At 38.8% G+C, this 117189-nt stretch overlaps 3 protein-coding genes and 1 non-coding gene across 5 annotated transcripts; 2 read left to right on the top strand and 2 right to left on the bottom strand.

The window, feature by feature from the left end:
- The first annotated feature begins 17978 nt into the window (after positions 1-17978).
- On the top strand, positions 17979-18083 carry LOC138385637 (small nucleolar RNA U13). Its single transcript, XR_011233855.1, has one exon. It is a non-coding gene; the product is annotated as a small nucleolar RNA U13 (small nucleolar RNA).
- A 10309-nt stretch (positions 18084-28392) lies between these two features.
- Positions 28393-30483, bottom strand: CNTF (ciliary neurotrophic factor). Its single transcript, XM_069471437.1, has 2 exons — positions 30204-30483; positions 28393-29002 (listed from the first exon to the last, which is right to left on the bottom strand). Exons 1-2 carry the CDS (start codon positions 30315-30317, stop codon positions 28517-28519), a joined length of 600 nt encoding a protein of 199 aa, XP_069327538.1. The 5' UTR covers positions 30318-30483; the 3' UTR covers positions 28393-28516.
- A 982-nt stretch (positions 30484-31465) lies between these two features.
- On the bottom strand, positions 31466-72324 carry ZFP91 (ZFP91 zinc finger protein, atypical E3 ubiquitin ligase). 2 transcript variants are annotated; one of them, XM_069471433.1, is made up of 11 exons: positions 71206-72324; positions 66485-66513; positions 42817-43029; positions 42524-42560; positions 41784-41885; positions 41119-41253; positions 40429-40479; positions 39912-39990; positions 38580-38694; positions 36256-36355; positions 31466-35911 (listed from the first exon to the last, which is right to left on the bottom strand). In XM_069471433.1, exons 1-11 carry the CDS (start codon positions 71562-71564, stop codon positions 35401-35403), a joined length of 1731 nt encoding a protein of 576 aa, XP_069327534.1. In that variant the 5' UTR covers positions 71565-72324; the 3' UTR covers positions 31466-35400. The 2 variants fall into 2 exon arrangements, with proteins under 2 accessions (XP_069327534.1, XP_069327536.1); XM_069471435.1 differs by having other exon boundaries at positions 41784-41882.
- A 2923-nt stretch (positions 72325-75247) lies between these two features.
- LPXN (leupaxin) lies at positions 75248-108300 on the top strand. Its single transcript, XM_069471436.1, has 9 exons — positions 75248-75303; positions 79007-79164; positions 84254-84300; positions 93333-93432; positions 96656-96823; positions 97755-97928; positions 98056-98137; positions 107357-107505; positions 107824-108300. Exons 1-9 carry the CDS (start codon positions 75291-75293, stop codon positions 108091-108093), a joined length of 1161 nt encoding a protein of 386 aa, XP_069327537.1. The 5' UTR covers positions 75248-75290; the 3' UTR covers positions 108094-108300.
- The last annotated feature ends 8889 nt before the right edge of the window (positions 108301-117189 follow it).

Raw genomic sequence — 117189 nt, 5'->3', positions numbered from 1 at the left:
TATTACTGATCTGTACAATAGTTGGCAGAACATGAATGTAAGGAAATGTAAAGAGTAGGGAGTGCACATTACAGAAATGTTTGAGAGAGAGAGGGAGAGAGACAAAGAAAGAGAGAGAGAGGGACTCTTACTTAAACCCCACTGTCTCTGAGTATAGATGTCTACACCAAATTTCCCAGTCTACTTAAACATGGGTAATCAAAGAACCCCCATTCCAGAAAACTTGTAAGACTACCAAGGGTCATTAACATACACTCCCCCACATCCTGTTCATAGCACATTTGACCATGTCATCAATAGATGGCATGTTTGGTAAATTGGGGAACAGCTCATTTGCAACCCTTTTGCCAACAAAAGGGTTGTCATGCTGTCTGGTGCTTGTCCAGTGGCTGGAATTCAGGCAAGAGATGACAAACCACAATGCCATGGACCAGAAGGAGCAACCCCGGGTAGACTGACGTACTCAGAGTCTGACCCTGATGGAAAACCACATGAAATTAACCTCCCGAGAGACAGGCCTCAAGGGTTATCCTGGAGCAAGTACCTCAGCAGGGCTCTTCTTTCACCCCAGCTCATTTTCAACAGGCCATAGCAGTTTCCTGCACTCTGGCAGGGTCAGAGGCAGGTGCTCTGGGATATGCCTGTGCTGAGCCACCTGCTCTCCTCCTGCACCTGCAGAGTTGATTTGAAGGGCAGGGAGGTTTATGTGCAACCACCTGGTTTGCAGTTCTTCAAGACTGCAGGTTCTGTCCCAGGCAACTGAGGCCCGAGAAGAAAGGTCTGACTCCCTATATTAACCTTTTAAACCATGGCTCCCCTCCCACCCCACAGGGACACACCAGAAGCTGAACTTCCAAGACAGTCTGCCAGCCTGCCCAAGTGAAGAGAGCACCCGACACGTGTCCTATCAAACGTCGTGTATATGCACATCTGTCAGGACCCTTTTATAACACCCCCTTCTCCTAAAAATCACATATAGGCTTCTTGGAGGATCCTACTGACATGGAAATCTCTTCTCTTTAAGTGTATTTGCTCCACTACCAAATAATCTGACAGTATCCCGTACCTGGTCAGGAAGTGAGGCCCACACCTGCCCTTTACAGACTGGAAGGCACCAACGGGTAAATCAGTATTTAGGAACAATCTATCCCCTCCACAGCCCGTGGCCATAAACCACTATATCTCTTTCCAGTCCTTCAAACACCAGACGCCCAGTGTGCTCCTTGCTCTCTCCGGGTGCCCTCTCGGTTAAGCCTCTGGATGTGCTGCTGTCAGGTGCTGCCTGCCCTGGAGTTAAAAACTTTAACCCAGGAGTTAAAAACCTTTTGAGTCTGCCTGGATTATAATTTGAAGCTACTGTGAATGTGTGAATGCAGGAGGAGCTTGTATTTCTCGTCCCTTTAGTCTGATTATCAATTTGTGGATGTAAGAGGCTTCAAAAACTCCTGGGTGATACTGAGAAAGCTTTGAATATTGCACCTCAGGCCAATTCTTTAATAATCCTAAAGACCAATTCTGCCCAATACTTTCCCTTTGAGCATTTTTAAGTAACTCACTCAAGTTCTTTGCGTCTTTATTTCATCATCTATAAACTGACTATTGCTTGTAAATTTAAATAATCCAATGTGGGTGAAAGCATTTTGCAACCTGCTGAGGGCTTCCGACGTTTAAGTTGTTTCTACTGTCCAACGAGACCTATCTCCATGCTTGATGACAAAAGCATTGGACATGGTTCATGACATTGGGTTTGGTGATGATTTCTTGGAAATGATAGAAAAAGCACATTTAACAAAAAAATACATTAATTATTACATCAAAATTTTAAAGTTCTATGCATCAAGAAACACAATCAACAGAGTGAAAAGGCAACCCAGAGAATGGGAGAAAATATTTTCAAATCATATATTTCATAATGGGTTAATATGCAGAATTTCTAACAACAAAAAAAAACTTAGCAAACTGTTTAAAAATGGACAAAGGATTTGAATAAGAAGTTCTCCAAAGATATACGAAAGACCAATAAGCACATGAAACATGCTCAACATCACTCATCATGAGAGAAATGCAAATCAAAACTATAATAAGATACCATCTCCTACCCATTAGGATGGCTGCTATGAAAAAACAAAATAACAGGTATGGATTTGGATGTAGAGAAACTGAAACCCTTGGGCAATGTAAAATGATGCAGCCACTAAGAAAAACAGTATGGAGATTCCTCAAAAAATTAAAAATAGAACTAACTTATGATCCAGCAATTTCACTTCTGAGTAGATACCACAAAGAATTAAAAGCAGAGCCTCAAAGAGGTATTTGTACACCCACGTTCATGGCAGCTTTATTCATAATAGACAAAAGGTGGAAGAAGGCTTGGCATGGTGGCTCACGCCTGTAATCCTAGCACTCTGGGAGGCCCAGGAGTGCGGATTATTTGAGCTCAGGAGTTCGAGACCAGCCTGAGCAAAAGCGAGATCCCATCTCTACTAAAAATAGAAAGAAATTATATGGATAGCTAAAAATATATATATAGAAAAATTAGCCGGGCATGGTGGCACAGGCCTGTAGTCCCAGCTACTTGGGAGGCTGAGGCAGGAGGATTGCTTGAGCCCAGGAGTTTGAGGTTGCAGTGAGCAAGGCTGATGCCATGGCACTCTAGCCGAGGCAACAGAGTGAGACTCTGTCTCAAAAAAAAAAAAAAAAAAAAAATGGTGGAAGAAACCCAAGTGTCCATGGATGGATGAATGGATAAACAAAATGTGGTATATACGTTCAATAAAATTTTATTCAACTGTAAAAAGGAAGAAAATTCTGACACATGCTACAACATGCATGAACTTTGAGGACATTATGCTAACTGAAGTAAGCCAATCACAAAAAGACAAATATCGTATGATCCCACTTATATGAGGTGCCTACAGTAGTGAAATTCATAGAGACAGAAAGTATTAATAGAATGGTGGTTGCCAGGGGCTGGAGGGAAGGAGAAATGGAGAGGTGTTGTTTAATAAGCATAAAAATATAGTTTTACAAGATATAACATGTTCAAGAAATTGCACAAAATGTCAATATACTTAACACTATAGAACTGTACGCTTAAAATTGATCAAGATGGTAAACTTTATCTTATGTGTATTTTACCACAATTAAAAATTTTTTAAATGTCAGAATAATGCAGCTGAAATAAACAATACATTGTGTAACAGATCTATTTACCTTCGCCCCCAAAAGAAAAAAAGAACCATTGACCTAGGGTTCCCAATCCCACCTGGCTCTGCCACTATCTTGGGGAGGTGACAATAATAATGGCTAACCTTAACGGTATGCTCACTCTGTGCCAGATATCAAAAAATGTATTATCTCATTTAATGCTTACAGCAGGAAGTGCTATTATGTTTCCCCATGTTACAGATCAGGAAACTGAGGCAAAAGAAAGATAAGTAAGCTGCCTAACGGCTCACAGAGAATAAGTGAGTGGCAAAGCCAGGATTCAAACTCTGCAGACTGACTCCAGGGACACACTTGTAACCATCGTGCTACCTGCAGGATGGCTGGGAGCCCAGGTTCTGCATGGCAATGTCACCACTTCCTCCACCCACACACCCTCAAAGCCAGTGGCTTCCACCTCTTGGACCTAAAGGAATTTAAGTTCAACTACAACCATAAATACAGTCATTTTTTAAAATATCATACCCTCTTCAACAAATAATACGTGTGTTGTTTCCTTTCATCAATCTTTGACCTCCAAACTCCTTTTCCCCATCTTTAATCATCCTAGATACATGGACTATGAGAGAGCAGAAAGTGTACCAGGTCTGAAGTTGCACCAGTCTGATGGAACTCCATGACTTACTAGCAAGTCACTTGTTGTCTCTAAGCCCCAGTTTTATCAACTCTAAAATAAGGATAATGGGACCTGCTGCAACAGGTAGCTTTAAAAATTAAATTGGATAATATCCGAAATGTCTAGCATAGTACTTGACATATAATAGGGGTGGTTAAATGAAAATATCATTATTAAAGTAGCAATAATTATTATTACTTAAGTGGTTGAATATTCCTCAACCACCTGAAGCTTTGTCAGATGGAAAATAAAAGGAAGGATTTTTCACTATGGCTCCAAAACTGAGAATGGAACATGAGATCACCAGGGAGAACAATTTCTGCTAAGCAGAAAGCAAACCTTTCTACTAGTCAGAGCAGATGAAGGGCAGATTGGGTCGCCTTTGAAGGTAGCAAGTTCCCTGCAACTAAAGCTGTTCAAGCAGACACCATTTGGTGACACCACATGCTGTACACAGACTCCAACCCTGGCAGCCCTTAGAGTCTATGAATTTATTTCAAGATTTATCCACAACCACTCAATAATCTGATGCCCTCTCCCAGTGTTCTGACACTCCCTATTCTTTGGGCTGCTACAGGTTTTTGTACAGTCTTCCATGTAAACCAGAGGATGAGGCTCCAGGTGCTGGGGGACAGGTAGCCTAATTTTAACAAAGCCGCCATCCAGCCACAAGAACAGGTAGGAGTGACTGTTCTCTTTTAGGACCTGAGCTCACTCCCCTGTGATATTCATATCAAAGCTGAGAGCAACAGGTTTTCTGTTTGCATAGACTCCCCAGTGTTTGAAGTCCAACATTTTTCCTTTTCTTTTCCCAACCCATCCAGGAGATGACAGATGACTTTGATCACTACACCAATACTTACCTGGATAAGAACCCAGGGGATGTACAAAAGGTTTTTGGCTTGCCAGGGACCATCAACTGGAAACAACATTTGCGGATTCAGGGTGAGGGCATGTTTGGGGTCCTTTGTGGGAATCTGATGGGTCTCCTGGGAGCACAACCCTTGGTAACCAAGGTGGAGTGAAATTCTGCTTATAGTCTGGCTTATGAATAACTTCTCTGCTGGGACACTATGCTGATCACTCCTAGTCTAAGTCCTATCAATTCCTCAAGTTTCAGCTGAAAGCTCATTTTCCAAGAAAGACCCCTTCCTGTCCCCTAGAAGCAGCCTAAGGAGAGTACAGACTCAGCATAAAGGCACAAACATTGTGGCAGATCCAAAATGGGCAGCCGCTGGAGGCTGCCAGCTAACTACACTCCTTGCAACATTTCTCTGCTGCAGAAAGACATGCGCACTCTGCCACAACTTGTGCCACTCTAAATGCTTTGAATGTGAATATTTTCTTCTTCCTTGGAATCGTTTCTTTTCAATGGATTACCAGACACGGAGACACTGAGTTAAAAAGGGAGCATGCACAAAATCATGGTTCCTGTGCACAGACAGCCACACTGCCCTTCACAGGGACTTTGTCCAATGAATGAGTGTATCGGTTTTCCTGCTCCTTTTCCATCTTTCAATTAATCCCACATATGGAGAACCAGGCTGTACAGTAAATATGCACGGTATATGCAGCTGGCACTGGCAGGAGTTGAAAGTAGACACTGACACCCCCACTTATAAATACTTCTGGCATGCCATACACGGCAGAGGAGACTTATGCCCTGTGCATACCGTGCCAAAGGCAGAAACAGTCATCCGGTCTCACAAAACTGCTGGCAAAGTGATGATGTCCCTGTGATCCACTTAAAACTCTGAAGGAGTCACTCCTGCAGGCAATGCTGTTGTCTGCACTGCCCTCTGCTGGCCAGTGATGCCGACACTGTGAGCAGCTCCCAGCCTCCAAAACAAAATTCACTGCTCACCCCTAAGGCAGCCTTTTATTTTATCCACACTACTGGCTTTTAAAACAGGCAGAAAGTATGGTCATAGGTAACACTTAGTCAAAAGGCTGCACCATAAACAGAGAAGTTTGAATGCCCCCTCCACTTTTTCCCCTTATTCTTGCTCCTGTGTTTTTATACCCCTGTATTTCCTTAACACAACACTTAACACCATCTCCGTTGGATAAGCCCTAACCTGGGCAACTTTCAAGACTAACGCTATAACCCCTTCCCTGGATAGTATTTTTATCTTTGTAGGCAGCACATTGGATTTTCCAGGAGTTACCATATATCAGAAATTTTTCTGACCCTTAGCGAAAGAGTAGTTTTTCCTAAATTGCTTATCTTGCCCCAAAAGACCCACTGGCCATAAAATATACTGAATTCATGGAATACACTTCAAGGGGAGGCAGGACAAGATGGAAAGCTCCATTCAAGGATTGAATATCTTCTGTTTGACTTCAGTAGGGAACGTTCAGCTGTGGAATGGTAATGGGATAGTGCAACAACCTTCCTAAAGGAGTAGCTTCTGAAACAGGCCTTGAAATTGGGTGTCTGTTTATCTATTGCTGCATTATAAACCACCACAAAACTTGGTGGTCTAAAGCAACCATCCTTTCACCCTCACTGTTCTGTGGTTTGATGCAGCTCAGCAGGACACCCCTTGTGCTGCATGGTATGTTGGCTGGGAGCTCAATGGGGCTTCAATGTCCAAAATGGCTCATTTTCAGACCTAGCACCTGTGTGAGGACAGCATGCAGGCTGTAGTAAGCCAGGACAGTGGCAGAGCTGGGCTCCTCTTTCTCTTTAATAATCTTATGATCTCTCCCTCTTTGTGTGGCCTCTCCAGCAGAGTAACTGATTGGCTCAGGTTCCCAGAAGCGCAAGCTCCCAGGCTGTCTAGGTGTAGCAACAGCTTCACGTCTGCCATATTGAACTGGTTAAAGTGAGTCACAGAACCAGTGCAAATTTACCGTGGGACAGGACTTCCCAGGAGCATGAATCGTGGGAGGGGTGGTTAACTGGGGACTATCTTCGGAGATTAGTTTCAATACAGGTAATAAAAAGATGCTGAGCTGTAGGAGAAGGATGAGCAGGGTGTAAAGCACGAATAAAAGCACAAAACCAATAAAATGTAAGAAAATGGACTAGTTTAAAGTGTAGAGTTTGTGACTTCTAATTCCAAAATGGCAGCATAGAAGCAGGCTGGCTTCACTTTCCCCAACAGAAAACCAAAAATAAATATACAGCACTGAGATTCTCAGCAACAATATCCCAGAACTCAAATATGAGGAGGGGGCAGTTTTTAAGACCACAAAGAAGTGAAAAAACTCTAAGCAGATAGTAAGAGAATTGGACTTCCATATCCATGATGCCCCTCCTCCCAATCTGCCTAGCACCAAGTGTGTGGAAAATTTCCCCCAAAACAACCATTCCTACACTGAAGAAGTGAGATCAAGCTGGACAACCAGTTACCTCACAATCTTGGGTTCCCTGGCAGGAGATCTATCCCTGCCTCAACTGCTGGGAAGTATCAGGAGTGCCTGAAAGGAGAAATATCCCTGCAGACAGCCAGCGACAAACGGAGACAGGACTTCCATGCCCAGCCCTGAAAACTCTGCTCTGTAACTCAGCCAAAGGGACACCAAGTCAGAGTGGCTGCTGAGCAGTACTACGCTATAGTAGGTTTGTTCCTTAGGCCCCCCTGAGCATAAGTCCTATGCAGACCTCCCATACTACCTAGATATCCCCTTTGCAACCACCTGCATTCCAGACAGGAGGCACTCTAGTTACTGGAACTGAGGCAAACCTGGCCTTCAGGCACCATCTAGTGCCAAAAAGGAGGCAGCAACCTAGAGGGGATAAAAAGAAAGAAAGAAAATAATAGGTAAATTACAAAGAATCTCTAAGCAAACATATCCAATAAAAGCCAAAACAAGTCACATAGGAAAGGCCAAAATGAATAACTAATCCTTCAGTGCAAAGACATAGATGCACATCCATAAGAAACAACAACAAAAAGGGAACCACAACCTCCCCAAACAAACAAAGCAAGGAACCAGTGGCTGATGCTAACAAGATGGTGAAATGTGAACACTCTGACCAAGAATTCAAAATAGCAGTTTTAAGGAAACTCAGTAATCTCCAAGATAACATAGAAAATCAATTCAGAAATTTATCAGAGAAATTTAACAAATAAATTGACGTAAAATACTAACAGAAATCTTAGAACTGAGAAATACACCTGCTGAACTGAAAAAAATCATTAGCGGCTCTCAACAGCAAAATAGATGAAGCAGAGGAAAGAATCAATGAGCTCAAAGACAGACTACTTGAAAATAAACAGTCAGAGGAGAAAAAAGAAAAAAAAAAGAATGAAAAGGAATGAAGATCACCTACCAGATACAGAAAATTACTTCAAAAGACCAAATCTAAGAATTCTGAGTGCTGAAGAGGGAGTTGAGCAAGAGCAAGGGGTAGAAAGCTTATTCAAAGAAATAATAACAGAAAATTTTCCAAAACTGGAGAAAGAGATACAGGAAGGTCAGATAACTCCAAATAGAATTAACCCAAATGATATTATTCCATGGCATATAATAATAAAACAAAGAGAGTATCCTAAAAGAAGCAAGAGAAAAGAAGCAAATAACATGGACAAGAAGCTCCAATTAATCTGGCAACAGACTTCTCAATGGAAACCATGCAAGGAGGGAAGGGAATAACATTTTCAAAATGCTAAAAGAAAACAACTGTCATCCGAGAATAGTGTCCAGCAAAGCTATCCTTCAGATATGAAAAAGAGATAAAGTCTTCTCCAGATGAATAAAATCTGAACAAATTCATCACCACCAGACCCATCCTACAACAAATGCTAACAGCAGTTGTTCAGATGGAAAGAAAAAAAAAAACACTAACATGCAAAAAGAAAACATTTGGAGGTATAAAACTCACTGGTAAAATTAAGTATTAATATACAGATAAATCCAGATACTCTAATACTGTAATTGTGTTTGCAAGCCACTCATAACTCTGGTATGAAGTCCAAAAGATAAATCTGTCAAAAATAATAATACTTACATCAATCTCTTAAGAGAAAATATAAAAATAAGTAAACTGAGACAACAAAGTCAAAATGGGGAGGGGACAGGGTTAAATTGTAGAGTTTTTGTTTGTTTTTTGTTTTTTTTTTAATCTATTATTTTCTTGGTGATCTAAGTTTTCACCTCTTTAAAACTTGCTGGGGACCCTGAATGTTAGGCACGGCATTTTTGGACTTAATTTTGTTCATTAGTTCTCAAATCTAACCATGCCACAGAATCTTTTAGGGACTGTCAAATGCTATTTCCCCAGATATCACTAATGCAAACTGAACATCATCTCATAGAGATTTAGTAGTGTCTCAGAAGGCGAGGTTAGAATTCATGGAGAATTGGACAGGTAGTTTAAGGCAGTTCCCTCACTAGAGAGAGGGGTAAGGTCTTGAATTGAATTGGGTAAATATCACAACACAATAGTCTAAGGTTGGTGGGAAAAGCAAGATAAGGCAAGGGATTCACATAATCTGAGGGTACAAACTGTTGATGCTTTTCATTGAAGAGTTGATACATATTTTGGAAAATTCCTATGATGAATAATCAAGCCATCTGTTTAGGCAAGAGTATCCTGGAATAGTGAAGTTATGCTAACGAAGACAATGGAATAGTAATTGCATGTTAATGTGGAAAGTAAGTTCTATGGAGTGTAGGTAGTTTGGTTCTTAGAATTTATCTTCTAACATTCTGATTCAATGAAATCAAAGAAACCTCTATTTTTAAGAGTCTTAATTGGGAATCAATGCTATAAACAATGAGCCACTGCAGGTTTTGTCTAAGTGATTGTCATGATTCCCAGCTGTCCCTTAGGAGGTGGGGACACTTGTGGGGAGATTAAAATATCATCCAGAGAAGATATAATGATGCTACGAATTATGAGTTCTATGGACACAGGTTAACTCCATGATGCTGATCAGGGCTTTTCTCTATATCTGTCTCTCCCTTCCAGCTTTCTTCATCTCTTTGATGGTTCTGGGTCTTCTCAAAGCTAACATACTGACAACATGTATGTCCATTATCAGGTAGGGCAGACCCATGAGAAATCCTTTAAAAAAAAGTATCGTAAGAAGGGCAGGGAGGCTCCAGGAAACAGGGATTGTCAGGTCCCTTGGGAAGAGGGAGGGAGGGACCTGGTAGTTTCTTTAAGCCTACAGATTCCTTGGTCAGGTGACCCTTTCATGTGTATGGTGGGGTGGAGGTGGGGGTGTACACAGAGGGAATAGGGGTTATTTAGAGGTTTAACTCTGAATCACCCTTGGGTTGAACTGAGGATGAGAAAGGCCTCCAGACCCCATGAGGGATTCAGGATCCCTGGGCTACCCTTGATATTGAATTATAAGCCCACCAGACTAAAAGTCCCTCAGACCCCTCAGCCTATCTGATTCTTAATTGGTATAATCTTAGTGAAATTACTCTTTGTTCCTATTCTCCTCACAGATGTTTACAGAATAAAAGGCCAAGGAGATGCAGTCACTTGTCCAAGGTCATAGAGCCACTAAGTACAGAACTATATCCCAAATCCAGTTCTGCTGAACTGCAACAAACTCCCTCGTTCTGCTTCTTTCCTTTTCCATTACCGCTTCTTCCCCTTTTACCGGGTCCCAATTTTAAAAACGCATAGACAGGCCGGGCGTGGTGGCTCACGCCTGTAATCCTAGCTCTCTGGGAGGCCGAGGCGGGCGGATAATTTGAGCTCAGGAGTTCGAGACCAGCCTGAGCAAGAGCAAGACCCCGTCTCTACTAAAATAATAGAAAGAAATTAGCTGGACAACTAAAATATATATATATATATATATATATATACACACACATATATAAATTAGCCGGGCATGGTGGCACATGCCTGTACTCCCAGCTACTCGGGAGGCTGAGGCAGGAGGATGGCTTGAGCCCAGGAGTTTGAGGTTGCTGTGAGCTAGGCTGATGCCATGGCACTCTAGCCCGGGCAACAGAGTAAGACTCTGTCAAAAAAAAAATAAAATAAAATAAAAAGCATAGACAGATAATGCTACAGTTAGTAGCACTGTGCTTCAGTTGAAGGAAGTTTCTTTCTTCCTTTGTGGTATTATTTAAGGTCACTTTGCATCCTCATTCATTCATTCATGGATTTCTTCCTAACCATGCACTGAAACACATGTAGGATATGAAATGACATCCCTACATGCAGGGCAAGTATTTAGCCAGTAACCTCAGGAAGGTCATTTGCAGCCAGTGTTAGTTCTGATTGGCCGGGTCTGCAACTTGCAGGGTATTAAATATTTTGACCTTGCCTACATGCCAGAATAACTGTCTGCATCTGTGTCCCCTGGGATGCTCAATTAGAATGCACACAGCCCAAGAGATGGAGGCAGACTAAAGAGATTCAGGTCCAGGTCCATCCTTGTTCCAATCTATCTTTGTGTGACCTTGCACACATAACTTCCTGTCTTTGGGAATCAGCTTCTTCATGGGTAAAAGTGTGTGTGGGCTGTTAACTGTTTTTGTAAAAGAAAACAGTATGTGTCTATGTTTCTGGGTAGATGCATTCATGCATGGAAACATGTCTGGAAGGATAAACATCTACCTGTTTACAGTGGACATCTCTGGGAAGCACAACTGGGTGAGAGGTCTTTTTTATTTTATATAACCTCTTTACTCTTTTAATTTTCCATAATAAGCATGTATTATAATTTTTTTTAAAGTTAATAACTAAAGAGTCCTGTTTGTTCCAGTTTTATAGGAAGTCACACTTATCCAAGGTCACATGGGGCCTTGGTGTATGACTCTAAAGTCTGTCCTGCCTGCATGGTCTTTACGCTGCCTCTGAACAAGTGGGGCATGTGCGTGCTGGGCACCAACTGCCCCCTCCTAATCACCCGGCTCAGCAAGTGCTGCCCAGGGCTGGTAACAAAACATCTTCACTGAATTTTCCTTGCCCTCCTCCCACTGGTATCTCATCCACGTCAGCAAATGTTTCACCACCATTCAGCCAAAGCATGTTTATTTTCTCTCGTATTCACAGCTAGGAAATGCCCACAGACATGCCCCAGGTCCTGAGAAAGAGCTATAACCAAACATGATGAATCCCCAGACTCCTTTGGATTTAAATGCCATGAGGTAAAAAAATAAATAAATAAAAAGAGGAAAATACATTAGCTGTGGAAAGTAGAAAAGAATATATATATATATTATATAAGCCCATGAAGTGCTTGTCCCTAGGTTACGAGGTTAGGAAACTCAGTGGGATGTGGGAAGCAGCATCGTCACTTGTCCCTGTCCTAGGAAGGACCAAGGGGGAAAAAAATTGTGTTGTCTTCTCAGAGAAAAGCCTTCTTTCCAGGAAATAATCCATCCCAGATTACCTTTTGATAAATCGTCACATTTTAAATAAGAGAATATAAACATAGAGATTGGAAGGAAGCATTGGCTTGAAAGAGCACTAACTAAGCTTTGGTTTCAGACAAACCTGGGTACAAATCCAGACCTTGAACAAGTCACCTAACCCACTTCTCTGAAAGAACACCCTATTTTGTTCCAGGCACTCGGCTGGACATTTTACATCTAACTGCTCAAGCCTGAAGAGGTTTGTATTGTTCTTATGTAACAGATGAGGGGAGTGAGACTTGGGGAAGAAAGCCATGAGAGCGGGAGGGCTCAACTGAGGAAATGACAGAGCCCAGATTCCAATTCAGATCTTGAGAAGTGAAGCGCAGCACCCATTCCTCTGGATGGTGCTGACTCTCCCAGTACATGGTGGGAGAAAAGACTTGTGATCCGAGCACACCGCTGCAACCAGCTCTACCCAGGAGTCATCTACAGGCCCTCTCCATGAGCCTTCTTTAACTGCAAATGCCCCAGGAGGGATAAAAACCAAGTCCCCAACAGTGAATAGGAAGGAGGAACACCAAGCACAGATCAGTGAATGGAAACTGCTTTGGCATCAAATGAAACGGGATTCAGATACTGGCTCTGTGTTGTAGTAACTGTGACCTTGGGCACTTTACCTGACTTCTGTGAGTCTGTTTCCTAATGTGTAAAAGGAGAATGGTGAGAGGTTAAAATGGGATTATAAAGCACCTAGCCCAGAGGCTCATTTAGAGCAGTTGCTAGTCTCAGGGAAAGGGGGAGCCCCTAGAGGGCTGCAAGTAAAAGGAATAGGACAAGGAATATCCTTGGGCCCCAGAGTGTTTGTGGAGTTTACTCAGATCCCCCTGGGACACTTTGCCTTGCCCATGCAGCAGGTCTCTGGAGCGTTGGTACAGCCACCCCTCATTTCTTACAGCTGCCCTGACCCTGCACCAACACAGAAAGGGCATCCTTTTCTGGCATATCTACTGAAGGCCCACAAGGAAATCAGCCTGGAGTGAGTGTGACCTCCCACCCACCATGCCCCACAGGCTGGCTGGTCAGAGGAGGAGAGAGTCCCAGCTCTCCAGGGCTGGAAGGTAAGTATGTTCCTGGCTGTGCCCCTGGGCCAGTTCCTTGGCTAATCTGAACCTTACGTTTGCAAACTGCAATAGCAGGACCCTAACTGCAGCCTGTGACAAGGATCAAGTGAGAAAATAAAATATTAGGTGCTCGATAAATGTGAACGTTTGCTTTTCTTTGTAGAGTTGAGGTCAGAGGGTCCTGGGACAGTATGCATTTGACCAGCCTAGTTCTTCCCTCCCTGGCCCAGCCCAGAGCCTGGAATCTGTCACAGTTTCACTCCTCTGGATGCTTCTGACAAAGGACGTCCTTGTAATTCTTTTTCTGAAGACTTCGAGGAGAGCAGCCTGGGAGAGGACTGCTCATTGAGAGGGGGCCTTTGTCTGGGCCAAGTCGCTACCCCGTTGCTGGACATAACTTAGCTCCCAGGCCTGGGGCTTCCCCTCCGCAACTCTAGCCTTGAAGAAGACGAGGGACGACAGGCTGCCAAAGTGAAGCTCTCCTCCAGCCAAGGCCCTGCGCTTTGCACACCTGCTGATTCTGCTCTAGGCTGGGAGCGGCGGGATAGGGGACCTCTGGATGCCCGGGTTCCAAGGCTGCAGGCAGGCACCGAACGAACTTGCTGATGCTGGGGGCGCTGCTGCCGGCGGCTGGGACAACCTGCGCAATGTGGAGCTGGGGCCGGGGCTGCGGCGCAACTACTCTCCAATACCTCACCATGGAGGACACAGACTACCTCATCCCAGACCACGTGCACGTGGTGCCCTGGAGGGAGAGCTTCATAGCCCTGCGGAGCTCACTGACCACTGGCTCAACTACCCCAACGTCTGGGTGGCCTCTGTCAGCACGGAGCTCTCCCCCCTCCTCCTCAGTGGCTCTCGGCCGACTGCCAGAACGTCCAGGCATACAACCTGGAGTACCGGACTGCTGCGGCCAGGGAGCAGGTCCGGCATAGCATCTACTCTGTGAAGACCCCCAACTTCCAGCCCGCCTTCCGGCAGCACATGCCGACCCACGGTAGCCACCTGGAGAACAACCGGACGGAAGAGGCCGAGTACCTGGCAGAGATGCTTGTGCTGAGGTATGGCACGCACGTCCTCACCCACGTGTAGGCTGGGACCACCTTGGCGCCAGAGGACCAGGTGAGGTGGGAGCTGGTGGACTGTCAGGCCCAAGAGAGAAGCGACGTCACAGCAGCTGCCTCGGACGCGTTCTTCCACACGGTCGGCGCCGGGGGAGCGGCCGCCTGGCAGGCACAGAGTCAGCTCCTCTGGGACTACATGAGGAATACGGCGGGCTCCAAGTCGCACAGCCGCGGCGGCAGGCCCGACTACATGGGCAACGCCCGCCACTGCACCGCGCCATCCACCGCTACTACGCGGTGAACGCGTATCCAGGTTGTGCGCCCACCTTCAACCCCCAGGCCAACGTAGACATCGGCTCCTGTGAAGGCGGCAGCCATGGCAGCTTCGGCTTGGGGGGCATCTTCTGGGAGCGAGACGCCGAGTTCCGGCCGGACGCTGAGGCCCTCTGCCAGGCCGATGGCATCCCGAACCTGCCAGCGCGCTGCACGACACATTGAAGACGTCGAGTGGGCCCCGCCTTGAGTCCGGCAGCAGCGCCATAAGCGCTGGCTCTTCTTCCAGGGCTGCAGGACCGTGTGCACGCCGCCCGCGAGCAGCGCAGCGCAGCGTGGTGCGCCTGGCTGCCTCCTGGTGAGTGCCCTCGCGGGCCCCCTCGCCTGCCACTTCCGACTTGCCCTCTGGAGGCCTCCACAGCCCCAGCAGCTTCAGCCTGCTCACCAGGGCCCAGTCCTGACGCCCCTGCTTCTACCCACCGGCACTCTTTGGCAACCATGAGATGTGCCTCAGCAGCGACTTAGAGCTGGGTGCAGCCCAGGCAGTCCCCTCTGGAGGCTTCTTCAGCTGCCGGGTGGGCAATCCTTGGCTCTGGCCTCCTGAAGGGCCAAGCAGGTATTCTACCAGGACAGCGCCGGGACTATACCGTAAAGTGCCCAACCGGGTACAGCCAGCACCAGGCTTACCTCAGTAATGGCTGCCTGATTCTCTGCTGCCTCAGGGCTGGGGCACTCTGCCTAGCAGCACACAGCTGTCTGGGCGGCCCTCATTTCTTCCTCGGCCACCCTCGCTCAACAGCAGCAGCTACCACAGGTGCTCTGTCCTGGTGGACTCCGGTAGTCAGAGGCCCTGGGTGAGGCTGCAAGGATCTGGCAGCAGGCCAACATCGATGACCTCCGCCCGCCCCCGCTGGTTAAGCTCATGAGCCAAGCTGGCTCAGGGGCCAGCAGTGGGGTTATTGCTTGCAGCTGGGTGGGCACCATAGTGGCTGTGGGGGCTGTTGCTTTGGGAGTAAGGTATGGCTTCAGGTGCTTCAAGAAGGGGAGCTATAGGAGGCTGCAGGGGGGCATGTTGGCAGAGGATCAGGTGGACTATGGACCACTGGAAGGACCACAGAGCCTGGCTCTGAGTGTACACACAGTTACAAGAATTCTGTCCAAACCTTAAAAATAACCAAACATGGCTGCTCCATCATTACTAATTTAAACTTTGCCCATTCTCTTCCTTCTACCACCTAAATAAAAAGTAAGATACCTAACCATAGAATTGGCTCCACATGCTGTGCTTCCTCACACCTCCTCCAAATCACCTAATACAAGCTCAAGTCCTTAACAACCCTCTTGCCTAACACCCTCTTGCTGAGAAGCCCCACAGTTCTCTGTAGAGCGTGTTCCTGTGTTGTTCTGTCACCCTTGTTGCAAAGGAGCCAATGAACCCCACTTTGTTCAAGTACATGTGGGAGGTTCAACAGGGAGATAGGATAGAACTGACCACAGGACATATGATACAGCTTTGAAGTTGGAAATTTTTTTTTTTTTTTTATAATTCTCAGAGGAATTATCCTGAGAGGAAGATGTGATTGAAATCCAAATGACACTGGGATGGATGTTTAGGATTGTTTCTCCCACTTGTCTGATGTGAGCACATTAGAACCAACTGTCAACTAAGGACTGAGTGACTGGTGGCCTTCCTGAGTCTTCTCCTAAATTCCTGCTCCGGAAGCAGGTCACTACTATTTATAGACATGTTCTCTACGTGAAAAATACCTTTCTAACAGCTTTTCACTTAATCTTCACAAACCCTAAGGTAGGTAATTCCCATTTTATGAATGAGAAAACTGAGAGTCAGAGTAGTTACTTGACTTGCCCAAAGTGATATAAACTAAAATTTGTCTGGCTCCAATATTAAGAAGAATAATGCCTACTACTTACTAAGTATTTAGAATTTGCCTTTGCAAAGATTATGTCATTTAATTCTTTGAAATAATGATTTTAATTATGCACTGAGAATATCCCTATTTTGCCAAAGAGGAAACTGAACCTCAGAGAAGTGAAGTAGCTTTTACAGGATACTGTATCTTAGCATAGCAGCAAAACTATGGGTCTGGACTGGGTCAAATACTGGTCTCTGGTGATTCCTTGTGCTTCTGTTTGTTCCTCTTTACAATGAAGTCAGCACGTCAGATTCCTCGGTTACTTGAAATTAAATGAGCAAATGGATGCAAAGCACTTTGGAACTAAATATGAACATTCTAAGTGTGAAAGTTCAAATCTGTGATTTGCAACTTCTTTAAATGTGGGATCTCAGAGTCAAATCAGACAAACCTGGGCTCAAGTCCCAGCACAGCTACTTACTAGCTCTGTGACATGGACAAGTTGTCTTACCTCTCTGAGAATTAATGTCATCTGTAAAGTGGGGATAATAGTAAGACTGATGTCATAAAATTATTCTGATGATTGAATGAGATATGCAAGGAAATCCCTTACCACAGTGCCTAGCCTGTCACCTTGAGCTTTCATGATGTGAGGGTGACCGTGATGATTGTTCTGATAGTGACAGATCTCTAGGTACCAAGAAGAACACAAAGATGTCGAATCAGAGCTGACAGTTGAGTGAGGCAGACACACACAAAATGTAAGTTATCACCATGACAATGTGATACAGCTTCACACGTGACACAGCTTCACACGTGACACTATGGGAAAATGAAGGAGGGATACAAATTCTGGAAGAGACCCGGTAAGGCTTCTGGGAGGCGATGGGATTTCAGCTGAGCCTAGAAGAAAGATTAGATGTAGAGGAGAAAAGGAGGATTTTCCAGAAATAAACAGTTTGGTCCAGGGCTGGGAAGGGAGCACCAGCCTCCTGGCCTCAGCCAGGCATGTGTTCAGATCTGTTCAATTCTGCTGGCCTGGGAGGATCCTCTCAACAGCAACTGAATCCTCCTTTCTGATGGTCTCAATTCATTTCCTGGAAGAGCCCTCCTGACTTCAGAAACTGAGCTCCTCCACTGAAAAGGGAGAGGTGGGGGCCAGGACAGAAGAGAAGGGTTTGACCTGAGATAAAAAAAAAAGAAGTGGGAGAGGGGACAGATGGGTCACCTTGTAAGTAGGGTGGCCATATAATTTTGATTCCAAATCTGGACTCTGGTCGAGACTAAAAGGAGGTGCTATAATAATTACATGGGACAACCTTCCTAAACTGGACTGCATGCCAGTCCATCTTTATACCTGACTGTCTGCCATCGGGTCCCGACCTCCCTCATCACCTGATCTCCAGCTGGCCCTCCAGGTCCCCTCTCCCCGTGACAGATACCCACTGCACTCTGCACACTGATCCCCCAACACGTCATGGCAATTCCTGGCTGTGCCTTTGCCTGATGAAGTCTAACTCATCAGATCCTTTTGCAGTTCATAAGCACGATGATTGGGTTTCCACACTCACGTGTTGAGATGTGCCCCCCTCAAACCTTGTCACGACATCAGTACATCATTTGTCTGACGTGAACTTAGAGAAAAGTATAAAATTAAAAAAGAAAAAGAAATCTAACTTGTCAATCAAGACTGGGTTTGAATGTCACCTCCCTTGAGAATATGTTATTATCTGCCCCCTCCCCCTCCACACACACACATACTCCTTCAGTTTCCCAGGAAGAATTCATTTCTTACTCTTCTTAACCTCCTCAGCAGCATGTTAATATGAACATGTTCCTTTGCATGAGTTCTTTACCAACTTGACTAGGAGCTCTTTTAGTGTGGAGAGGCTTGGTGTTAGCTTTTTGTAGTTAGTGCCAGAGCTCAACATCAGGCAGATGCTCTAAAAGTTTACAGAATGAATGAAAACCAGAAGAGATCTTGTAAGGTCCCAGGAAAGAGAACCCAGCTATCAAATCCTTTTAAATGACCTTTCCTTCTTGGATTCTTACATGCATTATTATTTCATTAATAAACTAGTTTTAACACACTAATTGCCATGTGAGTTGTATTTAACTCACGCTAGTGTTGAGCCCGAAGCCTTGTGAAGCATATGTAACTCACATGTCTCTTCACATTAGGAGTTGCAAGAACTGTTTTTCAAGTTGCATATAACTCACGCACAGAAAACAACAAAAAGTAACAAATTTTTCATTAAATTAGAAAGGATCATTTTGTTTTTGAAGTTTTTATTCTATTTTCCTAATAAAACACCGGGGCCCCAAGGAACATTTTTTTTCTAGTGTGGCAGTCAATGTGTTAACCTCCATGTTGCCCATTGTACAGAGTAAATACAAACATGAATAAAACGTAGTTTTTGCTGTTTCAAAATATTCTAGGCAAGTAGATAAAAAAATAGATAAATAAAAAGGAGGTGGTAGCACATTGTAACCGTCCATGTCCAAGTTCCTTCTGGAACTCCGAGTATCAGGGTGACAAGGCTGCGGTAAACTCCACCCCAGCTGGTGATGGAAGGGGACGGCTGGGCCGCTGTCAGGGACTTGTTCCTTGGTCATAACACAGTGTCTTCCCTGGAACACGCTCCTCTTCGACACTTGGGTTTTTGCTGTCTGTTGCACACTGTAAGTCATGTAAAACAAAGAGGTCTTCCTCCTTATTTTAACTTCTAGAAATCTTGGTCCTTTCCACAACATTTTTGCTGCTCAACTCAATCTTAGTTTCAACTTTACTTTTTTGCCCTTATTTTCCCTCTTGATTAACTAATTTTTCAAATTTTTACAAAATATGTATTTACATCAAACACTACGTATTATTAAAAAAAAAAAAAAGAAAGAGAAATGAATGCAGAGCTGAGCTGCTGTGGAGGGAGACGTGGGAGGTCTCTGAGCCCCCCCACCAAGCCCACTCCTATCTCAGCCACAGTCTCACTCCCTCTAGCCTTAGGCTTGGTCCAAATCTACTCCTGTCTGGTGATTTTTTTTTTTTTTTTTTTTTTTTTTTTTTTTTTTTACCTCGTAGGGGCTGTCATAAATAAGATATTCTCTTGTTCCTGAAAATTTGACCATGAAAAGTCAATTTAAACTTAATTTAAAAACTATGTTGGGGGTAATTTTTAAAAAAGCAAGTATGTGCGTGGGGGGTGCAAATAAAAGTGAGGTGTATATGTTGTAAAAGGAATATGTTGCAGCTTTGAGGGATGGGAGTCATTTAATTATAGGTAAACAAATCAGCATGGTTGGGAGCTGAAAAACCAGACTAGGGGTTCCAGGAATCTCTGCTGAGCTTCATGCTTTGGGGAGTCTGGAGTCAGGAGAGTAGAAAGTAAGAAAGAAAGAAAGATCTTCCTTTCTTTCATCTAAATCATTCATTCATTCATTCATTCATTCTTAAGAAGAATTCGTTCATCCTCCTAAGAAGGATGGCACTTTACTAAGTGCTGAAGATAAAAAGCACCAAAGGAGAAAATATTAGGAAAAAATTCTTTGTGACCTTGGGTTAGGCAAGATGTTTAGATATGACACCAAAAGCACAATCCATCAAAGAATAAATTAATAAATTTGGACTTCATCAAAATTAAAAACTTGGGCAGAGAGGAAAAGGACTTAAAGGCTCTGATGCACAAAGTCTATCTAAAACTGGGATCAGCAAACATGGCCCACAGGCCAGGCACCTGTTTTTATAAATAAAGTTTTATTGGAATACAGCCACACTCGTTCATTTATGTATTATCTACAACTGTTTCCATGCTACAATGGCAGAATTGACTAACTGCAACAAAGATTTTATAGCTCACAAGCCTAAAATATTTGCTAGCCCTTTAAGAAATAGTTTGCTAAACCCTGATACAAGGCACAGATTGCCCAACAGATGTCCAAGACATACTTATCATCTTCAACACTACAGTAACCCAGGTGGGTACTGAGGCTGCCAGACATACTGTACCTACCATGGTCCAGTTTGCTGTAGCCTAGAGCAGCTTCCTCCCAGAATCCAGATCCCCCCAACTTACCCTAGTGTGCCATACAAACATCATTGTTTCTGTGACAAAGGATGATAAACACTGGTATAAAGCACTATTTCTTCCATTCCACACCACCTTGCATTCTCTCCATCACTATCTGTACCTGCCTTTCGTCCTCTTAGTCAGGTAACATTTGAGCACCTATCATATGCCGGGGAAGACACAGCCTCTGCCTTCAGAGAGCCCACAGTCCAGCAGGAGAGGTGTATACACAAATAATTAACATGCAATGTGCTATGTAATAAAATAGTTACGGAAAGAAAAAGCGTAGCTTGTATACCCACATACCTCCCATCTTTGCCAGTTACCAAGCTCTGCAACTTTGAGCAAGTCATTTAACCTTCTTGAGCTTCAGTTCTCTCCTCTATAGAGGTGAAAATGGTAACACCAAGTGCAATGGTTTGTTGTGAAGATTAAGAGTTGCTACATGCAAAGCACTTCATTGGGTGTCTGAGCTCAGTATTCTTATTATTGTTTGTAGCAGTGGTAGTGACAGTAATCAGTAGTAGAAGCAGTAGTGATAGGAGATAGGATATAAGACGCAGTCCCAGGGGTATTGATCAGGGACATTTTCACAAAGAAGGTGACATGTGGTCTGAATCTTGAAGCATAAACAGGAGTTAGTCCTGTGGAAAAGGAGGTGGGTGCATAGATAGAATACAATAAATAAAATGAAACCCTTTTTAGGAGATGCAAATTTGCCCAAGATGGGAGATAGAATGTGGGTGGTTTCCTGAAAAGTTTTAGTTCTGCTAAAGCTCTGGTGACCCTCAGAATCAGAGGGGCTCGGCACTTGCATTTGCACAAGAGGACCCTTTTTGGTTCCCTTTAGGACTAAGGCAGAAAAACTGACTTGACCCCTGGTGATTTTTCTTCATCTCTCCTTTCCTTTCTTCTTGTCTTGGTTTCCTTAACAATCACTTTAAGAGGGTCACTGATCTGTATCTATCACGTGAAATCTAAATTGCTTAGCGTGATGTTCAAGACCCTGCAGGACTGAGCCCCAACCTTCCTACCCAGCTGCTTCTATTCTCCACATTCAACTCAGCATATTTAAAAACCAAATTTGCAATCTCCTGTGCTACCCTAGTATCTATTCCCCTTTCTTATCTCCTGCATAATTTATTCACTATCTTAGTTTGGGAGGGGAGTTCTTTGGTTCTTCCCTCTTTCTAAAACTCACCATCCTTCTCGACTTTCCATGACAAATCTTCTGTCATGCTTTTCAGAGCTGTCCTCTTTTCTCCATCCCCACTGTCACTGTTTTATTTTGTATATATATATTTTTTATAGATGGGGTCTCTCTCTGTCACTCAAGTTGGAGTGCTGTGCCATGATCATAGCTCACTGCAGTCTCAAATTCCTGGGCTCAAGGGATCCTCCTGCCTCGGCCTCCCAAGTAGCTGGGACTATAGGTGCACACCATCACGTCTGGCTAATTTAAAAATTTCTTATAGAGATGGGGTCTTGCTATGTTGCCCAGGCTGGTCTTGAACTCCTGGCCTCAAGCAATCCACGTCAGCCTCCCAAAGTGCTAGGATTATAGGCATGAGCCACCATGCCAGGACACTGTCAGTTTTAATTGAGGCTCGCGTCATCTAGATTTTTTGCTTTCACACTCTTGCCTCCATAAAACCATCTGTCCATAACAGTTTGAGTGTTCATTTTAAAAATACAAGCCCCATCATGTCACTTTCCTGCTTAAAACTCTCCTGTGGTTTCTCTTGATAGTGTTGATGTCCTTTAGCCAAAGCTGACCAGGACAATGTCTGCAGTCAGGAAAGGTTGAGTTTATGCACTTGTTGCAATGAGGGAGACAACCTTTGAGGCACCTCACCTCAGTAAGGAAGTGTTAGGAGGGATTTGTTGTAGGATTTGGACTTGGGCTGGTTAATTTGGGGAAAGAGTCAATGAAGGTGCTGTTTTGCTCTGGATTGGGTTCTGTCAAAAAAGCAAGGGCAATTCCATAATTGGGTATCTTGAAGGTTTTTATCCAGGAGAAGTTGTTCTTTGTTATCCACGTGGCAATACTAATCACACATCAATTTTTGTCAGAGTTGGTTACAACAGAGCTTAGAACCAGGTTGAGAATATTGGCACTTTTTTTTCAGTGGCCTCTGAAGTTATTTGTACAACCCTCAACCCTCCATCCACCCCAAGCTTTGGGGGTAGGAGTCAGGGATTAAGAGAAGAGAAGCTAGTCCTAACCCTTCACCTAGTATGCCATAACGGTGATCTGACCTGAAGACATCTGCTTTGGAATACTATTTTTAAAAAGCTTCTCTGGGTGCCTTGTTCAAATGACATTTATCCTGAAAGGAATGCCATATTTAGTCAATATGGTATTTAGACAATTACTTCAGAATTACATCTTTTTCTTATCATATCAGTAGAGGGATGGGGTATAGCGCCACCAACTTATAGTAGAGGTGGGCGTTGGGGTGGCAAAAGAAGTCTGGAACATGAGTTGCTGTTCCTAGATCTCCCAGAGGATTATTGGAGACCCGGGAGCTAGAGGGCGCTGCATGCAGGAGAGCGAGAAGGACATAAACAGAGACACCTGATGTTTGCTAAAATGAGGTTGGTCTGATGGAGAAGCAGGGAGATGCAGTAGGAAATCCATGGACTGCAGGTCCCATTCTTTCACTTTCTAGCTGGGATACTGGGGCAGATTGCTGAACCTCTTTGGCTCCTCTGTGCTGTGTTTGATGAAGGGATTGAACTAACACAAGTGTGAGTTCCTTCCTGTATTAGGAGGAGGGTGTGGGTATATGGAGGGATGATCCTAAGTCCAAATACATGCTTTAACATATCCTGGGCGGCTCTAGTTTGCATGTTTCTTTGGCTCCTTCTAGAGCCTGCTAGGCTTCTCCAGGACTTGTCTGACTCCACCTACTGTGAAAGCTATCTTCTGGGTGCAGTCAACAGACTGGGTCTCCAATCTCCTGAGGTGGATGATTCCTGGAGGCTGTCAGTGAGACGGGGTTGGCTTCTGGTGGCCAAAGGCCAACAGGCACAACAGGGAGAAGTCTGGGCTGTGACCAGATCAGTCCTGGAAAGCAAATGGTATCCCCTGAGATATTTACAGAGCTTGCTCTTCAATCCAATCTAATGTGAATCCAAGCTACTTGGGACAGTAAATACCCTTGGTGATATTTGTAGGTTGTTTATAAGTACTTTCAGATACTCAATTTGTCTGAATATTCATATAACAAGCTGGGAAGTTAGTTATTTTTCATCATTTCCATTTCATAAATTAGGAAGCTCAGAAAAAGGGACTTGTCCCAAAGTTTGGAACCTTATATAGACTTTGTTATAGAGCAAGATTCTGTACAAGTCTGTACTGGCTTTATCCAAGGGAAGTGAATTACAGAGATGGAGAATGAGATTTCAGAATATGTTATCTCAATTATTAGGTGTACCATGGTTTGGCATGTAGCAGAGTTAAAACTCCAGCTCTGTCATATACTAGAGGGAACTTGAACAAGTTAACACCCATTCTCTTTTCTCTCATCTGTGAAAAACAGATCATAATCAGAGGATTAATGACATAAAATAGTGTAGAGATACCTGACATAGTAAATAAGTCAATGCATTATTCCCTTTCATACTACCTTGAACATATGGATAGAAATATTGAATCTCTCAGCAATTTTTCGCATTTTCCCCTATGGGATTTTCCACAATTTAGTTTCTACCTCCAACCTGATTAGAAATGGGCCAGTCAGGCTTCTTCTCTTCAATCAAAGGCTTTATCAGGGTCACACACTTGAGATTAAATCACATTAAAGGAAATCTTTCTCATCTGCAGGCTAGCCACTAGGACTACATATCCAGAGAGCAAAGCAGCACTGGCCTGGTGATGTAGAGGCAAGCTACCTTTTCCAGGCTGACTGGCCCTGGGAGTTTTGCCCAGTGGCCTGGCATCATGGAGATTTACCCAGCACGCTTGACTGAGTCTGGCCTGGCTGGAAGGATTACATTTCATCCAATGTTGAAATCACTTGAAATTCCCCTTGTTCATCCACAGATACAGAAATAAAAGAAGTAACTCATGGTCTTGCTGAGAACTTTATTGTTAGCTATCTTGCATTTTTAATTTTCTATGTGCCAAAAACATCCATCTGAGTAATATATTTTATGTTAAGAATCATAAGCACATAGATTTTATCTCACACTTCAAATACATTTCATCCAAAGATCAAATTATTTTTTTATTTTGTCGTTATCTGTCTGTAGTCCTCAAAGTTCTGTAGAAGTTTTTGAGTCAAGAGATAAAAGTTTTTTATCATTTTTCACTTTTTGAATGCACCATTTATTCAGAGCTCATTCTTGGGTTTGATGCTTCAGGTGGAGATGGGATGAGGCAAGAGTACAAACCATTCTTTTTAAAGAATGCCCTGACCTAAACACTACATGTGCGCGCGCGCGCGCACACACACACACACACACACACACACACACAAAATAAATCAACTAAAGTGAAATCCAAATTGTACTTCCCCCTCCCCTTTCCTCTTCACCAGTCCTTTTCCCATCCTGGTGGAGATCTTGTCTTGGTGCTTCCTGTATCTCTATTTTACCCCTTAATAGAGGGAAACGATGCTCAGGTACCTCATGAGGAGCTGAGGCTTCACAAATAAAATTCACTGTAAACAACTTTTCAGATAAGTCTTCCTGAAATATTTACTTGTCCTCTCCCAGTTTGACAAGTGGTCACAACAATGAGTCATCCATTTGGGCTTTAATCCACAGCAGCCTGAAATAACAGTAATACCAGGGCTATGACTTTACACTTTCCATTTTTATTAAAACTCTCACTTCCCTCAAACCTGATATTAAAGCTAATTTTATTCCATGCTTGGCCTTTAAGTTTGTGCCACTTTGCAAGCCTTTTCCAAATCACTGTCTTAAATCAATGCAAGAAAAATTTATCAACTCTCATCCATGCAATTTCTTGACGGAAGACAGAATCTCTCTCCCTCCCCACAGAAAGACTTTTCTGGAGGCAGTGGGATAAAAGGAATACATTTTACAAAATAAGAAGTTAGGGTCTAGGAACTAAATTTATGTACCTTATTAACAACTATATCCACGTAGTATATCTGATTTCCCAGAGATCCTATCCATGTTCAGACCTACAACCAAGGGACTAAAATCCAAAGGGAAAAAAAATCTCTTTTGGATTATATATCCTTAAAAATGTATACTTCCAGAATGTTATCATTATCCTTATAAGATACGTATCTAGAACAATGGTCTATTGTCAGTCCCGTATTCAATTTGATTTATCCATTTCAGTAAACATGATGCACTGTCTTGCAATCCGTACACATTCAGATTTCATACATGTTTATGTTTTTGTTATACAGCCAAGTGCTCATTTCCCCTTTATCTCTTTCTAAGAGGTTTCCTCACACTTCTTTTGAAGCATATTGCAAGTTACTTAAAGAACAAACTGAAACACAGATTTTTGCACAGTGCTGGTAATGCACTTGGTAAGGACTTGATGCTTCTGTGACCTATTCAAGACTTAAACATTTATCTATATCCTCCCATTCAATAATTAGTGCTTATACCTTTCCTGGACCCTCTGCCACTTCAAATCTAGCTCTTACACATACATATTCCTTCATATGCACCTCAGCAGTGCTCAGGAGAGGCTCCAATGATTTCTGAAACTTCTGCAGATGTCTGCCCTGCCACATCGGCTGGATATAAAAACACTTGGAGAGGGCTCACTCATTTTATATTTCTTTTATGTTATTTTATTATTTTTATTTTTATTTTTTTGGAGAGGAATACCTTTAATTTTTAATTCCTTTAAAAATATTTTTAATTTTTTTATTTATAATTGACAGGGTCACTCATTTTAGATCTAGCAAGCTTGTAACTAGTTATTTCCCATTAAGAAATTTTAGATACATCTTTCTCCATTAAACAAAAGTATTATCCAGATAAATCTAAGAGCTTCACATTAATAAGCAGATACTTTATGAATTGAGAAGACTGCAGTCAAGCAGAAGAAACAATTTAAATAAGGAAAAGCTTGAATGAAATAAGCCTCTATACATTCATTGGGGAACTATATACCTACACGAAAATTACAAATAAAATAAAGCCAAACAATAAGCTTTTAGTGGTAGCTGTTCTGTACCCAAATGTTTATTATTGCCTAACTTTCACCTAAGCAGGCAACTCTCCCATTTCTCTCCTTATGATTTCTATTTTGTATGCAGGCAATCTCTGAGATGGGACTCCTACTTCTTCCAGGAAACTATTTTGGGCCCTTGCTGATCTCCTTCCTTTAACTCCCTAATAAATCTGGACCTTTCAATTCCAAACTAGTATTGATTTCTTGTTTTTTATATATACAACCATATGTCCACAGATTAACACTAGAAAACAGGGGCTTACCTTCCCTGAACTTCCACAATGCCTCAAGTCCTCTCGTAATGCTGACTTCATGTAGCTTTGGACACGAGCCCAAGTGGGAAAGGATAGAAGCTAAGTCACCCACTTCCACTTCACACAACCTGTGGGAACTAGCCCTGACTCATGGGTCAGTTAGGAATACGGAAGCCTTAATTAAACTAAATTGACCTGGGCCCCCAATCCAAAATCTTGAGTCTTAAATAATTGGTAAGTATAAAATACATAATATACTTGAGAACTTTTGGGTTCACATCGTACCATCAGTACACAGGCCTCGCTGCAAATGACCTTTTCCATTAATACCCACATTTACAACCTTTCATACTATGTGTGGTTCTTTTAAGAACACTAAATGCAGAGCCCTGCCCTTTGTTGAGCAGCAGAGGCTTTGCTGTGTATATTGTTTCAGAATCTCTGGCATTTCCAGTGGGAACAGAGTGGGGCCTCACCCTCTCCTCATGACTAAATCCAGAGAATGTGAAATGAAGGAATCCTGTGACTTTTTAACCCGAGCGGTATTTCACCCATTGTCCACGAATGTCTGGGTTACAGTGTCTGTATGACCGCACCGCTGATTACAGTAAACGTGAGGTAACCTGGTATAAGCTGTGCCCAACCCAATATTCAAGAACATTCAGTAGTGGACACTTGAAACCAGGCTGAATTACTGCACATTCCCAGCTTCAAAGGTTCAGAAGTTTGGTGGGCCTCATCACTTTCCCAAATGGAATAGTAAGATCTCCAGCTGCTCTCTTCGTTGCCAAGTATGGGCAGCAAATACTGACTTTAACACTAAGTCTGCTACTGACTTACGAGGACATGTAACGGGGGCTGTTTTTCAGTGTTGGGGATAGACACATGGATACATCTTCCAACCCTCTGTGACAAAGTGCAGTGACAGAAGTTCATAATCAAACCTCTAAGGGCACAGAGGCTTTACAATAAGAAAGATCTCTGTTCAAACTTAGTGTGTCACTTGCTAGCCATGTGACCTTAATCAAGTCTCTCTCAGCCTGTTTTCTCACCCGCCAAATGGAAATAACACCACTGCCCTCCCGAGGTTGTTGTAAAAGTTATACATAATATACATAAAGCCCAACATAGTAGATATTCAATAAATGTTAGGTATTATTTTTATTGTCAAAGAGTTTAAATTGACTAAAGTCCATGAGTTTAATTCAATGGCTCAGCCTTCTCAAGCAAGTTATCCAGAACTAGAGTTAAAATATGTATCTCTCTTCTGTGTATAAGGCTGTTAAATGCCTGTAACAGTTACTTAGCGGATTAGAAAAATTAGAGTACTGAAGTAGAGGGACGTTGTTCTCATTCCCACATGTCCCTAAGAGACACACACACACACAAGCATGTGCACACACCCACCCCAAACTAGACCTGTATGCCCATTTGTCCATGTCTCCAACCCTACTTGATGAAAATGCCTGTGGTCTTAAAAGTTTTCAGAAATTTAAGATGGGAAAGTAAGGCTCCAGAGAACTATGTACATTCCATCAGAAAAGAAAGCAAGGAAGGGAAAAGGGGCTAAATGCTACATTTTCTTCTCATTAGCAATATAATGGCTCCCGTGTGCTGGGATCCCAGTCTGATGTGAAGAAATGACACGAAGGTCATGGATGGTCCTCACCGTCCACTGTGAAAGCTCTTGCAGCACCTTTAGGCCCCACAGCTTCTTCTCAAAGAGACCACCATCTCCAACAACAGGCATCCCATCAGCCTCACTGGGGGGAATCTTGTGTTCCAGGAGTGCCATTAACTCCTCCAGCTGGTAAGCAAAGGCAGCAACTTGGAGTAGAAGGGTATGTATAGCTTGATGGAAGTCACCTTCAGTTGGGGTGAAATGTACCTGCTGGTCTTCTAAAAGCCTGGCCAACATAACGTGGAATGTACGATAAGCTTGGAGATTCTCTTGGAGTCGCTCGGCCTCGGTCAGCTCACTCCACTTATCAGTACTTGCCATTGGCACACCATCCACAGAGTCCAGGCTGATGTTCTTGTTCAGGCCCTGATACTTCACCTGGCCGAGGATACAGGAAAACAGCACATCTTCTGTAATCACCCCAATGTCCTTACTTAAATCATCCCTAAATCTGATATAAAATCTCATTCACCTCCCTGATCAAGGATCCAAGTTGTAAAGAAAATGTCTACAATAGGAACTCTTAATTTCGATCCATGACTGGACTTCAGGAAGACTCACTAGTCTCTGAAATTGAGTATCTGTGCATCTTTCTTGGGAGAGTGCTTAAGTTCTAAAGGTTGAAAATCACTGATTTAAAAAATTTTTCTTTTCCTCTTCAAACTCTCTCCTGGAAACTAGAATATTTTAATCATACTGGAGTCTAAGTATTTTAAACATACTTGAAGACACCAGCCACACCTAGGAAGCTCTGGAATGTAGCTATTGCAGAATTTCTCTAACCTCCCTCATCCCATCGCCCACTCTATGGTGAAGTCAATCCCTTAGAAAATGAAGTAGAAATTAGTAAAAAGGTAATCAGTGTCTAATTTCTGACTGGAGAGGCTATACAAAGATAAAACAATTCTCAGAAAATCTAAATTCAGAACTCCCCACAGGGGCCTGGAGCATTTCCACAGCAGGCCCTGTGTAGAGACTGATGAGGACTCCCTGCTATTAGAAAATCAATCTGGAACTTCATGGTTAGCTCCTTAAGAATCTGATACTTCCACAAGTCCCTGGGTGACCTTTCTATTTAGATATAGGTACATTTTTGATGTGTAATACTAAAAAGTGGGTAGCTAATATTGTATAGAAGAAATTGGTAGGATTTACAAATTTCTCCCAAGTTCATATTGCTCTTCCTCCCAATCCTATAAACCTTTCATTTACATAGCTCAAAAATTTGGAACAATGTCTATGAAGAACCCTAATTTAGAGGGCACATAGTTAATCTATTCTGGCAGAATATAGGCAATCAAATTAGGAATAGCCTTCAAGACATATAGCCAATCCTACCTAGAACCCCATATATATTTTCTCATTCAAGGAATAACATGTCTAAAAAGCCTGGAGGAAGAAAATAAGGTCAGATGAATTTCCTCAAGGGAAGAGGCCATGTCAAATAATAGGTGCCCAATATATGAATGACTATATGATTAGGGCTGTCATAATTGATATTGGGGCTGGAGCATGATGGTAAGGGCCTGGATCAGAAGAGGTAAAAAGAAAATAGACAACAGCAAAATACGTAACTTACATAAGATTCCACAAGAGCAGTCAGGTCTGAACGAATCTTCCTGGCTAGCCAGATAGAACGGCTGCAGAGGTCTCGGCGATGAGGGGTCAGCGGTGAATGCTCTGCGAAAGCCATCCCCTACCCCAACTGTCCCAGGAAACAAGTGAACTGCGTTTACTTCTGTCTACATGGGTCCAGATAAGAAATTTGACTCTCACAGACTAAATCCACTGGGCATTCTCTACTAATGGGACTGTACACCCCACCCCCACCCCCTGCCTGACTCAGAGGTGGCAGCAAATTCCTGGCTGTGGATTTTTTGTGCCTGTGGAATCAAAGGGCCCTTTTTAATCAACTTTTTTTCCTGCAGCGTCTGCCTCCATCTCTCTCCTCCACTCAATACTTAGCACACTTGTTTTTATGTCATTGTTTTGCTTTTGCACTTAGCAACAAGGTCACTATCACACTAATCCTCATGACACCTCTGCCTAATGTAATCTATTTTATAAACACATATGATCAGTTCATTTTATTATCACCCTCCCTTAATGCTCCCCATGTCCTTTTTTCTTTTGTGGTCTGAAGAAGTATTCAATATTTTTATTATTAAATAGCTGCCATTTATTAAGCATCTACTATGAGTCAAACACTGTGCTAAAAGCTTTAAAGCAACTCCATTTGATCCTGAGAATAATTCTAAGGTAAATATTATTTCTACCATATGAGAAACTGAAGCTTTAAGAAGCAAAATGATGTATACAAAATCCAATAACTAGGCTCCAGTTTAAATAGGTCTTTTGATTCCACAGTTGTTTCTCCCACTGACTTTCTAATTTCATTCTTTCTTTAGGTAGTTCATATTTTGTTCAAGAAACAAAGGTTGTATGAAGCAGGTCCGTTAAAAATACAGCATTTTTTTTCATTCCTATCCTTTTTATAAATATTTTTGAAAGCATTTTTTAATTTATATTTGAGTAAAACCAACCAAGGGAGCATCTCTAATCTCAATCATGGTGCCTTCTTGGTAGCTACAGGATGAAGGTACTGTTTAGGCCTGTTCTTTTCCAAGGACAGGAAACACCCAACCCTAATTTGGTAACATTTCTAAGGCAGTCTCACTCAAGTGACAAACATGCTATTCTTTTCCTTCCCTATCCCAGTCATACCACATGCTTGTTAACAAAATAAGAGAATGAGCTAGGCTTTGAAATGAGGGCAAAAGAGTTAAAAGGTGTTTGGAGAGTTGTCAGCCTATTGCGTTGGACTCAGAGGATGATGCAAGTTTCATCCTCAATTGAATCAATGAGCTTTAACTATTTTGTATCATACATGTTGCCAGTAAGTTTAAACACATGCCACCTCAGAAGCAAATTTACATAGGTAAACAACGAATGAAGGATGTAAGGGGGAGGAGGCCTGGGCAACTGTCATAGTAGGACTTTTAGGAAGTCAGGAGGATTAGTTTTTTTCTTTTTGTTAAAGGTCAGTACTTGAAACAGACACTGAATTTTGTGAAAAAGCACTGATATTAAATGCTATGAAGGTTTTGTTATTACCAGAGTGAAATTAACATTGCAGAATCCTTAATCTTCCATCTACTAGATTAATATGGTCACTTTTGCTAGTAGAAGGCAATCAAATATCAACGAGATTTCCAAGTTTGTGGAATGATCACAGAACATGGCATTTCAGCGTCAGAAATCAAGAATTAAACTGATACAAAAGTTAATTGCATAATTCTCAATGAGTGAACTCCACATAAAACCTGATCTGAGGGCACTTGGTTTTTTCATTTAGCAGCACTAATTGTTGCATCCCTCGGCTAACTGCAACTCAGTACAACCAAGGAAGACAAGTTGCTTCCATGAAGACAACTTTTATTTTTCTTCTTTACATTATTTATTTTGAATATGTCTTACCTAGATTAAGAGAAAACAAGAATTTGAAAAGCAAAGTATCCCTTTTATTATAATTTCTTTTTACATAACCTCTTCAACCTAGATTCAGGTAACTACCTGTCTCTCCCACCAAAGGAGAAGGGTCCTGCACATTACAACAGGCAAAAAGGCTTCTAGGAAATAAAATATTTTAAATTGATCCATTACATTTTTTCAATTTTCTTGAGTACATTGGAAAGTGAGAAAAAGACAGAGAAGGAGGAAGAAATGGTATTTCAAACAACCAGACTGTAATAACCTTAGTAGTATACTCTTTGTATTTTTTCTCCAAACAGGTATAAAGGAGGATCAAGTGTTCTATGTGGATGCTTTTCTATACCTTAATAATTTTTTTGCTCCCAGGACTCCCACGCCAGTGTTTATCTAAACTCTCTGAAGTATTTTAAGGAGTCTCAACTATGCGAAATAACCGGGGCAACCACAAACAAGAGGGGAAGCACATCTCCCAGAAATATTGAGTTGTATCTTAATTACATTTTCAGAAATTAGAATTGCCAATTCAAAACGAAGAATATGCAGTGGGAAAAGTTATTAAAAAGGTAACAGAATTTGACCAAGAGTACAAAATGTAGAATTTTAAGATTCAAAAAGCTCCCTGGAAAACAATGAAATAAACAGCATGTGGAGCAGAATGGAAAACATGAAGAGGGCTTATATATTAATAGTTTATTTATACCTACTGTTTACTATGCTAGCACCCCTTTCTCACAAAAAAGTCTATGAAAAATATTTTAAAATTTATTGCAAACTGCCACAATAATTTATTATAGGTAAACGGTAACTATGAATACAAAAAAAAAAAAAAAAAGAAGAAGAAAAGAAAGGGAAAAAAAGCAAGAAGTTTTTAATTAGTAGAACTAACTAGTTGCTTTTTGTGAAAGGGGAGAATAGTATAGGAAAGGATAACATTTTTCCCCATCTCAGAGAGAGATTTTTTAAAATGCAGTTTGCTTTTGTTTGTGTAGGTGTCTAAAATATCTGATGACTAACCAGTGCAAATGAAATTTATGGAGGCAAAAAAAGTGTGACAAAGACAAAAGCTAAGTGTGAGATAGAGATGCTAGCTAGTAAAACAGTATAAAATGGACTTATTCGAGAGTAGAAAACTTTTTTGTAGGCCCATCCAATTAATCTTGTAGTATTTTCAAATATACTCAAAATACCCAAGTCAACTCCAAACCCTTACTGTGGGTAAGAAAGCATATTCTACCACCCTTCTCTCCTTATTCCATTTTCTACCCCCACATTGGAGGGATGGCAAATCTGCAACAATCTGAAAAGAAACAATAGTGCATTTAAGACTGTTTGTCGTAGGTGTTTCACTCCCTATTTCTGGCATCCCAACCACTGACACGAGTGGGTGTAAAGTACGCCTCTTTCAGAAATGACATTTTGTTGCCCCCCTTTTTGGGAGAAAAATAAATAAAAAATAAAATTGATAAACTCTGTAGTTTTAGTGTTTGTGAAAAACAAGCTGTCACTTATTTTTTTTTCCCGCAAAACTTCATTCTTTCCAATAGTCATCATGTATTTCTGACAATAAACAATGAATAGGGTAAGCCTTCAATTCCAGCTTCTAAGGTACACAGAAGGATAAGAATTGCCCTTGCAATTCTCTAAAAATGAGCCAAAATAGGTTTTTAGTCTTTTGGAAGTTATAAACTACCTGTCTCTCTCATGGACAGTAATAAGCAATCTATACCCCATGAAAAATCTGTATTTGAAGGAAAGTGGTAACTCCCAGAATTTCAGGTGAAAGCCAAAGCCATTATTATACAAATTATTAATTTGTCTATTGAAGCTTTTCTTCTTCTAAAGTGTTAAGTTTTGTTTGATGTAAAACTTTAGGACTTGTAGATTTTGTTCCTTCACTAAGCAGCAGTGTCCTTCACTAATAGGGAGCTGGAATGAACCAATAATAAAGCAAAGCAAGAAACAAAAACAAGGCAAGGGGCTAGAGTTGGGCCAATAGGGAGGTGTATGGAAGGAAATGATGGGGACAAGAAAAGAAACAATTTCACAAGAGAAATCCTTTATCTGTAATTTAGATACTGAACAACCGTCCTCATCCCCTCAAAATTCCTAAATCTCAATGCTCTAAAAATCTTAAAGAGCATACTAGTTACCACAAACCTAACATCCTTCCCTAAAAAGACTTCCAAAAAAGCACTAGGCTATTGTAGTGATTCTGTTAGTGCTGAGGACCAGCTTTCTTTAAAGGCCACTGGAGAGCTATGATTTCAGAGGCTGGCTGTGCTTCTTCAACTCTATGTCTTGTCTTCAAAGTACCTCTTGTGGAAAGGATCCCATGCCAGAATAATCTAATCTCTCTCAGCCCAGCCCCACAAAATATAGCAATAAAGACCCCCCAAAAAAAAAAAAAAAAATCAGACTTTCTGTTAATAAATAAGGAATCTCAGGTTCCACAACACAAAGACACACATGTTCAAAGTGCAAATTTCTGCCATTAGCCCGGGACTTTTCTCATCCTCTCACTGATAAAGAGCCCTGTCTTACAGTCAAAGAGACTGTGTAGAGGGCAGCCCCCTCCCTCTGGGGAGCCTGCTTCCAAGCCAGTGAGCACCACTGAGAGCCATATGGAGGGTTGGGAGGGGGACTGAGATGCTGGGATCAAAGAGGAGGGAGGTGGTCCCCATGTATCCTTCCTTTCCAAAACCCAGTGGGGAATGGAGGAAGAGGGGGTAAGAGATGTGTATTTTAACAGCTCACCCTGCTAAGGGGCCCTAAAGTGCCAAGTCAAGCTGCCAGCCTCCAGAGATTAGAATTATATGATATTTGAGGATAAGTGTGCCACAGTGGGTAGAAGCCAGAACCAGAGGGCAGCAGTTGAGAAGGAGAAGGGATTTAGAAGACAGTAACATACTATTGAGAGTTAAAAGCTGATCCAGAGCACATCAGAGTTATAGGTTGCAAAAGGGGATCTGCCGATGAGCAGGAAGTCTGCTGCTGGCTGGAAGTAAGCATGAGCTCTCACTTTAAGAGCTTCTGCTGCTTTTTTGTCTACCTTTCTGGTAAAGACATTATCAATTTTGTAAGGGGGACAACAGAGGGAGAGAGAACAGGGGATGAGGATGGGGATGGGGGTGTGTGTATATATGTGTGCTGTGATCCACAATGGAAAGAGCAGGCCCTTCAGTTATTTTACTAGATTTTAAATGCTTAAATTTTTTTTTTTTTGTCCTTTTTAACTTTTAAATACAAAGTCTGAGCTGTCCCAGTGCCCCAAGTCTTCCCTTCCACTAAGGTCCAGTAGAGTCTGAATCTTCAATCAGAACCTCTGTGGTAGCACCGAGTATATCCGAGTTCATGACCAGCCCTTCAGCGCCCCCACTGCTGCCGCTTCCCACAAAGATCTTCCCATCAGCCATCAGGCTCACCCGTTCTGTCCCACTGCAGTATGACTTTGACATCCCTTCAGCTTCCAGCAGCAGGCACTCCCCAGAGGCTGAGTTTCCCAAGGGCTCAGGAAGAAGAGGAAGACCCTGAGCATCTGCAGGCTGTGTCAGGGACTCTGGGTTAGTGCCCAAGATATCTGTGCTGGTGATGAGGGCGCCTGCATTGGCCGCCAGAGCTTCTGCAATCAGCACCTCAGGGTGGCTTTTTGCTTTGTGTGCCACTACGCTGTCCTTCTTCTCAAATTTTTTGCCACAGATATTGCAAGAAAACTGGTAGAAGGAGTCTGCATCATGCTTCTTCATGTGCCAATTAAGGGATGCTTTTTGTCGACAAGTAAATCCACAGATCTCACACCTAAAGAGAGTGCAAAGGAAATGGCTGGTCAAACATAAATAAGGAGAGCTCTTATTCAGGGTCAGGCTAAGAATTTGGAGCTCACATATATACACAATTATCAGTAACATAAACTTCTTGTGAAAGATTAGGAAATGTCACTAAATGGAAAACTACTGATTTTTTTCCTGTTTGCTTGGAAAACAGGAAAATGAAGAAAAAGGCCACTAAATAGCTCCCCCAATCAATACCCATTTTTTAATTTGATAAAAGTCAACAGCAGTGTAATGTTTGTAAATGGGCAAACCTTCAAGTGGGATATATACACCTCTCACCCAGGTGTTCATCAGTAAATAAATACTCACTGTAATGGCTTCTCGCCAGTGTGAATCATCCGGTGCACTGCCAGATTGTGGGAACTCTTAAAGGCCCGAGCACAATATTCACAGATATAATCCCTTTGATCTAAGAAAAATAATGTGGTTAGTGTTCTATTTAGACACCCTGTAAGTACTTTCCCTAGCTTACACAATAAGTAAGCCGATGATCAGGCAGGTCAATTCAGAGTAAAAGCAATATTGTTTTCAATGTATAAACACTTTAGGTAAACAAAATTTAAAAAAATATATATACAGTTTTGATCTTTCTTTTTTTAAAATCCATACATTTAGTAACATAAGACCCTGTTTAGAAAAACTCAAAAAAAAAAAAAAACCCCAGACAGAAATGTGAGAACTAGAACCCTAATCCCAATTTTATCATTAATCTGAGTCTTAGGTAAATTGTTCACCAAGTAAACAACTACATTTTCCATGAGTCTTATTCTTCAAAACAGTTTTTTCACAGATCATGAAAGCCGAATGTTAATATAGAATCTGGCATTAAAACAAAACAAAAAAACAGAAAAAGAATTTGGCATTCCACAGAAGAAAACTGATCCACATCTAAAATGGTAACCATACTCTGTTTCAGGTTTTAAAAATGTTACCCAAGATAAACAATTAAAATTCTCTGAAAAGACTCGAGTTGCTGCTGTCATATATATGTAAACAGTACTTGTATTTCTTTATCTTATTCTCCTACTCCACGTCTTCTATACTATTCAACTACTTCCACTTCCCTCTGTCACTTTACAACCCTCCCATCCAATTACACAGAATTTTTGATGAATTTGATAACATGGTGTGGAATCTGTGGGACAAAGGAGCATTGTACTTTTTTGTTTCTTTATCACCTGGTGCCTGGAGAGCCCATGAGCAAAAAGGTCCTCAATATATATATATATATATAGAGAGAGAGAGAGAGAGAGAGATATTTTTTTGAATGTTACTTTCCCGAGAAACTTTTATTTTATTAAGGCCCTGGACATTAGGGGGTTATCTGTTATAGCAGCTCAGTTACACCAATTATTTTATTTTATTTTTGAAATATACATTTGTTGAGTGAATGACCACTATAATTTCTACTTTAATTTAAAACTGGTTGTCAGAAATTACTTTTCTGTGGCATAAAACAGTACTAACTGGGAGCAGGAGTAAAGAAACTGTAGCACCTATCAAGAAACAGTAAAGGTAGTATTCTCTCTCAAAAAACATGATATAAAGAAAAGATTGTAGACTTTGAAGTGATTAAGATCCAAGTTCAAATCCTGGTGTTTTGAAAAAGTCTTCCATGTGCCAGGCTCTGTGCATTAAATAGCACTTTATATGTTATCTCATTTCATCCTTACAATAACTCTGATATTGGTATCCTTTATTTACCAATGAGGAAAAGTGAGGAGAAATAAAGTAACTAGCCTAACGGTAAATGAAGGAGACAGAATACCTATATCAGTATGACCCTGGGCAGGAGACATGATATTTCTGCAACTGAAATTCTTAATTTTATTCTCTAAGATCACTGAGAAGAAAACTTATGTAATAATCATGTGTCTGGCACATACTCAGTGGTATGTACTCAGCTCAATCTGTCCCTATTAACTGCACTGCAATGAGATTATCAGTGGTTACAAATAAATGGAATTTAAGTCCATAATATGTACTGTAAAGACTCTCAGTTTCTCTTTTTGAGTTAACACTTTCCACAGCAGTTTGTAAACAAATTCAATAGCTAGTCTTTATGATTTCTATAGCAGAAGTTCCAGGGGCTATTGAATGGTTAACCACAAACTATAAGCAAACCTTTTACATTTAGGCTTTCTTCCCCATATGCCCCGTTTTTAATCCATAATACCTACTGCAAGTATCTACCTGAAGCAGAACTAGAAAATTCTGCTTCTGCAAAAATCAGCTATGTTTTACAGGCAAGTTGCTTTAGTACTGCTAAGCCTCAGTTTTCTTAGCTGTAAAACAAGGCAATACAAACAAACTTAGTGGTGCTGAGTGGACAGATTAGCAATAATATACATATTTAGTCCACAGTTAATATCAGAATAAATACTGAATAAAAAAGATCATTATCCTAGTTATAGAAGTTCTCAAAGTCATCAAAGGATAAAAGTTCAAAAGCCCTAGTTTGTTCAACTCTTGTAAAATAAAATCTTATTACATTTTATTTTCATACCTTTATCCTACACTTGACTACAAACTCTTTTAAGATTTATATTAGAAAAAATTGTATCAATACCAATCTGCACATCTAAAGTATAGTGCAATTATCTAATTGATAAACATTGTATTTTAAAAAGTACCCGTATGATGTTTAGCATGTCGCAGAAGTTGCTTCTGTAGCCTGAAGAGTCGTCCGCAGGAGGGATGGGGGCATACATATTTCTTTTTCAGCAAATGCTGGTATTTAATGTGATGCTAAACCAGTAAAAGAAAGTGAAAAGGGATAAAAATTAAGGCTTCCTGAAAGCTTTTTTCTTTGCTAAGTGCTAAGTGCAAATAACCAAATACTTTGTATATGGATATTGAGACAGTTTAGTAAAATGATTAAGAACATAGGCTACAGAAATATATAGACCTGGGTTCCAAAGTGGGTCTGTCATTCACTAGCACTGTGATCTTAGGAGATGTACTTAACTATTTCAAACTCCACTTCTCATTTGTAAAATGGAGATAACAATATCTCACGGTGGTGTTGTGGAGAAAAAGAAATCAGATGTTGTGTAGTGCTTAGTGCAGCAAATGGCACACAGCAAAAACATAGTAGCTATTATTATAATAGAATCACAATCCAAAAAGTAAGGCCTTAGTCTCAGGTTATACTTGCTGCTAAAGATCAAACAGGCATTTCCTAAGCAGTATTTCACTTTCATGTTTTCTGCCAGACCTAAATATAAGATGTAACTTTACTCATTAAAAAAAAATCTACTTACTTAAGAAAAATAAAAACAAAACCCAAACTATACAGTATCAAAATCTGGTATGAGTTGCCAATTCAACTTTTTTCCTAATATACATTAAAATAAAATTGTTACTCTGTGTCTTAGTATGTTGTTACAATCATCTCTTGTATCAGAAATATTTATAGCACTTTGGGAAACACTAATATTCCAAGATTCCAAGTTTCCAAGGAAAGTCCTCTATTTGGGCTCAGTTTCTTAGTCACATTTTTTCTTAAAATATAATGTCCTATGGTTGAATGTGTCCACCAAAGTTCGTATGTTGGAAACTTAATCCTCAATACAACAGTGCTGAGACAACACCGGAGACTAATGGGAGGTGCTTAGGCCATAAGGGATCCACCCTTCCTCTTGCCCATGGACTGACAGAGTAAGAAGGCCCTAGCCAGATGCCAGTGCCATGTTCTTGGACTTCCCAGCCTCTAGAACCATGAGCTATTAATAATAAATGTCTGTTCTTTATAAATTACCCCGTCTCAGGTATTCCGTTATAGCAGCACAAACTACTAAGATAGAAAAATTAAAGTAATTTTATGTTTAAAGAAAGATTTTCTTAACATCGTATGTTAATGATAAAGCCTACACAAGCCAACAAATTATAAAGTCTCATAAAGTATGAGAACGAGCAATGGAACATAACCTGAAAAGCTGCCTTTTAATAACAACTTCACTGACCTGCAAATAGCGAGGGTGAGCAAGAACAGTTCCACATCCTTCCATCTCACACCGGACATACTGGATTGGAGGTTTTTTTCTATTATCAAAAGGTAGGAGAAAAGTTAGCAACAGAAAAGTGGCACTCTGCACAGTGTGGCCTTTAACTCAAACTGTGCTATAGGGAATTGCAATTTTACAATAGAAAGAATTAAAATCCCTTTACTGGTATATAGCTTGCTCATAATTTGTGTTAGAAGTAACCAGAAATTACTGAATGTTTGATAGAGTTTTAAAATAGCACAAATAAATCAGTAACTTCCAACAATGTAAACAGGAAGTATTAAGATTTTTAGAAACTTCAAGATCCTGCAATGAAAATAAAAACATGTGTCCATCAAAAACATTAATGAAGTTGCTTTTGTGAAATTTTTAAATAGCCATTCATTCATACAGGATTACTATTAGGTCTAAATATGTGAGCAAAGTGCCTAGCACCAAAATAAGGTGCAAAACAGTAGGAGTATAAATTCCTCACCTTCTTTTGGGTAAACGTGGACTTTTGTCATCTTTTCGCCTTCTTCCTCTCCTATAATTAAAGACAGAGTAACTATCCACATATTCTGTATTGAAACTTAGAGTGAAGGATGGCTGAAGACATAATATATACACACACTCAAGGGCACAGAGCAAGTGGCAGACTCAAAGAATAACCCCGAATACAGAAAGCCAAAGACATATCTGGCAAATCAAGCAAGATTTTACTCTAAAGTAATTTCACTTTCAAATCAGTCCGCATCATAGATTAAATATATACCTTCAATAAATTATGCATTACTATAAAAGATTTGGATATACCTGAATGTATTGCTTGAAGAATTACTATAGTCTACCACCTAAATTTAGTCAATTTAAAAAGCAGAATAAGTCTATTACCCCAAAAGCCTAAGAACATAAACTATACTAGGTCATGAAGGATACATGCAATAGAACCAAAAAGCCTAAATACTTAAAAAAAAAACCACACAAAAAAACAAACAAACAAAAAAACAACCACCTCTCCAATGAAACTGTCAGCTGCTTGAGGCCAAATTTTCTTAATTAAAAAAAAATACATATTTTGAAGTATGTATATGTCAACATCCTTCCTCACACTCCTACCCCTCTTTTCCACTAGTAGTTTCAAAATCTGTTTAATTTTCATTTTTAGTAGTAATTGCCTACTCACTTCCTAGGAGGTTCCTCATCCTCCCTAATTTCATTCTCTTCTTCTTTCACTTCTACCTCTACTTCCACTTTAATTTCCTTCTTCTCTTTCTCTTCTTTCACCTTCCCTGATTTTCTCCGTGGCTTTGGGGTTTCCCTGAAAACACAAATACATTTCAACACTGGTATCCCACAAAGGATCTTTTCAAGGAAGAGTATAACAACAAATTAAACCCTAGGGTTATCATCAATTTATTAGAAAATTATGATCCTCAGTTCATGAAATGTCACTTCCCACCAATTATTCTTCACATTTACAGTAATTTTATATATATTTAGCATGTCTATGGGATAATCCCCCAGGTTAAAGATGCCTAAGAATCAAATCTCACTATAATTTTAAAGAGAAACAGGAATAAGTAAAAAAATTCTAAGCATTCAGGCAATTCACAATACCTTATTAAGATAAAACATGTAGACATCATAAAAATTTGGATATAATTAAAATAAAGTACTATAAATGGAAGAGAGAATTGTATGAGGATGTGATATCAGATTTACAAAACAAGTAATTACTTATTTAATATTAATTCTACACTCATTAGTTTGGCAATAAGACAAAAGCATACAATAGCGCTTTCCTACTTATTGTCCACTGATATGTCTGGAGAAAGATATGATACATGCCTTTCTAAGTGGGGTTTGTAGGTCTCATCTCTTGGGTCATCTTTGAATGGTATTTCCTCTTCACTGATTAACATCTCTTCTTCCTCCTCTTCCTCGTCACTACTAAAAACAAGCAAATAGAAATGATAAATTCTGGTTGTAAAGATCATGTCTGACTGAATTTTATTACATAATTTATTTAAAAGTTGCCAAAAATTCACAGTAAGTTATCTAGGATTTTCATCCTTTTTATCTAGCTGGACTGAAATCTATCTGCTTTATCCTAAAGAATGATAATTGAAACTAAAAATACATAAATCCTAAATATGCAATCACTTTATTAAATAAAGGTAGGGTGTTAACTACTCAATGGCACTCAAAGTTAAAAAACAATTGACTTTGTTAATACTATGTCTAGCAATCTGCTGTATCAAAAAAGACCTAACAACAGACAAAATATAACTTACCATACAAGATACTGACAAAGTCTCAAAACCCTGGTAAAAACACCCATATTCCACACTAGTGCTTAGCATGGAAGAAGCCTCAAAATAGAAGGTATTGAAGACATGGTTTGTGAACTACATAACTAAAAATTAGGAGATGTGAAATCTCCTAAATTTAATATTAAAACTGAAGTTAATTTCTCTTACAGCTCAAAATCTTTTCAAGTAGAAAACTTCTAAATCATTTACTGCAATTATGCTCTATGTCCCCAAAGGTTTAAATATTAAATTTGAAAAGCTTTTTTTTTTTTTTACCTAATGCCGCCTGGAGACTGATGCTCTTCTCCAACATCTGGAAAAATAAAGCCAAGACAAAACTTTATTTATGTAGATATATTTTCTCTCACAGCCAAGAGATTCCAAGCAAATTACTACATGAGGTAATTATACAAAGGAAGAATATCTGCAAATTATCAAAAAGAAATCCTAGCTATGCCACTATGCCATATCCATCCCTGAAATTTAAGCTATTTAGGTAAATGTTCAATATTACATTTAACATAAAAAAGGAACTGGCTATAAGTAACCATATTCTACTTGTACTGTACCATAATCAAGCTGATCTGTGTTTGGTTCTGACTTGCAGATGAGCTGCAGTGAACCAGTCTTGGACCGAGAGCTTCGGGTGTTCTCTGTGTCACGATGGCGAGAGATAGATGTCCTGCTACTACTGCGCCAGCCCCGGCTAGGTCTAGTTGCAGCAACGGAAATTTCCTGAGGGAGGCCAGAATTGTCGTCGTCTTCTTTCTCTTCCTTGGGATCTAGATAAAAACACATGTTATTCTTTTTAAAGTTTATAGTTAACCAATAACCATCCCTGTATACCCATTAATTGTAAATATAGTCAAAGAAGAAGATAAATGTTTTTTAAAAGGAAAAAAAAACCCTGATTTATACTAAAATAATAGAAAAAACAAGATGAAAGGAAAATTAGGTAAAACTTATCCTTAATGTCATCACACTGAAGAAATTAAACTTCATGTTGCAAAGCAGTAATTTTATATTATCTTAACTACTAACAAATGCAATGCTAAATATGCAAAATACACCTAAGTAATTCAGTTCATGGAATTCTAAGCTTTAGATCTAAGTTTGAAAAAACTAAATTAAGTAGTCCCAGAAAGATGACTAGAACTACAGAAGTCCCAAAAAGAATGAATGAACTATAGATCTAGTTTTAACAACCAAACGATTCTGTAAGAAATTGCTAAAGAGGAATTCCGTAACAGGAATGTCTTTCCTTGACTCTAATCAACAGTTTTACTTAGAACTGTATTATGAATTTGAATTACTCTACAGAGCAATCCTATGGCAGGACAAAGTCGAGCTCCACTGTTGTTCTGTTTCAGTTGTCCTATAATACACTGTGCACAAGCACGCAAACAAAATCTGTTATTATTATCATGTATTTCCTCATACTTTAAGGGTGAATGAAGTGAGGTAGGTCATCTTCTCCTGAGCAATAAATAAAAAGTTAACATTAGATACTGGCTCTCATACCTCGAGTAGCTTATTACTTAGAAGCGAGCTCATTTTGACAATGGAAGATTCTTTAATAATTTCAGCACGGGAAAGGCCTTCATTATCAAACAAAATATCAGGTCATAGGACTGATACACCCGACTACATAAACACAATTGTCTACATAGGAAAATCAACTATAAGCAAAATCTAACAATCCAATAAAAGAAATGGCACCTCAGTAAAAACATGGCTTTCAAACATACAAAGAACAAAAAAAGCTCAATCCACTCATAACAAGAGAGACTCAAATGAAAACCATAGTGCGATGTCATTTTCCACCTATCATACCAACAATGATCCAAATGTTTGTCAACACACTGTATTAGAAAGGCTGTAGGAAAAAGGCACTCTAATACACAGATAGTATGGATATTAGCAAAACCTCTATGGAGGACAACTTGGCAACATATAACAAAATTAAACATGCATATACCTTTTCACATGAAATTTAACTACCAGAAATTTATCCTACAAAATTACAATCACACTTATAGTATAGTTTTTAAGTAGCAAAAGAGTCGAAAACAAAATATTCGAAGGGGATTGGTTTTATGAATTATAATATATATGTATGTGTGCCTATAAAAGATATTTATATCTTACATATGATAACACTACTAGAAGGACATATGAGAAATTGATAAACACTGGTTACCTTCAGGGAAGGTCTAATAATATGTCCAGCAATTTCAGCTCTAAGGATCTACCCCAGGAAAATAAACTGGCACGTGGGGGTTCACTGTAGCATGTTTGTAACAGCAAAGAACAGAAACAACCAACCCTCTGTCAATGAGATAGTATTTTAATAAACCATGATATATACCCATGAAGAAATACTATGTAGAGGTATCTACAGAGACATAGAATTGTTAGCCAAAAAATTGTTAAGTGTAAAAAAAGACACAAAACACTATGAACAGTATGGTAATATTTTTTCTTAAAATTTAAGTCTAAAGAATTGTTTCCTCCACTATGGAACAAAGTGGTGACAGACAGCTACTTTAGCTTTAGCTATAGTGTTTTAAAGTGTTATCAGAATGTATTAATGTAATGGAATGAAATTAGTACCTTTCTCACCCTTCTTCTATCTGAGCTATTTTAATTAGAAAATGTTAAGAGGTGAAACCTTAAAGACCATCTAGTCTAAGTACAACCCAATAAGTTTTACTTATAATGTAAATGGATGGTCAAAGGAGACAATTTGTTCAAGATCAGCTTGTTCAAGCTCTAGATTTAGTTATGCTTACCCAAGTTTGATAACTTTGATCTAACTTTGATTTTGAGATTAATAATCAAAGACTTTTAAAAGAATTTCTTCAAAGAGAACAATTCAACACCCTATATGAAGTATTACAACATTTAATAGAAAAAAAAAATCTTTCTTTCCCTCAACCCAAATCCACCAAGTTAGACTTTGAACCCACTCCATAACCTCTTGTACTCAATAAAGCTCTTTCTTCTCCACGATAAAAGGAATTGTATGCCCACAACTTCCCATACTGTCAATCGTATCCATTCAATAAATGATGCCAAATTGATAAAAACAGCTTATCTTTATGAATGAAGTATACTGGCCTATCTTACTCAACCCCCAAAACTCTAATCTTAAAAAAAAAGTAAAAAGCACTGCCAGAAAGTGACAGCGAAAATGTCTCTCCAAAAAAAACACATGCACATAATGAAAAAACTGTCAGAATTAACTTTGTAGAAACTCTGGAAAATACATAAAAGGTTTACAAAAAACAAGGTTTACAGCTGAAAAGAAAAAAGAAAAAAGTAAGTTAAACAAGACATTTAAGGAAATCTGTGTCAAATCATTTGCTGAACATAAGCTAAAGGAAGAGAGCCTTTAGAGACTATATAGTCCAAAGAATATGGTTTAAAAAAAATATGCTCAAAGAGCTAAAGGAAATCATTGACAAAGAACTAAAAGAAATGAGAAAAACAATGTTTCAACAAACACAGACTACCATCTAAGCATACCAATAAGAGTCCCAGAAGGAGAGGAGAGAATGGGCAGAAAGAGTATTTGAAGAAATATTGGAGGAAAACTTCCCAACTTTACTAAGAGCCATGAATCCATACAAACAAGAAGTTTAATGAACTCCAAGTCGGGTAAATGAAAGAAATCCACACCCAGACAGGCACATTATTATCAAATGGTCAAAAGTCAAAGAATCATGAAAATAGCAAGAAGTGACTCACTGGGAACAAGGATGTTCAATCAGATCAACAGCCTAATTCTAATTCGCATCAGAAACCATGGAAGACAGAGGCAGTAGATGACATATTTAAAGAGATGAAAAGTAAAAACTATCAAGCAAGAATTCTGCAGTTGGCAAACAGATCCTTTAAAAATAAAGGAAAAATTAAAACATTACCAAAAAAATAAAAACAGTTTGTCACTAGCAGACCTGCCCTACAAAAAACGCTTTAAGGAGTCCTCCAAGCTGAAATGAAAGGACACTAGATGGCAACTCAAAGCCATAAGTAAAAACACTCGTAACGGTTACATAGGCAAATATAAAATTGTATTATTGTATTTTTAGTTTAGAACTTTTTATTTCCCTATATGATTTAAAAGACAAATGTATAAAACAACAATTAAAAATTTATGTTAATGGGCACACATCAAAGATATAATTTGTGACAATAACAACATAAAGAACGAGGAACAGAATGATACAGAGCAGAGACTTGTTTACTACTGAAGCTAAATTGGCATTAATTTAAACTAGACAGTTAAAAGTTTAAGATATCAAATATAACCCCCAGGTAACCGCTAAGAAAATAACTGAAAAACATGCAGAAAAGAAATTAAGAAGGGAATCAAAACAGTACACACTACAAAAAAAAAAAAAAAAATCAAACACTAAAGGAAATACGAAAGATCAAAACAAGAAGATACTAAGACATGTAGAAAACATAGGAAAAAGGCATAAGGTCATCCTTATCGGTAATTACTTTAAATGTAAATGGATTAAACTCTCAAAAGGCAGAAATAAACAGAATGGACTTTAAAAAAAAATGACCCATCTATATTGTCTTATATAAGAGGCTCACCTTAGATCCAAAGACACAAATAGGTTCAAAGTAAAAGGATGGAAAAAAAATATTTCATGCAAATAGTAAGCAAGAGAGAGCAGCGGTGTTTCATTATTTCCTAGGGCTGATGTATCAAACCACAACAAATTGGGATAGATTAAAACAACAGAAATCCACTCTCCCACAGTTCTGGAGGCTATGAGTCTAAGATGAACACGGTAGCAGAGCCACATTCCCTATGAGATTCTGGGTAGAATCACTCCCTGCCTCTTCCTATCTTTTGGTGTGGCCAGCAATCCTTGGCATTCCTTGGATTGCAGCTTCTAACTTTAATTCTATTTCTGTCATCATAGAGTGTTTCCCCTCCATGAGTTTTGTGGTTTTTCTTTTATAAGGAGATCAGTCATAGTGGATTAGGGCCCAACCTAATTCAGTATAACCCATCTTAACTTGATTACATCTGCAAAGACTATTTCCATTTAAGTTCACATTGATAGGACCTCAACACATTTTGGGGGGAACAAAATTCAACCCACAAAAGTCCATGTCTTCTGGCCCCCTAAAATTCATGTCCTTCCAATATGCAAAATACATTTACCTAATCCCAACATCCTAGAGTCTTAACAGGTTCCAGCGTCAACTCTAAGTCCAAAATCATATCTAAATATCACCAACTCAAAATTCTCAAATCTCATCATCTAAATCATTTATATCAGTTATCTGTAAATGAGACTTGGGGTATGGCCCATTCTGGAGCAAAATTCTTCTTCAACTGTGGAGCTGTGAAACCAGAAAACAAGTTATCTACTTCCAAAACACAATGGTTTGATAGACATAGAATGGATATTTCCATATCAAAAGGGAGAAACTGGAAGAAAAAAAGTCATGGGTCCCTGGCAAGTCCAAAACCTAGCAAAGCAAATTCCATTAAATTTTAAGGCCTAAGAATAATCCTCTGTGGATCAATGCTTTGTACTCTGGGCCCACTGGGGGAAGAGCCCTGCTCTCTAGCCCCAGGAGGTTTTGTATGCCCACGCCTCTGCATTTGTGGCTCTATCCTCAGAATCATTCTTCTTTCATTTCATCCTGTCTCTGTTCTTTTCAGTCAAGTCTGCCAGTGATTCTGCTGTTATAAAATTCCTGAAAACCTTGTCAGTCTCTCATGTAATTCATGGGGTCCAAGCCACCAAACAAGAGGGTCCTCCACAGATCTTTCTTGGCTAATTGCATCTCTACTCTGGGAACAGCTGAGATGGTTGATGGGATCCACAAGTTGACTGGAACCACACCTTATCTCTTTAGAAAACAGCCGTCCAGTCATACCCTTGATCCTATACCAAATACACTATCTGAATAGGCACAAAAATTTCTAAATTATCAACTGCTGATTCCTCTTTGCTAAACAATTCATTCCTCAAGTTATCTCTTTCCTCTCACATTTTAGTACAGCAAGGAGAGCAAGGTGCAGCAAGGAGAAGCCAGGCTACACCTTCTACACTTTGCTTGGAAATGTTCTCAGCTAAACATCCAAGTTCATTGCTCACAAGTTCTATTAAATACTTTCCACTCAATGACAAAATACAATTCAGTCAAATTCTCTGCAACTTTGTAACAAGGATCACCTTTTTTCCCACTGTCCATTTCCTTCTGAAGCCTTCCCAAATTGCCTTTAACATCCATATTTCTGTCAATCATCTCTTCAAGGCAATCTAGGCTGCTTTCTCAATCAAGCACCTCAGAATATACCCAGCCAATATCCACTACCAATCCCAAAACTATGTCATATTTTAAGGCATTTTGTTACACTTCACTTCAGTACCAAAACCTACTAGTTTTCTAGGGCTGCCATAAATTACCATATAGGCTTATTAATCTGCATCTATTTCTAAATGTTACATACACAGGTACCTCAGTTAGGACTTGAACATCTTTTGGGAGGAAGCAATTTAACCCATAAAGGTGGTCCTACAAATATCAGACAAAATATGCTTCAATTGAAAAATTGTTACAAGACACAAAGAACACAACATATTGATATGAGGGTCAATCAATTTAGAAGGTATAGAACTATACAAAGCTAACAGAGCTCCAAGAGATATGAAGCAAAGATTGATAGAACTGAACAGAGAAATAGGTAATAACAAAATAATAGCTGGAGACTTCAATACCCCATTTCCAATAACAGATAGAACAACCTTCCTCATTTGTATAGTGGCAAGTAAATGAGAAAAAACATAATCAGAAGTTCAATAACAAATTATGGGACTCAAGCAATACTAGAAAAAAATTAGACCTAACAGACATCTATAGAATGCTTCACACAACAGAAGATACAATCTTCTCAAGTGTCAACAGTACATTCTCCAGGGTAATGTTGGGCCACAAAACAAGTTTCAATAAGTTTTAAAAGATTGTGATCATATATATAAAGCATGTGTATGTTCTCTGGCCACAATGGACTGAAACTAGAAATCATCACCAGAAGGAAAACTAGAAAATGCACAAATATGTGGATATGAAATAACATGCTCTTAAACAAGCAATGAATCAAAGAAGGATTCACAAGGTAAATTACAAAATACTTAAAAGAGGAATGAAAACAAAAATAAAACATATCAACACTTAGGGGTTACAATGAAAGCAATACTGAGAGGGGAATTTATAATAAATTATAAATTTATTGTATTATAAGTGCCTACATTAAAATAGAAAAAAGAAATCATATGCCTAATCGATAACCTAACATCATCCCCTAAGGAACCAGAAAAAAGAAACAAACAAACAAACAAAAAAAAACCCACAAAGTAAACCCAAAGCAAGTGGAAGGAAGGAAATAAAGATTATAAGAGAGATAAATGAAATACGAGAATGGAACACCAACAGAGAAAAAAAAAAAAAATCAATGAAACCAAAAGTTGCTTCTTTAAAAAGATCAACAAAATCAACAAGCTTCTGGCGAAACTAAGAAAAAAGAGAGAGAAGACCCAAATTACTAAAACCAGAAATTAAAGCAGGGACACAACCACTGAAATAAAGATCGTAAGAAAACACAATTAATAATTTTATGCCAACAAATTAGATAGCCTAGATAAAATAAACAACTTCTTGGAAACACAAATTACCAAAAAAAAAAAAAAAAAAAAAAATCAAGAAATAGAAAATGAGCAGACAAATGAATCAGTAAACAAAAACCAAAAACCTCCCAACAAAAAAGGACAGGAACAGACGGTTTCACCGGTGAATTCTATCAGACATTTAAAGAATTAACTCCCATCTTTCTCAAACTTTTTCAAAAACAGAAGATGGAACACTTCCCAACTCTTTCTATAAAGACAGCATTACTCTGACACCAAAGCCAGAAAAAGACATAAGAAAACGATAAACCAATATCCCTTGCAAATCAAATATAGCAGAATATTAACAGAATTAAACTCAATTATCAACTGAGACATATACCAGGATTATGAAGGTGGTTCAACACACAAAAATAAATGTAATACACCTCATTACTAGAATAAAGGAAAACAACACACAATCATCTCAATGTAGAAAAAGCATATGACAAAATTAAACAAACTTTCAGAATAAGAACACAAAACAAAGAATAGAATAGAACTTCCTCAACTTGATAAAAGGCATTTATGAAAATCCCAGAAGTCACATCATACTCAGTGGCAAAGAGTCAAAATTCTCCCCCCAAGATCAGGAACAAGACAAGGACGTAATCTTTCTTCACCTCTAGTCAACATTGCACTGAAAAACTTCTATCCAGAGCAACTAGGCAAGAAAAAAATTTAATAAGGCACCCAAACTAGAAAGGAAGAATTAAAACTATATTTCTAGTTGCAGATCAAATGGCTTTACATTAGAAAATTGTAAGAATTCATCAAAAAAAAAAACTATTAAAAGGTAATACACAAATTCAGCAAAGTGGCAGAATATAAGTTCATCACATAAAATTCAATTGTTTTAAATACATTAGCAATGAACAAAAAGAAAATTAAGATCGCAATACTCCCAAAATAGATGAACAGACTGAATGTAATCCCTATCAAAATCCCAGCTTCCTTTTCTGCAGAAATTGACAACCTGATCCTAAAATTCATTTAGACTAGCCAATACCATCTAGAAAAAGAAGAACAAAGTTGGAGGACTCACTTTGTTCTTCCCAATCTCAAAACTTACTGCAAAGCTACAGTAATCGTGACAGTGTAGTACTGGCATAAAGCTAAGCATACTTAGGGCAATGAACTGGATTAAGAGTCCAGATATAAACCCATCAAATGACTTTCAATAAGGTTGCCAATACTATTCAATGGGGGAAAGCACAGCCTCATCAACAAATGGTGCTGAGACAACTAGATATCCATGTGCAAAGAATGAAGTGGGACTCTTACTTTACACCATATACAAAAATTAACTCAAAATGGATCAAAGACCTAAATATATGAACTAACACTAAAAAATGCTCACAAGTGATGACAACCTACAGAATGGGAGAAAATATTTACAAGTCATGTATCTGATAAAGACTAATATCCAGAATATATAATTTTTTCAATTTAACAACAAAAATAGAAACAACCCAATTAAAACACAGGGAAAGGACTTGAACAGACATTTTTCTAAAGATATACAAATGACAAAAATGTACATGAAAAGATGCTCAAAAGTCATTAGTGAAATACAAATCAAAACCACGTAAGATTACCACTTCATACCCATTAGAATGGCTATGAAAAAAAAAGACAATAACAAGTGTTGACAAGGATGTGGAAAAATTGGAACCCTTGTACATTGCCGGTGGGCATGTAAAACAAGGTAGTCACTGAGCAAAACAGTCGGAAGGTCCTCAAAAACTTAAACACAGAATTACCATATGACCCACCAATTCTACTACTATATATACAGACATCTAAACAAATACTTGTACATGAAATGTTCTCCAGCAGTACAATTCACAGTAGCCAAAAATGTGGAAACAACCCAAATGTCCGTTAATCAGTGAATGGATAAACAAAATGTCATATATCCACACAATTGAATTTTTTCCTCAGCCATAAAAAGGAATGAAATATTAATACATGCTACAATATGGATGAACCCTAAAAACATTGTGGTTATATGACAGACACCAGACACAAAAGTCATATACTCTATGATACCAGTTACACAAAATATCCAGAATAGGTAAATTCATAGAGACAGAAAGTAGATCAACGTTTGGTGGGATTGGGGGGAGGGAATAAGAACGACTGCTTTCAATGGTACGGGGGTTTTCTCTGGTGGTGATGAAAATGTTTGGAACTAAACAGAAGTGATGGTTGTACAACAGTGTAAATGTACTAAATGTCATTGAATTGTGTGCTTTAAAATGATTCATTTTTTACAGTTAGTTTTTTGTTACACAAGTTTCATCTCAAAACAAACAAGCGCGCACACACACACACACACACACACGCATGCACACAGGCGCACTGTCAGGTTTCTGGAGCAGAAACTGACAATAGAAGGATAACCCATACATTAAGGTAACAATCATAACCAGGTAAGAAAAGAACCAAGTTTCTTCTGTGTGGTACTTCAAAGAAAATTTCTAGTTGTTTCTCATAACAGCAGTTAACTTTGAGGAGGTTCCTTAATAGATAAATAGGAAAGAAGAGAAAAAAACCATAGTAGCTTCAGTGAAGGAAGACATCAAACAAGTCACTGCCACAGCTGCGTGCAGGCATAGTGAATTCAACTACAGTTGACCCTTGAACGATACAGGTTTTCAACTGTGCAGGTCCACTCATCTGTGGACGTTTTTCAATAAATACGTTAGAAAACTTTCTGGAGATTTGTGATAAATTAAAAAAAAAAAACAGATGAACCATGTAGCCTAGAAACATTGAAAAATGAACAAATGATGTCATGAATGCATAAACTATATGTAGATGCTAGTATATTTTATCATTTACTCACATAAAATACACACAAATCTATTATAAAAAGTTAAAATTCATCAAAATTTACACCCACAAACTCTTACAGACTGTACACGGCACCATTTGCAGTTGAGAGAAATGTAAAAAAAGTAAAGATGTAATATTAAATCCTAACTGCATAAAATTAACTGTAGTACATACTGTACTACTGTAATAATTTTGTAGCCACCTCTGGTTGCTACTGCAATGAGCACAATGAGTATTTACTTAAAATGCTGAGGATAATCACCTCCACGTGAGCAGTTGTCTCCCCAGTAAATTGACTATATAGTAAAAGGTGATCTCTCACAGTTCTCTCGTATTTTGCATGGGGTTTAGTGTAATACTATAAACCTTTTAATAACACCATGGAGCCCGTATGAGGTGCCACTAGTGATGCTGGAAGTGCTCCCAAGAAGCAGAGAAAAGTCACAAAATTACAAGAAAAAGTTAAATTGCTTCATATGTACTGTAGGTTGAGGTCTGCAGCTGCAGTTGCCTGCCATTCCAAAATAAATGAATCCAGCATAAGAACCACTGTAAAAAATGAAAAACAAATTCATCAAGCCATTACTGCAGCTCTGCCTACAGGTGTGAAAACCTTGCACTTTTTGTGAAATATCTTATCTCATTTTGGAAAATGCATAAGAGAAAATGCACAAGGCAAGAAAGCATACCTACAGACTCTAATATGATTGCAAAAAACCAAAGTTACTATACAACAACTTAAAGCCAAAGAAAGGTGAAGAATCTAAAGCTGGGGAACTTAATGCCAGCAAAGAATGGTTTGATAATTTTAGAAAGAAGTTTGGCTTAAAAAATGTCAAGATGACAGGAGAAGTAGCTTCAGCGACCAAGAGGCAGTAGACCAATCCCCAGGTGCCATTAAGAAAATCACTGACAAGAAAAACTTTCTGCCTGAAGAGGCTTTTAATGCAGATAAAAGTGCTCTATTCTGGAAAAAATGCCGCTAAAGACACTTATTAGTAGGGAGAAGTGAGCACCAGGATTTAAGGCAAAAGACAAAAGACTTAAATCTGTTTCAGGCAAATGCAGTTGGGTTTATGATCAGGGCTGCCCTTAGCTATAAAGCTGCTAACTCTCGAGCCTTGAAAGGAAAAGATAAAAACCAGCTGCCAGTTTTGGGTTGTACAATAAGGCCTGGACAATGACAACCCATCTTCTGGCTTGGTTCCATTGATGCTTTGTCCCTGAAGTCAGGAAGTACCCTTGCCAGTAAGGGATTGTCTTTTAAAGTAAAGTTCTTCTGATATTGGACAGTGCCCCTGGCTACCCAGAATCCCATTAGTTTAACACTGAAGTGTCAAATTGATCTACTTACTGCCCGAACACAACATCTCTAATTCATCCTCTAGATTAGAGTCATAAGGATCTTTACGGTATATCACACACGGTACTCAATGGAAAGGACTGTCAATGCTATGGAAGAAAACCCCAATAGAGAGAACATCATGAAAGTCTGGAAGGATTACACCATTGAAGATGCCATCGTTGTTACAGAAAAAGGCACGGAAGCCATCAAGCCTGAAATAATAAATTCCTGCTTCAGAAAACTGTGTCCAGATGTTGTGTATGACTCCGTAAGATTTATGACAAGAGCCAGTCAAGGAAATCAAGAAAGACTGTAGATCCAGCAACAAAGGTGGAGCATCAAGATACGTGTTTCAGAGAAATTTAACAGCTAACAGATACCACACTAGGGGAATTAACAGAGTACGACTTGATGAAGATGAACACTCCCAAACCAGTGACAGAGGATGAGGAAAACGACATAGAAGCAGTGCCAAGAAACAAACAGAGATTACATAATTTGGCAAAAGGGTCCCAGTTATTCAAGACTGCTTTTGACTTCTTTTAGGACATAGATCCTTCTATGACTCGGGCACTGAAACTAAAGCAAACAATGGAAGCATTGGTACCATACAGAAATATTTCTAGAGAAATGGAAAAGCAAGAGTCATATAGAAAATATGATGTATTCCCATAAAATTATACCCAGTATGCCTGCCTCTCTTGCCTCCCCTTCCACTTCCTCCATCTCTTCTGCCTCTACCACCAAGACCCCAAGATCAACCCCTCTTCTTCCTGGTCCTCTTCAGCCTAGTCAACACGAAGACAACAAGCGTGAAGAAGCCCTTTATGAAGATTCACTTCCACTTAATGAACAGTAAATACATTTTTTCTTCCTTATGGTTTTCTTAGTAACATTTTCTTTTCTCTAGCTTGCTTTACTGTAAGAATACAGTATATAATACATATAACATACAAAATATGAGTTAATCAACTGTTACTGGTAAGGCTTCTGGTCAACAGTAGGCTATCAGTTGTTAAGTTTTGGGGGAGTCAAAAGTTACATGGAGGTTTTTGAAGGAGGTTGGTGCCCCTAATGCCTGTGTTGTTCAAGGGTTAAATGTACATTCCTGAAAGAAGAAAGGATAAAGTAAGAGTAGTTGACTCTGAATTACAACAATAAGAGACTGGCACTACTGGCAGGAATGTTTTCTTGTGTTAAGAGTGACTCATCTCAATCCTACAGCTAGAGGTAACATTTTCCAAACAGGCTAACTCATCAAAATCCAAAAGATGAGAGCTACTTGATCATGATAAAATACTTGAAGTTAGAAGGGCCATTCTAATATAATCAAAGCTAATATTTGATTGTTGAGCAAAACAAGGGTGTGGCTGGTTGACAGCCTATGAAGAAACTAAAGATCCTCTCTCTCCTTGATATTTTTTTAAATATTTAAGTTTCTTCTAGGAAACTAACAAACCTTAAATATTTATTAAATGCCAGGCAACATAATATTTCTTCCATTTCTCTAAATTCAGTTCTTATATCCCTGTCAAATAATTCTTTTTCTTCTTATCTTGCAGATGAGGAAAGCAAGTAATTGACTTTCCCAAGCTCATATATTAAGATATGGAACTGGGAATTGAATCCAAGTATATCTAAGTCCAAAGCCTATATTTTTTTTACTAAGTCCCACCTAACCACACAAAAGAGGTGAAAGAGCACCAGTGCAAGGGCTCAATTCAGATTTGGCTCACTCTTCCTTAGCCTTGGGTACAAGTGCCCAGAGAGGGCCCCATTTATCCAATATATAGACCTAAAAGACACATAACAATTATTCCCTAAAAGAGAATTTTTAATATAAAACTGAATGTGGTATTTCATTAGAACTGGAGGAATTTTTGTGTGTGTGATTAAAAATCAGAAAAAAGGCCAGGCGCAGTGGCTCATGCCTGTAATTACAGCACTTTGGGAGACCAAGGCAGGAGGATCACATGTGGCCAAGAGTTTGAGACTAGTCTGGGCAACATAGCAAGACCATGTGTCTACAAAAAATAAAAAATATTAGCTGTGGGTGGTAGTGTACACTTGTAGTCCCAGATGCTGGGGAGGCTGTGCCAAGAGAATGGCTTGAGCCTGGGAGTTGAAGGTTGCCGGGAGCTGTCACTGCACCACTGCACTGCAGCTGGGGCCACAGAGTGAAACTCTGAGAGACTCTGTCTTTAAAACTAACAAACAAACAAAAAGTCAGAAGAAAAAAAAGCTGAGATTTTCAAACTTTAAAAAATTAAATAACTTTTACATTCTAACCTGGTTTACGCATTTTTAAATCAATAATACTGTTAATGTATATGTATGTGTTAATACTTATACTACATTTTTCTTTCTTTTCCTAGTCCTCTCACTGTTTACAATATCTATATATGTTTCCATTTTCTTTCTTACCTATTTCAGAGCAGACATAAGCCACTGGAGCAGGTAAAAAGTAAAGGACAAAAAATACTAAACTTTGACAAAATTTCTAGGATGATATTAAAAGTTTAGGGCAAAAAAAGAATCACAAAGTAATGGCATTAACTTTTAAAGTACAGGCATTAGGTAAATTAGTTCTGTCTCTTAAAAAAACATTAATAGACTTTGCTTAGACATAGGTTTGAGGTGAAAGGATGCTTTCCCTTTGAAACTGTAGCCCTTAAAACTAGTGTTTATTAACTTAATGTCTCTACAGTTAACAATTATTAATAACTCAACATTTAAGTTTAAATAAATATGCCTGAACTCTGAAGGATAAGTGGTAGCTAGATGATAGAGAAGAGGAAGGAAAAAGAAAGAGTGGATAAACATCCTGAAGTGAAAACTGAAAGATCAACATAACGCAGAAAAAAGACGACAGAAACTGTCATCATTTATCATACTGAGGAGTCAGAAAAAAGTCTAAATAAGAAGGTCCTTGCAGAATTTTGGATCTTATCCTAACAGCCACAGAAAGAGTTTAAGTAGAAAGGTGGCATGATCAGATTTGCATTTTTAATGTTCATTCTGGCTGCAGGCTAGACAATGAGCTAGGTGGGGGCAAGAGTAGATGCCAGGTGACCAGCTTAAAGCCCACTGCAATATACCAGGCAACAAATAATAATAGCTCTAAAAAGGGCAATTACGTTGGTGATGGAAAGAATAAGAGATATGAGAAATACTTAGGAGACAGACCAGACAGACCTAGATAATGACTTAATAAAGCGATAGAGAAAACAAGAGATACCAGGGATTCTGGTTTCTAGATTTCTGACTTGAACAATTGGACAAATGAAGGAAACACACACAAAAAAATCAGATGTTTTCTGATTTTTTGAAGAGACTACTTTTGAGAATATGTGTTTCGCTTTGGGTAAGTTGAGATGTCTGCTGCATAAACTATGAATGGGCCTGAAGTTCAGAGGAGGGGATCTGTGCTATATATATAAAATTAGGAATTGACAGCACATAAAAAGAAACTGTTGTTACGGTCTAGATTTAGCTTGGTCCACATAAAACGAATCATTTTCAATATATATGAAATGTGTTGTTTTTAGCTATCCCCAACATCCGGCTAATTTCACTGATTTCTCTCTTCCAGCAGCAGTTTTGAATTGCAAAATATATTAAAAACAACCATAGTACAATCTGGCTGTGTTCAGGTCACTTTATCTGGGGCATGAAAGATACATTCAAGTATGAGTATAACACTTATATTGAAGAGACATTTAGGAAAAGGACAATACAGGACAGTGCCACAAAATCAGAAAAGTTCAGAGATTTGGGAGATAATAAATATTACAGGAAGAAATCTGGGGGTCTACCTAACGAGAATTATTAGCAATAAGCTGGAAAAGTATCATCTACGTGGTAGAGGCCTTGAATCCAAGTCTAAGAAATCTGAAGTTAGATATTAGAGAATCTCTGAAAGTTACAAAGTAAGAGTTATCTGACCTGAGATAGATCTTCAGACTCCATGGCTTATTGGTAAGAAAGGGGAGATGGTTTGAGAGATGCAAATTAAAGAGACCAGCTGGAATGCAATTGTAATAGTACAGATTTAATAATAAGGGATTTACTTAAAAATTGTAATGAAAATAAAGTTGATACATTGAGGTTGGGGTGAGGACAAAATGAGCAGACCTTGACCATGGCAAAATATAGAAATAAGGAAGAAAGAGCTTTCATGAATTGCATGGCTTCCAACTCTATTATTCCACTAAAATAGCTGTTGTTATGGTTCCCAATGTCTTCATGTACAGTCATGTGCTACACAACAACATTTTCGTCTAGGATGGACCACATATATGATAGTTGTCCCAGAAGATTATAACAGAACTGAACCATTCCTATTGCCTAGCACCATCCTAGTGCAATGCATTACACATTTGTTTGTGGTGATGCTTGTGTAAAAGAATGTATTGCGCTGCCAGTCATATAAAAGTATAGCACAAACATCAATATACAGTACATGATACTTGATAAACTTCTGTATTATTGGTTTATTTACTATATTCTACATTTTACTGTTATTTTAGAATGTAGTCCTGCTGCTGCTCTTTTGTCTGGGGCTCTGGTGGCTGATGGGGGACAGCAGCTACCAACTAAGTTGAGCAAGAAACTCAAAGAGTTTCATTCAAAACAACAGGGTACAACGTGATGTTTTGATCTATGTATATACACTGTAGAAACAGCCAATCTAATTAACAAATCCATCACCTTACCAACTTAATTTTTTGTGGTGGAAATTTTAAAAATCTGTATTTTTAGCAATTTTGAAATGCACAATACATTATTAACTGTGGTCACCATGAAGTGCAATAGATCACTAAAACTTAGTCCTCCAGTCTAACTGAACCTTTGTACCCTTTCATCAACATCTCCCCTTTCCTCATCCCTCACCTGACCTCAGCCTCTGGTAATCACCTTTCTACTCCATTTCTACGAGACTGACTTATTTAAATTCTACATATAAGTGAGATCACACAGTATGTCTTTCTCTGCCTGGCTTATTTCACTTACCATAATATCCTCCAGTTCCATCCATGTTGTTGCAAATGACGGAATTTCCTCCTTTATAAAAGCTATATAGTATTCCATTGGTGTAGATATAGCACATTTTTTTTAATCCATTCCCCTGGTGGACATTAATCATCAGGGAAATTCAAATTAAAATCAGAATGAGCTATAACCTTATATCTGTTAGAACGGCTATTATCAAAAAGATGAATGATAACAAGTGTTGGCAACGATGCGGAGAAAAGGAAACTCTTGCACACTGTTAGTGGGAATGTAAATGGACAACAGTATCGAGGTTCCTCAAAAAACTAAAAACAGAATTACCCTATGATTCAGCTACCCCACTTCTTGGTATATACCCAAAGGAATGAAAATCGGTGTATCAGAGACAGCTGCACTTCCATTTTCATTTCAGCATTATTTCCAATAATATGGAAACAACCTAAGTACCCTATGGATTTTGAACTTCACAGCCCTCATAACTGTGTGAGCCAATTCCTTAAAATATATCTAACTCTATATACCCTAGTAGTTCTATTTCTCTAGTAAACCTGGCTAGCTAATTTAGACTCAAGTCCATTTATATAAAATGTCCAGAAAAAGCAAATCTGTATAGACAGAAAGTAGATTAATGGTTGCCTGGGACTGGGGGTGAAACCAAGGATTAACTATAAACAGACATGAAGGACATTACTGAGGTGAAGAAAAAGTTCTAAAAGTAGATTGTGATGATAGGTGCGAAACTCATAAAATTTATCAAGATCAATGAATTTTACATTTGAAATGGATGACTTTTATGGCATGTAAATTATACCCCAATAATGTATTTCAAAAATATGCACCACAGGCCAATAACTGAAAACCACCCAAATGCCATCAACAGTAGAACAGAACTGTGGTATATTTCCACAACAGAATACTATATAGCAACAAAAATAAACAATCTACAATAAGCACAACATTTCTGTCATAAAATGGTGAGTGAAAGTCTGACACAGAAGAGTATATAGTATATTATTCTATTTTATGTAAAATTCAAAAACTGGCAAAACTAATTTGTTATTTAAAGTCAAAATGATGGTTGCATGTGGGGGTAGTTGACTAGAAGGGGCACAGAGGAGTTTCTGGAATGCTAATCACATTCTACTTCTTAAGCTGGGTGATGGTATATGACTGGGCTCACCTTATGAATATTTACAAGGCTGCCCACTTACAATATGCATACTTTTGTGTAAATATGGTATATTTTAACAGAGTTTCTTTAAAAATCACCTGTAATCTCAAGGGGGGAAAAGAAAAAAAAACAGAGAAATACCAAATGTCTTTAATTGGGTATTAGTTAAATCATGGAATACACATGGGTAGTAGCCATAGTTGGATAGCCCCCAAACAGCTATTTATCTCTTCCTCTTTCTTAAAGAATGAATCCCGCTCTTAAAAAACATGGTGGGAATCCTGATTAGTCTACGCTAATGGTTTTCAAAGAATAGTTTATAAACTCCTAGGGATCCCCAAGATCCTTTCAAGAAATTTTTAGGTCAAAACTGTACAAAAAAAAAAAAAAACTCGTTAGAATTTTGATTTGGATTACATAGTACTTATGGATCAATGTGCAGAGAAAAGATGTCTTAATAATATTGAGTTTTCAAATCCATGAATGAGATAATTGTTCCTTTTTCTCAGGTCTTTAATTTCACTCAGCAAAGGTTTTGCACTTTTCAGTATACAGGTCTTCCAAATCTTTTATCCAATTTACCCCCAAGTATTTCATATTTTTTATGTTATTGTATAAATCATAATTTTAATTTTTTATTTACTAATGAACAGAAATACAATTGATTTTTCTATATTGATCTTATATCCTGTAGAGTGGTTTCAAGATGTCTTGCAGCTATTGCTTTCAGCGTTTTGGAACACTGCCCTGAAACCAATATAGTATAAAAAAGCCTGAATTGAAAGATCAATGAGGGAAAAGCACAACCAAGACATAATAAATTGTTGTGTTTTAAGCTACTAAGTTCTTAGATGGTTTTGTTATAAAGCTAAAGGGGCTTTACTGGATGTAGTTTAGGTTAATCTGGCTAGTTTTAATTCAGAGGAACTTGTTTCTTCTTGGACTTAAAGGGTTGGGGGCATTAAATCAGAGTTAATTCAATTCTTTTGTCAGAGATTCTCGTCCACTCAAGATAATTGCAGTGTGAGGATAAGTTACACTCTGAGGAAGAGATGGGTCTCTCCTGGGGGTTTCAGACCCTACTACCTGAATATGGGTTTCCCCACTCAAGACCTTAGGTTTCTTCTGTTTCAGTTTTCTTCTACTAGGGCATTCTGCCATAATTCTCAAGTGGTTTGGGCAGGAAAAGGGATTTCAATATAACATCTATAGATAGATATAATCACAGATATAACCATCTATAACAGAATAACCTTTTATTAATAACTGTGTCAGAGATGGTTCTTTTATAAGTTGAATTATAATGAGTGACTGTTATTTCTTTACTATTTAAGGGACACAAAGACTCATTTATCTGACTGATAAAACATCCTGTAACTGAAATGAGCTGAAAATCAAGGCTTTTTAAGCCTATGTAATAATCCACATATATTATATATGAGATTGTTTGTACTTCTAGGAAATTACAGCACAGAGGAAGAACCACAGTAAATCTGGATGTCTGACCTAGCAAAATGGATTAAAGGATCTGGGCCATTCCCAGCATGGAACAAGATGTCTGAGTAGATCATTCTCATACTGAGAGAAATAATACAGTTCTGCTTCCTTAAGATAAAGGGCTAGGAAGGAAGGACAGATAAAAATGTCTACTTAAGGTAGTATCAGCCTTTTGAGGCTTGAGCATTATTATAATAGAGTGACAAACCTGAGTGTCCGAAATCTGACTGGACTACTACTCTGTGTATTTCTATCATTAGCTGCAGTGTTTTCCATAAATAATTAGTAAAGTCCATTTTGAAATATTAGCCAATCTCAGTAGTATTAAGAGAAGTAAGGAAACGAAATTGTTAGAATTTTTTTTAACTTACATTTAAATTTAGAAGAGTATTATTTAATTTGTAAAGAAGAGTGTTTCAGCTAAAACTCACAGCATACCTGAGGGTCAAGACTGGGCTTACATATGCCCTTTCTCACCTAGAGATTTTCCTTCCAGAGCACTTTTCTATTTAAAACCCATAGCATTTTATTTTAACTAGGAAAACCAGGTCATGAGCAAGGAGATTCAACAAAATCTTTCAAAAAAGAATTTTGAAGACAATGTCCTGAGTATCTTTTCACATCTTCCTTTGTATAGAAATACAAATGGTAAAAACTGCAAAGTCAGATTTTGCTCACTACAGTGGGAAAAAAGAACAAAAATGTCTCTTCTATATATTTAGAAATAATATAAACATTTAAAGGTACTGGAAATGAGATGCACCTATAAAGGAAGACAGAAAAAAGTCAATGCTATGTTGAGGCTGCAATTTGACAAAAGTCCAAGATAAATGAGAAACCAGAGACTAATTTGAGAAGATAAAGACATAGTCAAAGGTATTCCAACATAGAAAAAAATGTTGTTGAAAATTAAACTATGAAAACTGTTAAAATAAATTAATTTTAATTCTTTTTTTTTTTTTTTTTGAGACAGAGTCTCACTCTGTTGCCCAGGCTAGAGTGAGTGCCGTGGCATCAGCCTAGCTCACAGCAACCTCAAACTCCTGAACTCAAGCGATCCTCCTGTCTCAGCCTCCCGAGTAGCTGGGACTACAGGCATGCACCATCATGCCCGGCTAATTTTTTCTATATATATTTTTAGCTGTCCATATAATTTCTTTCTATTTTTAGTAGAGATGGGGTCTCGCTCTTGCTCAGGCTGGTCTCGAAGTCCTGAGCTCAAACGATCCGCCCACCTCGGCCTCCCAGAGTGCTAGGATTACAGGCGTGAGCCACCGCGCCCGGCCTTTAATTCTTTAAAAATGGAGGACACAGGCATAATCTATAAATCAGACTAAATCAATATAAGACAAAACTGAGGATGTGATCCAGGGTAGAGGAAAAAAAAAATCAAAACACACTAATACTTTAGTAATAATTCCCGATATTATACTGATTACAATGAACTAGGTAAAGCAAATAGTTAACAATTAAGCTCTAAACAATCTAAGTAAATTCCCAGATCTGTTATGAACTCATTTGCTGACTCTAAGTAATCTTTGTTAAACGTCACTACTCCATTAGAAAACTGAAAACAGTAAAATGATTTTGAATAAAAAGACATAAAGTTTAATACAATCAAATTTTCAAGCATCTGTTACTTCAAATATGTTTTCCATAAACTCTAGTTTTATGAAATGTCCTTCAAAAGGGGGTCTTACAGTCAAATAAGTTGGGTAATTGCTGCAAAATTTTCGCATTTACAGTACTGTGTAATTAGTCAAAATGAACGTTTCTGAGAAGTCTTGCAATAAATAATCTAACATTAATGACTCAGGCACAGCCCACATTTACTTGACTCAGTAGTATTTATTATTCCACAAAACACTTGAAACATATTAATAGTTTAGTAAACATCAAGGTCAGTCTCCCTTTTTTATGATGTTCTATCTTGATGGGCAGTTTTAACTATTACTCACCAATTCTTTTACTGTATTATCACGAGTACAATAACTGATTCAAAATAGAGAAACAATGAAAACACAAAGCCAAGTTAAAAAGGATCTAGTCTCCACTCCTCAAGATTTCTGCAAACACTCTTAGAAGCTCCACAATGATGAACATGATCCTCTGGCAGTGGTGAACTATGCTTTCAAGTGTTAATCTTTTTCATTTTTGCTTCTCCTATGTGGAATGCTCCTCATCCAGATTTCTACCTGCACATTTAGGTCTGAGCTCAAATATTACCTCCTCCAAGAGGTCTTCCCTTACCATCTTACCTAAACTTAGCTTCCCCAACTCCAGCTTACTCAAACATTATATTATACTCTTTGGATTTCTTCTTTTAGCTTATTTGATTACCAGTACAACCCAGTACCCAGAATGGTGCCAGACACATGGTAGATGCTCAATAATTACTTGTTGAATGAATTAACAAACCATATTTTAACAAATAGCTTTCCATTATATATACCTATTAGAATTTAATAAATGTATGCAGAAACAGAAACTAATACTAACGTTTACTATTATTTCAGTCTGAAAATTGAATGTAGCACTTTGTAACTTAATAATTTAAAAATCATGCAAAATCACTTTGTGCGTGCAATAGTTTATTTGTTGAAACACGTCAAAGGTTCTTATCTTCAACTCAAGGAAAGCACATAATTTCTAGTTGTTTGCAGTAACTCAGATTAAAAACAATCCTGATGACCTTTTTTTCAATATTAATAAAACACAGAGCTAGTCATACATTTAGAAAATAAAATCTGCTCAAATTTTTGAAAAGCCTTAGCTACTGAAATGGGTATGAGTTACTTCAGTTAAACTTCAGTCAACTGAACATGAGGACTACTACACAGTAATGGAGTGTAACTTTCTGAGAAGTTAAAAAACAAGAAAAAGAGAAATAATTGCAGTGAATTCTAAATATTAAATAGTAGTGGGAAAAGTGACTACTCAACCCTCCATTTCCTTATTTACTGATCTTATTTTATGAACATATGTTACAGTTCTTACGGACCTAATATACTATTCATAGAGCTGAACAGCTACTCTAATAGGTAAACTAATAAAGAGATAAAGATGGGAGTTTGAGAATGTCTAGATCCAGAGCATTTAACTAGTGGATTGAAGTGGGACTGATTTTGAGACTGAATTATCAAGAATGCACTTTTAATCTCTCCACAGCTACACCATCACACAACAGGCCAACTTCTGGTTTAAGACATCTACACAAAGATCATTAAATTTATCTCCAACAGGGGTTCAAAAATTCCATCACATTCTCCAAGTTCTCCTCAAAGCAACCCAGAGCAATTTCTTTAAACACATAAGGCAATTTTAGCTCTGCTTAAGGCAGACTGTTTTTTATTTTAATCAAAACTACTCTGGACTTGATTGTCATCTGTCTCTACATTTTCCTCACATCATAAAATCTCCAAAATAATCTCTGAATAAGGATCATAAGACCTTCCATTCTTGGCAGACATAACCTATTTTCTAAGTAACAACAATAGCAACAAAATACTCACTAGGTAAAATAATCATGCAAAGCTTTCTACATTAAAAAAAAAAGTTGCCTGGTATAAAATACTTCTGCTTGGTATATACTATGAAATATTAGCCTCAAACTCCCAAATTCAGATAAACAAGAAACCTTAGCATGGACACCTAACTATTTACAAAGCAGCTACCAACAATTCAAGTTAGTGGTTCCAAATTACACTACTACTGTTCTAAAGGGCATAAAATCTAGGTTGTAAACTTGCCTTACATACTCTGAAAGCATTCTATTTATGAAAACGAAAAATCTTATTAAGATTTTATGTATATATTTGCATATATGCAAATGCACATATACATGTATTTTTTTTTTTCTTTTTTAGAAATAGTAGCAGGCTAAAAGTAGACCTTAAAAACTAACTGGTCAACTCCCAGGTATTTAGTGAATTCTGAGAATTGAGAACTGGCTGTGTCAGGACTGGGTTAAGATCATACACAATAAATAAAATATTTCTAAAAGTATATTTGTTCCAGTTTTAAGGAGGATGCTGTGTATTTTAATTTGGCATCAAGGAACACAACCAACCAGAAAAAATAAAATAAAATGAATGAGCAACTGGTCCAACCTGATGGGGGCAATTTTAATAACCTAATCTGCAAAGCCAGAATAAAGTTTTAAAAAGTGAACATTAGCTTCTCTACATAATCCAGGTTAAGCAGAAAACTATACTCAATACATATATGTGGTTTGACAAACTCTATTTTGAAGAGAAATGACCCAAAGACCTCCTGTAATTATTCACTAGGCTAAATTTTTAGAACATTTTTATTTTAGCATTTTTCAAACTACAATTATAATTTCAGTCTCCATCAGAATCAAGATTTTGCCTACATTCCACTACATATTGTGTTATCATTCCTCTCTTCATTAAAAAAAAAAACCCAAATAGCTTAAAGAATTACAATAAATTGCCATCAAATAATCTAATTGCCTATTATTAGGTTTCTAAATAATGCCAATATAGTCTTTTGTCCAAATCTACTGTCATCAAAATAAGTTCTACCAACTCCAGTAATTATTTTACTGAATAAAAGTTAATTTTAAATGGGAGCTAATTTGAATGATGAGGCTTTGAATAAGATAATCAGTATAATGTACACAGAGAAGAATGACCACGTCTTACCTTTATCAGTTGTTACTTTTTCTATACATCTGAAAGAAATAAGAATTAAACAATAAATGAACAACCTTGTACATTTCCTTAAAACATAAAATATTTATCTCTTTCAGGTTCACCTATAGAGTAATGTAGAAAGCATCTAGAGCAGCTGTCATAAAACAGAACATTCAACAGTGATGCAAATATTCTATATCTGCACTGTCCAGTATGGTAGTCACATATGGCTATTGAGCACTTGAAATAGTTAGTGTAACTGAGGAATTGAATTTTTTAATTTTTGTTGATGTAAATTTAAATAGCCACATGTGGCTACCCAACAGCACAGAGCTAGGGTATCATTAAAAAAAAAACAAACAAAACTTGTTTTTAACTGTAAAAAGTTATTACGACTATTGCTAATTTTATTATATTAAGTAGTTATATAAGAAAATGCTCTTATTTTACAGAAGTGCACTAAGTAGGGGTGAAATGACATATTGTTTGGGATGTGCTCTAAAATACTTCTGCCAAAAAAGGGAGAAGGATAGACATAGCAAGTATGGCAAAGCTCAATAACTGCTGGATAGGTGATAAATACACTGAAGTTTCATCATATAATTTTCTTTACTTTGTATATATTCAAAAACTTTTATAATAAAAATTTAATAAACTTTTTGAAAGTCCCCAAAATTACATTTATTAAACCCAAATCAAAATCTATTTCTAAAAAGGCAGACCCCACAAATATCCTCACAAATAAATATAACTTGCACTTTACAAATTAAACAGCAATAGTAAAGAGCTTAAAGTGCCATACCCTACAGATTAAAAACAAAGTATTACCATGTTTCTAATTTGGAAAATTTTCTATCATACATAACTGGTAAGGACAGTATAATAAATTCCCCCATACCTACTGCTCAAATTCAAAAGTCAACATGCCTTGGATCTTTATCATAAAGATGTGATACAGTATCTCTAAGTAGTATAAAGTCTTTTAGTTGTTTTTCCCCCTCCCACAAGTAAACCTAATACATTGAAGACCCTTTTGTGTTACAAAAAAATGCCCAAGCAAATACATAAGCCATAGAATACTGCAAAATCTGTTCCCTTCAGAAAGAATAGATATCATTTCTTGTTCATATATTTTTCAAAAGCTTGGTGTTATTTTAAGTTATATTTCCAATGTCCCAATTGACAAGATAACTGCTAACCATTGTAACTTTAAATAAAAGCTAAAGTAATTGCTAAATTTTTGAAACATTATACAATAAGCTTTCCAAAAACCTTTTAAAATGGTCCAATGGTTCTATTACCATACTAATTACTTTAGGATCACAATCACTCAGAATTTCAATTTTGTACAATTGAAGCCCTCTCCAAAGGGCGATGTTTTTTCAAATCAGAATGCTACTACCTCTTCATCCTCACTATCCATGACCCTCAAAAAGAAAATATCAAGAAAATGTCACCTGAGGGTTTATTACTACTTTTAGTAGTATACCAAAAATGGAACACCATACATCAGAAAATAGAGCAATACTCTCCTTCATCTGTAATTCATCTGAACGTGAAGGAAGACCTCTAAAAACATTAGCTAATATAGTTACTCAATAGCTAAATTTAAGTTCTAAAAAGTATCTATTACTGAAGTTTTAAGTTCTAAAATGCACTGGGTAAACAGGATATATTATAAGGCAGAATGAAAAGTCGTTATTTCGCATTTTAACCTAATCTTAGTTTGACAATTTCACTGTTTCCATATTAGCAGAAAGCATGGATATTTTAACTTATAAAACAGAAAAAATTATATCTGAAAACTACCATACCAATGCTATCATGTTTCTTGTGGAATATATTTATTAAAAAACTTAAACATTTCAATGTGAAAAGAAGTTGTTATAAACTTAAGAAAGTTTAGAAAAACTGCAAGTTAGTCAACTATAAAGCTCATTTCATAAATTCACAAAATATCAATTATAGATGAAGCAGATCTAAAGAAGTGACTTGCCCAAGGTCACCGAGTGAGTGTACAAAGTAAGATGGACTTGAAATTTTCTGACTTAAGTCTAATATTTTTTTCCACTATATAATCTTGCCTTCCAATGGGGAAAGAGGTTTCAATCAATCCAAACCTATGTATTTATTGATCTTTTAAGCTATTTTATATTTTACTATTTCTTTAATCAAGAGAATGAAATGTAGGGTTACACAGCTGATTACTAAGATGTTATATGGGAAAAAGCTAGGATATAAAAAAAGGACCTGAATGGAACAGGTAATTAATATAGAAATTAAATTTCTTACACTTCTGTTTTAAACTTATCATAACGTTATTTGGAAAATGCAGATTAATCAAAGTCAGAGGACACCTGACCCTGCAGGGTTCAGTACACTGATACTCAAAACATCTTGCAATGTAATGTCTTAAAGGATTAAATTAAGCAGTAAAAAACAGTTTTAAAATGTATTTTATCACTGAAAATATATAAACTATGCACACGTTTGACAAACCTCCAGTAATCAATGCATCTTGCCCTTATCCCTCAAGGTCCTTGAAGAAAGGGCCATGTCTCAGTTTTCTTTCTACCTCTAAGTTCAGCATAGTAAAAAGCCCAGTTACTACTCAAAGGTTTGCCAAGCTGAAATGCTTTAGGACTCCTTTGATTTCCAGGCCATGGAGTAAGCTGAAACTGTGTAACAAAAACACTGTCATGATGAAAATTTGTTTTAACAATCTGATCAAAGTTGTATAATTTTAAATACACGGTCAAAAGATAATTATAGGGCTGAAAGAAAGTAAGAACACCAACTGCAGAGCTTGGATAAGGGAAGAAAAAAAATCTTTATCACTATCTTTCATGAAATCAAATGATAAGAGTGATTTTTTTCCACCTCACAAGAAATATTGTGGAGACAAAACTGAAGGGATTAAGTCATCTTCGTCTAAGTTCATTTGTAACATTTATATGGTGGAAGTAAAGAGTCACTAATGCTTTTTGTCTGGAGTTATAGAAAAATTAAATCATGACGGCAGGTAAAATTACCACTCTAGGTACAATTATCTTTAAGAGATATAGGCATATTTAACTATCAAGTGGTAGGTGAGAATGGAAGGCAATTTTAAAAATATTTTAAGTATTACCCTCTCTAGGTATGGTAATAGAAAAAAATGAAAACATTCTATTTTGCAGAATCTACATGAAAAAAAAAATCACCACAAACCACTCATACATCTAGCATGCTACCATTCCTCGACATAGTAACTTTTACTTGGTATTTACTATGTACCAGGTATTGTGCTAAGTGCTTCCAATGCCGTGTTTAACTCTCACAAACTCAAGTTGTAGGGATTACCCCCTATAGATAAGGAAACTGAGGCACAGGTAGGTTAAGAAATTTGTCCAAGGAATTTATATCCAAATAAGTAAATGACATATATCTTTCCAAACTTATAAGAGAGTAAACATAGTGTAAATATGAAATGCATCTACAGCAATTAGAATTCTAATTGCAGCCCAACGATTTGTAAGTGCAGATTATTTTTTTGTCCACAGAGGAACTGTAGTTTACACAATAAATTCTCTCAATTATGTTAACTTAAATGACATTCAAAAATTTGAAAGCGTAGCTAATACCACAATAGGACTACCTTTCAATTTTATTCCTCTTTCTGAGAGGCCTGTAAAGCAAACGTGCCAAGTGACAGACTTAACTCCTAATTTTGGAACAGGTCTGCTTCAAGCTTTAAATCTGCTGGGTCTAGTGTAAGCCCAACCATGCCATTGTATCTACTGGGGGCGGGGGGAAGAGGAACACTTAAAACTGACATATACGCCCGCCCTTTCAATTTTCCCTGCCTTGTCTAATTTTTTTCACTTGAAAGTCAAAGGACATAAATGATGTTTCCAGTAATGAATTCAACAGCTAATATGATTAATTTCTAAAATTTACAAATTTGCATGCTTTAGTATTCTTAACATCTGAACATTATTTATGCTTCTGGCCACCTGTTCATGGTTCCTCTATTAACCTCTAGGTAATAAAGGAATTCCTCTCCTGAGTTTAAGGATGAAGTTTCTACATTAAAATATATGTATAAACAAAGACAGAACACATGCTACTTCGTAAAAACAAAAATTAAATAATATTCATCTAATTTTGCTATTATGAAATACTCTATACTGATAATCAGCAGAGCCACGTTTTTACCCCAACCATAAGTATCAGATTTCTAAGAATGAAAACTGATGTGAAAATTTAGAAGAGTGGAAAAAGCTACATAAACATACTAATACAATTAGCTCTTGAGCTAATTAATGGGAAGAGGGGAGAACATTTTTGAAGGCTAGGATCGTGCTCTGAATTTCCTAATGGGGATGTGATGTAATACTGGAGAGCCGCCGAAGGGAAAGGGACAGGCTGACAAAGAGGGTGCAGATGCCACAGTGAGGGATAAGCCCGTGGGCAGCAGGAAAGAGGTGGGTCACTAGGAACCAGGAGGGGTGTACCCTACAGAGAATGACTTCAGGGAGTGGGGAAGTGGCCCCACGGGCAGAGGGCACCGGGAGCAGAGAGGAGGGGTGCAGAAAGCTCACGGGGAAACGGTGTGACATCTGGCGTGCTGAGCCGGCAGGGGGCAGCGCAGGCAGGGTGTCACGTGGAGTGGGCGCTACGGGAGCCGAGAGGCTTGCGTGCGGACAGAGGGGGGTCTTTCCCACCGCCTGAAAGACTGCGTTACTCACAGGAGTCGCGGACTCTTCTTGCCCTGAACTGGAGACGGGGACTTCGTGGCCTGGGGCTGCTGCCCTGGGACGTCGAGAGGCCTGGCGCTGGGGCTGCTTCTCCGCCGGCGAGGATACTCGGCCTTCCTCCGGCGGGACACTGCAGCGGCGGCGGCGGCGGCGGCGGCGGCCGCAGCGGCCCGGCCTCTGTCCCGACCACCCCTTAGCACGCGGCTGCTAGTGGTCCCTGCAGGCGCCGCCGCCGCCGCCTCAAGGGGCGGTTGTAGGGGCTCCTCCGGAGCCGCCTTGGCCGCCGCCGCCTCTCCCCCTTCCTGATCCTGCTGCTCCGGGGGTCTCGGCTCTTCCGTCTCCCCCGGCATCGGGGCTTGTCCGTCCCCCACCCCCTCGTCCCAGACGACGGAGGCGGAGGTAGCGGCGGCCGCGGCGCTACTCCCCCCGCCCCCCTCGCCTCCCGGAGCGTCCGGCTCACTCTCACCCTGCGCTCCTCTTTGCCCCCCTCCCCTCCGCCCGGCTCCGAGGGCGCCCCCCCCGCCCCCTGCCACTCAAGGTCCGCTACCGCTGGCGGCGCGCGCGCGCCCGCCACAGACGCTCAGCGGTCCAATTGGAGAGGTGGAAGGGCTTCCTTGCCCCGCCCCTCGCGGTCTCACACGCAGCGACGTACCAGGTTCCTTCCCCCGCCCCTTGCTTCAACCAATCAGGAAACGGCTCCAAGGGAGCGCGCGAGGTTTTCTTCCCCGCGCACCCGTTCTCACCGTTAAACGGCTGCGTCTCGCGACAATCCCAAAGTGACCTTTTTCCCCCCCTCTGAAGTTCACTGCGCGTTAGGGGCAGTGGGAGGGGCAGGTCTCGCCAGGGAGGTGGGTGGGAAGAAAACGCACCTCTTTCCCCGCCTCACGCGCATCCTTGATTGGCTGCGCGCGCACCTGCCTCCCTAAGGCGCCGCGAATGCCACAAGGGCGCTTTCTATCCTTCTTCCTTAGGCCGCAAAAGTAGCCTGGGTGTTCTTCCGCTTCCACCCCGACCTCACTTTCCTGTCTCTGGCCTTCCTGTCCCTAGCGCCGCCAGGTCTTGCGGGAAGAAGAGGGTAATATTTTTGCGCTGTCGCTTCTCCTTTAAGAAAAAAAAACCCCGTCGGCTGCCGGATGAAAGTCTCTGAAAAAATGGCGGCGATAGAATGGAGGTGGGGGTTGTGGGCAACGAAGACCCGCCTCCGGGCGCATGCGCGCGGTTAACTAAGCCAAGGGCATTCTGGGAGATGAAGTCCTATTTATACTATGCTTGAGGAGAAAAGATAGGAAGCCGGAGGTGGAGAGGATGCTGGGAGGTTTTGACTGATTCACGAGGAGAAAAGTAGTTTACTCTTCGCAGTTCCAGTTTATTTTTTCAGGGAGGCAGTGTTTCCGGGTTAGGCCACGACGGCTGCCTTATATCCGGGCTCAAATGTTGAGCCAATCGCTGGTCAGGACAGCTTGGGAGGGTTTTTCCTACTTTCTTTATAACTTGGCGTTGGCGTAGTTTTTCCGGGGTGGCCACTTAATAGCCCTTACTCACCTTGGTTAGGTCAGGTGACACCTCTGGAACTGGCTAGCGTTCATGTCTACGGTGGTATTCGTCTCGTTATCGAGCGTCTGACCCACTCACTTGTGAGCCCTTGGAACTCAGGGCCTGAATCTGGTTCCGTCGGGTTCTCGGGGCCCTAGCACAATGCCCACTACTCAGTTGGCTCTTAATAAAATCTGTGAAACGAATTGTAAAGTTGTTTTCTTAGTAAACGTTGGGGCATCAAGGAGCTGGCATCTGTTGCTTAATGTGGCTATGGTCCCTGACCTGGAGGGCGGGGTGAAGAATTGTTAGCGTGACTCTGGTAACTTACACAGAGAAGCTGAAGGTTTCTGTCTAGCTTCCCGCCCGGAAGCCACCTGCTTCTGCGGTTTATGAATGTTTCTGCTACACAGGAAGCACAGTCGGGACAGTAGCTTTATCAGAAATTACTTTTTTGCCCACTGGCATGTGCAACTAAGTTGTCTTCCTGGTGCATGAAATGGAGTTTCCATTTGCTCATCTCCAAGTTACGGTCGGTGATGCAGTGGGCCTCTTCCATTCCTTCCTTTCATCCATTATAATGAACGGTTAAATAAAGCATCTGGGGTTAAAAGCTCCAGAAGAAAGAAGATGGAAACAGGACCTGGGGATCCAATTCTAAATTTCACATTAATCATTTAAACAGTAGACCAATGCTGAAGTACATTTTTCCTTCCAGTATTTTGACTAGTTAACACTTTAAGATTAGGCAGATGTTTTATATTCTCTACTGAGTGTTTTGCACTTTCACAGGGCTAATGTCATTTTCAGTTATAATAATTGTGGCATAGTGTCAATGGGAATTTTTTCAAACTGCATTGAGCAGATTTTTGGAACAGCACTGACATCCAATGGCTGCTCAAAGTAATACAGAAGGGGAAATCTTTCCCCCCCCCCCCCCAAAAAAAAAGTCTTAGAAACACAATGGAATGGAGAATTGGAGAATGAATGATTCTTTTGAAAAAAAGACCACTGTGTTGTAGAAAAAAGATCACAGACTTTGGAGTCAAATCTGGATTGTATAATAGTAAGTAGCAAAGCTACCAATTAATTATTATCTTGGCAAGTTACTATTCCTTCAACCTATTTCACCACTGGTAAAAATGGAGATAAAATCTATTTCCCAGCGCCATATTTATAGTTCTTTATATTGTTACAGTAAGTGTTACAGCGAGTGGTCCCGAGGATAAACCGAGCGGCACACGGAGAGTCGGAAAATCAAGGTTTATTCGCCAGCGGGTTCAGAGGGGTCTCGCCACCAAATTTTGAGCCCAAGTCTACCCAATTTTTCCCACTTTTACTAAGTTGGGGTGATCCAAGGGGTGGGGTCTCAGGTGACTAACGCCTGCCAGGTAATAGTTGATGTGTCAGGTAATAGGTTAGTATTATGTTGATGCACCAGGTAATAGAGTAGTTGCTGCACCAGGTAATAGGTTTAGTGTTATGCTGATGTGCCAAGTAATAGGTTTAGTGTTATGCTGATGTGCCAGGTAATAGACTAGTTGATGGGCCAGGTGTTAGGTTAGTATTATGCTGATGCAGTCTTCCGTGATGGGTGGGGGGTTTCCGGTGGCTGCTGTGCTGAGTAATAGATGGAGGTTTTCCTTATCAATATAGTGCATTCTCACAGTAGGCCTTTTGTAAATGTTTTATTCAAGGTGGAACAAAATCACAGTGCTAAAAAAGGTGAAAAGCTAACCCCCAGTGTCACTTTTCAGAGAAAGTGCTATAAGGCAATGTAACCAGCCAGGGATTATACTTAATTAAGATGTCCTCAGTTAAGCAACTGGTATATTAAATCTTCCAGCTTCATTCTTCATGATCCCTATATATGTTTACATTTTGGACCACTGAATAAGCTAGGCCCTGAGAATGCAAACATGAATTATTTCTGCCCTACTTTTAAAGGATTTACAATCTGTGCAGGAAATTACCTGCACAAAAGCAGGTAAATATAAATTCTGAATAATCAAGTAAATAAAGAGAGCAAAATGAACTGGATGCTGGTTAACTCTGATGAAAATTTTAAGAAGGAGACCATTCCTCTATGGTCAGTCCCCCAGCTTCACAGAAAAAAAGAAAAAAACAACAACAGATGCTCAGTTACAGTGGGACACCTATACTTGGGAAAAACACAAGTGTAAATCTGCCATGCCAATGAATTCAAGATAAATCTTGGCACATAGTAGGTGCTCAAATTTTGTAAAATTAATTTTGAATCTTTATGACCCTGCCCAATGCACTACCAGAACTCAAATATTACTACTTGCCTTTCTTTGTCAATCTCATCTTTAAAACTGATCTACCAAAAAAAAAAAAAGAAGAAGAAGAAGAAATTCACCAAATCAAAAGAGAGGAAGTGCTAAGCAAATACAGGAACCAAAAAAGGTTTGTAGAGGCTGCTCTACACTGTCTCATTCAGTTCCTTTGCGGTCCTTGCCTTCAGCACATGCCAAAGGAGTTCCTCACAACGTGTGAGACAAGGGCATCTTGGATGTGGGACAATGGAAGAGTTGGGTGAGTAAGGAGTTTCTTGGCGGAGAAACTCTGAGGGAATGAAGACTTGGCTCCCCTCTCCATGTGCGGTAGGGGATACTTCTAGCCAGACTGAGAGTAGTACTGGAAGATTTTATTTTTACTTCTCTTCTCAACCCAACCAAGGGGGAAGCTTGAGGATCTATGATTGTTTTGAGGAACTGTGGGTTCACTGTTTGCAGTGGCAAAATAGGCAAGAGTTTGGTGCTAACCACAGAGTAAACTCTTAACAAATGCCTTTGTACTGAATTGTAATTGAAATTGTCATTTTGTTATGGCCGTTTTTCTTCTTGGGATCTCCAGTAGCTAGGCACACACAGCTAGGCAACAACAGAGATTTGATTTGGAGAGAAAAAGAAAGAAAAGGGGTGGGGGTGTTCATAGGAAAATGGAATAGAAGTACAAGAATGAGGGTTCTGCAGAGGTTGGAGAAAGGCCAGGGTGGTTTCATTTGTTCCATTGTTTTAGTATTAAATCAAGAAGTCAGCACTCTAACTCCAGTGATTTTGTTGCTAAGCTTTTTATTCAGAGGAATTCTGAAGGAACAGATTACTATGGCCTGAAAATATGATGCCTCTTTCCTCTCTACAACAATTAAAACCAGCAGTGGAACTATTAGCCACATTACCCAGAGAGGTCCCTCATTTCAAACCTTTGGAATAATGTAAGGTTTCTCATTCTTGGGATTCATTCCGTAACCTTTGCCAACTTTTGTTGCCAGCATCCTAACTAACATTGAGTCACTAACCTTTACCCAAATTCCAAGTTGTATTAATTCCACAGTGTCCTGGGTTTGTGTGTGTTTGGGGTAGGGGGTGTCAAAAGTGCAAATAACAACTATAACAGAGATATCTTGCACGTTGTCTTTTTAAAAAAATTGTTTGGGGCATAATTTTAAAGCTGGAGAAACAGCTTTAAGAGGAAGGAAAAAGGGCAAATAACAGGAGGGAAGAGATGTTAATGAAGAGAACATCGTGGTGTTTAATAAATATTGAACTGTATTGGAGGTAAAGTCTATTTTGATACTAGGATAGACTATATTTAGGACTTGGGGTAGAATCTAAATTCTATTCATCTGTATGTTGGGGGAATCTGAAGTTTTGCTAGGATTCTTTTTTTTTTTTTTTTGATACCTAATGGTTTCCAGGCACTTAATTCAAAAAGGAACTAATACTTATTCAGTGACTTAGGCTAAAACTAGACATTTTTACATATGTATGTTAATGCCTGCAGCAACCCTCTGAAATAGGTATTATTCACTTTTTTTTTCAGATGACAAAACTAAGAAAAACAAAATAACTTGTTGAATGTTACTCTCAGGAGCACCTCACACCAAAACTAGTTAAGCTACAAGGTGTTTTCCTATTTTAGAAGTGTATTGGTTCAGATGTTCTAGCCAATGGAATAATCCAGATAAGAAAAAAAGTGTATAGTTTTGCATTTCTTTTTTTTTTTTTTTTTTTTTTTTTTTTGAGACAGAGTCTCACTCTGTTGCCCAGGCTAGAGTGAGTGCCGTGGTGTCAGCCTAGCTGACAGCAACCTCAAACTCCTGGGCTCAAGCGATCCTCCTGTCTCAGTCTCCCGAGTAGGTGGGACTACAAGCATGCGCCACCATGCCCGGCTAATTTTTTCTATATATAGTTTTAGTTGTCCAGATAATTTCTTTCTATTTTTAGTAGAGACAGGGTCTCGCTCTTGCTCAGGCTGGTCTCGAACTCCTGTCCTCGAGCCATCCTCCCGCCTCGGCCTCCCAGAGTGCTAAGATTACAGGCATGAGCCACCGCGCCCGGCCTAACTTTGCCTTTCTTGAGCAGGATGGATGTTAGTGAAATCTTGTCCAAAAATGTAGAAAGCTCCAAGCAGCCTGGAAACTAACACTTGTGTAGATTATCCAATTGGCTAACGTCTCAATAGGCTATTGATGGTTACACTTCAAAAGTTTCTTCAAATTGTCATCAGTCCAATAACTTGCCCTGGACTTTGGGTGGATCTTTCTTCTCACATGCAGAGAAATAGCATTGAGAACATATTATCTCAGGTAAGCAAATATTTCCTCTCTGCAGTACTGCTTCAGAGAATAGCAGCTTGTATCCACCCAGAAGTTTTACCTACACCCTCATTATATGGAGATGATAGATACAGAAGAACCAGGAGCAAGCTCTGGCTCAGAATGAGATCTTTACAACCCAAGGGACCTCGCTTTACTCCTTTCGTGTTAATGTTGATATTATTTGATTTCCACAGGTAAAGGACTACAGAGAAGAACTGAGGAGTTTTCAGTCTAGTACTCCCCCCCCACTCCAGTAATCCCATATTTGTCATACTGAAATTAGTCATCTTCAAATTACAGAATCTGGCAAAAGGCATAACGTCAGACTGTTGGTGATATGCACACTCACAGGAAACAGGAAGAGAAAGGCCTGTTAACTCGTGACCCAGAAAGGGGAGTTTTATTAACTTTGCTTAGCTGGTGCTTCTGAGGGTAACTCACTGCTCCTAGTGGTCTGGTCTCCTCCCTCCCCTATTCTGTGTTATAAAATGGCTTTTTATTTTGAATTCAGTAGGATCTTGAACTGCTGGTTGGAACAAAGCTTAGAAAATAGAAAAGAAAGGGCCTCTATCTTAATTGAGAGGTACAGAATAAAAATTTGGAATTCTGAGATTTGGCTAATAAAATTCTGAGACAAAGTTTTACTTCCTCTTTCTGCCTTAGTTTTCTTTCCTTTACTTTGTTCTTCTTTGTAAAAAATCTTTTATTGTAGAGAATTTTAAAATATGCAAAAGTACCAGAAATAGTTTAATGATATCTGATAGACCCATCAGCTAGCTTAAACAATCATCACCTCTTGACCAATCTTGTTTCTTATGTATGTCCACCCATTCCTTCTACTCCATATTATTTTAAAACAATTTCTACAAAATGAGGGTAATATCTGCCTCAAAACATTAGGATGATTAAATGAAATGTGTAAACTGAGCAGAAAGGTACTAGTATAATACTTGTAAACTCCATTGGTTCTCCCAAGAAGACTATAAGAGAAACAAACTATTTGAATCGCAACATCTTACTTGATTTTGTAATATTTAAGTTTCCTCCCAACCCCCTTTTCTTTCCACAACATAAAAACAGAATACTTATACTTTGTCTTGAGAATTTATTATGTGCTTGAGATAATTCTTGAGTTTTAAGATAAAAAAAATCATTAGGATTAAGAATAAGTATTATTGTCCAGGTACATATTGAAAAATGGTAATATATTCTCTCAGAATACATCAGTGGTAAAGAAAAAAAAAGAAACAAATGGTAATATAGTTACTTATATTTTCTGATAAGAAAATATTTAGAATTTATTTTTTTCTAATTGGGGATCTTTGTGGACAATCCTCCCTAAATGAATGATAAAACCTGCAATTTAAGAAGTCAAGTTAGAAAGTGAGACTATGAAATTGAAAGCAACCGTAGAAAATAAGAAACAAGCCACAATTTGTGGAGGCATTAAACATCTCCTGGCAGGATACACCATATTCTTCAAGTGAAAAACAGAGTAAGGGAAGATGTTTGAAACTAGCCTTAACCTAAGAGAGAAAGAGATGAATGGGGGTGCAGTGGGAGATATTTAAGAAGAAAATAATTCCAGAGACTTAAATATTCTATATTATTATTTTCCTGTTTCTTATGATGTAGATGCCTTATTAGAGGAACTGGAGCGCTCCACCCTCCAGGACAGTGATGAATATTCCAGCCCAGCTCCTCTTCCCTTGGATCAGCTTTCCAGAAAGGAGAATAACCTTAAGGAGTCTTCAAATATTCTTTCTGTTCAGGATAATAAAAGTCCTTTGCCGGTAACTTTTCATTTATTGTAGTACCTTAAATATAGATGTTTGGGTGCATTTCTGAAAATTAATTGTATCCCCCACAATGTGGTATGAAAGGAGAAATCATATATCCAAGAAAGAGAAAAAAAATAATTTCTCAATGTTAGTTTAAAGATGGTTGTTTTGGGAAAGAGGAGGAGAATTGAGAAAATTATTACAGAAGAATAAGCCTTTGAGAACTAAATTTTTTCTAATGAGGGCATGGTCACAGGTAGGGTGTTGCCTGATTCACCTGGGATACTCTGATGTTACTGTCTGGACATCAGAGTTGCATGTTGCAGTTTGACTGGAATGACACTCATTAAGGCCAGAGATCACCTGAGAAAGGCCAGATGGCAGCTCAGATAAGTCTTCTCAGGGTGACTTTTCAGGGTCACCACTTTCTAGGTCTTTTCTGTTGGATAGATTAGGAAATTCAATTGTTAATATTCCCAGAGATGATGAAGCTCTAGGAAACCAGCTCAAACTAACCAAACTCACAAGAGGTGATGTATTTAAAAAAAAAAAAAGTCAAATTTATTAATTTATGGTTAGAGTTAAAACTATCAAGTAAAACAGATGTTAGTATTTGCTGATATATGTATTCTCTTTCTATGGATAAGTCCATATGAAACGACATCATAATTAGGTTATTGATGAGAATGGAATTAGTGTAAGAGGAATTAAGTGGATGCTGTTCATAGCTGGTATTTTTGAACTGTGATATTCTGATTCATCCTTGTACAGTATTAGGAATAACTAGAAGGACAGATCTGAAATTTGAGCTCAGGGGTAGGTTCCCCCGCTAACTGTTTTTTTCTTCCGGGAACATCCACACAGTTTTAAGGATACTCATTCATCTCTCTGCTAGGGAGCTATTGTATTTGTTGTCATTGTTAGATTGTAGCCATAAGGCTCCTAACTGGTCTCCTGCTCTTGCCCCTCTGTACTCAGCTCTCAAGATAGAAGCCAGGGTCATCCTTTAAAACTTAATGTGTGGTACTCGGGTGCTGAACACCTTGAATACGCTAACTTGATCACTGCACATTATATACATGTACCAAAATCTCTTCTGTAGCCCGTAAATTTGCACAAATAAAAATAAATAAATAAATGAACTTAATTCAGACCCTGTCATTCTTCTACTCAAAACCCCACAATGACTTCCCATCTCATTTGTTGTAAAAGCCGCAGTCCTACATTGACCGTTGTGGTGTGATCATATGTTCCGGTTTACAAACCCGGGTTTATGCTTGTTTTTCTGACATCCTATTGACTTTACCTTTTACTCCTGGTTTTCAATTTTTTTTTTTTTTTGACATTTTCTCATTAGTTTTTGCATTAAAGTAAGCCAGCAATGGCTTAACAGACCTCTATTTGGTTCTTTTGTCTTCTTCGATGGTCTCATCTAGTAGTGTGTAAAACACACACCATGAACAGAGTTCTCACTTTATTATGACTAAATCCAAAAGGTGACTAATGATAGCTCGTCTTTTTTCCTCATCCTGTTCAGACGAAACTTAGCAGCAACTTTTCAAGGATAATATGCAGGGTGCTGACTGTTCAGCTTAAGAGCTCAAGCACACCAGTCAGGGACAGCTAACTCCTCTGATCTTAGGTGGTGGCAGAAAAAATGTTGAGGCTTTTTTCCCTGCTGGCCACTTGGCCACCATTCATACCCTGTCATGGTCCATGTGGTGGCCTGTGAGATGCATGGAGCCTCCTCAGAGTCAGTGAGAAATAGGAAATAGATTGCTTGACATGGTGTGGGGAACCTGCAGCCTTCTGATTTCAAGATTGTTCTTTTTTAAGCACCAAAGGAGGCAAGAAAAGCTTCATCTTTCTCTGTTGCACCCCTTTTAATAAAAGGACTTGTTCTGTAAAATTTGGATTCAGTCAAAAGGCCGTACTGAAGGATCCAGAAAGCCACAGGTGGCCCCAAGGCTGCAGGTTTCCCACCCCCACGACTCTTTCAGCAGTCAGCTCAACACAAAACCAAAACCAAAACCAAAACATGTTTAATTTTCTTAAGAAAGCTGATGATGAATGTGTAACTTGCACAAAATATTCACAAAATATTTGTCAACATTTACCATCCAACACAGGGGCAAGTAGAAAGATCACCGACCCTTTGAAAAATCAGAAGGCACAAATATGGTGAGGATACACCGGTATCTACTTCCACAGTTAATACTTATTTTAAGAAGAATGTGCCTGAAGATAGCAATTCAACATGTCATTGTGAAACACACCTTTCCATTTGTGTCAAATGACTCTTCTAAATTAATTTTGCTTGTTTTCAGTTACAAGTTTTCTTGTACTTGAAAATAAATGAGTTGATTCCCTTTGAAAACCATCCAATAATGTCAATTTTGTATTAGTGTCATCAGAACCTCAGTTAGAAAATTTGTTAATTCCAAAATGGCTCAATTTTGCTTTTCATCCAATTCAAAGGATTAAAATAAAACACGTGGAAGTTCATTCTCTGGTCAAAAATGAAACATCTAACATTGTAAATTTAGTTGAAAAATTCAACATTGAAGATAAAATGTTGGTGAGAATATGAATACAAATGTTGGTGGAACACAGCATTGTAGTAAGAACAATGTTCTTAGCAACTAAAAAAAATATGGAGCATAAATGTATTTGGGATTGGTTGTGATGTGTGCAAAATTTATGACTACATCCAAATAAGCTGTAGTATTCTGCCAATCAAAATAGAAACTGTAATTGTTAAAATTTACAAAAATTGTGTACATACACAGATTATATAAATAACCAACCCACAAAACTTTTGTTACAGAAGCTAATATCAAACACTGTACAAACATTTTAGCATGGCTGTATATATTTTCTCTCTGTGTTGCCTATCATCAGTTAGATTTTGGAAATGCCTGAGCCTTTGAAAAAACACCTTGTAAAGCAACCCAAATTTAGGATGCATTATGTGTAAAACAGTTGGAAATTCTTAAATCATTCAACGTACATAGCATGAAAATTCAGCTTTTGGAGTCTTTAGCAAGTTACAATCATGTAAAATGAAGCTTGCAGAAAAGGAAGAAGCTCAAATTTCTCCCTACAAAAGCTGAGGAGGAATTGAACAAATCAAAAGATGAAATCTGATATGGTTTAATTATTTAATTCGAAAATTGTGCTTCAGAAAAATCTTGACGTTGATAAATTTTAACTTCTAATTTTAATTGGATCAATTCTTATTCTCTACCAGAATGGAATGAAATTGTAAAAGGCTATGATTTTGCAGCATCTATGTTTGGTGAAATGTTCAAAAGAATCATAGAGACAACTTGAAATTTTCTCTTGTAAGAATATTGTTGAGTAAAGGTGCTCTGGATGAAGGCAGAAGGCTATACCTATAAAAATATTGGCCTGAAATATTTACACATTTTAATATAAAAAATGGAATTAAGTAGATTATTTAGCAGAATTTGCTCTGAACTTATAGGTTCATCAATATCTAGAAAGGGGTAATTTTCTTAATTAAAAGCATTACAGTCTATAGAGAAACATCCATTAAAAGTATCAACAATTTCAAATATATTAGTCATAAAATGCAGCTTTGAAGAAGATTGCAATTTTATGAAAACAACACCATATTGAAAAAAAAAAACACATGTTGCAGAAAAAGGTTCACCTTACAATGTTAGAGACAATGGCCAAGTAACCAATTAAAGTATGTGACTATATATCAAGAATAATTATTCATGCCATTTAAAAATGTTCAGATAATCATGAGTTTTTTAATTTTATTTTTTTAATGTTCATAGCTTTGTGTCATTTAAAAGTATTTTAGGAAAATTTTATTTTGAAAATATGTTTTGAATAGAATTATTTTATAGGTCCACCAAGATAATAAAACTATTTTTTTGTCAATAAATACACATTTCAGACATTATATAATATGAATTATTTTTAGATCCTCCCCCCTTCACCCTCAAAAGTGTCCCAGTTTGAACAGTAAATTATATGGTCACCCTGTCTGCATGATCTAGCTCCTTTTACTCTCTGCCCCTGTCTGCCTGGTTCACTCTGCTCTGGCCACACTGGCCTCCCCATTGTTCCGCAGATGCTTCAGGGTGCTTTCCCTGCTATTCCTTCCACCTGGATCATGTTACCCCAGATATCTGCTTACTTTCCTCACCTACTGTAAGTCCTTGCTCAAGTGACCTCTTCTCAGTGAGTCCTTCCCTGATCAATATATTTATAATTGTCATCTCTCCCCTACTTCCTATCTTCCACCCCCTGATTAACTGTACATATTAATTTATTTATTATGTTTCTCAACACCAGAATGTAAGCCCCGGGGTAGTCAGTTTTTATTTGATTGTTTTGTTTTATTTTTTGACTGTTACATTGCCAGCTCTGGCACATGACAAGCACTCAATAAATATTTGTTCAATAAATAAATGAAGTGCTGGTCAACCACCCTTTAGATTCACATATTATTTATTTTCATATGTCAAGTTTAATTGTGTTATAGTTCCCCTAGGCACCATCCCATCTAGTTAAAGGGAATTTGCTTCAACCCACTTAGTTTTAATGGTTTCTACCTGAGGATCGTCTGCATCTCCAGTAAATATCTGGTCTCTTAAATCTAGCAAACCAAGACGTCAATAGAAATACAAGTGAACGCATGGACAGATAACATGAAACCAGCCCAACCAACAGCCTATCTGGCACTGTGATCCAACTGAAGGCACACCAACACTAACTTATGGACACCCTCTTCCTTATAGTATGGGTCTCTGGCTTACTTCTCATCACTTCTTCCCTCTTGCTGGGGAAGCCAGGGGAGCTGACCCCTTGCAGGCTGGGTTTTTAGGCAAGGAAGGGCTGCTAGTATTTGTTTATATTGCCAACTACTCTGTTTAGAAGTTGGCCTTTCTCTGCAGAGTGGCTGGTAATTCCTCTGGCTTATGAAAGGAGATCTCAGAGATATGCTAGTTATCAGTTCCTTTTAGAAGCTATGGATATCCTCTAACTCTAGGTGTTGATAAGCACCAACATTCTAATAACAGAAATTCATTCTTTGTTCTTCTCTGTCACTTATGTGTCTTAGGCGCAGCCCGTGTATACTACTGACATCAAGGAGCTCAATGTCTACAGGTATTTTTTTTTTATTAAACACTTTTAAAAATTAAAGTTATTAGATAATTGTTATCAATCTTTGGACAATAATTTGCTTTGCGAGTGTTTATTATTAGAACTCCTACATCCTCCTTCTTTTTCCATATAGTCTTTGAGCAGAGGTAGAACTCTGCTAAGCTGACTTGGCAACTTCTCAAGGTACCTGGCTTGTAGACACGTTGTCCAGGCTGGTGGGCTCTGCTATTTCCATCACCACCTGAAAAAGTGTAAATTCTTCTAGAGTCACCACAGATGTTTGGCCCAGCTATTCTAGATATCATGCTCCAGTTCACAAAAGAGAAAACACACCTGGAGAAACTTAAGCAAGATTCCAACAACAGCAAAGCTAGGATGAGGGCTAAACTAAGACAATGGGTCTCCACAGCAGACTAATAAGTATATACTTCTTTAGGTATTTATTCAAAATTTATTTAGTGGGTGGAGGGTTTTCGTTTTAGTAAGAATTATGAAAAAAATAATAAAGGTTATGTATTGAAACAGATTCACTTATTCAATCATTTCTCCTGGCCAAAGCAGAATTGACAGTCTGAAAAAATAACAAGGTCAATATTCTTATGCTCTCTTCAGTTGTAGCTTGAAATTTTTAACATCAGAAAACTTTCTGAGAAACAAATTAAAGGGCATACTATAGAGAGTAAAAATTTATGCTTGGTAAAGAGTACTACGGCACATCTTATTTGATTTCAGAATTGTAGCCAGTACTGTACACACAAGAGGCAAAAACAGGGGAAGAACTTGTGCTACAAGAAGTCTTTTTAAAACTTCCCACTTGAGGGCACTTTATACTTTGGTGGAAATGAGGCCAATTTATTAATACATATTGCTGGTTTATTCTAGTTCCAGGATGTTGCAGGGTGAGCATTACTTCTAATCCTCCCTCTCCTGGACCTAAAAAAAATCAAAACAAAGTAAAACAACAACAAAACAGTTCCTGTCACACAACAGGCTCTCCGGTAAATATTTGGTCTCTTAAATCTAGGAAACCAAGACTTCAGTAGAAATACAAGTGAATGTATGGACTGATACCATGACAACCAGCCCTGCCAACAGCCTGTCTGGCACTGTGATCAATTGCAGGCACACCAACACTAACTTACTGCCACTCTCTTCCTTATAGTATGGGTCTCTGGCTTACTTCTTATCCCTTCTTCCCCCTTGCCCTGTATGCCAGGGGAGCTGACCCCTTGCAGGTTGGGTTTTGCAGGCTCCAGGTTAGTTGGCTGTCACGGGCTTCAACCAGTAGGAGGCACTGTGGAGAACTGGAGGGTGAAAAGCAGGGAAATCCAAGGCATTTCCCTCCAAGTTGCTGTCTTTCCACAGTGTGTCTGTCCGTCAGCAGCTAGGTCTTCTTAATGGCTTCAGCTGGAGCATGACCGGTCTGCTGTGGTTCCAGCTTCTGCCCCTGGGCTGTGGTAACTTTTCCTCTTTTCTTTCTCCCTTTGGCTTAGGCATAGTTACGGCTTCCTGCTGTGCCTAATCATGGGTTACTCCATTGTCTTCTGTTTTGCTTCTTAGCTCTCCCATCACCCGTATAATCAAGTTTCTGGGCTAAATTCCTTCTGTTTACTCACATGGTTTGTGTTTTCCTGGCTGGACTTTGATACATTCCCCATTGCTGAATGATACTTGCTGTGTAGGCCTATATCACGATGGGAGAGTGACATAAAATCCAGATGACCTAGTAAATACCCAACAGCCTGATACAAATCCCTGAGGCCGGTATAACTCTGAGCCGGCAGGGCTATATACAGATAGAATATTAGGCTCAGAAACTAGATTCCTGCATTCTGTTTCCACCATTTACTTCGGCTTTCTTAAATGAACTGCACATTGTTTTCAATATACCTTGAAAGTATATTTATAATAATGCCCCCTATAAATATAGCAATGGAATAATATTTCTAACATAGTTATTTGTCAATAGCCATATACGCAGTAATTTAGAAATGTATCTTTTACATGAACAAAAATAATTTTGGTAATAACAGGGAAGAACAATTCATAAAACTATAACAGAGAAATAAATGGGAGAAAAACCCAGCACAACGAAGCCCCTTACTTATGATGTCTGGATTCTTTTAAATGCATCTTTGTGATTCGTTTTATTAATATCTCTGAGTAATGAAGTAAGTTGTTGCTGATGACATAGCTGGGTACCTTTATTATCTTTCAAAAGGTTGGAGAACAGATCAAAGGACTTCTGATTTGAGGTTCCTCTCTTTCCGGGAACATTTCCTGCGGCAGGCACTTTAACTTGTATCATCAACTCTTTAAGGTCTCCCATTTCTCATTTAGAATATTGTGTTGTTGAGTCAGTAACTATGAGGGTATCATGACAATTATCTGTTTCTCCTTCTACACCGCAGTAGGACTCTGGTTAAAAACCAGCAGTATGCCCCAACTGTGAGATGGGAAGGCTTTTAGGAACATACAGCCTCTGATAAGAAAACTACATTTATTCTGTGCTCAGGCACCGGGCAGCAGAATGTGCTCACAGTCCTGTCACCCTTTGTGTTTCCCAGGCTCGAGCCTGTGGCAGCTTTTACTAAGGTATGATGACTAAAGAGTTGTCAGGGAGAGCTCCTTTCTCTGTACCTTCTTGGAAACTTCCGAGAGGGACTGAATCATCAATCATTTGCATACCTGACCATTTTTGCTCCTAGATTAAAAAAAAAAAAAAAAAAGACAAAACTTGCATCTGGCAGAGTGCCATGTTGTACCTGAAAGATAAGCTCTTTTATCTTAAGACAGGAAGATATCCATTTTCCTCCTCCATTTTCCTTGTTATTAAATGCTCAAAAATAAGTCAGTCAGTCAGCAGTGGGACACATTGTCCCCAAAAGACAGTCTTTTTTTTTTTTTCTTAAGAAAGTTATCCATTTTCCTTCTACTTTTCCCTGGCTGGTAAATACATAAAGATAAGTAAAGTAGTAAGTGCATTTATTTATTTATTTTTGGAAGATCAAAACCGGGCTCGTTTTATTTATACACACAGAACAACTTATTTACAACAGTCAGGTATGGACTGACTGGGTACATAACAATAGAAGAGACATTTGTTTCCACAATGGTTGGTCACTGTATAAATTAAGGTTATAAATAAAGGGGGTAAGCCCCACTTGAAGGCACAAAACCTTTTCTCCAAGGTTCTCCAGGGATCCTTTCTTCCTTCCTGTATGTGGACGGGACCAGGAGACTCATCCGGCCACACCACAAGGGGACTTGGGGCAGGGCAGGAGAGCAACTCCACAAACAGAGACACCACCACCCAGTGTGGGAACGCCGGCCCAGCACCCTAAACAGTTTCCTAAACATTCATGCTCATTCCTTTTCACCTCTAACTTGTTAGAATTAGAAAAATGTTTTTCATGTAAACAGTGCTGTTTTAGTCACTGACAACATGTTAATTTTAAACACCACCCTTGACCCAAACCCAGTGCTTTCCCAAGAGGAGGACACCAAGGACTTTGGATGACCTTGGTGGCCCTGAAGCCACCCATTGACAGCTTCTCCCCCTCGTGTCCCCTCTTCACCCCTATTTTTAAAAAGATATTTAGTGAAAGACTTAGAATATTTGCTTTTATTTATGGCTTTGCATCGTGTGACTATATATGTGGGTTGTTAGCTAAATTCTCTTGGTTAATGCTGATTACAAACATGATTCTAGAGAAGGTTACCTCTTCATACTTTTTGACCCAGTGATTCCACTTCTTAAAATTTACTCTATGGAAATCATCAAATATGGGTGCAAATATTTATTTTGCAGTATTGATTATAATAGCAAAAATTAGAAAAACAATCTAGGTATACAACAATAAATGATTGTTTTAAAAATTATAGTACATCATATATTTGATAACTATATAGACTTTAAACATTTTTTGGAAGATAGTTTAGGACAGAGAATGTAAACTTTGCAGTCTGCAGGCCCAAACTCTGTTATTTGCTAGCTGCATTATGTAGAGATAAATTTTGAACTTCTCTAAGTCCCAGTTTTTTATCTGGGGGTGATAATACCGTGTTCTTAAAGTTGTTACACAGATTTAGAGGACATGTGCACACCCCTTTACAGAGAGTCAGGCATAGTAGACTCTCAATAAATGCTAGCTGTCATGGTTGCAAAAGATGGAAAAGTATATGTGTGAGAATAGGAAAAAGTATTATTTTAACTTTCTAAACTTACACACAATCACTTAGTAAATTTATATTTATCTAGCCACTGAGTGACATATCTGTGTGTAATGGAATTATTTGCAAAACTTAATAGCCTTTGTTATTTTCCCATGGGAATTTTTCAAAAACTAACAGGGTCTGTTTTTTTTTTTTCCTATATTTACTAGATTACTACATATTTGCTGAATATTGAAATGTATTCCTGGGAATCTAATTATGCAAATAATGGAGCCATTCCATCTTCAATTGTGTCTAAAATAAATCTTGTTACCACTTCTGTGTCATAACTCTACCTGTTTTGCTTCAAAATATATCATGTGTTTAATATAAATAAAGCCTCTATATATATAAAAAATTAAATTACACACAGTCATAGAAGAATGTAATATATACTCTTCAGCCAAAATGTACAGAGTAATTGTCCCCTGAAAGGGGGATCATGTGTGGTTGAATTTTTTCTTTATATTTCTCTTCAGTTTTCAAATTTTCTACAGCTAACATGTATTAATTTTATATTACATTTATATTAATACATAAAATCATTTAAAAATGATTTTAAATAGGAACCTCTATAGTGTGACTGAATTTATGTAGTTTACTAAAGGTCATTTATAGAATCATATATATGTATGAAAGAGTGTGTGTGTATATACATATACATAGAGATATATATAGTAACTGAGACATACGTGTGAATTTCACTACTGATGTCCCATCTGCCACCCCTGGCACTTCATCTGTTGGCTACGTGCATTAGCTATTTTTCTAGTATATGTAGGGTACAAAGTTAGACACTGACCTTAGAATCTTTACTCCCACCAACTAATCACCATCTCCATAGGTAACTGCTGTCAAGAATGTCTCCTTATACACCTTTGTGTGTACATGTGCTTATAAATTTATGTAAATGGAAAGACATTTTTCATGTTGTTTTGGGCTTTACTTTTTTAAGTTAACAACGTATCTTGGAAGTCTTTCTTAGTTCACATAAATCTACGTCTGCCTTCTTTCCAGCAGTTACATGTTACTCTGTAGCATGAATGAACCGTAACTAATTTGACTCTAGCTCCATTTAGTTTATTTTCAATTTGCTCATAAAACTGTACTTACTGTAATGAATGTCTTTAAACATATATCTTTAGTTATATGTCCAATTTTTCTGTAGGGTAGAATCTTAGAAGCTAAATTGCTGAATCAAAGGGTATATGCATTTGAAATGTTGATAGATGCTGCCTTGCAGAGGTTTTTATAAATTTACATAGCTACTTATGGTGTAAATAAATGTTTATGTACATGTATAATACGGACTTTTGCCAACACTGCATATTGTTAATCTTTTAAAATTTTCACTAATAGATAAAAATTGATATCTCATTGTTTTAAATTGCATATTTAAAGATTAATGAGATTGAGCGTATTTTTATATAGTAATAAACATTTGAGTTTCTTTTTCTGAAATCTGATTTTTAAAAAAGCTTTAGTTCAGGTTTCTATTGTTTTATTATTAATTTATACCTTTTTAAAATTTGAATATTATTTATGTTTTAAATATTTATTTATGTTTAATTTTGTTGAGATTAGCTCTATGCATATTCTTTTCTTTTTTGACTTCACTTCAGAGTTTTATGTCGCTCTTAGGAAAGCCTTCACCCCAAACGATAAAAAATATCCTCCATTTTTTTCTAGTATTTATGTTTAAAAATATTTATATCTTAAATGGGTCTCAAATATATTCATGTATATGATGTGTTAGAGACCTAAATTCATTGCGTTCCAAGTAGGTTGTTATTCATTGAGTTGAATAGTCTTTTTCTGATTTGAAATGCCACATTTACTATATATAAAGTTCTTATAGGTACAGGAGTTTCTGGATTTTCTAATCTACTTCTTTTATCTACTTGTCTGTTTCTTTACCAACAGCACACAAATTTAGCTCTTGTCACTTTATATCACATCTATCAAGACAAGTCTCCTTTCTTTATCTTTTTTTTTCAAAATTGTCTTGGGTGTTCCAGCCCATACATTTTAGAATCAGCTTATTAATTAACTTGAATGATTCTATTAGGATTTTTCTTTGAATTACATTGAATTTACAGTTTAATTGGGGAAAATGACATCATAGTATGCATCTTCATTTATGTATGTCTTCTTTGTTAAAAAATAAATTTTATTGTGTATATTTAAGGTATACAACATGATATTATGGCATACGTATATTGCGTGTTGGGTTACTATAGTTAAGCAAATTAACAAATCCTTCATATCACATAGTTATCTATTTGTTTTGTTTGTTTTTGAGGTAAGAACAGCTAAAATTTACTCATTTAGTAGAAATCCTAAATCTGGTACAATTTTATTACTTAAAGTGCTCATGTGGCACGTTAGATCTCTAGCCTTTTTCATCTTACATATCTGCTACTTTTTATCCTCTGACATACATCTCCCCATTTCCTCCCTCCTCCTCTACCCATGGTAACCACTGTTTTATTCTCTATCTCTAAATATTTGAGTGTTTATTTGAGATCATGAAATATTTTGCTTTCTGTGTCTGGCTTATTTCTCTGAGCATAATGTCCTCCAGGTTCATCCATGTTTTTTCAAAACAGAATCTCCTTTTTAAAGGCTGACTGATATTCCATTGTGGGTGGATATGCATCTGTGTATGTATGTATATTTGTGTGTTTAGATATATATCACAATTTCTTTATTCATTTGTCTATTGATGGACATTTAGGTTGTTTCCTTATCTTGGCTGTTGTGAATAATGCTGGAATGAACAAGGGAGTGCAGATATCTTTGTGAGGCAGTGATCTCATTTCCTTTGTGTTCATGCCCAGAAGAGGGGTTGCTGGGTCATATGGTAGTTCTATTTTTAATTCTTTATAAGCCTCTGTACTGTTTTCCATAATGGCTGAATTCCACCAATGGCAGTGTAAAAGGGGTCCTTTTTCTTCCATACCCTTGACAACAGTTGCTATCTTTTGATTTTTTGATAATAGCTATCCTAATGGGAGTGAGGTGGTATCTCATATTAGTTTTGATATGCATTTCCCTGATGATTAATGACGTTGAGCACCCTATCCTATACCTGTTGGCCATTTTTATGTTTTCTTTGGAGAAATGTTTATTTAGGTCATTTGCCCATTTTTTTTTTTTTTTTTTTTTTTTTTTTGAGACAGAGTCTCGCTTTGTTGCCTGGGCTGGAGTGCCGTGGCGTCAGCCTAGCTCACAGCAACTTCAAACTCCTGGGCTTAAACGATCCTACTGCGTCTGCCTCCCAAGTAGCTGGGACTACAGGCATGCGCCGCCATGCCCGGCTAATTTTTTCTATATATATTTTTAGTTGTCCAGATAATTTCTTTCTATTTTTAGTAGAGACGAGGGTCTTGCTCTTGCTCAGGCTGGTCTTGAACTCCTGACCTCGAGAGATCCACCCGCTTTGGCCTCCCAGAGTGCTAGGGTTACAGGCATGAGCCACCGCGCCCGGCCCCATTTTTAAATCAGGTATTGTGGGTCTTCTTTTACGGCTGTCAATGGTTTTTCTTCATAGAAGTCTTACACATTTCTTTTTAGATTTATTCTTTGATATTTTGTAATTTTGGTTATTATTTTGAACAGATTCTTTTTCCCATTGAAATTTTGAATTGCTTACTGCTGGTCAATAGGGAAGATATGGTCTCATTTTATTCTTGTATCTAGTCACCACCCTGATCTTATCTGGTCTAATAGTTCAATCATTTATCTTACATTTTCCAGGTAAGTGATCATACCATTTACTTTAAAACAAGAGTAAGAGTGCTTTGCCTTTTTTTCCCCAAATATGTAGTTCTTCTATTTTACTTTTAAATGCATTTGATAATGCATTCTAGAATAACACTGAAGATTAGCAATGATAGTAGCATCCAGGTCTGGCTCATCTGTTCACTAGAAATGTGTTTAATATTTGACTTTAAATATGAAGCTTGCTATAGAGTTCTTATAGACACATTTTATCAGGTTATGGAAATTTTCTTCTCCTCCTTGATATTCAACAACAGGAATGGTGGTTAAATTTATTTTCCACTGCTTTCTTAGCAACTATCAGTATGTTTATATAGCTTTTCTTTTATTTGTTAATATAATGAATTATATTAATCTTTTTTACAGTATTGAACCATTCTTGGGTGACTGGCATAAGCACTACCTGGCCATGATTTTTTTAAAAAAAAACACATTTCTACTATTTTTACTTAAGCTTCTCTCTCTGTCTCTCACATACACAGACATGCACACACACACACAAACTGTTCTTTCTTTATAATATACTCACAATTATATGAATATGAAACAATCATTATATACATTATTTAAACTTTCTATACCAGAGATTTCTAACTTTTTCTGTAAAGGCCCAGGTAGTAAATATGTTAGGCTTTGTGGACGACAAGATCTTTGCAGCAACTCCTCAACTCTGCAGAAAAGCCCCTGTGGAGAGTAGGTAAATGAATGGCTGTAGCGAGATTTGGCCCATGGACCTTAGTTTGTCGATGCCTGTTCTATATTCTCATTTACTTCTTGTGTTTTTCCCTGACAATAACCGAGAGGAGATATAATACTTTATAATTTAGATGACCATGGAGAAATAGAGACAAAAGGCAGAGAGAGCTTCTTTAAATTTTCAGTTTAGTACCTATTTTTAAATACTTGCTATTTCTGTTTTAGACTCACATCTAAGGAGTTAATCATTCAAATTGTATTTTCCAGTATTTTATGTGCAGCTTATCCTTTATTTGAGTTTTGATTTATTAATATCATTTTTTGTTGTTTTCTCTCTGTAGTGAGGTCCAAGAGCCGAAGGAATTAACACCACCTTCTAAAACCTCAGCAGCCGCTCAGTTGGATGAGCTCATGGCCCACCTGAGTGAAATGCAGGACAAGGTGGGTACAGCCCAGATGGTAAAGCCTCCAGGGCCCACAGGGGCACCAATTTATCTTTCTGGAACTCAGCTCTGTATTCCCTTGCTTGGGAATTCTTCTAAGTTGTCATTGATTTTCCCAGACTAAATTTAATTCAATGAATTAACTCACCTTTTTACCATATGTTGTTTGAACACAAAAGATAATATGATACAGTAGGCTTTGATCTCAAGGAGCTTGGAGGGTGCTTAGTAAAATGAGGCACAAGCCTCTGTAACATTTACAGAGTAAAAGTCAAGTGGTTTGCAAAAATACATGGAGCAAGCATTAGGAATGTAGAGAGGTTATGGAGATTTCATCAGAGAGGTGGAGATAGGACTTGGGATGGACCCTGAAGAATAGGCAGGGTTTGGACATAAGGAGATGAGAGGAGAGGTCGGTTCAGTTGGAGTGAACCCTGAGGGAACAGGCATCTAAGGCTTGATGGTGTGGAAGGACTGTGGCAGAGACCTGGCTGAGCAGGGCAGGGGAGACCGTGGGCAAGCTGAGACAGAGCAAGGGAGATCAAAGTGAGGCTCTCACAGTAGCAGGTGAGGAGTCCCAACCCCATAGTGAGATAAAATCTGCCTTTTTGTTGTATCCTCTAGTGTACCTCTAGGGTGGAAAGCTCGCATGGCTTAGCAGAGAATGGAAATAAGATAAGTGGGCTTAAGGTTTTATTAAGAGAAATATAATCTAGAATCCTTAAGGCAGAAAATCCAACCATTCTAAATCTAGTTGGAGAATTTGATGTACGCTCATGATGTGGCTATGGAATAATTTTAAGGCAGTATATAAAAATGTCTGTGACTGGGGAGGACAGGGACTTATCTTGGTGGCCCACCTTGGGACTCTCAATGCCCAGCATAGTGCCTGGTACACAGTGAGTAGCACGCGTTTATTAGAGGGACACATGAATAGACATCACAAACAGTTTTCTTTAATGGCTAAAAGTCCTTTGATGGGCTAATGTCTACAATAAAGCCAGGTGGATTGGCTCATTGTGCTGTCTGTCTGAAAATACTAGAAAAAGTTTCCATTAGGAGATTTAATTGTGTTGTATTTCCTAATAGATTTAGCATGCATCTTGGTTTATTTAAATTTTTAATTTAAAATTCCCATTTTTTTTTTTAATAAGTCATATATTCCTCTTGTACAAAAATCGAAAGTCCAAAAAAAAAGTTTACACTGAGCTGTTTCCCTGTCACCTCTGTCCCCCAGCCATCCAGTTCTGCCCTCGGGAGATACTCAGTATTTCTTGTTCCTTACATACCTGTTCAGAAGAATTCTGAAATGTACAAGCAAAGAGAGATAGACGTGGATGTAGATATAGATATATCGTTGTCTTTTTACTTAGTTTTTTTCATACTTAATATTAGTCACCGTTAACAGGCCTTGCAGACAACAACCTTTTTGAACACTAGCCTCTTGAACATTAACTAACATTATATAATAAAGCAGGAGGGAAATCCGTCAGATGATCAAAGTTTCTTAAAGGGAAATGAGCATTTTGATTGGTGATATATTGTGAGGTTATTACGGGCAGTAAAAATGGCGCAAGTAGAGGCCTGAAGGTACAGAGTAGCAGATTACATTCAGGGGATTGTACAGAGCCCGCTGGCCTTGAACAATGGAGGCTTTTACTGCGCAATAAAAGATGAGATAGGAAAGTCAGGTGAGAACAGTGGATGGGCAGCTTTGAAGGCCTGTCTGATGAGTGCACACTTGATGTGGAGGCAACAGAAAGCCGTTGCAGTTTTCCAATCAGAGAAGTATTAAGTGGAGGGTAGCAGTAGGCCCGGTTGGAGAGGAGCAGAGAGAGCCAGCATCAGGACTCGAAGTGGTGAAGGACGGGTTAGGCATCTCTTTTGTAATTCGAGGATCTTCCCTTGAATGGCTTATAATAATTATTTTGGAGTTTTGCTTAAATAAATCCAATCCATCAACAAGTCTTATCTGACCACTTCTCAGCACCTTCTCTCCTAACACTGGTGTAAGTAATTATATAATAGTTTCCCGGTATCCCCTATTGCTTGTCAACACTTAATTCTACACTCAGCGGCCACAGGGATATTATAAACCGGATTCCTTCACTCACAAACTTGAAATCCTACAAGGGCTCCCGTCACCTTGGAATAAACCCCAAGCCGTCACCACAGCGCCCTCTATGATCTTTGCCCCTCTCTCCTACATCTTCCCCTGCTGCGCTCAATCTCACTCCCTCTGCTCTGGCCCCGCTGATCTTTTTGACTCTGTGGCACTCTTTGTGCCAGACTGTTTTCTTCCTCAGGGCCTTCCCTTCCTCTGGAATGCTTTTCCCATAAATGTCAATATTTCTGGGCCCCTAAGTATACCACTCAAATATCTGCTCAAATATTACTTCCTCAGAGGGAACTTCTCTGATCACCCTCGTCTAAACCAATTCTTCCTCACTATTCTGCCCTCTGCCTCTTCTATCTCCATATATAACTTACCATTTCTCTCTCTCTGACATCACATCATATAAGTGTTTAATTGTTTATTGTCTATCACCTGTAGAATACAAATTCCATAAAGGCAGACACTTAGTCTATTGTGTACATTCCTTTATTCCAAGCGCCTAGAACAATGATTAGCACAAACTAGATGTTCAAAAAATATTGTGGAATAAATTAATAAAAGCAAATGTGACTAATTGTTGACCTGGGGTCATCACAAGAGCTAGAAAGGGTATCATCTCCATGCACTCAATTTTCTACGGTAAGAAAAGATTTACAAATGGAAGAAGGTGAGTCAGATTTTATTTGACCTGAGGAGCTCAGAATGAAAGGGAGGTGAAAGCATTTTTATCGGTGTCTTGGAGGAAGGTCAGGGAATGGCTGAGAGCTCCGTCAGTAGAAGTGAGCTTGTAGGGTCACATAGAAGATGCCAATGAAAGTGCGATGCACACTGTCTGGGGAATGGTCACGCTTGAAGTTCTGACTCAGGGGTATGGGGGTGGGGGGAGGGGATGGGTGCATACCTACATGATGAGTGTGATGCGCACTGTCTGGGGAATGGACACGCCTGAAGCTCTGACTCAGGGGGATGAGGGGGACATGGGCAATATATATAACCTGAACTTTTGTACCCCCATAATAAGCTGAAATTAAAAAAAAAAAGAAGATGCCAATGAGGATAAAAGTATATGAGGCTGATTGTTTTTGTGGTTCTTTCCTTACACCAGGTTGCAGTGAAAGCAGATGCTGGCAAGAAGCACTTACCAGACAAGCAGGATCACAAGGCCTCCCTGGACTCAATGCTTGGGGGCTTAGAACAGGAATTACAGGACCTCGGGATTGCCACAGTGCCCAAGGGCCACTGTGCTTCCTGCCAGAAACCAATTGCCGGGAAGGTGGGACAGCCGACACTTTGGTCCTATGGCCATCTGTGTCTGCATGTATGTCTGTGTCTGTCCCTCCAAGGGTTGTTCTTTCTCCTTATATTCTAAGACAGTTTAGTAATCGTCAATAATTACTGATCACTTACAGTGCTCTGGCCTCAGAGCTAAGTACTTTACAAATATTACCTCATTTAATGGTCACATCAGCCCCTGAAGGACTTATTCTTCCCTTTGTACAGATAAGGAAACTGAGGGCTCAGAGACATTAACTGACGTGCCCAAGGTCTAGGAGAGGTAGAGGTATTAATAAGATTTGATACCAAGAGAGTCTGTCTCCCGAGTTTGAGTTCTTAACCATTTTTCTGTATTGCCTTTACTGAGAAGATCTTTCTCACCGATTCCTCTCTTCAAACATACCTGGTCTAAATTTATCGATGACAATTTTCAGCTGAACTCAGCTCCAAATCATAGCTACAAACTCCTGCTCTGAATCATCCTTCACCAAAGCCATGATAAAGGGCTTAGAGACCTCACTCTGCATGGAGTGTGAAATGAAGTGTTCAGACTAGAGGAATAAACACTGTCATTGGGCCTTTATGTCTTCCAGGAGTCCCTCCCATGGCAAGGCTGTAGTTATCTCTTGTCTATCACCCTTGTGCCTATGTTGTTTCTGCCACCCTCTGGGGCAGTGGAGTGGTAGCAAATATTTACAGGCTTTTATCAGAGCGACCAGCTGGGAAAGTGGGCATCCTCTTACTATCCAGAAGGCACGGACAAGAGACCGCCTTAGGTGGAACCTAGGTCTAGGCCTCAGTGTTGTGTAACTCCAGGAGGTGTTGTCTACATGGTGTACAGTGTGAAGAGTGCCCTCTAGAGTTGTACAGCCTGTAGGTCCTAGAGCACTCAAGTGGGCTCCCATGTTGGGCTTTATTTCACTCCCCAGGTGATCCATGCTCTAGGGCAATCGTGGCATCCAGAGCACTTCATCTGTACTCACTGCAAAGAAGAGATTGGCGCTAGTCCCTTCTTTGAGCGGAGTGGCTTGGCCTACTGCCCCAAGGACTACCACCAGCTCTTCTCCCCACGCTGTGCGTACTGTGCTGCTCCCATCCTGGATGTAAGTAAAGCTCCCTTCCCTCCCCACCCCCTGGCTTTCACGTAGCTTTTAATCACTCACGTGGAACCAAGGTCATGTTTTACAACTCTGCAATATTCTAATATCTCTCTGTGTGTTCCTTTTCCAGAAAGTGCTGACGGCAATGAACCAGACTTGGCACCCAGAGCACTTCTTCTGCTCTCACTGTGGAGAGGTGTTTGGCACAGAAGGTACAGCTTGACCAGGGAGGCTGCACCCCACACCCCAGGGGCAGTTGTGAGAGGACCAGCAGGGCTTTTCCTGGTAGCCTTTTGCCCTTGGGCCCCTGGTTCCTGCCACTGCCATCCAAATGCCCATTTCAGTACTGGATCCCATCCCTCCATACCTTTCTCCAACATTTATAATTTTCATTTTAATTGATTTTTCAATCAAACAAATACAAATGCATAGTTTAAAAACTCAAATAACTGCTTCAAGGGTAATATGAAAAAAGAAAAGTACCCTGCTTTTCCCTTTCCCATTCACAAATCCGGTTCTCCACTCTAAAATCTTTTAGCTGTTTCTTCTTTTATTTACCTTTGTGTTTTAAATAATAACATACTATTATAGATTATTTTACTTTTCCGGTTTTAACTGTTACACATTGACTACCTATCAGGGAAGTTGAGATTTAGGAATGCTGTTACTGTTCTACTCACCCCTGACATATTTTGCTTCCCCAATTCTCCAATATATAATTATGTTATTAATACAGGTTCAGTATTTGATATGTACATATTGCCAATCATGCAACTATAGCTCACAAGTAAGCTGTGTAGCAAACTATGATTACAGTGGAGCACGGATTTTGGTGTCAGACCGCCTGGCTCAAATCTGGGCTGTGCTATTTATTAGCTGTATGATGTTGTTCAAACCATTTAACCTTTTCATACCTCACTTTCCTCATCAGTAAAATGGGTTTAATAATAGTGCCTACTTTATAGGGTTGTTGTGAGGACTTAGTGACAATACAATTATTGTGTTTAGAATACTGCCTGGCACACAGAGGTGTAGTAACAGTTCTTATTATTATCACAGTGTACTTTTTGTATAAATCCATTTTTTTTTCTAGAGTTAATATTTGAGTCTATTTTTCATTAGCTTAGTTTTCATTGTACTTATCACTAAGTTATCTGACAGAATGTTGAAATCCTTCTTAAAATGATCAACCACATCTGGTACTAAGTCATTTACTATTTTTTTTCTTGGAGACATCCTTCCAGGAGACTTCCCTCCTCCTGCTCCAACCTGAAATGGTTTCTTCCTGCTGAGTAGCAGTCATTCTGGTCCATTATTCCAGAATTATCCCTGGTAGTTATTCCTGGGAATTCCTTTTTATTACTTTCCTCTTTGAATCCTCTATTTCCTGGATCCCATGTCTTTTACTGCATGTTACTACCTTTATTTTGGTGGAGCACATCCTCTACTAGCTTCCTGAGAAAGGATGTATAGAGGTAATGTTTTGGAGAACTTAAATATTTGAAAATATTTTTATCCTGTCATTGCCCTTAAGCTGCCTGGGCATAGAATTCTAGGTAGAAACTATTTTCTCTCGTAATTCTGAAGACATTGCTTTACTATCATCTAGCTTTCCTTGTTGAGAAGTTTTTATTAAGATTTTATTCTTATCCCTGATCCATTTTATATGATCTGTTTTTTCCTCTTTGCAAGTTTTTTCCTTTTGTTTTCTGAATTGTCTTGTTTTTGACTTCTTTTTATATTTGTTTTGAACAAATATAACTTATGCCATCCCTCCCTACCTTTCTCCAACATTGGTAATTTTCATTTAAATTGATTTTCAATCAAACAAATAAAAATGCATAGTGTAAAAACTCAATTATTGCTTCAAGGGTAATATTAAAAAAGAAAAGTACCCTGCTTTTGCTTTTCCCATTCACAAATCCAGTTCTTCTCTCCAAAATCTTTTATCTGTCTCTTCTTTTCTTTACTTGTGTGTTTTAAATAATAACTTATATTATTATAGATCATTTTACTTTTCCAGTTTTAACACTTATACATTGACTTCCTGTTGGGGAGGTTGAGATTTAGGAATGCTGTTACTATCCCACTCACCCCCAATATATTTTCCCTCCCCCATTCTCCCAATATATAATTATGTTATTAATACAGGTTAGATCAGCATTCAGTATGTACATATTGACAATCATGCAAATATTGCTCAAAAGCAAGCCATGTAGCAAATGGCTTATTTTGTCTTTTCCTGTCCTTTTAGAATTAACTCAGTGGGGAAGGTTTTCTCCTCTCTTCTAAATAAAAAATTGGACAGTCCCATGTCTTTTCTGATTACTCTTAATAAACAGTTCTAAATATAAAATAAATTTAAGATGCAAAACACAACAATCAAGTCCTTGGGTAATTCAGTCTATGTAGCAGCTAAAGCTTCTAACGTTTAAAAAGTGACAACTACTTCCTCTTCCTGGCAGGGCTTTCAAGGTGCAGGAGGCCAGGACATGGGTGTGGCGTTTCACCTCTGCTAATCTGCCTTTGGCATCCACCACCCTCATCCTTATTGCTGATCTTGACATGTGGCCCGTCTGGGGTTGAAACACTGGGGAGGAAGGGGATGAGAATGGAAAGCAGGAAAGTTCTAACTTGTTTAGGATTGTTGTTACGTTGGTGTTACACTCTCCAGGCCCGGCTAACATTTAACTCTGGGTTTTTTTTTTCTTGGATGCTTTGTAGACTAAGTAAAGGTTCAGCAGTGAACTCCTGGTTTCCCTTTACATGTCTCGGCTAGCTGTTCTCCCCTTGTCACATTGCTTTGAGGATCCGTCCTACAGAGGGTTTTTTTCAAGGAGTTTTCATTGTTCACTCTTTGTGTTCCCTTATAAATAGTTAAAATGGTTCCCTATCATCTCTTCCACTAGAATTTTCATAGAAGGACCACAGGACACTTGCACTTTTCTCCTGAAGTCAATGGACTTGCAGTTAATTTTCAGCTGCCTCTCTGTTCTGCTGCCATCCAGCCCTTCAGCCTGACTCTCCTGTGGACTTTTTCCAGGGCTGAGTCAGATACCATCAACTGCCTCCCACTAATGGCAAGGCACACAGGTCCTCCTCTCTGAGTGGTCCGTCTCTTGACCTGAGGTTATTGTAAACCATACCTCATCCCTCTTGGTGATGGGGGAGGGTGGGGAATAACTAGAGGAATCTCTCTCCCAATTTTTCTTTTTCTTTACCTGTTTCGTATTCTCAGTGTGAGTGAGGAATTGAAGAACTGTGCAGTCTTTGGCTATCTGTTTGGAGGGATGTCTTACAGTTCAATTTGGAATTTGGTATCTATTTCATCTTGGTACCTTACAGATTTTTACATTGGTCTTTGTCAAATGCTGCCGATCCTTGGTTGTCTATTCCTATTTAAGAACAAGACACTAAAATACTGATTGGAAGCTTCCTGGGTATAGACAGAACTTTCTGGCCAGTGGACTCAACTGTATGGTACTCAGGTAGGATGCTCCGGCCATTTTGTTGGGGACCCCAGAATAGTACTATCTTAGGTCTTTTCTTCAAGTCAGTTTTACCAAAGAGATCTCTCTGCTAGCATTCTGAGATTTTGCAAAGAAAAAAAAAAAAAGGAACAGGGAATGGAGTTTTCACCCTTCAGTATGTCAGCTTTTACTTAATTCTTATTTTTTCAGTACAGAACTTGACTCCTTTCTTTGTGATGTCCAGGATCCCTGATCATTGAGACTCTCTGGTTCAATATTTCCAAAAATAATCACTGCATCTTATGGTAGGGTGGGGCATCTGACCTTCTAAAGGCTTTTCAGGCTTCCAGCCAGTCCTGCTTCGAGCCTTGAAGAGCACTTCACCCATTCAATTCCTGAGCCCCTGTGATACTGTGGCACTCCGATGGCTTGGTTCTTATTGCTGTGTCCCATCTGTAGAGATGTAGGTTCCAGTTTTTTTATTTATGTCAAGCCAGTTGACACTCTTATAACCTACTTTAAATTCTTGAAAATTTTATTGATTTCTCATCTGGTGGCATCTCTCTTGCTTTTATCTTTTCCCAGGTGGCTCTTTATAACATATAATTCCTTAACTGTCATGTTAGTGATGTTTCAGGAGGGAGTGAAGAAAATTCCATGTGTTCGGGCCCTTCACCAGTATGAAGACTCTCCTAAATATCAGACATGTTATTATACATGCTGCTACTGATCATCCATTTAATCCCCACCACACCTGTGGGAGCAATTTTATTCCACATTGTACCTAGTTATAGATGAAAACACTGAGCCTCGGGTGGGTAAAGTGATTTTCTTAAAGTCACACAACTGTAAAGTCAAAGAGGTAAAATTTTAACTCAGGTATCATTTCTGCACCATTTTTGCATTTTCTAAAACATCACAACTGCCCCTTGACTGAACCTCAATTCCTCTTCTGCTATTAGATCTCTTTACTTCTTGGTGCCAACATGATACACTTTCTTTGAAAGTAGACCCAGATACAGTAGCACTGACATCATCCACTAGCAGGTACTTTGTACTAATTTGCTTGTTCACTGGAGCTTGCTCAATGCTTTTCACAAATCATTAGGTATTTCATTTCTAGATCACACTTTAGTTCAGCAGCATTTTTAATTGAGACTTAATTTAAATCACATTAAAGTGTGTCACAGTAAATTTATATTGTACTGGTAGCCATAGAAGTCTGAAAATTAGTTGAGTAGAATAGTCAGCAGGTGCGTACCGTTCTTGGATGGTTATGATGTGGGAGTTGCCTGGGAGCAGAACAATAGGATACAGGCACGTTTCAAGTAGAGACACAAGTTAGATATAAAAGACAAATAGCCAATCCATAGGATGACCAGAAAGCACCATGAAGTTAGCTCGTTCTCATTGTCCTTGACTTGGCACCTTCTAATCAGACAAGGCTGACTGGGTCATTTTTGACTTTACATAAACATGAAACTGCACTTAAAACACATTTATAAATGGAGACATCTGACAAATAAGGGCCATTTAGATAATCAGAAGGTCTTCTTTGGTTGTATTTCCATTTTTATCTCTGGCTTTCTGTAAATGGGTCTCCTACCATATGGTCAGTCCATTAATTAGGTGGCGTCCTGCCTTACCCCAAGCCACATAGTCACACACAGAGTTTCTATCATGACAGTTTAACCACTGAGCCTCCTGGGAAATTAAATTCATCTGCATTTTTTCTTCAGTTCAGAGAATTCCTCTTTAAGGCTCAAGTTTTTAAGCACATCGGGCCTTAGCATCCTCCCGCAGGGATGAGGTGCTCAGCGCCTACCTGTGTTTCTTTTTAATTGTTCATTATCCAGACCATGCGGGTGCTCCCTGATTTCCCCTGTGGCTAAGAGCCTCACCGGAGTGTAAACACCCTCCCTCTCTCCGTGGCACTTTTAATTGTTAGTGTTTCTTGCTCATCCTCCAGAGGTAATTGGCCCCACAGAGAGCCTCCAGGAAACTAAGTGCTGAAACTTTCTTAATTTATTAGATTACGAAATACAGGGTTATCACAGCAAGTTTGGCTGATTGCTTTTGATCCCTCTCCTGAGACTCACCCAAGTTGAAACAGAGGCTGTTACTTCCCTGCTGTCCCACTCTTGAAACCAGCTGCCCTGCAAATGCCTAGAGGAGGGTCATTGCTAGGTTAGTTGGCAGGTCTTATAGTTTTATCAAGTAATACCGACTTCCAGGCAAGCTCAATTTTATGTCATTTGCTTTACACAGCATCATCCTCACCTGGGAACTTGTTAGAAATGCAACATCTCGGGCCCCATCCCAGACCTACTCAATCAAAAACTCTGGGGAAAGGACCCAGCCCAGCGATCTGCATTTTATTAAGTTCCCAGGTGAGTGATGCATACTAAAGTCTGAGCAATACTATGCCACACAAAAGCAAGAAAGATGGTTGTGGGTGTTTGTTTTTCTTAAATAGTAGGACCTCCTGTATTCAGTTTCCTTTGAGCAGACTCTAGAAATCCTTTGATAAAGTAAAAAAAAATAAAGTGAGCTCTTCTGGGGTTTAGAGGAAGAACACAGGACAGCATATAAAATTACTAGAGTCTTAGATCTGTAGAACTCAGAATTCTGCTAAATTGTCTGCTTTTCAAAGAAAGCATAGTTGAACAAAGCAAGGCATGTCAAAAAGTGACCAGAGTTAATGGAAAAACTGCAGCTGCGTGGTTTGGGTCCCACCCCCTGGCTGCTCCTGTTGCCATTTTGTGATCCGGCCGCTACTATCAAAGTCGTTTTCTAGAAATAGTGTTTCCTGGGCAGGCTGCTTTACAGTCCACTGTGCACGCTTTGCTTACAGGCTATTTTGGTGGGGGCACAGGCCGAGCTCTCATAGTTACGAAATTATTGGGCTGTGATACTTGGGCTCAGCTGATATTAATACTATCAATTCCCACAGACACCTCAAGGTCAGGATGCATTTAATTAGGGTTATAACACTGAAGTTAGGCCTCAATTTAAATCTCAGCTCCTCCACTGGCTAGTTAGTTATATGTGACTTCTCTGAGCTTCCCTTTCTCATTTGTAAAATGGGGCTAAAACCTACTTCTGAGGGTTGCTGTGAAGAATCTAATTTCAATTTAGCTCTATAGGTAGGGCCCTCAGAGGAAACAGTACAAAGCAGGCGCTCCACAAACGGCATTGCTGATAATTCCTTCTTTATTTTGGGTGCCTCTCCAAGTCAATATGAAAGAGAGTTTCTTACAGAAAAGTTCATCTGTTTATACATGTTCTAGTCAATGCTGAAGTGAGGCTCTAAACTACAACATGCTTCTGGAGCTAATGGTCTCAATTTTGCTATTATGATACTGTTCACATGTTAGCTTGTTCAATACATATTTATTGAGCAACTACTATATAATGTGTGAAGTATTATTCTAGGTACTAGGGACAGTGACAAAAAAAGAGGGTTCCTGCCCTCATGGTGAATATATTCTAGTGGGAGAGATAGACAGTAATCAAACTAGCCAACTACTAACTTACTGTGTATATAAAGAGAGAGAATGATGAGGACCTATTTAAGATAGGGTGGTTGAGTCAGTTGTTCTCTTAAGCAGATCCCTGAGTTACGTGAAGGGCTAAGCCATATTGGTATCTCAGGGAAGTGAGTTTCAAAGCAGAGGGAACATATCAATTGAATAAGTGCTTGACAATGAATTAGTTTATTGTGTTTTTCTTTTTTTTAATCTAAAGACAATAAAAAGACTTTGCAGAAATTTCCACTTATTACTCTGTTAAAGCAATATTAAAAAAATTTTCCCTACCAATGTTTTTCTATATTTATTCATATTTAGGCATACATAAGTTATTATGTACCTACTTTTTTCTTTTTTAAGCATTTATCCATGTTGTTTCATAGCTTCATAATAATTTTAACAATATCAGTTATTCCATTAGGGTTTTACGTGAAGAAATTATAAAAGATAAAATGCTATGTGCCTGAAGTTGTTTATTGAAGCATTATTTGTAGTTCCAAATATTGGGAACAAGTAAATGTTTTAATAATAGTGGAGTATTTAGATTACTTCTGGTGTTTTGGTAGTGTTGCAATGACTATCTTTAAACATAATGTTTTCTTCTTTGACTTATTTGTATGGATTAATTTCCAGGATTGAGATGTCTGTATCTTTTGTTTTATCCTTGATATGCATTATTAAACGACTTTCCAAAAGGATAATAACTTTATTACAAGGAATATATGAATATGTGGATCACTCCATATATTTTCCAGCATTGGGGATATTTATTTAACACTCTTTTTACTACTTAGCTAAAATTAGAAATTAAGCTACTAAGTAGCAAAAATTAGAATGTCATTGTTTTCTTTTGAGTTTCATGGCTTACTCATAATATCCAACATATTACAATTAAAAGTATTTCTTCTTGGACTATTTGACTATTTGTAAAGTAGGTTTATTTTAAAAGGTTTAAAAAAGTCACCACGGGTTTCTCATCTTCAATATAAGTCCATTATCTGGACATGGGATCAGTAAGACTAAAGCCAGGAATTTTCTCATATGTGTCTAACAGTGAAAATTTCATGTATTAAAGAGAAAGTGCTTACACCTTAACAAATGATTTTTCAATTTTTTTGTTACAGAAAATTTTAAACACAAAAGTACTTCCTTACCTAGCTGCAATAAGTATCAATGTTTTGCTAAAGTGATTTCTCTATTAACCCCCACTCACATTTTTTTTTCTTGCTAGAATAAGTAAAAGCAGGTTCTAGGCTGGGATTGGTGGCTCATGCCTGTAATCCTCGCACTCTGGGAGGCCTAGGCGGGTGGATCGCTCGAGGTCAGGAGTTCGAGACCAGCCTGAGCAAGAGCGAGACCCCCATCTCTACTAAAAATAGAAAGAAATTATCTGACCAACTAAAATATATATAGAAAAAAAAATAGCCGGGCATGGTGGCGCATGCCTGTAGTCCCAGCTACTCGGGAGGCTGAGGCAGTAGGATCGCTTAAGCCCAGGAGTTTGAGGTTGCTGTGAGCTAGGCTGACACCACGGCACTCACTCTAGCCCAGGCAACAAAGCAAGACTCTGTCTCAAAAAAAAAGAATATGGTTTGAATTATTATGTTTAGATCTCACATTCATTTGGAAATTATTATTGAGTAGTATTTTATTTTAAAATATTAGACACTTTTTTCCCAGATGCTGTTTTAGATACTGGGGATATAATGGTGACAAGACCAACAATATCTAGTTTCTCTCAGAGCTAATGTTCCAGTGAGGGAAGACAGACCATAAAGATGATTTCAGGTAATGGTAAATGCTATAAAGACAATAAAGAAAGGATAAAATGACAAGAAGGGACTGAAGAGATGCCTCTCTGATAAGATGATACTTCAGCTGATTCCTGAATCACAAGAAGAGGCCAGTCTCGGGCAGAACTGTCCAGGCCAAGGGAAAACTTAGCATAAAGGCCTTGAGGAAGAATAGTCCTTATTTATTTATTTATTTATTTTTTAAGTGTAGAATCAAGCAGACTTTATTTATTTATTTATTTATTTTTTTACTTTGAACAAAATTTCAGATTTTATTTGGATTTCACCAGTTTTTTCACCAATGACCTTTTCCTGTCCCAATCCAGTCTGGGGTATCATGCTGCATTTTTTTTTAAACATAGTTTGTGTCTTGCTTTTTCACTTAATAGTTTAATCTAAACATTTTTGTGTACTCATTAAATGCTTACTATGAGCCAGGCACAATACCATAACACTTTACCTGCATTATCTCATTTATTTCTTACAACAATCCTTTGAGGTAGGTATCTGCAAGTAACCCAGTTTGAGTATGAGGACTTTGAGGTTGGGAGAAGTTAGATGAATGGCTTTTTCTTAGCCTCCAGGGTAGCTTTAAGGGCTCAAACTGCAACAGCGAATCCTTGATTTTCTCTCTCCAGGCTTTCATGAGAAGGACAAGAAGCCTTATTGCCGCAAGGATTTCTTAGCCATGTTCTCACCCAAGTGTGGTGGCTGCAACCGCCCAGTGTTGGAAAACTACCTTTCAGCCATGGACACTGTCTGGCACCCAGAGTGCTTTGTGTGCGGGGTCTGTATATTCACTTATCTTTTGGATTGAGGGAACGTCAAGGGTTCTCCTCTCTGAGAGGAAGAGCTGCAGCTAATAAAAGGGTTCACAGTCCTGGATGAGGAACTAATGTGGGCTTCCTAGTAGAGAAACAAGGCATGGCATCCATTGTGGGCATCTGCTTGTCTGTTTTGCAAGTGGGCAATCTCGTCTCTATTTATCAAGGACCAAGTGAAATTCTTGTAACTAGCAGGAATTTCAGGGGTGCAAATTTTACTTTGCTGACATTTCACCACTTGACATCTGCATTCTTTTTCTCTCTCTTCTCTCCACTCCCAGGACTGCTTCAGCAGTTTTTCTACTGGCTCCTTCTTTGAACTGGATGGACGTCCTTTCTGTGAGCTCCATTACCATCGCCGCCGAGGAACCCTCTGCCGCGGGTGTGGGCAGCCCATCACCGGCCGCTGCATCAGTGCCATGGGGCACAAGTTCCATCCTGAGCACTTCGTGTGTGCTTTCTGCCTGACACAGTTGTCGAAGGGCATCTTCAGGGAGCAGAATGACAAGACCTATTGTCAACCCTGCTTCAATAAGCTCTTCCTGCAGTAATCTCAACTGATTCGCAGCCTCTTCTGATCGCCCTATAAAATTTAAACCAAGAGAGAAAAGAGTAAATTTGCTGTTAGTGACCTTCTGCTTAATAGGCATATAGAGAAAGTAAAGGTGATGAGCAAAGAAGGGAACTCCTAGACTGTACTTGACTAGGCTTGTAATCTCATTTTTTAGGCTTCGAATCTTAGTATTATTTTTTTAATCAGGTACTTGGAGTTAGATCTGGGTCCTGCTATCTAGTCCCTCTGCAGATGTATTTTCCACATGCATGGTTCATTCCAACACTGGTTTTCTCAAGTTTCTCCATTTTCACCTCTGCTGATGACCCTGCTCAGATCTTTTCTGCTTGGAAACTCGTAGCTGTTCTTTTTCAAGCTTCTCCCATTTCCCTGTGGCTCACTGTTCCATGGTCACTACTCTGGAATCCTGATACCACTCCCAAGCACTTTGTATCTTCTTTCAGTGCATTTTTCTTTTTCATGAGGAAGTAGATTTTTAAAAAATTTCCAGAATATTATGGGGGTACAAATGTTTTGGCTGCATGAATTACTTTTGTATAGTTTGAGTCCAAGTTGTAAGTGTGCCCATCAATAGATAGTGTGCATTGTACCCCTTAGGTGTGATTTTATGCATCCCCTCCTGCCTTCTCCCACCTGCTTGATTTCCATTGAGTTTTACCACCATATATGCACATGAGTGTTGATTGATTAGTTCTAATTTAATAGTGAGTACATGTCGTGTGTGTTTGTCCATTCTTGTGATACTTCACTTAGAAGAATGGTATCCAGGTTGTTATAAAAGGTATTAATTCACCATTTTTTAACACTCAAGTAGTACTCCATAGTGTACATATACCACATTATGTTAATCCACTCAAGTATTGGTGGGTACTTGGGTTGATTCCACATCTTTGTGATTGTGAAATATACTGCAATAAACATTTGAGTGTAAGTGTCTTTTTGATACAATGATTTTTTTCCTTTGGGAAAATACCCAATAGTGGGATTGCTGGATCAAATGGTAGGTCTACTTTTAGTTCTTTGAGGAATCTCCATACTATCTTCCGTAGAAGTTGTACTAGTTTCAGTCCCACCAACAGTGTGTAAGTGTTCTTTCTCTCTGCATCCATGCCAGCATCTGTTGTTTGGGGACTTTTTGATAAAAGCCATTCTCACTGGAGTTAGGTGATATCTCATTGTGGTTTTGATTTTTATTTCCTTGCTGATTAGAGACATTGAGCATTTTTTCTTGTGTTTCTTGGCCATTAGTCTATCTTCTTTTGAAAAGCTTCTGTTCATGTCTTTTGCCCACTTTTTTATGGGGTTGTTTGATTTTTTTTCTTGCTGATTTGTTTGAGTTCTTTGTAGATTCTGGTTTTATTAGCCCTTTATTGGATGTGTAGCGTGCAAATATTTTCTCCCATTCTGTAGGTTGCCTATTGGCTCTATTGATGGTTTCCTAGGCCGTGCAGAAGGTTTTTAATTTAATCAAGTCCCATTTATTAATTTTCCTTGTTGCTGTGCTTGCCTTTGGGGTCTTCGTCATAAATTCTTTGCCTAGGCTGACATCTAGAAGAGCTTTTCCCAAATTGTCTTCTAGAATTCTTATAGTTTTAACTGGACGACTTTGAGTACTGACATCATTGGTAATAAAATGGCTTACAGTTTTAATGACTTGTTGTCATATTTGTTTGGGAGATAGACTTTCTTTCGGCTTCCTATGTTATATACTGGGCACTATGTACAGTTAAATTTATATCATATTTCTTGCTTTCTTCCATATAATAGGTGCTTTTTTATTTTAATCAGAAGAAACTAAAAGGAGAGACTCTTATTCACTAACTTTTCTCTTGAGTTTGGTCCCATAACCATTTTATTTTATTTTTTTGGACTAAGATGATTGAATCTTCTTAAAAGATGCCAAAACTTCTTAAAATTGTTTTTGTCACTTTGTTTACATAAGGAGAACCTCTGGCTCTCCATTAGGTACCTTACAAATTCATTTCCAAAGTAACAAATGAAACACACATCTAGTATAGTATCTTTCTATACTAGATCATAGGATCATTTTCTAGTTTGGATTAGGAATGTCAAACTCTGAAGAAAAATTCCTCTTAATTATTTGTTCCTCTCAAAATACTCCAAGGGAATGTGTAAAGAAAAGCTTGCTGGGTTATTATAGAATCAGACTTTCTTATGTCCTATCAGTTTTTTTTATTTATTTATTTTTTTTGAGACAGAGTCTCACTCTGTTGCCCAGGCTAGAGTGCCGTGGTGTCAGCCTAGCTCACAGCAACCTCAAACTCCTGGGCTCAAGCAATCCTACTGCCTCAGCCTCCCAGGTAGCTGGGACTACAGGCATGCGCCACCATGCCCGGCTAATTTTTTCTATATATTTTTAGTTGTCCAGCTAATTTCTTTCTATTTTTAGTAGAGACAGGGTCTCCCTCTTGCTCAGGCTGGTCTCGAACTCTTGAGCTCAAACGATCCTCCTGCCTTGGCCTCCCAGAGTGCTAGGATTACAGGCGTGAGCCACCGTGCCTGCCCCTGTTTTAAAAAGTAAGTTTCACAAGGAGTGATCCTTCTTCAGAAGAGAGATTGATAAGCTCTGTGCTATATATTAATATTTCTTACCATGGTAGTAAAAAATTGATTATTTGGTATGACAAAAACCAGAGTTTTACAATCCTTGATTCTGAAATAAGTTACTGATGAAACCTCCTTCACTGGAGGTATTTTTAAAAAATAGGACCAAATTTGGTGTCTTTAGACTGGGTATGGGAATGGGTATGGGTATGGGAATAGTACTTTATGGAGAACTGAAATGGACTAAATGATTCTCACCATGCTCTATTATATCTATCTCGTTTGTTGAAACGGATAATAAGAGAGTTTTGAGAGTTAAAAGGAAGTGGTAACAGCTAATTCTATAAAATAGGAACACAGAATGCACGTACGATATATGGGAGGCCCCACAGATATGAAACCATCTGGCCTGTATCCTGTTTGGCTGGCCGAGAGCACCAGACTATGCAGAATACACATCCAACATCTAAACATCCTCTTTACAATGTCTGCGCCGGATGATGTCACACACAGGTGTTAATATGGCAGTCTTATTGGTTGCCTTGGCAATCTGACAAAGTAAACTTGTGGTTTTAGCCCTTAAGAAGGAATCTTTAGGTGCTAAATTTTTTTTTTTTAAGGATTAGCTATTTTGAGATAACAGTAGAATCTAAATATTTAAAAATGTCAGAGCAAAGCCAGAATCTACTAAGGTGCAGTTAAGAATTGAAGTCATTTTCTTCCCACAATGAATGAAAGTCGTTATATTTGCTCAAAAAGAGATATTGCCTTTGGGACCATTGTTTTAGCCACTAGGAAACTACTCACTAGTAAAAAGTTCTCTGTTTTAAAAAACCCAGAAATTCTGTTACTCAGACTGATCACCTACTTATTTACTCTTGATTCTGAATAACTTCTCTAGGTGTTTAAAAAATAAAACCCACCCTCAGAGGACTGGGCTTTTCCACCAGTGAATATAAATGTATAAAAAGGAATATACCTTGGAACTCTACTCTCAAAGAGGAGTCTCTCGGTTAGTTTGGTCTATTATTTTTGGAATAAATATAGAGACCTTCAAGGTGATAGTTTGATGAAGACAACACTTATTTTTCCATCCAAGTTCTGTCATGTATTCCTCACTTACAGGATGGCTGCCAGCTACATGCTTCCGTTTTCATGACCAGCAGGGGGAGAAAGTGCTTTTCTGGAGCTTGTATCAGCAGGAGTCCTGAGCTGCGTCCTAATTGGACTAGCTTAGGTCACATGCTGGCCAGTAATTTTTGCTGGGGGAATGGATTGTGCAGGTTGGCTTACACCAAATGGGCCATTGCTGGAGTTAGAAGTCATTGTGGTTCCTGAAAACATAAGGACTCTGTGAAGGAGATGTGAATACTTAAAAAATTTGGATATTGGTAACCAGGGGAAAGGGGGTAATGATCTTCCAATCTGTGTGTTCAAAGTGAAAATATTAATGAGTTTCTGAGTTCCTAGGTAATGTAGGAGGTAAGCAAGTAGGCATTGCCAGCACCCTGAGGGAACATGTCTGAGAACTGTACAGAATCCAAAAGCAGAGGAGAGCAAGTAATGCTGGTGTCATGAAGAAAGAACATGTGGCAGAGGTACCGGTGGTCTTCCCTAAGCTCAGCAATAAGAAGCACCAAAAGCAGCTTCAGTTTGGGAATCTGAAAAAGGAGCTCTTTCGGCTGAAATAAAAATGAGAAGGAGCGATAACTTCCTTTAAAGGCGAGTGTGTGAGACATAAGCATATCCCCAATAAGGACAGTGGTAGCAGCCACTGAAATATGAAATTGAAAAGGCAATTGCCTGCCCCAAGATATTGCAGAGGGTGTGTTACTAGATAGAACTCACCATCATGCAGCACATGGGTGCTGGGAACCCAGAAAGGGGAAATGGACATCTGCTGGGATCCACAGGATGGCGAAGAAAGAAATTTCAGATGAGAGCTGGTGCTTGGGTTGTACTGGTTGCAGATTTATAATGTTGCCAGAAGGCAGCAATATCTCAAATTTATTTTGTAAGAAAGAAGACAATTTATGAAGGAGGTTCCCCCACCCCAAATATGGTACATGTATAGTGCCTAAATTAATTTTCTGTGGGGAGATGTCTCCTAGCTGAGTTTAGGTTCACAGACCATGGATTCTGGACAATTGCATAGACTTCCTGGCATTCTCATGAGAGCGATCCATCTTTCTGTCCTATTTTGGAATCACTAAATCTCAGCAAATACTGTATTCTGGGGATAACGTTTTTGCCTGGGTTAACTGGTGAGAAATATCTCAGATCACAGGTGCTGATGAAAAAACTGCTATAGCTCAGAACGAACAGACCACAAAATCAAAGAGAACTTTGCATCCTTTAAACTCAGAAGAGAATTTGGTTTTGGATTTTAATGCTTTTGGACTTTGATATCCTATGTTGAATAACATGACTGGACATAATTGGGGATGGGATATGAAGTGGAATGGGAGTAAATTTCTCAGCTTCCCCCCACCACCCTAGTCTAGTTTCTCTACAAGGAACTGCATCTCCCATTCTTGGTCCAAGTGTTTAGGTGAGGCTGACTTTAACCTCAGCTCCTGGGATGGACACAGCCCCAGGTAGGACCAGTAAGGGTACACTGCTCTTCTGAACTAAGGTGATGGGATCAGGGGCAGACATGTGACCCTAGCAAAGCCTATTGTATTACACCATAGGACCTTTGCTAGATTTACTGGGAAAGAATACTCTCATTTGTTGGGATTCTAGCTGTGAGGATAATAAAAACCCATTGCTGCTGAGAAATATCTTTAAAATTTTTTTTTTTATTTCAGCATATTGTGGGGGTACAAATGTTTAGGTTACATATATTGCCTTTGCCCCACCCAAGTCAGAGCTCCAAGCGTGTCCATGCCCTAGATGGTGCGCATCGCACCCATTAGGTGTGTATATACCCATCCCCTCCTTCTCCCTCCCATTTGCTGACACCCGATGAATGTTATTACTATATGTGCATTTAAGTGTTGATCAGTTAAAATCTATTTGATGGTGAGTACCTGTGCTGCTTGTTTTTCCATTCTTGTGATACTTCACTTAGTAGAATGGGTTATCGTCACATAGGGGGACCTTGCCTGAGAAAGAAGCCAACACAGAGGAAAGTCGAACTGAGTAAGGGAGAGGCTGTGTTTTCTTTTTTTGAACCCCTCAATTCTACTATATTAGCACCTTAACCATACACTGGGAAATTATGTGAGCAAATAAATTCTCTTTTTCATTTAAACTGATTTGAGTTGGAATTCTGGCACTGATTAAAAAGAACAGAAATATTCTCTCTGTTATCAACATAAAGTGTAATGAAAGAATGAAAAATTAAATGAACAAATGAACTCAATGTTGGCACAGAATGTACATTGCCTCGAAAAACGAATACACAAAAATAATATTTGACCACTTCTCAAGGCTTTTTATACTAGAGCATAGTGAAACACTTTGTATTTTAAGATTCAGTCATTCTCTGGATAACTCATATAGTTAGAGTACAAACTACTTGTTCCTATCCAATTTTCCAGTATATTGAGTAACGTGTGTCACTATTACAAAGTAAAGAAAAGAAAGGGGAGGGTGCTGTTATCTCCTAAGACTTAAAAATATCTTGGAAATCATGTTATTCATGCTGCTTTGTCTAGTTCTCATCCATAGAAAACTATTAAATATTTAATATTACTGCAATGCTGTGCATTTGTAGTGAAAAAATTGTTTAAAAAATTTTGATACCCTGCTTTCAAAGAAAAAGGAAAAAAATAGACAATTATAAGAGAAATAGATTTGCATTTATCCTGGGTCTTAGTCTGCTCATCTACCATAACAAAATACCATAAACTGGGTATTTTAAACAACAGAAATTTATTTTCTCACAGATCTGGAAATTAAAAGTCCCAGATAAAGGTCTGGCAAGGTCAATTTCTGGTGAGGGCTCTCTTCTTAGCTTGCAGGTAACTGCCTTCTTGCTGTGACCTCACATGGTGGAAAGAGAGGAAGAGAGAAAAACAGAGAGCTTCAGTGTTTCTTGTCATAGGGACACTAATCTTATCAGATCAGGGCCCAACCCTTATGACCTCATTTAATCTTAATTACTTCCTTACTTTAAATAGAGCCATATTGGGGGTTAGGGCTTCAACATATTTTGGGGAGACACATACACTCTTTCCACAACATCCTAAAAATTGGTACTTAAAGAAAATTGGGTTTACAAGAGGTTGAGGAAGAGAAAGAAGACATTTATGGTGAGTCTGAGAGGAGATCTTACGGATACATTTCAGTGCTTTGGAGGTTGACAGTGATGATTTTCATTATGTTCAATGACACTTGGAAAATATGACTTTCCATCTTTAGGTGCTCTTGCATTTTCAGACATGAGTTAAGAAATATTGGAGGTTCAAAAATAAAATGAAGCACTTAGCGGGAGAATTTCCTAAGAGAATCTGAAAATTGTGAAAGAGAGGAAAAGTAGGGGTGGGAGAAGGTTACGGGATATATAAAAGAACTTGTGAGTTGGGCAAGGTGAAACAAGAAGGTGACATATGACACACTCTCGGTGAGGAAATGAAAGGTGGGGGTTGGGAGGGCTGTCACTTATGTAAATTCCCTTATGCAAACTAACTACCTGCTGAAGCTATCACTTATCCTGGAATGTCTCTTAGTTTGGGTTTTCCCACAAGTGGACCCTGAGACTAGGACTCGTGTACAAGAGTCTATTTAGGAGGTAATCTCTGGATGTACAGGTAGGAGAGCGGGGAAGTGAGATAGCAAAGGGAAGGAGGCCAATTCAATGTGCACTCGAGGGCAGCTTCCTGCTGTGGGAAGTTAAATAAAGCTCAAAACTGTTGAGGATCTCTGGGATTGATTGTAGAGCACAAGGTGGGCTAACCAGCTCTCCCACTCCACCTCTGCCTTCTCTGGCTTTCCCCACATGCAAACTGCTCCTGCTGCTTCTAAGTCACAGGCACTTTCAGTAGGAAGCAGCAACGTGTGCCTAAGCGGTGAGTACCAGTAGATAGGGATGGGGAATGGACAGCATCTGTTGGGGAAAGTTAATGGAGGGGAGAGCTTAAAAGAAAAAAAATCACAGCCAAGGTCTTCAAATCATGGTAATCACAATACTTTGGAGATGTGGTAAGACTCATTTGCAAAGCGTTATAATATTCCCAGCTCTAGTTAGCTTAATGTATTTCATCTAGGGCAGTGATGGTGGAGGAGAATGAGGACGGAGAGAGTAGGCAAGGATTATTATTTCCACTTACCTATAGAAGAAGTGATCGATTACATGAATAGGCCAAGATCACTCAATTTAGTGATAAAACTAGAACCAGAACTAAATGCTAATGCCTTGTCCGGGATGCTTTCTCTTAGGCTCCGTATTGACAATGTAAAGTGCCTCTAAGAAATATGACCCCCGAGGTGAATTTTCAAGGGACAAGCAAAGGCACTAGGGCATCAAAGTGATCTACTGCACTAGGCCTCACTGTTTTGGCTACAGTGGTAAGAACAGGAAGTAGCATTGGCATCAGATAAACCAAACTTTGAATGTTGATTCTACTTCTTAAAAACAGCATAAACCTGGGTTAAGCTCCTTATCTTCTCCTAACTTCAGTTTCATAATATGCTAAACGTGGGTGATAATACTTCCCACATGGGTTTGCTATAAGGATTAACCGAGATAACAAGTGAGAAATGGCTTTGTAAACTACCAAGTGCCGTACATAAAAGGCATTAACAAAATAGTCCAAGAGATACGTGAAGAAGTCAACACAGCATCTCTTTCTAGCATTTCCATGGAGACCGTGAAACCATAGCAGGCTTTTAGTTGTTTTTGTATGATCTTAGAAATCTTTTTTTTAAGGCTCAGGATGCAAGCTGATAGGATTGAAAATGCTGGGAGATTAGGAGAAGAGCTTGAGTTTGAGCTCATAATCTTCCCATGCAGCAACCTATTGACAAAGTAATGCTCAAGAGTGAATGATTTCCATGGCACAGGAAATCCATCCAGTTAGCTGCTTCCTATAGATAGAAAATAGCTAACACAGGTCAAGGAAGCTTAGCCACAGGAAAAGAGCTTAGGAATTTTTCAATGCCAAGATTTTCCACTGCCTGCCATAGGTCTAATCATAATCCGAGGGAAATTCCCAGGAAAATCTTTGTTGCCACTATTTCTCAAAAGAATTCAGCAGCAAAGATACAATTCCATATGCCTTCTGATCACCAGCTAGGTGGTGACACTCTGTTAGCCAGTCCCAAACTCACCATCAGGCAAGTTGTGGTCTTTTGGTGTATGTTGCATTTGAGCCTGATGCATTTGAATTGCAGTTCGAGGGTGGGGGAAACTTTATGATGTGGGTGTGGGTCTTGACCTCAGGTTTGGAGTTCCATTCCAGCTCCACCACTTACTAGTTCTGCTACCTTGTGAATATCACTTGGTTTTTGACCATTTATTCATTAACTCATGGAAAAGAAAGTTGAGTTAGAAGGTTAGCTC

This window comes from Eulemur rufifrons, chromosome 6 (assembly GCF_041146395.1).
Source record: "Eulemur rufifrons isolate Redbay chromosome 6, OSU_ERuf_1, whole genome shotgun sequence".
Classification (NCBI taxonomy): Eukaryota; Metazoa; Chordata; class Mammalia; order Primates; family Lemuridae; genus Eulemur; species Eulemur rufifrons.
Note: the sequence above shows the minus strand (reverse complement) of the source record. Positions and strands in the feature narration are given on the sequence as shown.

Excerpts from the sequence above, each read along its gene's own strand:
- LPXN (XM_069471436.1), top strand. Across the intron at positions 93,433-96,655 it reads TGAGTGAAATGCAGGACAAG|GTTGCAGTGAAAGCAGATGC; the intron begins GTGGGTACAGCC and ends TCCTTACACCAG. Across the intron at positions 98,138-107,356 it reads AGAGGTGTTTGGCACAGAAG|GCTTTCATGAGAAGGACAAG; the intron begins GTACAGCTTGAC and ends TTCTCTCTCCAG.
- CNTF (XM_069471437.1), bottom strand. The coding sequence starts at position 30,317 with ATGGCTTTCGCAGAGCATTCACCGCTGACCCCTCATCGCCGAGACCTC. Across the intron at positions 29,003-30,203 it reads CTGCTCTTGTGGAATCTTAT|GTGAAGTATCAGGGCCTGAA; the intron begins GTAAGTTACGTA and ends ATCCTCGGCCAG.
- ZFP91 (XM_069471433.1), bottom strand. The coding sequence starts at position 71,564 with ATGCCGGGGGAGACGGAAGAGCCGAGACCCCCGGAGCAGCAGGATCAG. Across the intron at positions 39,991-40,428 it reads CCACGTTTACCCAAAAGAAG|AAAAAAACCTCCAATCCAGT; the intron begins GTGAGGAATTTA and ends TTTTGATAATAG. Across the intron at positions 36,356-38,579 it reads ACATGCTAAACATCATACGG|ATCAAAGGGATTATATCTGT; the intron begins GTACTTTTTAAA and ends TATTTTTCTTAG.